This window comes from Pocillopora damicornis, chromosome 13 (assembly GCF_964200805.1).
Source record: "Pocillopora damicornis chromosome 13, jaPocDami1.2, whole genome shotgun sequence".
NCBI classification, from domain to species: domain Eukaryota; kingdom Metazoa; phylum Cnidaria; class Anthozoa; order Scleractinia; family Pocilloporidae; genus Pocillopora; species Pocillopora damicornis.
Window position 1 is genome coordinate 20,084,379 of NC_142682.1, and position 130,000 is coordinate 20,214,378.

The 130,000-nt window shown below is 37.6% G+C and overlaps 12 protein-coding genes across 26 annotated transcripts in view; 7 read left to right on the plus strand and 5 right to left on the minus strand.

The window, feature by feature from the left end:
• The first annotated feature begins 4,228 nt into the window (after positions 1 to 4,228).
• LOC149035866 (tachykinin-like peptides receptor 86C) lies at positions 4,229 to 6,731 on the plus strand. Its single transcript, XM_089191831.1, has one exon. It carries the CDS (start codon positions 4,535 to 4,537, stop codon positions 5,531 to 5,533), a length of 999 nt encoding a protein of 332 aa, XP_089047957.1. The 5' UTR covers positions 4,229 to 4,534; the 3' UTR covers positions 5,534 to 6,731.
• A 12,920-nt stretch (positions 6,732 to 19,651) lies between these two features.
• LOC149035867 (QRFP-like peptide receptor) lies at positions 19,652 to 20,964 on the plus strand. Its single transcript, XM_089191559.1, has one exon. The coding sequence runs from the start codon at positions 19,672 to 19,674 to the stop codon at positions 20,593 to 20,595; it is 924 nt and encodes a 307-aa protein (XP_089047685.1). The 5' UTR covers positions 19,652 to 19,671; the 3' UTR covers positions 20,596 to 20,964.
• Positions 20,965 to 37,172: 16,208 nt separating this feature from the next.
• Positions 37,173 to 39,289, plus strand: LOC149035868 (tachykinin-like peptides receptor 86C). The gene has a single exon (XM_089191554.1). It carries the CDS (start codon positions 37,173 to 37,175, stop codon positions 38,169 to 38,171), a length of 999 nt encoding a protein of 332 aa, XP_089047680.1. The 3' UTR covers positions 38,172 to 39,289.
• Positions 39,290 to 41,170: 1,881 nt separating this feature from the next.
• LOC149035869 (orexin/Hypocretin receptor type 1-like) lies at positions 41,171 to 52,067 on the plus strand. Of its 4 annotated transcripts, none has more exons than XM_089191556.1 (2): positions 41,171 to 41,456; positions 50,098 to 52,067. In XM_089191556.1, exon 2 carries the CDS (start codon positions 50,122 to 50,124, stop codon positions 51,115 to 51,117), a length of 996 nt encoding a protein of 331 aa, XP_089047682.1. In that variant the 5' UTR covers positions 41,171 to 41,456; positions 50,098 to 50,121; the 3' UTR covers positions 51,118 to 52,067. The 4 variants fall into 4 exon arrangements, with proteins under 4 accessions (XP_089047682.1, XP_089047684.1, XP_089047681.1 ...); XM_089191558.1 differs by lacking the exon at positions 41,171 to 41,456 and adding an exon at positions 42,974 to 43,423; XM_089191555.1 differs by lacking the exon at positions 41,171 to 41,456 and adding an exon at positions 46,811 to 47,129.
• A 2,182-nt stretch (positions 52,068 to 54,249) lies between these two features.
• On the minus strand, positions 54,250 to 56,550 carry LOC149035870 (orexin/Hypocretin receptor type 1-like). Its single transcript, XM_089191569.1, has one exon. It carries the CDS (start codon positions 56,548 to 56,550, stop codon positions 55,549 to 55,551), a length of 1,002 nt encoding a protein of 333 aa, XP_089047695.1. The 3' UTR covers positions 54,250 to 55,548.
• LOC113664921 (tachykinin-like peptides receptor 86C) lies at positions 54,250 to 70,009 on the minus strand. 7 transcript variants are annotated; one of them, XM_089191565.1, is made up of 6 exons: positions 62,999 to 70,009; positions 62,373 to 62,439; positions 61,290 to 61,373; positions 60,764 to 60,867; positions 57,416 to 57,472; positions 54,250 to 56,574 (listed from the first exon to the last, which is right to left on the minus strand). In XM_089191565.1, exon 1 carries the CDS (start codon positions 65,777 to 65,779, stop codon positions 64,766 to 64,768), a length of 1,014 nt encoding a protein of 337 aa, XP_089047691.1. In that variant the 5' UTR covers positions 65,780 to 70,009; the 3' UTR covers positions 54,250 to 56,574; positions 57,416 to 57,472; positions 60,764 to 60,867; positions 61,290 to 61,373; positions 62,373 to 62,439; positions 62,999 to 64,765. The 7 variants fall into 7 exon arrangements, with proteins under 7 accessions (XP_089047691.1, XP_089047689.1, XP_089047687.1 ...); XM_089191563.1 differs by having other exon boundaries at positions 62,564 to 70,009; XM_089191561.1 differs by having other exon boundaries at positions 62,373 to 65,813; positions 68,829 to 68,977.
• A 2,898-nt stretch (positions 70,010 to 72,907) lies between these two features.
• On the plus strand, positions 72,908 to 74,899 carry LOC149035871 (uncharacterized). Its single transcript, XM_089191347.1, has 3 exons — positions 72,908 to 73,184; positions 73,333 to 73,416; positions 74,064 to 74,899. Exons 1-3 carry the CDS (start codon positions 72,908 to 72,910, stop codon positions 74,279 to 74,281), a joined length of 579 nt encoding a protein of 192 aa, XP_089047473.1. The 3' UTR covers positions 74,282 to 74,899.
• Positions 74,900 to 77,187: 2,288 nt separating this feature from the next.
• Positions 77,188 to 91,392, minus strand: LOC113664316 (prolactin-releasing peptide receptor). Of its 2 annotated transcripts, none has more exons than XM_027179916.2 (2): positions 90,702 to 91,392; positions 77,188 to 79,096 (listed from the first exon to the last, which is right to left on the minus strand). In XM_027179916.2, the coding sequence occupies exon 2, from the start codon at positions 79,065 to 79,067 to the stop codon at positions 78,054 to 78,056; it is 1,014 nt and encodes a 337-aa protein (XP_027035717.2). In that variant the 5' UTR covers positions 79,068 to 79,096; positions 90,702 to 91,392; the 3' UTR covers positions 77,188 to 78,053. The 2 variants fall into 2 exon arrangements, with proteins under 2 accessions (XP_027035717.2, XP_089047694.1); XM_089191568.1 differs by lacking the exon at positions 90,702 to 91,392 and adding an exon at positions 79,549 to 81,664.
• LOC113664309 (uncharacterized) lies at positions 81,101 to 98,634 on the plus strand. Of its 4 annotated transcripts, XM_089191570.1 has the most exons (10): positions 81,101 to 81,216; positions 81,584 to 81,664; positions 81,793 to 81,833; positions 89,339 to 89,383; positions 92,806 to 92,845; positions 93,159 to 93,863; positions 96,694 to 96,778; positions 97,757 to 97,841; positions 97,991 to 98,030; positions 98,265 to 98,634. In XM_089191570.1, exons 2-6 carry the CDS (start codon positions 81,592 to 81,594, stop codon positions 93,263 to 93,265), a joined length of 306 nt encoding a protein of 101 aa, XP_089047696.1. In that variant the 5' UTR covers positions 81,101 to 81,216; positions 81,584 to 81,591; the 3' UTR covers positions 93,266 to 93,863; positions 96,694 to 96,778; positions 97,757 to 97,841; positions 97,991 to 98,030; positions 98,265 to 98,634. The 4 variants fall into 4 exon arrangements, with proteins under 4 accessions (XP_089047696.1, XP_089047697.1, XP_089047698.1 ...); XM_089191571.1 differs by lacking the exon at positions 96,694 to 96,778; XM_089191572.1 differs by lacking the exons at positions 96,694 to 96,778; positions 97,757 to 97,841; positions 97,991 to 98,030; positions 98,265 to 98,634 and adding an exon at positions 94,022 to 94,136.
• Positions 98,635 to 105,031: 6,397 nt separating this feature from the next.
• Positions 105,032 to 117,215, plus strand: LOC113664520 (mitochondrial sodium/calcium exchanger protein). 2 transcript variants are annotated; one of them, XM_089191574.1, is made up of 18 exons: positions 105,032 to 105,613; positions 106,322 to 106,600; positions 107,846 to 107,995; positions 108,183 to 108,235; positions 108,772 to 108,829; positions 109,268 to 109,382; positions 110,045 to 110,215; positions 110,965 to 111,078; positions 111,271 to 111,438; positions 111,986 to 112,072; positions 112,711 to 112,844; positions 113,025 to 113,157; positions 113,636 to 113,757; positions 114,700 to 114,777; positions 114,911 to 114,986; positions 115,337 to 115,417; positions 115,890 to 115,957; positions 116,106 to 117,215. In XM_089191574.1, exons 2-18 carry the CDS (start codon positions 106,454 to 106,456, stop codon positions 116,295 to 116,297), a joined length of 1,947 nt encoding a protein of 648 aa, XP_089047700.1. In that variant the 5' UTR covers positions 105,032 to 105,613; positions 106,322 to 106,453; the 3' UTR covers positions 116,298 to 117,215. The 2 variants fall into 2 exon arrangements, with proteins under 2 accessions (XP_089047700.1, XP_089047701.1); XM_089191575.1 differs by having other exon boundaries at positions 106,521 to 106,600.
• An 839-nt stretch (positions 117,216 to 118,054) lies between these two features.
• Positions 118,055 to 121,127, minus strand: LOC113687164 (heparan-sulfate 6-O-sulfotransferase 1-B). Its single transcript, XM_089191576.1, has 2 exons — positions 120,974 to 121,127; positions 118,055 to 120,742 (listed from the first exon to the last, which is right to left on the minus strand). Exon 2 carries the CDS (start codon positions 120,428 to 120,430, stop codon positions 119,288 to 119,290), a length of 1,143 nt encoding a protein of 380 aa, XP_089047702.1. The 5' UTR covers positions 120,431 to 120,742; positions 120,974 to 121,127; the 3' UTR covers positions 118,055 to 119,287.
• A 550-nt stretch (positions 121,128 to 121,677) lies between these two features.
• The window catches only part of LOC113664423 (ras GTPase-activating protein-binding protein 2), a 12,855-nt gene continuing 4,532 nt past the window's right edge, over positions 121,678 to 130,000 (minus strand). Inside the window, exons 5-14 of the mRNA XM_027180027.2 lie at positions 129,165 to 129,239; positions 128,287 to 128,383; positions 127,934 to 128,078; positions 127,372 to 127,471; positions 126,726 to 126,930; positions 126,085 to 126,194; positions 125,374 to 125,569; positions 124,256 to 124,293; positions 123,897 to 123,956; positions 121,678 to 122,539 (exon numbers count right to left, since the gene is read on the minus strand). Coding sequence (XP_027035828.2) covers positions 122,225 to 122,539; positions 123,897 to 123,956; positions 124,256 to 124,293; positions 125,374 to 125,569; positions 126,085 to 126,194; positions 126,726 to 126,930; positions 127,372 to 127,471; positions 127,934 to 128,078; positions 128,287 to 128,383; positions 129,165 to 129,239 — 1,341 coding nt within the window. The 3' untranslated portion in view covers positions 121,678 to 122,224. The remainder of the gene's footprint in view (positions 122,540 to 123,896; positions 123,957 to 124,255; positions 124,294 to 125,373; positions 125,570 to 126,084; positions 126,195 to 126,725; positions 126,931 to 127,371; positions 127,472 to 127,933; positions 128,079 to 128,286; positions 128,384 to 129,164; positions 129,240 to 130,000) is intronic.

The window sequence follows — 130,000 nt, forward strand, 5'->3', positions numbered from 1 at the left end:
CCATCCCATGGGAAGCTTTGATGTACTTGTCAAGGGTTCTGTGGCCACTGCAACCAGTTCAGTCGAACTTTCACCTTCTAATGACAATGACTGAAAGTGATGAACCCACTACCTCTTCACTTTGTCATAAAGACTTTAAGTCATGCTCGCAGGCACAGGACTTACATGATGAACTAGCTAGTTCATATGGAAGTCAAGGTCGGCCTGGGTCTTAAAATCTTCATCGCAACCAGGTTCAGGGCATTGATAGGAACTACCGTCGTTGCCATCATTGCTTTCTCCTGCTGATGCAGTTCGTCGAGCAGTAGTGGGGAAAAATGGAATCTCCTCCACCAGATCCGTCATTTTTTCTGTGGAAAAATTGCAATTTTAATTTTACCGAATAAACTTTGCAGGCCCAACATTAAACGCTCTCCAAACGCGCAGGCCCTCTTGTGTAAGTTGCTGAAAGTGGCAATCTTGATGTTGTGATAGCAACCTGCTGCATCCGATCTTAGAAAGACCTTTTTTATTCCTGAATTTCGTAACTTTATGGTAACAAAGAGATTTTCTAGGACTGAAAGCACTGAAAACCAATCTTTTTTACAGCTGTTAAGAAGCTGTACGTATCAGGTTACTTCCAGGCTTTCCTCCTGTCTTACAAGTCAACTATTATAAATGCTTCATCTCCCTCCAAAGTATCGACAATTTTCCGCTGGCACTGATCCTGGTTTCTGCTCTCAGGATATGCCCTCTCCATTCAAAGATCTTAGCGGCAGCATTTTTTGCTTCACACAAATAGTCTTCCGCTTGAAACCTACCCAACTGCATTGTGTACTCAGAAATAACGCCATTTACTTCTTCAAGAACACTCTTCAGCTTCTCACAATCCTCACACTTCACGTTGTGACTGTGACTGCATACTTTCTGAACGTCAGTGTTACCATCATGGCTCAGTGCAAAGACCCTACAGTGATCGGCACATTTGCTATCGTCCTCTTCGCAGTGATTAAGATATGTAGGTATGTAGTCTTCAGATACAACTTACTCTCCTTAAGCCTCTTCCAAACTTCTTTACACTAGTCCATTTCTGCTACCACGCTTTCCAATTCGTCTATAATTTGGAGAAAATCCTCTATACCATCCGCTCCCTCAGCTGCAGTATCGTCTAAACCTCTATTGAACGCCATACATCTTAGAAATGGCCTTTGAAATTTGCAAATTGACAGAATACTGGCTCTTTACCCCTTTGGAATCACTACCAGGGTGTGTCGGAAACTGGCACGCTGAACTTTGGGGCCAGAACTTCCCATAAGTGTGCCTATGCTTTGCGCAGACCCACTTTTTGCCACAACTGAGTCTTCTATATCGAACAGGCCAGCCCTTGCAAAGATAAGCTCTCCTACTGTGAAACTCTCTTTTGACAAATGAATTAAGCAGAGATGACTCTTTATTGAGTCAGTACTCTGTGGCAAGTTAAACAAACCGGAAACTCCTCGTGAGTCTCCGAACGAAGTTTCTGAGGAACGCGACTGAAAACAGAACTTCTTGTGGCGAATACCGCTTCAAGAATTTAGCGTTATTAATCCCAAGCAAACCAGTACCGAAAGAGACATAAGAATTACAGCTAATAAAATTACGCGCTTTACAATATAGATATAGCTAATTGTTGGAAAAATTAGGTGACACGTAACGTAATAATTTATTTCCTCAAAAATCGCGGGGTCCTTTTCCACAAGTACTCCCTAGAGTTCTGAATAGAAACTTTCATAAAGACAGGTGTGCAGACAAAATTTTCTCCTATTCCTGCCGACCAGAATTCTGATCCAAAAGGCGATGTTATCGCTGCTTTAATACGAAGGGAGAAGCAATTCAGGATAATTACACGATTGAACTATATGACAGTGGTCACGGTGTATTTCAGTGTGTGCTGTTATCGCCGGTTACACTAAATAGAATCCTGTAGTTTGGTTTTGAAATGTTCATACAGGTTTGAATAGCGTAAGTCATCAGAACTCAAATATGAAATAATAGAAGCCCAATTTTTAAAAAAGGGTTTCCGAGCGCTAATCAAAATTATGATATTTGATACGTTGTTGTTGACGTCTTTCGTCACGAGATAATAAAATATGTCAAATTTTGGCCTTTTAAAATGTTTAAGGTATTAATCGGTGTGGTATTAAACCTCTCTCCACTAAATTTTCTACTATATTGTCTACTTAAAATGGTTAAAATCTAAGATTTATTGAGTTACCCATGTAAAACGGTCGGAGTTTGCTCAATGAACTAATTTGCATAATCGGCTGTCACGCTAGCAATATCGCTAGAAGTTCGAAGTCACCTCGGCGAAGAAAATCAATAAGTGCAAGATGTTTTTATTTTTTTCTGCAGCCAAACATCTTATTAGCAGAAATCAAGCGGAGTTTTTAATGGTCTGGTCTGGACTTGAGCAATATCAACCAAGAAAGAAAGAGTACTTTTAACCAATTTCAGAAAGCTGTCCAACGAGTGTTTTTAAATAAATTATGACGAGCCTCTGAATAAACGAATATCAAAATTGAAATGCATTTTATACACCTTATATATCACACACTTTAAGAATACAAAATATTTTTTGCTGCATGCGGTGTGATACAAAGACCGGGCTATTCAACTTTTGAAATTTTCGATGTCGCAAGAGGTCAAAAAAGGGCCTTTTGCAGCTTTGACTTTTGAGAGCTCTAAAAATTTTATTTTGACGTATTTCCAGAAACTAATGTGGTTTTATTTACTTGTTACCAAAGATAGTTTATTGGGCAAAGTTTGAGGGAAAACTTTTTTCCGATGCGAAATGCCCTGGACCGCTCTTACAGAGATCGCCTCTTAACAGACAAATCGTTGTCGGATTTCCATTAATGAAAATAAATATGGCCCAAAGAAAATTTGGGTAAAATTTCCGCACAGCCCCATACTACATTATGCATTCAGTTCTTGGATAGAGAAAACAATGACAAAAACAATAGATTGCCATTGGGAAGACAGATTTGTTTTACAATAGTATGGGGCTGTGCGGAAATTTTACCAAAATTTGATATGAATTTATAGTTTTGATTCTGACGCGAACTTTACTCCTGTGGTTGCTTCGCCTCAAGCAGATATTCTTCTGAAAAGAAAGTTAGTCCATCGTTCGCTATTTCAGCCTGACAGCACGCATGCAGAACCGACTCATTATGGACCTGTCAAACATACGTGGGATCATTTGCATGCAATTAAACTTCACTAGGAGGGCTATGAGGTAAAAATAAAATTGACGTGAAGGCGACGGTTCTTTTTTTGTGACTTTTAAAGCGGAAGACGCAAGCCCGTGTTGTATGTGTTTTGATAATTAATATAAGGTATGTTGAATATGAAATCCATTTGAGAACTCCCTCATGCAAACATTTATGTCTAATATTCCTGTCTGGCTGTCAAGAAGAGATGCAATCGAGACCCGGATTAATATTCATAGAAAATCATTTTGAAATGTTTCAAAGGTATACCTTGTTTCTTATTTTAGATCAACCTGAAAAAAACACTTGGATCAGTGTATCCCTGTGAAGACACAAATGAGTTAACGACTTTCCCAGTAGCCTTTTTTATTCTGTTTCTACCACAAAAGTGCAGATTTTTTCGCTAAAGTTCGTTACTTTATCCGGCGGATGGCAACAACTGTTGCCCTCAAGTCAGTATCTTGTGACAAGCACTTTTTTTTTTTGTAAACGTGAGAGGTTCTACTTTGCCTTCCACGAGCGCCTTCTTTTTCAAAATTATGTTTGAAATTATATAGCGAATTTTACATTGTAGCATTGCAAACGGCTTTGAACTGTATCTGGGTTTTGTTTTCAAAATTTCGTTGCTTCTTGTAAGAATTCTTTCTGTCACTTCTTCTGAGAAGCAGGTGATGTCAAACTGCCATTGCCATCTGGTAATTATTTGCGAAGGGCTTAGATTAAAAAGAAAGAAATACAACTGGAACAATTCGTGAAAATTTTCGTGCCGTTTTTCATTAACACAGATGGTTAAAATTATACTAAAGTATCATACATTTGGTCTTATGATGTAACAGAGAACGATAGAACTTTATTCATTTGAAATTGACTCAAACAAAGTCGAGGCAGCTTAGAGCTTATTTTGGGAATCGTCTTTCGGTTGTTTTATATCCCCTTTCTGAATGCTAGATAAGATTTACAAGGCTTACGTTTGAAATATCTGCAAAAGTTAAAGCATTAAGATCTCATCTATTGTAAGTCGTTATATTTTTCACCGTAACGTTTCCATAACGCTTTCTCGTCATTTGCGCTTCTAGCGGTTATTGTCAAGCATTGCTATTAAGAAGCGGTGCAGGTTGTTTTGCTTCGTTTGCAATTCTATCCGCTAATCTTTTGTTCTAAAACATTGTGAAATGCCCTAAGGGGCGTGGAAATTTGTAAATTATAAAGCTGAAACGAATTTTTTGTCTCAATCTCGCTTCTGAGTCTCATCTCATTTCGATTTCCTTGCTTCCATAACAGACAAAAATATTACATTCAGATTCGCTATGGTAACAGACGAGGCCAAAGTGATTTTGACCGTGATCTACGTGGTAACAATGGTCGTTGCCTTTGCTGGTAACACGCTTCTGATCTACTTCGTGTGGAAGAAACCGGAAGTGCGATCAATGAGCAGCTCCATGTTCGTCAACATGGCGGTGGCTGATTTGTTACTTACGCTAGTTGTAATGCCTTTCTCCGTTATTCACCTACACAATGGCGGCAAATGGCTTATAGTTCATGATCTGGCTGGGGAAATAACATGCAGAGGCTTTTACTATGTTGCAATGGTCACTGCGGCTTCTTCGATACTGTGCCTGGCGTTCATGGCTTACGACAGATACACGGCGATTCTTCACCCTTTCCGCCCCCTTCAATGTATTCGTAAGGCAAAGTACGCTGCACCTATCATCTGGATTCTCTCGATGCTATTAATGTCCATAATTCTTGTTATTTCGGATTTTTATCCGTTGGAGGACTTTTGCGGTTTCAACTTTGACATCTTGGGAAAAGAAAGCACCACAATTCGTGGCGGAATTTTCGTTTACTTGTTTGTAGTCCAATATTTTTTGCCACTAAGTGTCACATCCATCCTGTACGCTAAAACCGCTCACAAATTGTGGTTTCGTCAAGTTCCTGGGAATTATTTGTCACAAAATCAGAGGCAACAGGAAATCGCCAAGAGAAAAGTGGTCAGAATGCTTGTCATCGTTGTCGCTGTATTTGCTGTATGTTGGCTACCCACGCAATTCTTTCAGCTGTATCAGGTGATCAAAGAAACGCAGCCATTGCCTCCCTTTGCTATGTACCTCTGCTACTGGTTGGGTCATGGCAACAGTGCCATAAACCCATGGTTGTACATCTCTTTGAGCTCAAGGCTCCGCCTGGCGTTTATCCGAATGGTAAAAAAGAAATTCAGTCGGCCAGCCGGAAGAGTGCGTTTGAAGAAGACAGCGGCGACAACTAATCTCGTAACACACGGAACACAAGTGGAGTCTTCTGTATAACATGGAAAAATTGAAATTAAACTCACTACTGCAAAAACAAATGTGATAAAAAAGGTATACGAAACTCAGAAAATTTTGGGTGATTAATTTGATAGCTTTAAACCATTCATTGCCTTGTCTTCATTTATCACCCTATTGCAATTGGCGTACCCATTTCATAATGATGATCAGTGATAAAAATGTCTTAACGTATCAGCTAACGGATATCATCTCTGGTAATAAAATACAATGTTTACTAACTAACGAGGAAAATGCTCAGCAGCCAGCAGGGAGTTCTGCAAATTTATTCACAGAATTGAAGGCTTCACTACGCAGCCAGTAGAGTCAACAATTTTCTCCATTTGCATGGCATAATTATTTTTTGCAGTAAGGGTCCACACCATTTAACTGTTTCAAACTCATCGGAGAAACTTAGCGTAAATAAATTGAGATTAAAGTGTAAACTGAAGTAGGGAACAATCTCACGTGATATTTCGGTCAAGTGAATGCGAATAAAAATAATATACGTGCTCAGAAATAAATGTGGGAAGTAATATCTCTTATTCTCACTTTGAAGGAATTTTGTTTTTGAGGTCACAACCTTACGGGATTATAAGTTGAGGATTTCCGAGTAACTGCACGTTGCAACATCATCCAGTGTGGTAAAAAGTAACTTTCACCTCAAACATAGAAAGTAGTTTGGTTTTGTAGTCTCGTTTGGGATGGGCTTTTACATACAAATCGCAAATAATTTCTAGGTTTGATGTTAGCTCATGACAATAAACACCTTCCCACAAAAGGTTAAGTTAAACTAAAATTGTTATAAGAGAGCATGATACTGGAGCTATTTTATCAGTTGGCGGGTCCTGCAACGGTGTCTTACTGGCCGTTGAAGACATGTCATGTTGTTCTATCATCTCGATAACTTATAGTTTTTTTTTTTAATAAAGGTAATTGGAGGGGAAGGTGTTATAACAGCGACTTACCGGCGGTTAGGGGCAAACCAAGCTGTTCTGTTATTATACAATATGACTTTTTCTTGGCAAAGAGAGGGGTCGGTTAGAGCCAAGTTCGCTTCTCCTTTTTCAAGTTATACTCTTGGTTCTATTTAAAAGAGATAACTGACGCCAGTGGCCAGCCCGAGAACTGGGAAAAAGGATTGAGAGATCGAAGCGCAGATTCTTATCCATTATTAAACTTTTCATAACATTGTACAAATTAGTTTTGTTTTAATGAAGGGGTGAGTAAAGATTATCAAAATTAATCTGTAGAAAAATACAGTTCCACCAATGACATTATAGAAGTTAAAACGTCTCTCTCTCTCTCCCTCCTTCAGTTTTGTGCCCAAAAGAGTAATTGGATATGTCAGGTAGTTGAACTAAATTATCACCGTTTCAGTCCATGAAATGCTGAAATATGCACGCATTTTGATTGTCTGTGGTCACGATCTTTTGGAGGCAGACGCATTGATGACCCACCATTGTTTTCTTTTTTTAATTATCAAATCAAACAAGCATGTTGTTGTTGGTCTGTACAGTAACAGATCACAGAGGACGTCAAAATGTGATAAGACCATCGGTGAAAAAACTCGGTGCTCAGCTGTTTGTTTCTTCAGTGTATCGCGGAAAACTTACTAGCGATGTTATTATCCAAACTGGAGTAAACCAGTGCGAAATTTAAGTCTCGCTCTTTGTCAAAATGCCCCCAAATTTTCCTTTGTTTTTCATTTAACTACTGCTATTATGAAAGATTGGAATAACAAATAACATAAGCTTATACCTATCTTCGCTTTCTCCTACAGGTCATCCAAATTTTCCACATTTAGACACTTAGTCTCGCCTATAGAACGAAATAAACGCCCCCAAGCTCTCCTGAATCTGAATATCCTTTGGTGGCATAAGAAAGTGTGACAAGCGATTTTTTTTAATTATTGCGAATAATAGGAATAATGTAAACAGAATTTATCTCTGTTGACGCCGTAACCATTTTCTAACTATCGTGAATTATGAAAGATTTGCTTTATAACAACACTCCAAACTTGAAATTTATACTTTGACGGCGTCGAAAGACAACGTGGTGTCGAAATTTCGCTCAGAAGGAGAAGAAGAATAACAAAAGAGAACTGGGCGTTGAAGCGTCTTTCCTTTAACACATGCAATCCTAGTGCATTATTGCATAGGGAACAGGGGTTATTTACGAACAAAAGCATTGATGAAAAGCAAAACGTTCATGAAGATCTGTGGGCCAGGCGCTCAGCATACTCGACTACAAGTAGATATAGATACGATGTATTTGTCCGATAGGTTCACTTTTACTTTATTTGCCTGTCATGAATTAATGCTAGTGCAAAGGTCTTTTCAAAACCATTATAATGAAATAAAAAGCATGTTATGTTATTATGTTTGCAAAAGCGGCATACTAATTCAATTGATCAGCGCTACCTGAAACACGAAGGAACATCGACCGGTTTTTGTCGGTAAATTGAAGTTCTATAGCCGACAACATCTTGGATGATTATCGTCAGTGCTTAAGACGCGACTATGGAGTTGGCTCGCAATTACTTCGTAACATGCAGCCGGCTGATTCCTCCTTATTTATTCCAGTTTTGCAAAGTCTCCTTTTCTTAACTCTTGTGATATTATTTACTGCCCAGTCCAGGCATCCATCACTTTCCTGCTCCCACAACACCAACGACTTTTCGATTTTTGTTTTAATTACATTTATCGTTTACACCGTGTATATACAGTTCTGTGTGTTTATCTTAAATGTAGCGCTCATAACGCAAATCAGGTATAGGAAACTTTCGCTATCTTACATTTACCAAATTTGCATTAAGTGTTTCATGTTATGAAAGAGATTACAGCTTTGATTCTTTCCGGACAGCTTCCTGCTCAGGTGATAAAAAGGCATTTTCATCTTTAGTTTCTGTTTTGTCTGTGGCTAAACTTAATATGATAAGACTGTTATTACTGAGTAAAAAATCAGTAAAGGGAACAACCGTGGCCCCTAAAATCTTTTGACGGAGTGCTTGTATATGGACAGGCAACAGGTGAAGCTTGTTAACCAATCAAATTCCAACAGGACAAACCCTATTCAATGTTAAGTATCAGCCGGGAACATAAAGAGGCTCAAACTAAGGCAGAATCTGCACCTCTTCCAACTGATAACTGATTGACGATAGAAAAAGAAACACTCCATTCCTTTCATCAGTTCCCAACTGCGAACTCTCAGTTGGGAACTGACAGATCAGAAAAGACACCCACTTTAATCCGCTGTGACAACAAATTAGCCATGTAAATATATTTTCCAAAACTTTGATCACAAAAAAGTCTTAGCGAAAACCGTGTTACCACGGAATACATGCGAAATAAAAAATGATAATAATTTGACCATTTTTCAGTTATTTTGAACACTGATAAGTCTTTAGAAAATATCCATAGTGATGGCGAAGGCATTCTGCACGCAAAAATAGCGGCATAGAAAAAAGTAAATATATTTTCAGTAATTTGTATAACAAAACGAGGGTACGGTATGCTACCATGCAATCATAAAAATATAGGAAGAAAGATTAGAAAATGAAATTACCAAGATTGACGTAATTTGAAGTTGAAACTGTAAAAATTTGAAAGAAAGATGTCATCAAGGTGTTTTGGTTGAATTTTACATAGCGATCACCATGCTTGAATCGTCACGCGTCGTGGATTAGTAGTAAGAAACGAGTACATACCAAACGAACAACGCTTCATTTTTTTGTTAGAAACGGAGAACGATTCCCTTTGTTGTTAGAAACGAACAACGCTTTTAGAATCGTTACTCATACATATTTCTATTCCGAGCATACGATCGATATCTATGTAGTCAAAGTCTTGATGGTATTGTTAGAAATCAATAATGAGTTTCTCAAGCTTACGAAACGTTCGTGGGTAAGAAACGGTTGCATACCAAACGAACAACGCTGGATTTTTTTTGTTGGCAACGAACAACGTTTCTCTTTGTTGTTAGGAACGAACAACACTTTAAGAATCTTCATGGTGTTGCCGGAAACAAAGAGCGCTTTAGTGATAAAAATTTCTCAACGTTATTGCCTATTAACAGTCTGAAATTCAGATCGTTTAGTATTTGTTTCTTCGGGCGACTTGACTTTTTTTTTCGGGCGACATAGCTAAAATTTCGGGCAACATGAGTCAGGTTTCGTGCGATATGACTTCGGGCGAGATGACTCTCGGGCGACTTGACGGTAAACCATCCTGTCAATGTTGCTTCATCAGCGCATCGAAAGTGTCTTGAATCGGGAGATTGTTTAAGGCAGAAGATATTTTAATCTAGAAATATTTACTTTTCTTTCTCAAGATATTACTTTTGGTCATTTTCCATCACTTGCCGCTAGATGACAAACCAGGTTTTAAGAGAAGCGGAGGACAGGATTGGTTTCGTTCCGTAGACAGTCGACTTTTCACTCTTTTAATTACACTTGGAAAAAAAAAAAGAACTGAGGTTCGAGTCCTCACCTGGTTATAATATTATAATATTTCATTTGTTCCGCCTTCGTAAAAAATGGCTTAAATCTTTTTCCAAATGGCAGAAACGTTTTTGACTGATTTATGCGTCCAATAATTTGGGAAAAGAGGAAAGAAATTTGTTGATGGCCAGTGCCAACAACAACAATTCGTCATTTCAGGTTTTCCACATCTTCGTGGATGAGACGAAGGTGGTAAGAACTGAAACGTGCCACACAAAGCAAAGCCCAGTGTGACACTGATGTGAGTTATTATTGAAGGCAACTTGTATTTGCTTAAGTATTGATAATCGGGACGCCAACGAGAAGTCTGTCCTCCAATTGAACATAGGTAAGAGCTCATCAAAATGAGTGTGATTCATCTTGCTATACAAAGCTATGGTGGAGTAGGGCGAGTGTTTATCATCAGGCGTATAACGTAACAGAAAAATTGGAGATCTAAAGTGGAGCAGCGTGAGGAAGTTCATAGGCATTACTACTCAAGCTTTCAAATCAGGGAATAATTTTGTAAGTATCGGTCGACTGTTCGGTCAAACTTTAAGAGGTTGGCTTGCGGAAGCTCTAGAGTTGGTTACATCACGAACAGCCTTTCCTTACAAAAATTACCAGATGAAACCTGTTAATTTGATGACATGGTTTTATTATTTATTATCTGCTTAATGCGTCTAAAAGTCGTGATAATAAAATTATACTTTGTCTGTTTTTATTTCTTTTAACACGAAAAGTAAGACAAGTGCATTGTGTCTGATCAAAGTTTCTCTACTCGCCAAACCTCTATGACCTTCAAAATACAAAATGTCTTTTTCTCAATGGGCAACTAACTGTGGGTTCGTTTTTTGTTCGTAGCCAGTTGAGAAGTGTTTTGGCCTCTGAAAAATTCAAGCACTTGAAAGCGAGATTTCTTGGAAACTTCAAATTTACTAATGTACAGATAAGCATTAAATATAGGGAATTGTGGATCAAATGGATCTATTAATGATGCATGACACATAAAGGTTAACGTTAGGGTGTAAAGTATGAGAAAAGTGGGATGACATCTCTGAACAAATTCCGGCTCTATGCTTTTCCCTTGTTCTGAAAAACAACAAGAGTCTTCATTACAGACATAAATGCGATGTTTGTTTTTCCGAACCGATGTTAATTAGATTTGTAATCCATTAAGGTCTTTTAACCCACCCAATGTAACCGAGTTAAAAATTGATCACGGTAATGATTAAACCTTGTTTTGATTTATGATGTTAAAATAGTGATGTGAAACCAAATTTTATTCGTTCCATCTATGAGCGATAAGTTTTCTTGCATTTGTTGAGATTAAGAGGGCTGTTTAGGGAATTCCTTCCCACAAGATTAGCCAACTATCATCTCGCTAGCGCAGAGAGGTGGACTTTTTACAGTTGTGAATTTTACTTGAGCTTAAAATGTCTTCTTAAGCGTTGTCTTGTTTCCTATCAGATCCATCATATACAAATTACAGATGCCCGTGAAGAGTCTGAGATTTAATCTTAAAATCAAAATTCTCTCTCGGATGAGTAATAAGTCGCGACTAAACTACGAATGATCTTTGCTGCGATCGACGGTGGACTGTTGGTTGTCTATTGTCAACATCAGAATCTTGGTAGGTCACCACCTATTATTTTCAATGAATTTCTTTTTGAAGTCTCTTAAAGCAAAATGTCTGTCGTCTCCGCTAGCGACCAAACGGCTAGAGATCGCAGCTCTATGCATGGTTTGCGCAGTTCTGTCTGTTTTTGTGAGTCATTTTGTTACCTGTGTTGATAAACCTGTGTCATTTTAACGCTGCACGGCCACATGTTATGCTGTTTTAGACTAATTTTTTGTGTCTTTACAATGGCTAGAAGCCCCTCCAGTTTCGTTTCTCATAGCGGAGTAAGCCCAAAATCGGCGACTCGGAGCAGCGCCCCTGAAACAACTTCCGCTAGCTTACCAATGAACTAACCCTACAGTTACAGGGGTATCCTGCGCGAATCTCCAACTTAACATGTACACAGATCACGAGGGGGCTTTTAGGTCAGTTTTATCATCATCTACGTAGGCATTGTTGCTTGATAGAAGCGCTTTTCCTTCGCACGGTTCAACCGTGCTCAACCGTGCTCAACCGTACTCAACCGTGCTAGCTCTTACAGAGTACAATATTACTACCCTCCGCCAACGGCGCCAATTGCTGATAGAGCGCCTATTCAGTGAGTTCAAAGACAACACCTGCCACAAATTACACGGCCTATTGCCGTCATGTAATCTTAGTACCGTAGCCTTAAGGAGAAAGTGCGCTTTTAACGTACCTTTTTGCAGAACAAATAGGCTGAAGAATAGTTTTATCATGTATAATGCGGCTATTTCTTAAATTTCACTAAGTACAATTTATATAATGATATATATCAATAGTATTTTTGCTCTTCCGTTCATGAATTTTAATATGCATGTGTAGTATTTTTTGGCCTTTTTATTTAGTTTTTTTTGTTCTTTTTTGTATTTAGTATTAATAAAATATTTGTACAGTCCGTAATCCAACCTTTTGGTTGTAATGGATTTCTAACAAAAGAAATTCTGCATCCTCTCATTCACTAGATGTTGCAGAAATTCACTCATGTATACAGGAATATAACAGTCTTTCTCCAACCAGTCAATAACAGATGCCACAAATATTCTGTCAATTAACTTTCAACAGAAATTATGTACCTAAAATAGCACATGGCTTAATGCCACATGATAAAATTCGAATATTAAAATATTAAAAAGTAAGCAATACAACATACAGTTTAAGTCACATCACTTTATTTTATGATCAGATACAAAAACTGAATGAAAAATATCATTAATTTAATAAAATTGAAGTTTGTTATACAGCAAATAAGCAAACTACTACAGCCAAAATATATTAACTCGTCACAATTTCAGTCCTTTGACCTATTTTAAAAGATTTTTATGTGATAAATAGAGCAAATATATCATTTAAATCTTGTATTGTCTTGCAAAAGACCACAGGGAAATTAATGCTCAACCTTCTAATGAAAACTTTAAACCGTTCACTATTCTGAGGAAAACTAAATTAACAGTATCACAGATTTTAATTAATATCTCCACCAATGATAACAGTAGGTAATTATGCCACATGTGTATCTCAATAAGAGGGCAAAAATAAGCTTCTAGGAAAAACAATCCTCTCTCTCTGTCAGCTGCAACTGTTTCTAGGATAAGAAAAATCAAACTGTGCAATGTTACCTAATAAGTCACAAACCAATGAAAGGGATAATGTACTTCAGACCCATTCTACAAAGCCATTGTGAGGGCGCCTTCTGGTTTTGGCTGGGTACTACATTGAAAACAACGACGGAATCCAAGAAATCTGAAATAATTCACTAATTTCTATCGAAGTGTAATTCAACGAAGTGAATAATGCATCGTATCAATTTTCGCAATAACAAAATTGGCTTAAAACGTGCTGTTATCAAATTTTTGTGGGTTTTACATCTATGGGCGGCCGTCACCACCAAAAATACATGGATGTCGAATAGATCAGCAAATACAAAGCTGGTCTAAGGATCTGCTGCAGGATAGCATAGCTAATAAAGGAATGGCATGGCCAAATTATAGACGGTTTAGTTTTCCTTCACGAAACAGAACACCCTTAACATGAATAGTTTAGCCAAATGATGAATAGTCTAGTTGCCTATGTCGAGTTGGAAGATGAAATTGTGAAATGGACTAGCTCAATTGCGAATAGCTTAGCACTCATTTGCAATACAGTACACAAACGGTGTAGCGTTGCGTCAAATGCCTCAGCATAATGTCGAATGGTACAGTGTACACACATACGGTGTAGCGTTGAGTGAAATGGCTTAGCGCAATGTCGAATAGCACAGTGCACATACCAAACGGTGTAGCGTTGCTTGAAATGGCTCAGGGTAATGTCAAATAGCACAGCGTACGCACAAACGGTGTAGCGTTGCGTAAAATGGCTCAGCGTAATGTTGAATGGTACAGCGTACATACAAACAGTGTAGCGTTGCGTGAAATGGCTCAGCGTAATGTCGAGTGGTACCACGTACACACAAACGGTATAGCGTTACGTCGAATAGCTCAACATTAAATTGCTTAGCGTCACATGAAGTATTTCGCTGTTGTGGCGAATCGTCGAGCTTGCTCGTGGCGTGACGTGAGGGCTATCTCGCCTAAACCACCAAAAATACTAACCGCAAATGGAACAGCGATCTACTGGAGGGCATGACGACATCGAATGTGAAGATTGGCGCGAAACCACCACATGGTATAGTCGCTGTGTTGAAGAGTCTTCACTTCGCCTTGCAGTAAAGCAGAGTCAATTCGTAACTTTTCGGTAAATTTGTCCTCTTTTTTCCCTGCTGGTATTACATTTATTCGTAGTCGTTCATGAAAGCGTTAATTGAAATAGCAACAAGACTTAATTCTACCACGGTTTGCCGGCCTCCCGGTTTACCACAGTTTGCACGCTTCGGTTAGCCTGAATGTTTACAGTATTAAGTAATATTATGAAGTGCATTAAATGTCGCTTGTCGAGCTCTCTTCTCTTTTCTGACTCGCGCTTACTTTTCAATGAGAGTTTAACTTCAGTGTGCCTTTGTGTGCAGAGTTGGACGCCATGGTAAGAAAACTGACATCCTTGATCTGTTTTGACATTTTTCAATCGAAGTGATATCCAAATGCATTGATTGGTGTGCCAAAAATAGTGTTTGCAATTAAAGCATTCCGATATCACTTTGATTGAAAAATGTCAAAACAGATCAAGAATACCAGTTTTGATATTTTTCAATCAAAGTGACATCGGAATGCTTTAATTTGCATGGTGTACCGAAAGTAGTGTTTGCAATTAAAGCACCGACGCGTGCTAACTGTCGTAAACCGATCATTACGCTGAGCCATTTTACGCAACGCCACTCTATTTGTATGTACGCTGTACCATTCGACATTACCCTGAGCCATTTCAAGCAACGCTGCATCGTTTGGTATGTGCACTGTGCTATTCGACATTGCGCTAAGCCATTTCGCTCAACGCTACACCGTATGTGTGTACACTGTACCATTCGACATTACGTTGAGGCATTTGACGCAACGCTACACCGTTTGTGTACTGTATTGCAAATGAGTGCTAAGCTATTCGCAATTGAGCTATTCCATTTCACAATTTCATGTTCCAACTCGACATAAACAACTAGACCGTTTATCATTTGGCTAAACTATTCATGTTTAGGGTGTTCTGTTTCATGAAGGAAAACTAAACCGTCTATAATTTGGCCATGCCATTCCTTTATTAGCTATGCTATCCTGCAGCCAATCATTAGACCAGCTTTCTATTTGCTGACCTATTTGATATCCATGTATTTTTGGTGGTGACGGCCACCCATAGGCATCATACCGTGCAGAATTTCTGCAGCACTGGACATCAAGGCGTGCAGAATTCCTGCAGCACTGGACGTCAAGACGTGCAGAATTTCTGCAGCACTGGACGTCAAGGCGAGCAGTATTTCTGCAGCACTGGACGTCAAGGCGTGCAGTATTTCTGCAGCACTGGACATCGAACCTTGCAGAATTTCTGCATCATTGGACGCCATACCATGCAGAATTTCTGCAGTACAGGACGTTAAGGCGTGCAGAATTTCTGCATTATACAGTTCGTGATGCCAGCGCACGCTTGGGCCGTCAAGCTTTGCAGAATTTCAGCAGCATTTAACGTCGTACCTTGCAGAATTTCTGCAGCACTGAGACGCCACACCATGCAGAATTTCTGCAGCATTGGACGTCAAACCATGCAGAATTTCTGCATTATACAGTTCGTGATACCATGTCAAATGAAAATGAAAAAAACCGCGTAAACATATTATGGGTTAAAATCAAAGACTTTATCGTTCTATTCCTAAACGTGCAGAGCATTATGTGCACTTTGACCAGATTTAACAATAAGCGCAGTAAAAAATTGAATATTTGTATGAGTAAAATGCACCTACCTTTAGCTTTCCGTTGAATTAAACAAAATGTCATGTGCTCTTTTGAAGCAACACATTTTCTTAATCCGTGAAAACTGAAGCATTTTGCATATATAACATAGGAGAAATTTCCGTGTTTTTTGCCTAAATAGTGCTGCTTTGAAGCCAACATTTCACTTTGTCTGAAAAAAGCACGATATTTTGCGGAATGGATATGAAAAATATGCCTAAAAGGTCCATTTTTCACGGAAAATGCTATTTTGGAAAACACAAAATAGTTTGGAAAGCGTTAAATGCTACATTCTACATTCTGCCGCTCTAACTACGGAGACTTGCAATATTTCGCCTAGGCTAAGCTGAGCTGGTGCCTATGCTCCAATTTTATTCCAGCACTCACTCACGAGTTTTAGCGGTGAAGGCATAAACTGGCGCAACACAAAAACAAAACAAAACAAAACAAAATTTAAACAAGGCTTGTTTAATTTAATGTCTCTTGTAAGATAGATTATTCTGCTAAAGATCCTATGTTAATTTGCATCTGAACGAAAGAGTGTTAATGTAGAATTTTTTTTTATTGAATTAGCCTTCGTTCTCACTAAGTTTTCTCTTTTGTACCTGAGCAAAAACAGAGAAACTTTCCGTACGTTTTTGTCTTCAAAAAAGCTAAAGATAAATAATTGGGTCGTCTTAGCTGTTCAGTGTCAAATTATTTCGCAAATGTTGGTTTTGAAGATGATTTTTCAAAAAAGCATTTCCTATACTTATTGTATAGCGCCGCGCAAAAAAAATTTATTCTGACCGCTTTTTTTAAATCAGTGGGACATGATCTTAACAAAATCTGAAAAAAGAGCCTCTGTTCCTAAACTTTAATATTTAGGAAATGTAAAGCTGCAAAGCGCCGCGTCAAAGCGCTATACCTAACCCCTGTCAATTCACCATCCATCAAATAATTGAACTATTTTATCAACAGTTATGCTGATAGAGACTCTTGAGGAAATGCACTGCACCTTGAAACATGAAGGCCAAAGTTGATTACACATTAAACAAGTATTTACTTAGGTACTGTCTTGAGGGGCGTTAAACTACCGCGTTTTATCGAATGACAAAATCGACAAATCGATGTCGGATTACCATTAATGAAAATAAATATGGCACAAAGATAATTTTATATGAATTTATAGTTTTGGTTCTGACGCGAACTTTACTCCTGTGGTTGCTTCGCTTTAAGCATATATTCTTTTGAGAATAAAGTTAATTCATCGTCCGCTATTTCAGCATGACAGCGCGCATTGCGGAACCGTCTCATTATTTCATAGTCATGGACCTGTCAAAAATACGTGAGATAATTTGCATGCAATTAAACTACGATAGGAAGGCTATGAGGAAAAAGAAAATTGATCTGAAGGTGTTGGTTCCATAACGGAATTTTGACATTAAAGTGATCCGAAATGTGACGTGCGCTTGCTTATGATTGTGGAGGCCATGAAAACACACTGTTGGGAAACAAATTTACGAGGAATTTGTCTTCACTTTCTGTGCGCTGTTACGATCAACCATCTGAGAATTTTAAATAACAAGCCCTACGTTACAAGACGCCGTTGACTTAAAGTTAAATTATATATATTTTTTATCAAACTTAATTGCGTGTTATTTGCACCGTTCATTATTTTTTGTCGAACTAATAGAGCCCACTGAAGGTCTGTCATTGACTCACAGCTGCTCGTGATCAAGAACAAACCGACAAATTCACAATGACATACATAGAACATAATTTCGCAATTTCCTCAGATTTCCTTCATTTTCCTACATTAAAATTCTTCATTCCACCGAAGGCAACTTTCTCTTTGGTTCGTCACCTTATTGTGAGACCACGTGGCTAATTTCTTACTGAAGTGAGTTTTAAAATTCGGAGCACCTGCCTTAAGACTCGCAGAAAGTGAAAAATCTCCTTTTTGAGTTAATCTTGAATCTCCGCTCGTAAAGAGGGCTTCCTTCTTTTTTTTTTTTTTTTTTTTTTTTTTTTAACACAAATCGTCGAGGGGATCCAAAGCAAAAATTGTTTTAAATTATAGGAATGGACTGTAAATGACATGACATGTCCTAATTCGATGGTAAATGAATAATTATCCCTAGATTAAATACGTTATAGGTAACATTAATAAAAAATACTATGCCTCTACTTAACCCAACACACATCGACCATATAAGGCTTGCTTTGAAGCCAAATAGCTTCTTAACCTCTAATTAGATTTTTTGTGACTTTTCAAAGCGGAAGACGTAAGCCCGTGTTGTATGTGTTTTGAAAATTAATATAAGGCATTTTGAATACGAAATCCATTTGAGAACTCTTACGTGCAAACATTTATGTCTAATATTCCTGTCTGGCTGTCAAGAAGAGATGCAATCGAGACCCGCATTAATATTCATAGAAAATCATTTTGAAATGTTTAAAAAAGAAGTGATCAGGACTAAGCTTAGTAGTTCATCAGGGTTCATCAGTCTCGGGCCACTGAATTTTCAAACCGTTGGACTGGGGAAGCAACCATATCGATCTCCAAAGGTATACCGTGTTTCTTATTTTAGATCAACCTGAAAAAACGCTTGGATCAGCGCGGTTGAAATGCAACTTTTTCCCTTTTTTTAATCTTCCTTTAGTACTAAGAAGTTACAAATTTCAAAAAATTATCATCATGATCGTTTATGCGGGCCACGTAAATTGAGGAACATATCTTTCAATTAGTGGTTCTACTTTGCCTTCCACGAGCGCCTTCTTTTTCAAAATTATGTTTGAAATTATAGAGCGAATTTTACATTGTAGCATTGCAAACGGCTTTGAACTGTATATGGGTTTTGTTTTCAAAATCTCGTTGCTTCTTGTAAGAATTCTTTCTGTCAGAAGCAGGTGATGTCAAGTATCATACATTTGGTCTTATGTTGTAACAGAGAACGATAGAATTTTATTCATTTGAAATTGACTCAAACAAAGTCGAGCGCAGCTTAGAGCTTGTTTTGGGAATCGTCTTTCGGTTGTTTTATATCCCCTTTCTGAATGCTAAATAAGATTTACAAGGCTTACGTTTGAAATATCTGCAAAAGTTAAAGCATTAAGATCTCATCTATTGTAAGTCGTTATATTTTTCACCGTAACGTTTCCATAACGCTTTCTCGTCATTTGCGCTTCGAGCGGTTATTGTCAAGCATTGCTATTCAGAAGCGGCGCAGGTTGTTTTGCTTCGTTTGCAATTCTATCCGCTAATCTTTTGTTCTAAAACATTGTGAAATGCCCTAAGGGGCGTGGAAATTTGTAAATTATAAAGCTGAAACGATTTTTTTGTTTCATTCTCGCCTCTGGGTCTCATCTTTATTTTAGTTCATATCGACAACCGACATGACCTCTAGCGTAATCAACTTTGTTATCGCCACATAATCGCAATGTTATCGCCACGCAGTCGTCTACGTAATCCAAAAAGCTTTACCAGGTACTTCCTGTAGCACTATCAAGCGCGTGGTTCTATTGTTCTCTCAATTTACAATATTTGAATAATATCACAAAAGAAGAAGAAAATGTGTCTTTGAAGTTATCGATTCTAACAAAGAGAACGGAGATTGAACTTACTTACTTCCTTGCTTCAATAACAGACAAAAATATTACATTCAGATTCGCCATGATAACAGACGAGGCCAAAGTGATTTTGACCGTGATCTACATGGTAACAATGGTCGTTGCCTTTGCTGGTAACACGCTTCTGATCTACTTCGTGTGGAAGAAACCGGAAGTGCGATCAATGAGCAGCTCCATGTTCGTCAACATGGCGGTAGCTGATTTGCTAATTACGCTGGTTGTAATGCCTTTCTCCGTTATCCACCTACACAATGGCGGCAAATGGCTTATAGTTCATAATCTGGCTGGGGAAATAACATGCAGAGGCTTCCACTTTGTTGGAGCGGTCACTGCGGTTTCTTCGATTCTATGCCTGGCGTTCATGGCTTACGACAGATACACGGCGGTTCTTTACCCTTTCCGCCCCCTTCAATGTATTCGTAAGGCAAAGTACGCTGCACCTATCATCTGGATTCTCTCGATGCTTTTAATGTCTGTCACTCTTATTATTTCGGATTTTGATCCGTTGGAGGACTTTTGCGGTTTCAACTTTGACATCTTGGGAAAAGAAAGCACCACAGTTCGTGGCGGAATTTTCGTTTACTCGTTTGTAGTCCAATATTTTTTGCCACTAAGTGTCACATCCATCCTGTACGCTAAAACCGCTCACAAATTGTGGTTTCGTCAAGTTCCTGGGAATTATTTGTCACAAAATCAGAGGCAACAGGAAATCGCCAAAAGAAAAGTGGTCAGAATGCTCGTCATTGTTGTTGCTGTTTTTGCTGTGTGTTGGCTACCCACGCAATTCTTTCATTTGTACCAGGTGATTAAAGAAACGCAGCCATTGCCTCCCTTTCCTATGTACCTCTGCTACTGGTTGGGTCATGGCAACAGTGCCATAAACCCATGGTTGTACATCTCCTTGAGCTCAAGGCTCCGCCTGGCGTTTATCCGAATGGTAAAAGAGAAATTCAGTCGGCCAGCCTGAAAAATTGCTTCAACACGCAGCCAATAGAGTTAACAATTTTCTCAATTTGCACGACATAATCATTTTTTGAAGTAAGGGTCCACACCATTTGGCTCTTTCTAATTCATCGGAGAAACTTACCGTAAATAAATTGAGATTTAAGTGTAAATTGAAGTAGGGAACAGTCTCACTTGATATTTCGGTCAAGTGAATGTGAATAAAAACTATATACGTGCTCAGAGATAAATGTGGGAAGTAATATCTCTTACTCTCACTATATAGGAATTTTGTTTTTAGGTCACAACCTTACGGGACGATAAGTTGAGGATTTCCGAGTAACTGCAAGTTGTAACATCATCCAGTGTGGTAAAAAGTAACTTTCACCTCAAATATGAGAGTGGTTTGGATTTAGTCTCGTTTAGGATAGGCTTGAATGTACACATCGCAAATAATTTGTGGGTGTAATGTTAGCTTATGCCAGTAAACAACTTCCCACAAGTACAAAAGGCTAAGTTAAACTAAAATTGTTATAAGGGAGCATGATACTGGGACTATTTTATCAGTAGGCGGGTCCTGCAACGGTGTCTCACTGGCCGTTGAAGATATGTCATGTTGTTCTATTATCTCGATAACTTATAGTTTTTTTTTAATAAAGGTAATTGGAGGGGAAGGTGTTATAACAGCGACTTACCGGCGGTTAGGGGTAAACCAAGCTGTTCTGTCATTATACAATATGACTTTTTCTTGGCAAAGAGAGGGGTCGGTTAGAGCCAAGTTCACTTCTCCTTTTTCAAGTTATGCTCTTGGTTCTATTTAAAAGAGACAACTGACGCCAGTGGCCAGCCCTAAAACTGGGAAAAAGGATTGAGAGATCGAAGCGCACATTCTTATCCATTATTAAACTTTTCATCACATTGTTCAAATTATTTTAAAAGAAGTTAAGATACATGGCCTTGACATTTTTCACAATCTAAATTTTGTCAATGAAAAAAAAACCGCCTTCTATATAATCTGATCGTCATTATTAATTGATTTAACAACCCGAACTAACTAAGTCACTCCACGAACATTTTTCTCCTTTCCAACCATCAAAAAACTTTATCACCGTCTTGACTGAACTTCCTTACCTCTCTAAATTTCTGCAGCAATTTTTTCAAAGAGATAAATATATCTTATTACACGTTTTGGTGTGTAGTATCGCTGAGTATTTTTCCGAGTTTACAAATAACTATTGAAAATACCCAGCGATACTATACACTAAAATGTCTGATAAGTTATTTATTATCCAACGGTCTTTCTGTTAAATTTTTAAAGGGCGGGAAAAGAAAGCGGATAGTGGAGCGTAACGCGCAGCCGACTGGTTAAGCAAGTTTTTTTATTATTCAAAATAACCAACTGTCCAAATAACCGTACAATATCGCAGGATATTTGTAGTCTATTCGCCTGTTATTTGTACTCTACTTTGTGCAGTTGGATAATGATAGCTTTTAGCCTCGTCTTCGTAAAAAAAACTTCCATTCATACGTAATGAATGCAAATCAATATTTTCAGGCGTAAGCCTCGTATATTCCTATTATTAATTGCCACTCTTGTGAGTTCCTTTTTTTATTTGTTGTCAAAACATTTAGTTGCGGTATAATTTTTTAGTTTTGTTTTAACGAAGGGGTGAGTAAAGATTATAAAGATTAATCTGTAGAAAAATAAAAGTTCCACCAATGACATTAAAGAAGTTAAAACGTCTCTCTCTCTCTCCCTCCTTCAGTTTTGTGCCCAAAAGAGTAATTGGATATGTCAGGTAGTTGAACTAAATTATCACCGTTTCAGTCCATGAAATGCTGAAATATGCACGCATTTTGATTGTCTGTGGTCGCGATCTTTTGGAGGCAGACGCATTGATGACCCACCATTGTTTTCTTTTTTTAATTATCAAATCAAACAAGCATGTTGTTGTTGCTCTGTACAGTAACAGATCACAGAGGACGTCAAAATGTGATAAGACCATCGGTGAAAAAACTCGGTGCTCAGCTGTTTGTTTCTTCAGTGTATCGCGGAAAACTTACTAGCGATGTTATTATCCAAACTGGAGTAAACCGGTGCGAAATTTAAGTCTCGCTCTTTGTCAAAATGCCCCCAAATTTTCCTTTGTTTTTCATTTAACTATTGCTATTATGAAAGATTGGAATAACAAATAGCATAAGCTTATACCTATCTTCGCTTTCTCCTACAGGTCATCCAAATTGTCCACATTTAGACACTTAGTCTCGCCTATAGAACGAAATAAACGCCCCCAAGCTCTCCTGAATCTGAATATCCTTTGGTGGCATAGGAAAGTGTGACAAGCGATTTTTTTTAATTATTGCGAATAATAGGAATAATATAAACAGAATTTACCTCTGTTGACGCCGTAACCATTTTCTAACTATCGTGAATTATGAAAGATTTGCTTTATAACAACACTCCAAACTTGAAATTTATACTTTGACGGCGTCGAAAGACAACGTGGTGTCGAAATTTCGCTCAGAAGGAGAAGAACAACAACAAAAGAGAACTGGGCGTTGAAGCGTCTTTCCTTTAACACATGCAATCCCAGTGCATTATTGCATAGGGAACAGGGGTTATTTACGAACAAAAGCATTTATGAAAAGCAAAACGTTCATGAAGATCTGTGGGCCAGGCACTCAGCATACTCGACTACAAGTAGATATAGATACGATGTATTTGTCCGATAGGTTCACTTTTACTTTACTTGCCTGTCATGAATTAATGCTAGTGCAAAGGTCTTTTCAAAACCGTTATAATGAAATAAAAAGCACAATTATGTTTGCAAAAGCGGCATACTAATTCAATTGATCAGCGCCACCTGAAACACGAAGGAACATCGACCGGTTTTTGTCGGTAAATTGAAGTTCTATAACCAACAACATCTTAGATGATTATCGTCAGTGCTTAAGACGCGACTATGGAGTTGGCTCGCAATTACTTCGTAACATGCAGCCGGCTGATTCCTCCTTATTTATTCCAGTTTTGCAAAGTCTCCTTTCTTAACTCCTGTGATATTATTTACTGCCCAGTCCAGGCATCCATCACTTTCCTGCTCTCACAACACCAACGACTTTTCGATTTTTGTTTAAATTACATTTATCGTTTACACCGTGTATATACAGTTCTGTGTGTTTATCTTAAATGTAGCGCTCATAACGCAAATCAGTTATAGGAAACTTTCGCTATCTTACATTTACCAAATTTGCATTAAGTGTTTCATGTTATGAAAGAGATTACAGCCTTGATTCTTTCCGGACAGCTTCCTGCTCAGGTGATAAAAAGGCATTTTCATCTTTAGTTTCTGTTTTGTCTGTGGCTAAACTAAATATGATAAGACTGTTATTACTGAGTAAAAAATCAGTAAAGGGAACAACCGTGGCCCCTAAAATCTTTTGACGGAGTGCTTGTATATGAACAGGTGAAGCTTGTTAACCAATCAAATTCCAACAGGACAAACCCTATTCAATGTTAAGTATCAGCCGGGAACATAAAGAGGCTCAAATTAAGGCAGAATCTGCACCTCTTCCAACTGATAACTGATTGACGATAGAAAAAGAAACACTCCATTCCTTTCATCAGTTCCCAACTGCGAACTCTCAGTTGGGAACTGACAGATCAGAAAAGCTACATAAGACACCCACTTTAATCCGCTGTGACAACAAATTAGCCATGTAAATATATTTTCCAAAACTCTGATCACAAAAAAGTCTTAGCGAAAACCGTGTTACCACGCAATACATGCGAAATAAAAAATGATAATAATTTGAACATTTTTCAGTTATTTTGAAAACTGATAAGTCTTTAGAAAATATCCATAGTGATTGCGAAGGCATTCTGCACGCAAAAATAGCGGCATAGAACAAGTAAATATATTTTCAGTAATTTGTATAACAAAACGAGGGTACGGTATGCTACCATGCAATCATAAAAATATAGGAAGAAAGATTAGAAAATGAAATTACCAAGATTGACGTAATTTGAAGTTGAAACTGTAAAAATTTGAAAGAAAGATGTCATCAAGGTGTTTTGGTTGAATTTTACATAGCGATCACCATGCTTGAATCGTCACGCGTCGTGGATTAGTAGTAAGAAACGAGTACATACCAAACGAACAACGCTTCATTTTTTTGTTAGAAACGGAGAACGATTCCCTTTGTTGTTAGAAACGAACAACGCTTTTAGAATCGTTACTCATACATATTTCTATTCCGAGCATACGATCGATATCTGTGTAGTCAAAGTCTTGATGGTATTGTTAGAAATCAATAATGAGTTTCTCAAGCTTACGAAACGTTCGTGAGTAAGAAACGGTTGCATACCAAACGAACAACGCTGGATTTTTTTTGTTGGCAACGAACAACGTTTCTCTTTGTTGTTAGGAACGAACGACACTTTAAGAATCTTCATGGTGTTGTCGGAAACAAAGAGCGCTTCAGTGATAAAAATTTCTCAACGTTATTGCCTATTAACAGTCTGAAATTCAGATCTTTTAGTATTTGTTTCTTCGGGCGACTTGACTTTTTTTTTCGGGCGACATAGCTAAAATTTCGGGCAACATGAGTCAGGTTTCGGGCGATATGACTTCGGGCGATATGACTTCGGGCGAGATGACTCTCGGGCGACTTGACGGTAAACCATCCTGTCAATGTTGCTTCATCAGCGCATCGAAAGTGTCTTGAATCGGGAGATTGTTTAAGGCAGAAGATATTTTAATCTAGAAATATTTACTTTTCTTTCTCAAGATATTACTTTTGGTCATTTTCCATCACTTGCCGCTAGATGACAAACCAGGTTTTAAGAGAAGAGGACGACAGGATCGGTTTCGTTCTGTATACAGTCGACTTTTCACTCTTTTAATTACACTTGGAAAAAAAAAAAGAACTGAGGTTCGAGTCCTCACCTGGTTATAATATTATAATATTTCATTTGTTCCGCCTTCGTAAAAAATGGCTTAAATCTTTTTCCAAATGTCAGAAACGTTTTTGACTGATTTATGCGTCCAATAATTTTTATATCTTGGGAAAAGAGGAAAGAAATTTGTTGATGGCCAGTGCCAACAACAACAATTCGTCATTTCAGGTTTTCCACATCTTCGTGGATGAGACGAAGGTGGTAAGAACTGAAACGTGCCACACAAAGCAAAGCCCAGTGTGACACTGATGTGAGTTATTATTGAAGTGACCCACGGCAACTTGTATTTGCTTAAGTATTGATAATCGGGACGCCAACGAGAAGTTTGTCCTCCAATTGAACGTAGGTAAGAACTCATCAAAATGAGTGTGATTCATCTTGCTATACAAAGCTATGGTGGAGTAGGGCGAGTGTTTATCATCAGGCGTATAACGTAACAGAAAAATTGGAGATCTAAAGTGGAGCAGCGTGAGGAAGTTCATAGGCATTACTACTCAAGCTTTCAGATCAGGGAATAATTTTGTAAGTATCGGTCGACTGTTCGGTCAAACTTTAAGAGGTTGGCTTGCGGAAGCTCTAGAGTTGGTTACATCACGAACAGCCTTTCCTTACAAAAATTACCAGATGAAACCTGTTTATTTTGATGACATGGTTTTATTATTTATTATCGGCTTAATGCGTCTAAAAGTCGTGATAATAAAATTATACTTTGTCTGTTTTTATTTCTTTTAACACGAAAAGTAAGACAAGTGCATTGTGTCTGATCAAAGTTTCTCTACTCGCCAAACCTCTATGACCTTCAAAATACAAAATGTCTTTTTCTCAATGGGCAACTAACTGTGGGTTCGTTTTTTGTTCGTAGCCAGTTGAGAAGTGTTTTGGCCTCTGAAAAATTCAAGCACTTGAAAGCGAGATTTCTTGGAAACTTCAAATTTACTAATGTACAGATAAGCATTAAATATAGGGAATTGTGGATCAAATGGATCTATTAATGATGCATGACACATAAAGGTTAACGTTAGGGTGTAAAGTATGAGAAAAGTGGGATGACATCTCTGAACAAATTCCGGCTCTATGCTTTTCCCTTGTTCTGAAAAACAACAAGAGTCTTCATTACAGACATAAATGCGATGTTTGTTTTTCCGAACCGATGTTAATTAGATTTGTAATCCATTAAGGTCTTTTAACCCACCCAATGTAGCTGAGTTAAAAATTGATCACGGTAATGATTAAACCTTGTTTTGATTTATGATGCTTAAATAGTGATGTGAAACCAAATTTTATTCGTTCCATCTATGAGCGATAAGTTTTCTTGCATTTGTTGAGATTAAGAGGGCTGTTTAGGGAATTCCTTCCCACAAGATTAGCCAACTATCATCTCGCTAGCGCAGAGAGGTGGACTTTTTACAGTTATGAATTTTACTTGAGCTTAAAATGTCTTCTTAAGCGTTGTCTTGTTTCCTATCAGATCCATCACATATAAATTACAGATGCCCGTGAAGAGTCTGAGATTTAATCTTAAAATCAAAATTCTCTCTCGGATGAGTAATAAGTCGTGACTAAACTACGAATGATCTTTGCTGCGATCGACGGTGGACTGTTGGTTGTCTATTGTCAACATCAGAATCTTGGTAGGTCACCACCTATTATTTTCAATGAATTTCTTTTTTAAGTCTGTTAGAGCAAAATGTCTTTCGTCTCCGCTAGCGACCAAACGGCTAGAGATCGCAGCTCTATGCATGGTTTGCGCAGTTCTGTCTGTTTTTGTGAGAGTCATTTTGTTACCTGTGTTGATAAACCTGTGTCATTTTAACGCTGCACGGCCACATGTTATGCTGTTTTAGACTAATTTTTTGTGTCTTTACAATGGCTAGAAGCCCCTCCAGTTTCGTTTCTCATAGCGGAGTAAGCCCAAAATCGGCGACTCGGAGCAGCGCCCCTGAAACAACTTCCGCTAGCTTACCAATGAACTAACCCTACAGTTACAGATGCTGACAAATGCGAGTCCGTGAAGTTCACCAGGGCTAGAACTCCCTCTCCGTGCAACTATTCTATTAATAGCAAGCTACTTACCCAAGTATCTACACACAAACATCTTGGGGTAGTTCTTTCCAGTGATTTATCTTGGAAACCCCACGTACTGTCTGTTGTTGCAAGATCGAACAGATTATTGGGCTTACTCAAGCGGACATTTGGATCTCACTCTAGGGCTCTATTTACTGGTTATAGATCCATGATCCGTCCAATACTCGAGTACGCTTGTCAAGCGTGGAATCCTCACCAAGCATATCTCATTGAAAAACTTGAATGCGTGCAAAGGAACGTTACAAGATGGATCATTGATAAAGACACTCCGTATGAAGACCGACTGAAATCCTTGAAACTAGCGACACTAGTTCAGCGCAGAGAGTTTCTTAGTTTGGTTCAGCTTTTTAAGTTCATTAAAGGACACTCTTCTGTAAACACTAATAATTACATATCCTTCAGTAACAGGCAATCAAGAAAAAGTCATCAGTTTAAACTATATAAACCATTTAGCCGTACAGACATCTTTAAGTACTCTTTTTGGCACAGACATATCGACACATGGAACAGTTTACCGTCATCAGTAGTTGAACTTGACTCAATTAATGCTTTTAAGAAAGCTCTTAAATCAACATTTTTTAACTAGGCCTATGACTAAAAATTAAATTATTCTATGTATTATACATTATTTAGTTATAATCTTAAACAAAATAGTTATCTTAGATATGTCTTCTTTATTTAGATTTTATATTTATATAGATATGTGCCTGTATGTAAAATGTTTCAGTATGTATATGTATATTGCATAGTATTAAATTTTTATATCTGGGGTATAGTTTACAATGAGGATTAAGTTCCTCCCTTCTATAACCCTTTTTAATAATAATATGTTATATGTTATTATTTAAATAAAGTTGTTATATACAGGGGTATCCTGCGCGAATCTCCAACTTAACATGTACACAGATCACGAGGAGGCTTTTAGGTCAGTTTTATTATCATCTATGTAGGCATTGTCGCTTGATAGAAGCGCTTTTCCTTCGCACGGTTCAACCGTGCTCAACCGTGCTCAACCGTACTCAACCGCGCTAGCTCTTACAGAGTACAATATTACTACCCTCCGCCAACGGCGCCAATTGCTGACGGAGCGCCTATTCAGTGAGTTCAAAGACAACACCTGCCACAAATTACACGGCCTTTTGCCGTCATGTAATCTTAGTACCGTAACCTTAAGGAGAAAGTGCGCTTTTAACGTACCTTTTTGCAGAACAAATAGGCTGAAGAATAGTTTTATCATGTATAATGCGGCTATTTCTTAAATTTCACTAAGTACAATTTATATAATGATATATATCAATAGTATTTTTGCTCTTCCGTTCATGAATTTTAATATGCATGTGTAGTATTTTTTAGCCTTTTTTATTTAGTTTTTTTTGTTCTTTTTTGTATTTAGTATTAATAAAATATTTGTACAGTCCGTAATCCAACCTTTTGGTTGTAATGGATTTCTAACAAAGCTATCTTCTATCTACTATCTTTTACCTGTACATGCGTCTTTTTCACTTCTGTATTGTTCAGCCATCATGTCACATGAGATAAGCGTCATTTCATTTATCGAGCTCTGGTGATTATCACACAGTATTTTCAAAACTTAAACCTCTCCCCATCTGTGCTCATTTTACTAGCATTTTAAACTGAACAATGTCACTGACGATAGCTGAAATATAGTTTAGTTTCTCAGCCGGATTTTCTTGTTATGAGGTCTACTTCCTAAATTAGCCTGCAGAAATTGCAGAAATTCTGCAACCACTCATTCACTGCGTGTCGCAGAAATTCTGCAACCACTCATTCATCAGGTGTCGCAGAAGTTCTGCGACCACTCATACACTAGATGTTGCAGAAATTCTGCAACAACTCATTCACAAGGTATCGCAGAAAGTCTGCGAGCACTCATACACTAAATGTCACAGAAACACTCATACAGCTGGATGTTTTCTGAAATTCTGCATCCTCTCATTCACTAGATGTTGCAGAAATTCACTCATGTATACAGGAATATAACAGTCTTTCTCCAACCACTCAATAACAGATGCCACAAATATTCTGTCAATTAACTTTCAACAGAAATTATGTACCTAAAATAGCACATGACTTAATGCCACATGATAAAATTCGAATATTAAAATGTTAAAAAAGTAAGCAATACAACATGCAATTTAAGTCATATCACTTTATTTTATGATCAGATACAAAAACTGAATGAAAAATATCATTAATTTAATAAAATTGAAGTTTGTTATACAGCAAATAAGCAATCTACTACAGCCAAAATATATTAACTCGTCACAATTTCAGTCCTTTGACCTATTTTAAAAGATTTGTATGTGATAAATAGAGCAAATATATCATTTAAATCTTGTACTGTCTTGCGAAAGACCACAGGGAAATTAATGCTCAACCTTCTAATGAGAACTTTAAACCGTTCACTATTCAGAGGAAAACTAAATTAACAGTATCACAGATTTTAATTAATATCTCCACCAATGTTTACAGTAGGTAATTATGCCACATGTGTATCTCAATTAAAGGGCAAAAACAAGCTTCTAGGAAAAACAATCCCCTCTCTCTGTCAGCTGCAACTGTTTCTAGGATAAGAAAAATCAAACCGTGCAATGTTACCTAATAAGTCACAAACCAGTGAAAAGGATAATGTACTGCAGACCCACTCCACAAAGCCGTTGTGAGGGCGCCTTCTGGTTTTGGCTGGGTACTACATTGAAAACAACGACGGATTTCCAGAAATCAGAAATAATTCACTAATTTTTACCGAAGTGTAATTCAACCGAAGTGAATTATGCATCGTATCAATTTTCGCAACAGCAAAATTAGCCTAAAACGTGCTGTTATCAAATATTTGTGGGTTTTACATCTATGGGCGGCCGTCACCACCAAAAATACATGGATGTCGAATAGATCAGCAAATACAAAGCTGGTCTAAGGATCTGCTGCAGGATAGCATAGCTAATAAAGGAATGGCATGGCCAAATTATAGACGGTTTAGTTTTCCTTCACGAAACAGAACACCCTTAACATGAATAGTTTAGCCAAATGATGAACAGTCTAGTTACCTATGTCGAGTTGGAAGATGAAATTGTGAAATGGACTAGCTCAATTGCGAATAGCTTAGCACTCATTTGCAATACAGTACACAAATGGTGCAGCGTTGCGTCAAATGCCTCAACGTAATGTCCTATGGTACAGTGTACACACATACGGTGTAGCGTTGAGTCATTCGGAAATGGCTTTGCGCAATGTCGAATAGCACAGTGCACATACTAAACGGTGTAGCGTTGCTTGAAATGACTCAGGGTAATGTCGAATAGCACAGCGTACGCACAAACGGTGTAGCGTTGCGTGAAATGGCTCAGCGTAATGTTGAATGGTACAGCGTACATACAAACAGTGTAGCGTTGCGTGAAATGGATCAGCGTAATGTCGAGTGGTACAGCGTACACACAAACGGTATAGCGTAACGTCGAATAGCTTTGCAGAACATCAGACGCTCTAGCTCAACATTAAATTGCTTAGCATTACATGAAATATTTCGCTGTTGTGGCGAATCGTCGAGCTTGCTCGTGGCGTGACGTGAGGGCTATCTCGCCGAAACCACCGAAAATACCAACCCCAAATTGAACAGCGATCTACTGGAGGGCATGACGTCATCGAATGTAGAGATTGGCGCGAAACCACCACATGGTATAGTCGCTGTGTTGAAGAGTCTTCACTTCGCCTTGCAGTAAAACAGAGTCAATTCGTAACTTTTCAGTAAGTTTGTTCTCTTTTTTCCCTGCTGGTATTACATTTATTCGTAGTCGTTCATGAAAGCGTTAATTGAAATAGCAACAAGATTTAATTCTACCATGGTTTGCCGGCCTCCCGGTTTACCACAGTTTGCACGCTTCGGTTAGCCTGAATGTTTATAGTATTACGTATTATTATGACGTGCATTAAATGTCGCTTGTCGAGCTCTCTTCTCTTTTCTGACTCGCGCTTACTTTTCAATGAGAGTTTAAATTCAGCGGCTCTTTCAACATTACAGGAGTAGGTGAGAAGTTGGATTTTGTGTGTGCCTTTGTGTGCAGAGTTGGACGCCATGGTAAGAAAACTGATATCCTTGGTCTGTTTTGACATTTTTCAATCGAAGTGATATCAAAGTGCATTAATTGGTGTGCCAAAAATAGTATTTGCAATTAAAGCATTCCGATGTCACTTTGATTGAAAAATGTCAAAACAGATCAAGAATATCAGTTTTGACATTTTTCAATCAAAGTGATATCGGAATGCTTTAATTTGCATGGTGTGCCGAAAGTAGTGTTTGCAATTAAAGCACCGACGCGTGCTAACTGTCGTAAACCGATCATTACGCTGAGCCATTTTACGCAACGCCACTCTGTTTGTATGTACGCTGTACCATTCGACATTACCCTGAGCCATTTCAAGCAAGCTACACCGTTTGGTATGGGCACTGTGCTATTCGACATTGCGCTAAGCCATTTCACACAACGCTACACTGTATGTGTGTACACTGTACCATTCGACATTACGCTGAGCCATTTGACGCAACGCTACACCGTTTGCGTACTGTATTGCAAATGAGTGCTAAGCTATTCGCAATTGAGCTAGTCCATTTCACAATTTCATGTTTCAACTCGACATAAACAACTAGACCGTTTATCATTTGGTTAAACTATTCATGTTTGGGGTGTTCTGTTTCATGAAGGAAAACTAAACCGTCTATAATTTGGCCATGCGATTCCTTTATTAGCTATGCTATCCTGCAGCCAATCATTAGACCAGCTTTCTATTTGCTGATCTATTCGACATCCTTGTATTTTTGGTGGTGACGGCCGCCCATAGGCGTAATACCGTGCAGAATTTCTGCAGCACTGGACATCAAGACGTGCAGAATTCTTGCAGCACTGGACGTCAAGACGTGCAGTATTTCTGCAGCACTGGACGTCAAGGCGTGCAGAATTTCTGCAGCACTGGACGCCGAACCTTGCATAATTTCTGCATCATTGGACGCCATACCATGCAGAATTTCTGCAGTACTGGACGTTAAGGCGTGCAGAATTTTTGCACGCTTGGGCCATCAAACTTTGCAGAATTTCTGCAGCATTTAACGTCGTACCTTGCAGAATTTCTGCAGCAGTGAGACGCCACACCATGCAGAATTTCTGCAGCATTGGACGTCAAACCATGCACAATTTCTGCATTATACAGTTCGTGATACCATGTCAAATGAAAATGAAAAAAACCGCTTAAACATATCAAAGGTTAAAATCAAAGACTTTATTGTTCCATTCTTAAACGTGCAGAGCATCATGTGCACTTTGACCAGATTTAACAACAAGCGCAGTAAAAAATTGAATATTTGTATGAGTAAAATGCACCTACCTATAGCTTTCCGGTGAATTATACAAAATGTCATGTGCTCTTTTGAAGCAACACATTTTCTTAATCCGTAAAAACTAAAGCATTTTGCATTTATTACATAGGAGAAATTTCCGTCTTTTTTGCCTTAATAGTGCTGCTTTGAAGCCAACATTTCACTTTGTCTGAAAAAAGCACGATATTTTGCGGAATCGATATGAGAAATATGCCTAAAAGGTCCGTTTTTCACGGAAAATGCTATTTTGGAAAATACAAAATAGTTTGGAAAGCGTTAAATGCTACACTCTACATTCTGCCACTCTAACTATGGAGACTTGCAATATTTCGCCTAGGCTAAGCTGAGCTGGTGCCTATGCTCCAAGTTTATTCCAACACTCATTCACGAGTTTTAGCGGTGAAGGCATAAATTGGCGCAATACAAAAAAAAAAACAAAACAAAACAAAACAATTTAAACAAGGCTTGTTTAAATTTAATGTCTCTTGTAAGATAGATTATTCTGCATCTGAACGAAAGAGTGTTAAAGCAGAATTTTTTTTTATTGAATTAGCTTTCGTTCTCACCAAGTTTTCTCTTTTGCACCTGAGCAAAAACAGAGAAACTTTCCATACGTTTTTGTCTTCAAAAAAGCTAAAGATAAATAATTGGGTGGTCTTAATTGTTCAGTGTCAAATTATTTCGCAAATGTTGGTTTTGAAGATGATTTTTCAAAAAAGCATTTCCTATACTTATATTATTGTATAGCGCCGCGCAAAAAATTTATTCTGGCCGCTTCTTTTTATATCAGTGCGACATGACCTTAAAGAAAACTGAAAAAAGAGCCTCTGTTCCTAAACTTAAATATTTAGGAAATGTAAAGCTGCAAAGCGTCGCGTCAAAGCGCTATACCTAACCCCTGTCAATTCACCATCCATCAAATAATTGAACTATTTTATCAACAGTTATGCTGATAGAGACTCTTGAGGAAATGTACTGCACCTTGAAACATGGAGGCCAAAGTTGACTACAGATTAAACAAGTATTTACTTAGGCACTGTCTTGAGGGACGTTAAACTACCGCGTTTTATCGAACGACAAAATCGACAAATCGATGTCGGATAACCATTAATGAAAACAAATATGGCACAAAGATAATTTTACATGAATTTATAGTTTTGGTTCTGACGCGAACTTTACTCCTGTGGTTGCTTCGCTTTAAGCATATATTCCTTTGAAAATAAAGTTAATTCATCGTCCGCTATTTCAGCATGACAGCGCGCGTTGCGGAGCCGTCTCATTATTTCATAGTCATGGACCTGCCAAAACTACGTGAGATAATTTGCATGCAATTAAACAACGATAGGAAGGCTATGAGGAAAAAGAAAATTGATCTGAAGGTGACGGTTCCATAACGGAATTTTGACATTAAAGTGATCCGAAATGTGACGTACGCTTTCTTACGATTGTGGTGGCCATGAAAACACACTGTTGGGAAACAAATTTATGAGGAATTTGTCTCCACTTTCTGTTTGCTGTTACGGTCAACCATCTGAGAATTTTAAATAACAAGCCCTACGTTACAAGACGCCATTGACTTAAAGTTAAATTATCATTTTTTTTAAATCAAACTTAATTGCGTGTTATTTGTACAGTGCATTATTTTTTGTCGAATTAATAGAACCCACTGAAGGTCTGTCATTGACTCACAGCTGCTCGTGATCAAGAACAAACCGACAAATTCACAAAGAAGTAGAATGACATGCATAGAACATAATTTCGCAATTTCCCCATATTTCATTCATTTTCCTACATTTTCCTACATTGTGAGGCGTGAGTAGTCCAGTGGTCAGTGTGCTGGAGTCTGGGTCCGACGGCCCGGGTTCAAGTCCTGGCTGGGGCATGACGTTGTGTCCTTAAGCAAGACGCTTTACTCACATTGCTTCGTCTTCTCGGATAGGACGTAAAACCGTAGGCCCCGTCTCCTGCAGGGTTGGGGTAAGAGACGTTAATTTCCCACGCACGAGATTACTGTGTGGTGGATGTCCTCCCCTGGGGTGGGATGGGTGGAAGAGACACTAATTGTAAAGTGCCTTTGATCATATAAAATGTTAATTGTTATAAATGAATTGTAAAGCGCTATTGAATATAGCAATAGAAATAGCGCTATATAAATACTGTATTATTATTAAAATTCTTCATTCCACCGAAGGCAACTTTCTCTTTGGTTCGTCACCCTATTGTGAGACCACGTGGCTAATTTCTTACTAAAGTGAGTTTTAAAATACGGAGCACCTGCCTTAAGACTCGAGAAAGTGCAAAATCTCCTTTTTGAGTTAATCTTGGATCTCCGCTCGTAAAGAGGGTTTCCTTTTTGTTTTTGTTTTTTTTTTTTTTTAACTCAAATCATCGAGGGGATCCAAAGCAAAAATTGGTTTAAATTATAGGAATGGACTGTAAATGAAATGACATGTCCTAATTCGATGGTAAATGAATAATTATCCCTAGATTAAATACATTATGGATAATATTCATAAAAAATACTATGCCTCTACTTAATCCAACACACATCGACCATTAAGAAGCTATTTGGCTTGCTTCGAAGCCAAATAGCTTCTTAACCTTTAATTAGTTTTTTTGTGACTTTCAAAGCGGAAGACGTAAGCCCGTGTTGTGTGTGCTTTGAGAATTAATATGAGGCATGTTGGACTTGAGATCCATTTGAAAACTCCCACATGCAAACATTTATGTTCGATATTCCTGTCCGGCTGTCAAGAAGAGATGCAATCGAGACCCGCATTAATATTCATAGAAAATCATTTTGAAATGTTTACAAAGAGAAGTGATCAAGATTAAGCTTAGTAGTTCATCAGGGTTCATCAGTCTTGGGCCACTAGAATCAGGACGCGGCTAACAAATTATGAAATTAAAGAAAACTTATTCCTTTCTTTAAAAAAAAATGTGTTAAATGCATAGCATAAAACGAAAAAAAAAACAACAACAACAAATGAAGAGACCACCACCCCTCCGCCCTCCGCCCTCCGCCCTCCGCCCTCCTTATATCATTACTGTCATCAGCGGCACTCCCTGATGTTAGTTTGAGACTATTAAAGGCTATTGGAAAAACAAATTTCGTCATGGGTGTAGATTCACTCTTCGTAGCGATCTGCAGTCGGAGTTAAAGCAGTTGAATTTTCAGAATATCATGTTTTCCAGAAATTTCCATGATTCTGAAATTCACAGTTAAAACTGAAAGATGACACGGAATGATTTATGCCATTGTACTTCACCAGAAAAAAATACGTTTTTCACGATATAACCTATTTAGCTGGTAGGAACAAAAAATTATTAAACACTTATTTCATCCTGTTAATAACAAAAAGTTTCGATGACTATCAGTGTCGCCTTCACAGGCCTGGTGAGTTCCGTTTAAAAACCTGCGAATCATAAATGGACAGTCCATGAAGGTCCGACATAACAGATAATTACAATGAATATCAATCGAACTTTTCTTTTCTTAAGAAAAAAACATGGTTCATAATTTTTTTCTGTTTAAAATGGACACATAAAAAACTCGCATATATCAAACTTTCCAACAAAAATTGATAAACGTTTACAGGTTAAGTGAAAGGATTTCTTGTGCAGCATTTTGCAAAGATAGAAAGCTCTTTTTGGGTTAGACAGTAATTTATTGTACTTTTTCTGTTCTACTTTTTATGCTATTCCCTCAGATATATTTCTACCGGAATTGAGAATTTTCAAAGAAAAGTACAAGAAATAGTTTCCGCTTTTATTCTCTAAGCGAGGAAAAGATGAACTTTTCACCCCCGGAATCTACTCTATTTAAAAAAGTAGATGTAAGTTGCTTCACAAAACCGGACATTTATTTTCCGGAAAGAAAGGCCAGTGTCTGTTCATGGCTCTCTTTTTTCAATTTTGACCCTTGTAATCAACAACAAGGCAATTCGTATGTGAGCTCCTTCGAAATGACGTTTGGCTTCCCTTCTTCCTCGATTCCTAAAACGCATCTAACCGTTGCACAAGGTCTCTAGATAAGAGATAACAATATATAATCAAGTTCAAAGTATTTGTAATTGAAACGATTTTTTAGTTTCAATCTCGCTTCTGAGTCTCATCTCATTTCGATTTCCTTGCTTCCATAACAGACAAAAACATTACATTCAGATTCGCTATGGTAACAGACGAGGCCAAAGTGATTTTGACCGTGATCTACGTGGTAACAATGGTCGTTGCCTTTGCTGGTAACACGCTTCTGATCTACTTCGTGTGGAAGAAACCGGAAGTGCGATCAATGACCAGCTCAATGTTCGTCAACATGGCGGTGGCTGATTTGTTAATTACGCTAGTTGTAATGCCTTTCTCCGTTATTCACCTACACAATGGCGGCAAATGGCTTATAGTTCATGATCTGGCTGGAGAAATAACATGCAGAGGCTTTTACTTTGTTGCAATGGTCACTGCGGCTTCTTCGATACTGTGCCTGGCGTTTATGGCTTACGACAGATACACGGCGATTCTTCACCCTTTCCGCCCCCTTCAATGTATTCGTAAGGCAAAGTACGCTGCACCTATCATCTGGATTCTCTCAATGCTATTAATGTCTATAATTCTTATTATTTCGGATTTTGATCCGTTGGAGGACTTTTGCGGTTTCAACTTTGACATCTTGGGAAAAGAAAGCACCACAGTTCGTGGCGGAATTTTCGTTTACTTGTTTGTAGTCCAATATTTTTTGCCACTAAGTGTCACATCCATCCTGTACGCTAAAACCGCTCACAAATTGTGGTTTCGTCAAGTTCCTGGGAATTATTTGTCACAAAATCAGAGGCAACAGGAAATCGCCAAGAGAAAAGTGGTCAGAATGCTTGTCATCGTTGTCGCTGTATTTGCTGTGTGTTGGCTACCCACGCAATTCTTTCAGCTGTATCAGGTGATCAAAGAAACGCAGCCATTGCCTCCCTTTGCTATGTACCTCTGCTACTGGTTGGGTCATGGCAACAGCGCCATAAACCCATGGTTGTACATCTCCTTGAGCTCAAGGCTCCGCCTGGCGTTTATTGGAATGGTAAAAAAGAAATTCAGTCGTCCAGCCGGAAGAGTGCGTTTGAAGAAGACAGCGGCGACAACTAATCTCCTAACACACGGAACACAGGTGGAGTCTTCTGTATAACATGGAAAAATTGAAATTAAACTCACTACTGCAAATATAAATCTGATAAAAAAGGTATACGAAACTCAGAAAACTTTGGGTGATTAATTTGATAGCTTTAAACCATTCATTGCCTTGTCTTCATTTATCACCCTATTGCAAGTGGCGTACCCATTTCATAATGATGATCAGTGATAAAAATGTCTTAACGCATCAGCTAACGGATATCATCTCTGGTAATAAAATACAATGTTTACTAACTAACGAGGAAAATGCTCAGCAGCCAGCAGGGAGTTTTGCAAATTTATTCACAGAATTGAAGTCTTCAACACGCAGCCATTAGAGTCAACAATTTTCTCCATTTGCATGGCATAATTATTTTTTGCAGTAAGGGTACACACCATTTAACTGTTTCAAACTCATCGGAGAAACTTAGCGTAAATAAATTGAGATTAAAGTGTAAACTGAAGTAGGGAACGATCTCACGTGATATTAAGGTCAAGTGAATGTGAATAAAAATGTGGGAAGTAATATCTCTTATTCTCACTTTGAAGGAATTTTGTTTTTGAGGTCACAACCTTACGGGATGATAAGTTGAGGATTTCCGAGTAACTGCACATTGCAACATCATCCAGTGTGGTAAAAAGTAACTTTCACCTCAAACATGAGAGTAGTTTGGTTTTGTAGTCTCGTTTGGGATGGGCTTGTACATACAAATCGCAAATAATCTCTAGGTTTGATGTTAGCTCATGACAATAAACACCTTCCCACAAAAGGTTAAGTTAAACTAAAATTGTTATAAGGGAGCATGATACTGGAGCTATTTTATCAGTAGGCGGGTCCTGCAACGTTGTCTTACTGGCCGTTGAAGACATGTCATGTTGTTCTATTATCTCGATAACGATCTTTGGATGATTATCGTCAGTGCTTAAGACGCGGCTATGGAGTTGGCTCGCAATTACTTCGTAAGATGCAGCCGGCTCATTCCTCCTTATTTATTCCAGTTTTGCAAAGTCTCCTTTCTTAACTTCTGTGATATTATTTACTGCCCAGTCCAGGCATCCATCACTTTCCTGCTCCCACAACTCCAGTGGCTTTTCGATTTTTGTTTTAATTACATTTATCGTTTACACCGTGTATATACAGTTCTGTGTGTTTATCTTAAATGTAGCGCTCATAACGAAAATCCGTCATAGGAAACTTTCGCTATCTTATATTTACCAAATTTGTAGTAAATGTTTCATGTTATGAAAGAGATTACAGCCTTGATTCTTTCCGGACAGCTTCCTGTTCAGGTGATAAAAAGGCATTTTCATTCTTAGTTTCTGTTTTGTCTGTGGCTAAACTTAATATGATAAGACTGTTATTACTGAGTAAATAATCAGTAATGGGAACAACCGTGGCCCCTAAAATCTTATGACGAAGTGTTGTATTTGGGCAGGCAACAGGTATAGCTTGTTAACCAATCAGATTCCAGCAGGACAAACCCTATTCAATGTTAAGTATCAGCCGGGAATATAAAGAGGCTCAAATTAAGGCAGAATCTGCACCTCTTCCAGTCGATAACTGATTAACGATAGAAAAAGAAACACTCCGTTCCTTTCATCAGTTCCCAACTGCGAACTCTCTGGGGAAAGTGGCAGGGGAATCTCCAAGTTGCCCGTCTGGACTTTGAAATAATAACGTAACCTCAGAATTGTGATGATAGGTTTTTCGCACTAACTGGACTTTTGCGGGGAACGCAACAACAACGGGGGAAAATAGCTCGGTAGAGACCACTTGCAGCGGGAACGGAAACTCGGGACGGTTTCCTGGTACACAGAGACCTGCTTCAAGCGAACTTGCTTCGGACGTCAAGGATTAGTGGGCGTTAGGTTCCAAAGTAACTTTATTTTAGTTCATATCGACAACCGACATGACCTCTGGCGTAATCAACTTCGTTATCGCCACACAATCGCAACGGTTATCTCCACGCAGTCGTCTAAGTAAACCAAAAAGCTTTACCAGGTACTTCCTGTGGCACTATCAAGCGCGTGGTTCTATTGTTCTCTCAATTTACAATATTTGAATAATATCACAAAAGAAGAAGAAAATGTGTCTTTGAAGTTATCGATTCTAACAAAGAGAACGGAGATTGAACTTACTCACGGCTTCAAAATTAAAAATATATATCTTAGCGAGTGAAAATGAGAAGTGAATTTAAATCTCTGCTTATCTATGCGATGTTGGTGTTAAGTTTGAACAAGCGGCAACAGAAAAATTATCGAATGAAAGGAACTAATTTACGGACGTAGAAGTTCAGCTGGCAACTTCTCTGAGAAGTCATTTACCAGAAAAGGTCGTTACAAGGAATGTTTATTTAACAATGTCCACTAAGGATATGATCATAAAAGGCGACCGATGTTTAGGTACACAAAAGCGGCGAAAACAATGCGATATGTAGATGTTGGTAGTTGAGAGAACCAACTGTTGGCTTTTATCTTTTTTAAAACATTGCATTTAAAGAAACTCGGATAAATTGAGAACGGGTAAAATATTGAAAAAGTTATGAATATCCTCCAAACTAACACACAGAAAAATCACTTGATTTTCCCGTAACACCATTTGAGGCAGCAGAAGTTTCCATATGGCACGTTCACCCAAAGTGTGAGCGAAAGATATAATCCAATGTTCAACAATTATTGTCAATATGTGTTTTGGCGTTCTACTTAACAAAATATTCATTTAGTTTGGGTTTCCTTATTTCTTGTTCATACCAGGAAAGCGTTATCCATCTAAAATGGAAATTTTAGGGAAATATCATGCTTCAATTTTTTTATAAGGAAGAGACCTTTTATCTTTGTATTATGTGATCAGCACCTGTCATGTTCTGCTTGCAGTTATTTCTTGTTTACGCTAGGAAAGTGATATCTATCTAAATTTCAAATTCTAGGGTATGTTTTACTTTAATTTTTTTTCAAGAAAGGACGTGTCATTATTCTATCTTTGTGATGAACACCTGTCATATTCTGCTTGCAATCATTTACAACCCTGAATCAGGTGCAGTCTCCAGAATCACGTTTGAATGTAGACTGGTGATGACTTCCTAAATGAAACTTGTAAAATAACCATCGAAGGCTATCTTAGGTTAAAAATGTGAAATATGTCTACGGGTTAGCTGGGAACATAAAAAAGCTGAAATTATTGCCGAATGTGCACCTCTTTCGGTGGATAACTGACTGACGACAGAAAAAGAAACACTCAGTTCCCTTTCTCAGTTCCCAACTGCGAACTCTCTGGGTAAAGTGGCAGGGGAATCTCCAACCTGTAAGTCTGGACTTTGAGATAATAACGTAACGTCAGAAGACTAGCGTTCTTCTAGTTTACTGTTATGTTTAGATCTAGATTTGATGCGCCATAAAGTACTGCATCATTACCTAAAAATAACGACTTGGTCATGGTCTCCATTTAGGGCAGCAGGAGTTACCTTATGTCAGACACGTTCACCCAGACTGTAGGCGAAAGATATAATCCAATAATCAACACTCATTGTCAGTAAGTGTTTTGGCGTTCGACTTAACAAAATATTCATTTAGTTTGGGTTTCCTTATTTCTTGTTCATACCAGGAAAGCGTTATCCATCTAAGATGGAAATTTTAGGGAAATGTCATGCTTCAATTTTTTTATAAGGAAGAGACCTTTTATCTTTGTGTTTTGTGATCAGCACCTGTCATGTTCTGCTTGCATTTAAATACTACCCTGAATCAAGTGTAGTTTTCAAAATCACACTTTAATTCTAATCTGGAAATGTCTTTCTTAATGGAACTTGTAAAATAACCATCGAAGGCTATCTTAACGAAATTTTCGAAAAATGGTTCTCTGTATTTGGGATTTATTTGGCAAGGAATTGGGAATGTAAGATCTGCGACTGGAAATATTAAATATGAATGAGGAAAGAAGGTATGGGAGTTTCGTCAGTTGGGTTCGAAAAGACAGATCGGAAAAGCTACATAAGACACCCACTGTAACCCGCTGTGACAACAAATTAACCATGTAAACATATTTTCCAAAACTCTGATCACAAAAAAGTCTTAACGAAAACCGTGTTACCACGCAATACATACGAAATAAAAAATGATAATAATTTGAACATTTTTCAGCTATTTTGAAAACTGATAAGTCTTCAGAAAATGCCCATACTGATAAATATTTAGAAAATATCTATAGTGATGGCGAAGGTATTCTGCACGCAAAAATAGCAGCATAGAAAAAAGTAAACATATTTTCAGTAATTTGTATAACAAAACGAGGGTACGGTATGCTACCACGCAATCATAACAATATAGGAAGAAAGATTAAAAAATGAAATTACCAAGATTGACGTAATTTGAAGTTGAAACTGTAAAAATTTGAAAGAAAGGTGTCATCAAGGTGTTTTGGTTGAATTTTACACAGCGATCACCATGCTTGAATCCTCACGTGTCGTGGATTCACTGGACGGCCTCTCTCTTTGAAGTAAGAAACATTTAAAAGTGCAAGCGAAATTAAAAACAGGTTTGTGCAAACATTATGGGTGGAAGACATATTTGATATTCGTAATTTTCACCTATTTATTTAGGATCGTATGTGTGTGATAATTATAACTATCCTGTCAATATTGCCTCATCAGCGCATCGAAAGTGTCTTGAATCAGGAGATTGTTTAAGGCAGAAGATATTTTAATCTAGAAATATTTACTTTACTTTCTCAAGATATTACTTTTGGTCATTTTTCATCACTTGCCGTTAGATGACAAACCAGGTTTTAAGAGAAGAGGAGGACAGGATTGGTTTCGTTCTGTATACAGTCGACTTTTCACTCTTTTAATTACGCTTGAAAAAAAACAAACGGAAAAAACCTGAAGAACTAAGGTTCGAGTCCTCACCTGGTTGTAATATTATAATATTTCCTTTACTCCGCCTTCGTGAAAAATGGCTTAAATCTTTTTCCAAATGGCAAAAACGTTTTTGACTGATTTATGCGTCCAATGCAGATGTTATCAGACGTTATAATTTGTATATCTTGGGAAAAGAGGAAAGAAATTTGTTGATGGCCAGTGCCGACAACAGCAATTCGTAATTTCAAGTTTTCCACATCTTCGTGGATGAGACGAAAGTGGTAAGAACTGAAACGTGCCACACAAAGCACAGCCCAGTGTGACATATGAGTTATTACTGAAGAGACCCACGGCAACAATTATTTGTTTAAATATTTATAATCGGGACGCCAACGAGAAGTCTGTCCTCCAATTGAACGTAAGTAAGAACTCATCAAAATGATGTGTGATTTATCTTGTTATACAAAGCTATGGTGGAGTATAGCAAGTGTTTATCAGGCGTATAACTTAACAGAAAAAGCATTCAGACATAGAAATCTTTCTCGAATTTTTGCTTCCCATTGTACTTATGCCCTCTAGGAAAAGATCGCTGGTCGAATTGCGGCTCTATGCTTTTTCTTTGTTCTGAAAAACCAGAAGAGTCGTCATTACGGACATGAATTCTTCGATGATTGTTTTTCCGAACCGATGTTCATCAGAGTTGTAATTCCTTTAGGGTTCTTTAATCCTCTTAATGTAGCTGAGTTAAAAATTGATTACGTAGGTATCGACGCTCTTTGATCGTCGCTTGATACAAGCGCTTTAATTTTCCTTCGCACGGTTCAACCGTATCAGTTGCTCTATAGACTTAATTAAGACTGTGCACATTAATTGACTATTCCTCGTTCTTTCATCCACTGCTAAGCTAACCGAGCCACCACATATATAGGCCTAAGACTAAACACGCACATCCATTATTCCTCGTTCTTTCATCTTCTGCCGAGTCAAAGGAGCCACTAGTAAAACCACCAAAGACTTGTCGCGTATGTTCATTATTCCTCGTTATTTCATCCACTGCCGAGCCAAACGAGCCTGTTGATACAGTCGACTCCCCGTTATTGCGGACAACTTCGGGAGGAAATTTTGTGTCCGTAGTGGTGAGAGTCCGTAAGATTGGCCCTGTATTGTATAGATGCTCCCATTTACTTGAGCGGCGCTGGTAGATTATGTGGTGTGGTGATAGCGTAAGTGACAGCTTTGAACCAGTGTGTTCGTCATCGAACCATCCTTTCTACTTCTCAAACCAAGGAGCACACCAGTCAAACCAGTTCGTTTTTTTAACTGATCGAAGAAAGACTCCACTCAGCTCACTTGCTATTGTCAAAAATTAAGCTTTGCCTAAGAGTGGACGTGATTGTTTGTGTTTGGTCAAAGCTAGAACAAAAGTCTGGAGTTCAATTCACTAGGATCCGTCTCTTTTACCAGTTACTTTGTTCTGTATTTCATTTGTCATATTACGACTTCCGTTAATCCACTTGATAGTAGATACCGTTGACGATAAGGTTGCAAATTGATGCCAATGTTGTTTTCAGCTTTCGGCTTATTTATGATTGAAGCTGTTTACAAAGTCGCGTAGAGGCGTAAAAGCTAACCCCAACAGAGAAGCTCGATGACAATGCAAGTAAAAATGATGTTCAAGAAACGGAGTATAAGATCGGTCGAAGACATTTAAAAAATTTAAAAAATTTTGGCACGTTCCCACAAGCAGTAAATTGATATCTTGCAATGATTTAATGTTGCTATTTTTTATCAATTATTACTTGTCAAACATATCGGCCGAATTCTCGTTTTTTCTTTTCTTTTTTTTTAAATGTTATTTGAGGCATGACCATGGTTAAACTTAAAAGACCGTAACTTCCCGCGTGAGCACAACTCGGTGTCTTCAAATTCCTATATCAAGTTGTGTCTGGATTTTGATTTGTAATGCAGTGATTCCCAGAAGGAAAGTTATTTTCATCCTGTCATTTAATATTATGATATTTTCTTGGTCCCGCCTTCGTGAAAATGGCTTAAATTTTAATCCAAATGAAACGCTTTTGACTGATATAAGCGTGCAATGCAGATGTTATCAGCCGTTATTATTTGTATATCTTGGGAAAAGAAGATATAAATTTGTTGATGGTCAGTGCCAACAACAGCTATTCGTAATTTCAAGTTTTCCACATCTTCGTGGATGAGACGAAAGTGGTAAGAACAAAAACGTGCCACACAAAGCACAGTCCAGTGTGACACTGATGTGAGTTATTACTGAAGTGACCCACGGCAATACTTATTTGCTTAAATACTGATAATCGTGACGCCAACGAGAAGTCTATCCTCCAATTGAACATAAGTAAGAACTCATCAAAATAAGTGTGATTCATCTTGTTATATAAAGCTATGGTGGAGTATAGCAAGTGTTTATCAGGCGTATAACTTAACAGAAAAAGCATTCAGACATAGAAGTCTTTCTCGAATTTTTGCTTCCCATTGTACTTATGCCCTCTAGGAAAAGATCGCTGGTCGAATTGCGGCTCTATGCTTTTTCTTTGTTCTGAAAAACCAGAAGAGTCGTCATTAGGGACATAAATGCGATGTTTGTTTTTCCAATCCGATGTTCATCAGAATTGTAATCCTTTTAAGGTCTTTCAACCCTCCAATGTAGGTGAGTTAAAAATTGATCACGGTAATTATAAAACCTTGTTTTGATCCATGATACCAAAATAGTGATGTGAAATCAAATTTTATTCGTTCCATCAATTAGCAACAACTTTAATTACATTTGTTGAGATTAAGAAGGCTGTTTAAGAAATTCCTTCCCGCAAGATTGGCCAACGATCATCTCGCTAGCGCAGAGAGGCGGCCTTTTTACAGTTTGTGACGATAAGGTTTTCGCGCCCTAAACTGGACTTCGCGGGAAACGTACAAAACGGGGGAAAATTAACTCGGTAGAGACCACTCGGCTTACAAGAACGGAAACTCGTCACGATTTCCTGGCACCCGGAGATCTACTTCGAACGAGCTTATACAGACGTCAAGGATGAGACAGCGTTTTGGTTCCAAAGCAGACTTTATTCGTAAAGCACTCTGACATACATCATGCCAGAGTGAAAACTAAACTAGTAATCCGCACGCCGTCGTCTGTGTAATCGGCACGCCGTCGTGTATGTAATCGAAAAAGCTTTACAATGTATTTACTTAAATTTGAACTGGTGTGAAGTTCCATTGTTCTCCTAATCTACCATATTTGAACAGAATAACAAAGAAGCAGAAAAGGTCTCTTTGAATTAAACAATTTCTTCTTAAATATTCCGTCTGTTTATACGACGAAAAGACTCTCAAAATTAAAAGGACGGATACAATAAACTCTAGACCATTAAAAATAGGGAACTTAGGTGAAAACACACAGCTCTGATATAGAAAATATACCCATCTCAAATACAGTAGCGCAGCTTAGGAAATAAAAGTGGAAAAGTAATTAAAAGTTTCAGCTTATCTATGCAAAGTTGGTGTGGAAACTGTCGTATGAAAGAAAATTAAAGTTACGAGTATAAACTCAGCTGCTAACTACTATGAAAACCAATTTTTTCAGAAAGACCATTAACACTCATATTTACCTAAAATTTCACTAATAATGATGAACCAAAGTACCGACGTGCAGGTGCATAATGGTAGCGAAAACAAAGCAAAAATCTCTTAGTTTACTGCTCAAAAACTACGGTGGTTTTTTTATATTTATTTGTTTTTTTTTTTAGATTTATTAGAATGAAAGAACTTGAATGAGCTCGAATAAATTGGAAATGGTTAAATGTGAAAAGTTTACGTATAAATATGTTCCAAACAAACACGCGGAAAAATCAGTAAATTTTCCCGTAACAAGTTGTTAATTTCACTTGAGCTAAAAATATCTTCTCAAGCGTTGTCTCGTTTCCTATCAGATCCATCGCATCACATATAAATTACAGATGCCCGTCAAGAGTCTGAAATGTAATCTTAAAATCAGAATTCTTTCTCGGATGAGTTATAAGTCGGGACTAAATTATGAATGATCTTTGCTACGATCGACGGTGGACTGTTGTTGGTTGTCTATTGTCAACAGAATCTTGGTAGGTCACCACCTATTATTTTCAATGAATTTCTTTTTTAAGTCTCCTAAAGCTCCTGTTAGTCGTCTCAGCTAACGACCAAACGGTTAGAGATCGCAGCCCTGTGCATGGTTTGCGCGGTTTTGTCTGTTTTCGTGAGAGTCGTTTTGTTACCTGTGCTGATAAACCTGTGTCATTTCAACGTCGCACGGCCACATCTTATGCTATTTTAGACCAATTTTTTGTGTCTCTACCATGGCTAGAAGCCCCTCCAGTTTCGTCTTTCATAGCACAGTAAGCCCAAAATCCGCGACTCAGAGCAGCCCCTTTGACACAACTTCCGCTACCTTGCCAATGAACTAACATTACAGTTACAGGGGTATCCAGCGCGAACCTCCAACTTAACATGTACAAAGATCGCGAGGGGGCTTTTAGGTCAGTTTTATTATCATCTACGTAGGTATCGTCGCTTGATACAAGCGCTTTTCCTTCGCACGATGAACCGTACCTATACATGTGTCTTTCTCATTTCCGGATTGCTCAGCCATCATGTCACATGAGATAAGCATCATTTCATTTATCAAGCTCCGGTATCACTCAGTATTTCAAAACTTAAACCTCTCCCCATCTGTGCTCATTTTTGCTAGCATTTTAAACTGAATAATTTCGTTGATGATAGTTGAAATATAGTTTAGTTTCTCAGCCGGATTTTCTTGTTATTGAGGTCTACTATTATTACTATTATTCTATCTTTGTGATGAACACCTGTCATATTCTGCTTGCAATCATTTACAACCCTGAATCAGGTGCAGTCTCCGGAATCACGTTTGAATGTAAACTGGTAATGACTTCCTAAATGAAACTTGTAAAATAACCATCGAAGGCTATTTTAGGTTAAAAATGTGAAATATGTCTACGGGTCAGCTGGGAACATAAAGAAGCTGAAATTACTCCGGTAACTCCGGTATCACTCAGTATTTCAAAACTTAAACCTCTCCCCATCTGTGCTCATTTTTGCTAGCATTTTAAACTGAATAATGTCACTGATGATAGTTGAAATATAGTTTAGTTTCTCAGCCGGATTTTCTTGTTATTGAGGTCTACTTCCTAGATTAGCTCGATACCACAATGATTCCTCAATCATACAAATGCTACATTCTACATTCTTCCGCTCTAACTACGGAGACTTGCAATATTTCGCCTTGGTTAAGCTGAGCTAGTACCTATGTTCCAAGCTTATTCCAACACTCATTCAGCCATACGAGTATTAGCGATGAAGGCATAAACTGGTGCAATATCTTGTTTGAATTTGATGTTTTCTTGTTAGATAGATTATTATGTTAATTTGTAATTTGCATCCTGAGCGAAAGAGTGCTTCGTTCTCGCCAAGTTTTCTCTTTTGTGTCGGAGTAAAAAGCAGAGAAACTTTCCTTTCGTTTTTGTCTTCAAAAAAGCTGAGGATAAATAATTGGGTGGTCCTAGCCGTTCGGTGTCAAATTATTTCGCAGATGCTGATTTTAAAGATAATTTTTCAAAAAAGCATTTCTTATACTCATTGTATAGCGCCGCGCAAAAAAATTTTATTCTGGCTGCTTCTTTTGATATCAGCGCGACATGATCTTAACAAAAGCTGAAAATAGAGGCTGTATTCCTAAACTTAAATATTTAGGAAATGTAAAGCTACAAAGCGCCGCGTCAAAGCGCCGCGTCAAAGCGCTTTAAACAACCGCTTTTTATCGAACGACAAAATCGACAAATCGATGTCGGATTTCCAAAATATGGCGCAAAGAAAATTTTATATGAATTTATAGTTTTGGTTCTGACTAAAAGGTAATTCATCGTCCGCTATTTCAGCATGACAGCGCGCATTCCAGAACCGACTCATTATGGACCTGGCAAAAATACGTGGGATCATTTGCATGCAATTAAACTATAATAGGAGGGCTATGAGGTAAAAATAAAATTGACCTGAAGGCGACGGTTCCACAACAGAATTTTGACATTAAAGTGATCTGAAATGAGACGTTTGCTTTCCTATGATTATGGAGGCTATGAAAACGCGGGGAAGAGAAGCAAATTTATGAGGAATTTGTGAGAAAGTGCAAAATCTCCTTTTTGAGTTAATCTTGAATTTCCGCACGTAAAGAGGGTTTCCTTCTTGTTTGTTTTTTAACTCGAGTTTATGAATTAAAATCACCGAGGAGATCCAAAACAAAAATTGGTTTAATTTATAGGAATGGACTGTAAATGACATGACATGTCCTGATGCGATGGTAAATGAATAATTATCCCCATGTTAAATAAGTTATGGGTAACATTCATAAAAAAAACGATGCCTCTATTTAACCTAACACACATCGACCATGTAAGGCTTGCTTCGAAGCCAAATGGCTCCTTAACCTCTTGATTGAGCTCTAATTAGTTTTTTATGTGACTTTCAAAGCGGAAGACGCACGCTGGTGTTGTATTTGCTTTGACAATTAATGTGAGGCATGTTGGATTTGAGATCCATTTGAGAACTCCCGCATGCAGACATTTACGTCTGATATTCCTATCCGGCTGTCAAAAAGAGATGCAATCGAGACCTGCATTAATATTCATAGAAAATCATTTTGAAACGGTTAAAAAAGGGAAGTGATCAGGACTGAGCTTAGTAGTTCATCAGGGTTCATCAGTCTCGAGCCACTGAACTCTCAAACCGTTGGACTGGGGAAGCAACCATATCGATCTCCAAAGGTATACCGTGTTTCTTATTTTAGATCAACCTGAAAAAACGCTTGGATCAGTGCGGTTGAAATGTCATCGACTCAACCAAAGTGAAATTAGTTTTAAAATAAAACAGTACAAAATTATTTGTTTCCTTTGAATTCACAGTTGATTCCTCTCACAACACCTCAGGTTGGTATCGAATAAGATTTAAGGAGACTATGAGGGTATGCTTTACTGATGACTTATTCAGTAATAACAGTTTTATCCTATTAAACTTTAGCAACAGAAAAAACAGGAACTAAAGATGAAAACAGAAATCGAGTGGATCATCGCAGTTCTTTACGCCATCACGATGCTCGTGGCGTTTACAGGAAATGGCTTTCTCATCTACATCGTGTGGAAGAAACCCGAAGTCAGATCACTAACAAGCTTCATGTTTGTCAACATGGCCATCGCCGATTTGCTGGTAACGTTGATTGTGATGCCCTGGTCGATTTCCATGATATATACCGACGGATTGTGGATGATCCCGGGAGTATTTGGAAAAGTCATGTGCAAAGGTGTTGTATACACTGCCTATGTCACTATAACAGCATCTGTCCTCTGCCTGACATTCATGGCGATCGACAGGTACTATGCCATCGTTCATCCCCTCCGCCGCCATCTTTGGTTTCGAAAGCCTAAACTAACCGTTCCATTTATTTGGATCGGGTCACTGGTCTCCATGTCCATTTTCCCTGTTGTTCAAAACGTGGAAGACCACAACTCCCAATGCATGCTATCTGTTTACAACTTGGGTAATGCAGATAGGGCTCTTCGAGGGATATACCTCCTCCTTTTCTTCGTCAACTATCTCATCCCCTTGGGCGTTATTTCTTTCCTGTATACCATCACCGCATGGAATTTATGGTTTCATGTTGCACCTGGAGTGAAATATTTGAAAGGAAACCGAGCGCAACGCGAAACCTCCAAGAGAAGAGTGGTTCGGATGCTCATTATTGTTACCTGTGCCTTTGCCCTTTGTTGGCTCCCACCACAAGTGGTCCACATAACGGAAGTCATTCCCGCATCAAAGTTTGAGCTACAGCCGATTGTCAACTTTGTGTGTTTCTGGTTTGGACATGCCAACAGTGCCGTTAACCCATGGCTGTACATTTTTCTGAGTACCAAGATAAATACGGCATTTACCAGTATTGTTCGCAGAAAAAGGAGCCATTTGCCCTCAAGTCTCACCATCGAAACATTAGATGCCGTCCTACCACCTGAATATGAAGCAATCCAGAAAGAATCAAGAATATGATCTCTATTAAAACATGAAACTTTTATTACCAATTTGGTACCTTTAAGATAGAAACTTGTTTAAAACGGATTTGCGTATTACTAATAAGATAACATAATACAAACGCCTATAAATTCTCCAAGCTAACATCACAAGACCAGTATGGCAGACAGTTAGGAGAATTACTTTTGAGATCTTGGGAGTGAAAGGGTTGAAGCAAAAGAAATAATACTTATGGAATATAAATCGTCTCATTTCGTTTGAAGTGGAGCGAGCTAACCACTTGGCCGCCCAATCTCCCTTAAGGTGGCAATATTTTTTTTAAAATTTGTTCTTGAGTACAAGCTTGCGCAAAAAAACTGACCATGAAAAAGAAAAGAAAAGGAAAGAGAAAATGAAGCTAATATTAAGAGGCTTGCACATCTCAGAGGAAACACATTAGGAAGGCTCAGCGCCCAAATTTTGCTTTGTTCGTCTCTGGTTTTTGCTATGCTGTTGTTTTTGAACTGAATTTTGACAGCAACTGATCGTCGGAAATAGAGTTTAAATTTCAGAGTTATCCAGCAAATCTTTCAATTTCAATATTATTGAGAAGATAGTCGTCGTCAAACGAGGTATTTGACAATCATTGCCGGCCAATTAGCTGATCAGCGCGCGCGAAAAGCGCAATTCACCTGTGCGCTATATACTAATTTGGTTTATTTATTCATAATTTTCGCATCGATACTAACAAATCGTTCCTCACAGTTTTCTTTAATTCTGTAGCATACAATGATAGTTTCAGCTGAAATCCAAGTAAGAGCTCTGTGTAATGGGGCGTTAATTTTGTTCTTTAAGGTTCAAGTGTCATTGGGACAAAGTGGGGATAATATGAAATCAAAGGGCTCTTGGAGCCAGCTCATACATATTATGGCTTAAGTTTGTATTGATTTCTTGGACTTGTTGAATATAGAGAAAATTGACTTTGGTTTTGGGCAGTTTTGTAATAAGAAAACTTGTCCTTTCGTCGTGATGAAAATTGGAAAAAAGGTTGTGCGGGCCGGATGTGGGCTGGGCAGAGGTCATTAGGTAGACAGTGTCCTTTTCGTTGGTGTGTGTGTTTGTAGGACAAAGGGTGGGCTGGGTGGACATAATCAGGCATCAAATGTTGCTCTGGCAGCAAAATATTAGTAATGCTCATCTATCACGATCATTTGCACTATTGTGAAATATTCCTAGCCCGTTTCTTGATATCTTTTTTTTTTTTTAACAAAGCGGCCATTACTTTTGGTTCTTACCAAAGCAGCCACAATCGTTCCGTCTAGTCTGATTTTCACATAACAATATTTGCTTAGTCACCAAACAGACAAGAGATAAAACCACCAGAAAAGTAAACAAATGGGCAGTCACGAAAGCATGCGCAACGCTGCGCTTTTCCCTATTAGAATTCGCCGGTTCATCATGTAAGCTAGTAACAATATAAGGCACATATGTGAAAATCAGAGTGTGTATACCCTTGAACGTTGATAATATATCAAGTCGAAGGAACAGTCTTGGTCTTGGTCCGCATTTTTGTCAACAAAATGAACACATTTCGGTTGAAAAGATGAAACGAACGGACCACGTGCAAAGCTGTCAATTGTTTCTCGAATTTTGCGTGTGTTAAATATTCAATAGTGACATCTCATTTACACTTATATTTACATCTACTTTAATTAACTTGGTAAATTCTGTGCAGACATCACACCAACCAACTCGCACGCAAAGTGAGAAGACTACATGATGGCTTGAAATTGTATTAAGAACGATTGTGATCAAGACGCGGGCAAGGAATATTCCACAACTGTGCAAATAATTGTGAAAGATGATCGCGGAAAGCGATTGCGTGACGCTCGGTAAGTTGCAAGATGACATGTTATCACGTGCCAGACGAAAAAACAGTATAAATTCTCAGTCTGTAATTTGTGCCCAGTCTGCAGTCTGTAGTCTGCACTTTGCATCCGGTCTGCAGCCTGCATTCTACAGTCTGCATTTTGTACTGACCGGATTGGTGTTGCTGTTTTTGTTCGAGCGAGCCTCAAGTCCAGACCGAAATATTGAAGCTCCAAAAATAAATTTTAAACTATCTTGGCCGCTGTGATTGATTTGTGAGCTGTATGTCGAAGAGCTCCCGTGGACAAGCACAATGATAGAGCAATGATTACTTTATACTAACTGAAGACGAATACAAATGCACGGCTTACCAATATGACTACCCCTGATGCTATTTTGCGTGGTCACAGCGTGTGTTGAAATGAACCCGCTACGGGTGTGAACATTTCGGCTTCTCGATTCAAGTTGCATTTTAGAAGTTCGGAAATGCGATTTGAGGTTATTATTTTTATTAACCCATAAAAACGTTTTATTTCTTGCCACGTGAGTTTCTGAGCTCATCGAAATTGATTTTGACTTTCATTAAGTGGGGAGGGGTAGCATGCGAGACTACTTCCGTTTACAGTCCGCAATGCAACTTCCGTCTACGGAATACAACTTCCGTCAACATCTGCTTCACCACAATACCTCATTCTTTGCTTTCAGCATGAATGAGCGAAAAATGAGAAAAATCTAACCAAAATCATTCTAAAAGAATTTCTAGGAAGAGTGCTAGAAACACGCTTATTTAGGGCCTAACTAATGAAATTGCAGCAAAGAAAACAATGAGAAAGCCGGATTTTTACCCACATGGCTTGAAATATTGTTTACGTCCCAAAATCACGCAACGCTTCTGACAGTTATCACAGAAGGTAAATAATCGCGCAAGAGTGTCACGCCAGTACCAGAAAAGGTGTCCCGCAAGGGGTGTTACGCATCACATTGTGTATATTCTAAAAAAATTCCGGGTTTTACAATTTGGGTCGTGAGCTGAAGTCCGAGTGACCTATGTGTGGGCCCCAAGTAAAACGATTTTGCTCAAGAATGTTTGACTTGTATGTTAGCACAGTAAAAACTGGTATTCACAAAAGGATAGACAGTAGTTTGTATCCCGTACAATGACATGCCACGCAGTTGTAGACTAATGAGAAGACGAGGGATAGGGAATCCCCCACAGAAACATTACTACATATTATTGCTAAGGACGCTTTTACAGCCTAACACGCTTTCACGGACTAACAGTTGATCAAGACTGAAAATCAATGATAATGGTAAGTACATCTCTTAATCACAAATTTTGTTAGCTTACATTTACTAGAGTAGACTTTACAAACACTCTGGTCCCAGCTGTTCTTATTTTAGCATTTCTTTACCATGTACTAAAACTTTGCCTTTAAACACTCTCAATTGCAACAAGAAGGATGAAAACGTCAGGGTTACTTGAAATCGTGTATTAGCGTTAATCAATACTCGTTTATATACGAACAGAAATGATTTATATTATTTAGCATGGAAATTCTCTGAGCACGATACAAGAAACAACCTGAAGGACTCCAAAAATAAACATAATGTTCGACCACCATGCACAAATTATTTGAAAAATAATTCAAGTTAACGTGGCACCACATTGTGGAATAGCCTTTCTTGCGAGGCTAGGTGCGCGGAATCCCTCGTGTTGTTCAACCGTGCAATCAGCAAAGCTCTCTGAGCTATGGCCGCGATTCAGGGAAAGCAGCTTTTTAATATAGTGTTGTTCACAGTTACATTTATAGTTATGTAGTTATAGTTTGATCTTCCACAAAAAAGCTGATGAATTGCCCGTGAATAGATTAAGTTTATTGATTAACGGGTTTCCGGATTTGATATCCGATGCAGTTTTCGGTTTTTCCATATTTGACCTATTTGGGTTCCGGTTTCTTTTCGATTAAGCGCCTCCACTGATCTCGAATAGCCGCTAAACGAAAATGTTATCGAGAGGAATGCGTGAAAAACCAATTGAAATATCGCAGGGCCCCCTTCCCCAGGGTGGGGGGAAGGGAGGGTACGGCTACACGTAGGGTACGGCTAAGCACGGAACATTGCCAGAGTTTCTTTATCAACGCTACCTCGAAGTTGGTGACCAATTTACAGGCCACACGTAACTAATTGATTCTACATTCCAGTAGAATCTCCAAAGTTTCAGGTCTTAGTTTTCAACTGGAAATGTTAGATTAGGGATTTTCGATGAAACTTTCCAGGGCTATAGCTCTTTGCGCTTGCAAAATTGCAATCATATCGAGGGCTTCCGTGCGAATTTCCTTAATTTAACAAAGCTCCATTACCAGCTGCTGAGTCCACAGAGACCACGCTCGAAGTCCCCGAGAGAGCAGCTAATAAGCCCCAATGCCCTCCTCCTAACAATATTTACCTTTTTAAGTAGAATCCTTGTTTCTTACGCACTGAAAAACCGTTTATAGGTGTTTGTGTCAAATTATCTAATTAGTAATACACAAATCCGTTTTAAGCAAGTTTCTATCCTACAGTTACCAAATTGGTAATAAAAGTTTCATGTTATGAGAGAAATTATATTCTTGATTCTTCCTGGATTGCTTCGTCTTCAGGTGGTAAGAGGGCATCCGATGTTTGGATGGTGGGACTTGAAGGCAACTGGCTGCTTTTTCTACTGAAGATCCTAGTAAATGCCATATTTATCTTCGTGCTCAGAAAAATGTACAGCCATGGGTTAACGGCACTGTTGGCATGTCCAAACCAGAAACACACAAAGCTGACAATCGGCTGTAGCTCAAACGTTGATGCGTGAATGACTTCCATCATGTGGACCACTTGTGGTGGGAGCCAACAAAGGGCAAAGGCACAGGTAACAATAATGAGCATCCGAACCACTCTTCTCTTGGAGGTTTCGCGTTGCACTTGGTTTCCTCTCAAATATTTCACTCCAGGTGCAACATGAAACCATAAATTCCATGCAGTGATGGTATACAGGAAAGAAATAACGCCCAAGGGGATGAGATAATTGATGACGAAGAGGAGGAGGTATATTCCTCGAAGAGCCCTATCTGAATCACCCAAGTTGTAAACAGATAGCATGCAATAGGAAGAATCATTGTGATCCTCCACGTTTTGAACAGCAGGGAAAATGGACATGGAGACCAGCGACCCGATCCAAATAAATGGAACGATTAGTTTAGGCTTTCGAAACCAAAGATGGCGGCGGAGGGGATGAACGATGGCATAGTACCTGTCGATCGCCATGAACGTCAGGCAGAGGACGGATGCTGTTATAGTAACATAGGCAGTGTATACAACACCTTTGCACATGACTTTTCCAAATACTCCCGGGATCATCCACAATCCGTCGGTATATATCATGGAAATCGACCAGGGCATCACAATCAACGTTACCAGCAAATCGGCGATGGCCATGTTGACGAACATGAAGCTTGTTAGTGATCTGACTTCGGGTTTCTTCCACACGATGTAGATGAGAAAGCCATTTCCTATAAACGCCACGAGCATCGTGATGGCGTAAAGAACTGCGATGATCCACTCGATTTCTGTTTTCATCTTTAGTTCCTGTTTTTTCTGTTGCTAAAGTTGAATAGGATAAGACTTTTATGACTGAATAAATAATTAATAAACGGAATACCCATGGCCCCCTAAAATCCTATTCGATACCAACCTGGGGTGTGATGAGAGGAATCGATTGTGAATTCAAAGGAAACAATAGTCCTTAATTTTTTTTGCATTTTTAAACCAAGTTCACATCTGTTAAATCGATGATATTTCAGGACGTCACTCAAGCCGTGAACAGGAACGGAAATACTGGAAACAGGAAAAGGAATGCAGCAGGACATTTTTATTTTCTCCATAAATAACCTTGTGATACGTGAAAAATCTAAGCATTGAAGTGATGGTTAAGCATTTTTGCATAGAAGCATTAAGTATTCTCAACCTTAAAATAAATATTTACTGGTCTTTGTTGTTGGTTTGCTTTTATGACGAAAACGTTGCTTGTTTGTCATGTTCATTCAGAAAACTAGTGCACTTCTTCAACGTCGGACTGTCCCGATAAAAAAAGATAACTTTCAGAAATATCTTTTTTCAATTTTCTGCCCGGTTCCTTCATTTGTTCGTATTATACTAATAACACAAGTTATCAGAGAGAAACGATCGCGATAGCATATTCGTTTTCACTAATCTTTCATTCGCAATTTAATTTCCGGTAGAATGAAAATAATGAATGAAGATAACGTATGATATCTTATTGGAGACACCGTTGGCGCATGTATATAACAATTTTTGATGGACTGAAACATCATCTGTTTTAGTTTGGAGACAGAAAATCAATTTGCCTATATATCTGCCTTACAACGTCAACTTGTTTCCCTCCAAGTTATTGTAAGTTAGAAAGCGTTAAAATTCGACGTACCTGCGATAGAATGCACTGAAGACCGCTGCCAGCTTATAAACTTGTAACCTCTTAGTACTACAGAAAGATAAAATAATAAAAATTACATTTCAACTGCACTGATCTTAGCGTTTTTTCAGGTTGACCTAAAATAAGAAACACGGTATACCTTTAGGCAATATCGACAAGGTTGCTACCCCAATCCAACGGTTTGAAAATTCAGTGGCTCGAGACTGACTAACCCTGATGAACTACTGAGCTTAATCCTGATCACTTCTTTTTTTAAACATTTCAAAATGATTTGCTATGAATATTAATGCGGGTCTCGTACGCATCTCTCCTTAACAGCCAGGCAGGCTGATATCAATACTCAAGGCACGTAGAACACGGGCTTGTGTCTTCCGCTTTCAAAGTCACAAAAAAACTAATTAAGGCTCAAGTAGGCAAGAGGTCAAACTTATGAAAACCATTTAGAGGCTATTTGGCTTCGAAGCAAGCCTTCCCAGTGATTTTAATTCATAAACTTGAGAAACAAAAAATAAACAAACAAAGGAAACCCTCCTTGCGTGGGGAAATTCAAGATCAAATTAAAGATCAAAAAGGAGACTTTTTAAGACGAAATTATGTTCTAAGTATGTCATTTTACTTCTTTGTGAATTGGTCGGTTTGTTCTTGATCATGAACAGTTGTGAGTCAATGACAGACCTTTAGTGGGATCTATTAGTTCGACAAAAAATAATGCACTGTGCAAATAACACGCAGTTTAGTTTAATAATAAACATTATAGTTTAACTTTAAGATAATGGCGTCCTGTAATGCATGGATTGTTATTTAGAATTCTACGTAACAATGCATGGAAAGTGCGGACAAATTCCTCATAAATTTGCTTCCTTTCCCCGCGTTTTCATAGCCTCCATAATCATAGGAAAGCACACGTCTCATTTCGGATCACTTTAATGTCAAAATTCCCTGATGGAAGCGTCGCTCAGGTCAATTTTATTTTTACCTTATAGCCCTCCTTTTGAATTTGAATTGCATGCAAATGATCCCATGCAGTTTTGACAGGTTCATGACAATGAAATTATGACATGGTTCTGCAATGCGCGCTGTCATGCTGACATAGCAGACGATGAATTAAGTTTAATTTCAGAAGAATATATAACTTTCCCTCGAGGCATTAAATTTACATAAAAACTTTCCTCCCGCTATATTTATTTTTGCCGATGGAAATCTGACATCGATTTGTCGATTTAGTCTTTCGATAAAACGCGGTAGTTTAACGCCCCTCAAGAGAGTGCCTGAGTAAATACTTGTTTAATAGAGCACAAACGAAAAGCTCTCTTTCATGAATTCATGAAGCTTTCCTTCATAACTGTAATTGACATAGTTTCCTATCGTTGTTTCTTTAATTTGACTTCAAGAATTTGTAGTCAACTTTGGCCTGTATGTTTAAAGGTGCAATACATTTCCTCAAGAGTCTTTATCAGCTCAAGTGCTGATGAAAGAGTTCAACTAATGTTTGACTATGGACGGTAGATTGACAGAAGCTAGGAATAACGCTTTGACGCGGCGCTTTGCAGCTTTACGTTTCCTAAACGTTTAAGTTTAGGAATACAGCCTTCCGTTTTCAGTTTTTGTTAAGATCGTATCGCAGTGATGTCAAAAGAAGCAGTCAGAATAAATTTTTTTTGCGCAGCGCAATACAATACGTATAAGGAATGCTTTTTTGAAAAATTATCTTCAAAACCAGCATCAGCAAAATAATTGACGCTGAACAACCGGGACCACCCAAATATTTTTCTTCAGCTTCTTTGAAGACTAAAACGTACGTAAAGTTTAATTGCTTTTTGCTCGGGTGCAAAGAAAACGTTTAATGAAAACGAAAGCTAATTCAATAGAAAAAAGTTCTACAAAACACTCTTTCGTTCAGATGCAAATTAACATAGGATCTCTATCAGTCATATTAATCTATCTGACAAGAGACATAAAAATTTGAACAAGATATTGCGTCAGTTTGTGCATTTCCCGCTGATACTCGTATGGTTGACTGAGTGTTGGAATAAACTTGGAAAAACTCTATTAACACCAGCTGAGCTAAACCAAGGCGATTTCAAGTCTCCATAGTTAGAGCGCCACGTGAATCGTTCTCTAGAATGTAGCATTTGTATGGTTGAGGAATTATTGCAGTATTAGCCTAATCTAGGAAGTAGACCTCATGGCAAGAAAATTTGGCTGAGAAACTAAACCATATTTCAACTATCGTTTGCTACATTTTCATTTTCACACAAAAGAAGCTCGTGGTATGCAAATCATCAAGAGACTAAACTACGGCTCATGAAGTTAATGATTAGATCAAATTGCATCAGGCGAATGAAGCTTACATCACTTACCATCCACAACTGGATCAGGTTCAGTGTATTTTGGCATAGAGCCCTGAGTCTGCCTTGTTTGTTCAGTTGAAAATGATAGCAAAAATGAGAGCTTAAGTTTTAAAAATACTGTGTGATAGTCAGTGGAGCTCGATAAACGAATTGACGCTTATCTCATGTAACATGATGGCTGAGCAAACCGCAAATAAACAATACGCATGTACATCGACAATCATGTCGGAGTGGAGTCTTAACCGCCTCCAAGGGGTATTAATATTTATCCCGCTCCTTTTTATCTTATCATATGTAAAAACCAATTTAGTGCGATAAAAGAGAAATTTCAAAAGAGCTAATAGTCTTAGTTGACGCGTGCACATCTTGTATGTCTAATGCAATTTTGTTGTGGTTAACCTCGAAATGCTCCTGAACTGATGAACTGAGAGCAAAGAATTTATGTCTGGAAGTTGCAGGTACGGTTGAACCGTGCGAAGGAAAAGCGCTTGTATCAAGCGACAATGCCAACGGTAGATGATAACAAAACTGACCCAGAAATCCCTCGCGGTCTGTGTACATGTTCAGTTGGAGATTCGAGCAAGATACCCTTGTAACTGTGTGGTTAGTTTATTGGCAACCCGGCGGAATTTGTTGGGGAAGGGCTGCTCTGACTTGCGGATTTTGGATCACCGTGCTTTGGAAAACGAAACTGGAGGGGCTTCTAGCCATAGTAAAGGTGTCTGTTTCGTAAGTAACTCAATAAGACACACAAAATTGGTTTAAAATAGCATAAGCTGCGGCCGTGCAGTGTTGAAATGACACGGGATTAACAACACAGGTAACTAAACGTCTCTCACGAAAACAGACAAAACCGCGCAAACCATGCACAGGGCTGCGATCTCTAGCAGTTTGATCGTTAGCTGAAACGACAGACATTTCGCTTTCAGAGACTTCAAAAAGAAATCCATTGATCTATCTATTCTTAAAATAATAGATGGTGACCTACCTAAATTCTGTTGACGATAGACAACCAACAACAGTCCACCGTCGATCGTAGCAATGATCATACGTAAGACTCTTCACGGGCATCTGTAATTATATGTGATGGATCTGATAGGAAACAAGACAACACTTGGAGAGACATTTAGCTTAAGTGAAATTGACAACTGTAACTGTATTAGCGAGATGATAGTTAGCCAATCTTGTGAGGAGAAACTCGTTGATCAGCCCTCTTAATCTCAAGAAATGTAATTTAAGTTATCACTAGTTGATGGAAAAAATAAACTTTGGTTTTACATCACTATTTTGGTTTCATGAATCAAAACCAGGTTTAATTCTTACCGTGATTTTAACTCAGCTACATTAGAAGGGTTGAAAGAACTTAAAAGGATTACAACTCGGATGCACACTGCATTGATAACATCTTTCTTTCAAAATTTTACAGTTTCAATTTCAAATTACGTCAATCCAGGTAATTTTATTTTTTAATCTTATTTTCTATTTTGTTAAGATTGCGTGGTAGCATACCGTACCTTCGTTTTGTTTTACAAATTACTGAAAATATGTTAACTTTCTTCTATGCAGTTATCTTTCCGTGCAGGATTCCTTCACCATCACTACGAATAATTTTTAAAAGACCTATCAGTTTTCAAAATAACTGAAAATTGTTAAATTTATTATCATTTTTTATTTCGCATGTATTGCGTGGTAACACGGTCTTCGCTAAGACCTTTTTGTGATCAGAATTTTGGAAAATATGTTTATATGGCCAATTTTTCAGAAACATAACGGAAACGAACAACAGCGGAAACATCCTGACTTAAATATGACGGAAAAGTGACTTGACATTTCCGTTCCGGAAACATGACAGAAACTTGATAGAATCGCCAAGACTTGGTATAACAGGTTGCCGCAAAACGTAAATGTAGCGGAAACGTGAAGCTCTATGTTTCCGTCACAATTAAGAAATGCGGAAACGTGGGATTTCGTCCTGTGCTTGTTGCTATTTAATATTTACAGTCTTGGATCTCAGATCCCCAATTCCTTGCCAAATAAATCCCAAATCCAGATTGCTATTTTTCGAAAAAAGAAAGCCAGTATTTTCTCTGACCCGAGGGCATATTTCAAATATTTAACCTAAGATAACATTCGATGCTTCTTTTATAATTTCCATTAGGGAAGTCATTCCCAGTTTAGATTCAAACGTGATTCTGGAGACTGCAGCTGGCTCAGGGTAGCAAATAAACGCAAGCAGAACATGAGAGGTGTTGATCACAAAAATATAAGAAATATAAAAGGTCCCTTCCTTATCAAAAATTAAAGAAAAAAATCCACCTAAAATTTATAATTTACATAGATAACAACCTCATGGTGTAAACAAGAAATAACAAAACCCAAACTAAATATATATTTTGCTAATTTGAACGCATATTGACAATGATTAATAATAAATGAAATGAAACTTCTGCTGTCTTAGATGGACACCATGACAGTTCCAGATGATGATGACCAAATTTATATTTTTAGGCTATGATGCAGTACATTATAGCGTATCAAATCTAGATTTAAACATAACAGCAACTAGTAGAACACTGGTCTTCTGAGGTTGTTATTACCTTAAAATCCAGACTTACGGGTTGGAGATTCCCTCGCCACTTTACCATGAGAGTTCGCAGTTTGGAACTGAGGAAGGGAAATGAGCGTTTCTTTTATGACGCACATTCAATATGTTTGCATTTGCATTCAATGAATACTAAGATTATCAACTTGCTACAATGATTGAACTCCAAACCCTTTTACTTTTCACCTGTGAAGCGCTTAATTTTTATCTTTTTTCCTCACAGCGTTTCAAAATAAATTTCAATCAATGAGACCAAGTGTTTTCAAATCTGGAGAAGTGTTTGTATATGTAAAAAAAGCTGGAATTCGATTGGTTAACAAGCTTTATCTGTTGCCTGTCTAAATACAAACACCAGGTGAAATCGGTTAGTTAAGCCAATCAAAATCGAAGGATAAATTACGATAAGCTGGCTGCCCAGGCTCAAGTTGAAAACAAAAAAAGTAGATGAAATCCCTAGTCAGGCTGATGTATTAACTTCTCAACCATTCCTAATGTAGATTATCATTGACTAAGTCTCTCGCATGTTATCATTGCCTGCTGGTTTTCATGATCATGTCATTCATTTCAGTTATTCAGAGACTACAATATGTTATGAACGCAGCGGCAAAAGTGATCACTTACTAGCAAAAACTTGATCATGTCACACCACTACTTATTGAGCTACACTGGCTCCCCGTCCGTCAGCGTATTATTTTTAAGATTTTACTGTACACCTTCAAGGCTCTCCATGGTGTGGCTCCAACGTACTTGACTGAGCTCATCAGCCCTTATGTTCCTAGGCGAGCTCTCAGGTCTGCTGACCAACTTCAACTGGAGCAACCAACACACAAGCTCAAATTGACTGGCCTGAGGGCTTTTTCAGTGTGCGCGCCTTACCTCTGGAACTCGGTTCCATTTGAGATTAGAAGCAGGGCATCTGTCTCTATTTTTAAAGCTAAGCTGAGCTTAAATTTTTACATAATTATAGGTTATGATAATTTGACACTGTAAAGCGCATTTGGGCGTTAGGAAAATGCGCTATAGAAATAAATTATTATTATTAGTATCATTATTATTATTATATTATTATCATTTACTTCATCGCAATTTCTAGTCAGGTACGCGTTACCCACTAGATATCGATCGATTTGAAGTTACTTGCTTGAGAAAGAGCTGAGTTACTGCAATCATTCCTTTTTCACTTGACGTCAAAAACCTTATCGTTTAAACAAGCAGAAAAAAAAAGAAGAAAAAGCCTAAAGGCGAATAATTAGCAGATAACATTACCTCCATTTCGCACATCAGGTAGATAACCTGTTTCAAATGTCTTGGGAACACTCTTCCCATCTTAACATCTATCTGCCTAATAATATACATGAAAAAAATTGGCTAAGATATATGCAGTTTTCAGGTAATTCAGTGCAGAAGAGGGTTAATTCAGTGCAAAGAAGTATAACAAACCAGACATTCTGATTGGTCAATAAACAAAGAAACTCACAGATAGCCAATCGAGTGCGAGCCTTAGTTGTCGCAACATTTGGATACGCTGAAAATTTGCGAGCAAAACAATGGCCGGCATTTCAATTAGGTTTTCTTTCGCCATAACAATACAACACCTGAGAAACAGCTCTAACAATGAAGACACTGTAAAAAGCATTACTCTTTGGTTGTCGGTTTGGAAAAAGTGGTGTTCAGAGAAGGGAATTGTAAGGAAATCGAAAATTACGAGCCGACCCAGCTTAACACTTAACTCGAGCGATTCTACACCGAAACTAAAAACAAACATGGTCAAACCTCGCAAACGACGATCCCATTTCATTGAAAGTGATTCGGACAGACTGAACAATTCCTTGAACTGTTTTGCGCCTTTAAGATGTGAAAACATCATAGTGTATCATTGTTTTGATCGTACGCGGTTGTTTTGACCAAACACTTCATTTTGCACTTGAAGCGCACGCTTTGCTTCTGCATAATTATGATAAGCTATCTTGTATTTTTTCATGTAAATTATTAATACGTAATCACATGATTTTTCTCGTGCAATGTGGAGTAAATAAGCACTTGTTAATTTTTTCGAAGACAACAAAGTTTGTTAGTCTTTGAAAAAATTTATTCGTGCTTATTTATTCCAAATTGCGCTCGAAATCATGTGATTACCTATACAAAATATGTATCAATTTAGTATCTATCTGTCTGGACTTATTAGTGTTAAGAAAGTTCAGATGAAAGCCAATATCTAAGGCACTATGCACCCACTCCTCCCCCAGCTCAAAAAAAGACAATTGATGACAAGTAAGAGTTGATATTGGGTCAGGGGAGGGGTAGGTGCACAGTTGTTCAGTTGGTGACGACATTTATTCCTCTTTTAGACATCAAATTGGTCATTAATGTTAGAAATTATGGTAAAGATTACAGTCTTGATTCTTCCTCGATAGCTTCCTGTTCAGTTTGTAAGAAAGCATTCGATGTTATGATGCTGTGACTCGGAGGGGACTGGCGGTTTCTTTTACTCACTATTCTTATAAATGCCGTATTGACCTTGGCGCTCAGGAAAATGTAAAGCCATGGGTTGATGGCGCTGTTGGCGTGACCAAACCAAAAACAAACAAACGTGACATTTGGCTGAAGATTAACCTCAATATTCCATGCTTGCATGACATACATCAGATGGATCACCTGTGGTGGGAGCCAACAAAGGGCAAAAGTGGAGGTAACTATGATGAGCATCCAAACCACTCTCCTCTTTAAAGTTTCCTGTTGCTCTCGATTTTCAGTCGATCGTTCATTTCGAAGTGCAGCATGAAACCATAACTTCCTTGCAGTGATAATATACAGAAATGAAATAACGCTCAAAGGGATCAGATAGTTGAGAATCACAAGGTAGAGGAATAGCCCTCGGATAGCCATATATGGATCACCCAAAATATAAACGGATAACGAGCACACGGAAAGTTTACCTATTTCCTCCACGGTTTGAATAGCTGGAAAAATGGACATCGAAGCCAGCGAAAAGATCCAAATAAACGGTACAGTCAGTTTAGGCTTTCGGAACCAAAGATTGCGGCGGAGGGGATGAACTATGGTACAGTACCTGTCCATTGCTATGACTGTCAGGCAGAGGATGGACGCTGTTAATGTAGCATAGGCAATGTATACTACACCTTTGCACATGACTTCTCCAAATACACCCGGTATCATCCACAATCCGTCTGTATGGATGTGGGCAATCGACCAGGGCATCACAATCAATGCCACCAGCAAATCGGCGATGGCCATGTTGACGAACATGAAGCTTGTTAGTGATCTTACTTCAGGTTTTTTCCACACGATGTAGATGAGGAAACCATTCCCTGCAAATGCTACGAGCATTGTGACGGTGTACAAGACTGTGAGGATGATCCTTTCGTTCTCTTTTAATGTCATGTTCAATTTCTCTTTCGTCTGTTTGTAAGCTTTACTGGAACGAGAAAATATTCGCGAATTATGATTAAGTGGAAACACAGTTTCCGCTGAAACTTTAACAAAGAATGTCGAACGGTTTATGTTTAATAAAAATTAACTTGATCTTGGTTGGATGGACTCTGATGAGCATTGCGTAAATGGGGTTGACGTCATGCAATATAACTTTACTAAGACTGATTCATCTCAGCGGTGGTCGTACATTACAGATACGTTCACTTACAACACGAGTACAGCTTTTGTTAACTATCTGATAAAAGATACGCGCTTCCGTTGATCTGCTTATTACTCTTTAGTTTAGCTGAATGTTTATAGGATTTTAAAGGTTTTTGTATGGATACAGAAGACAATTTCCTTTCATGTACATGAAAAAATTGTGGAAGACAAATTCTCTACATGTGCTCATCTTTCAATCATTAGAACATACGAGTAACAATTTTAAGGTGAAGCATCTCTTCAGGAACTGACTCATCACGCTAATGCCTCAGAATGTTAAAGTTTCTTTCATTTGAATAGTTTTTGGAAGTCAATATGAATCGCGTGTCTTCACCAGACGGATTAATTGCAATTGACCCCGATTTAAACACAAGTCAAGTGCATAATACTTAGCCAAAGGCTTCTTTTTATCTTAACATTGAATAGCACGCATAATTATAATTTCATCGGACTACTGACCTCTTATGATCATTAGAAAAGAATACAAGAAAATCGTATGTATGTAACTGTTTCTGCTTTGCTTAACTTTGAGAACGGACTACGCTGTATAAAAAGCGGGGAAACTTAAAACCAGCTAAACGAACGTGTTTCCGCCTAGAAAACTTACGCGTAGCGTTGGAACTCAACACAGACACTTTTTTTTGTTTTTTTTTTCAGCTCACTCTGGTTGGATTTTTGGCCCTTAAGAATGCAACCAAGTCCCTTACTAACTCTAAGATTTAGTTAATCTGTTGCTAACATAAACCATTTACAGAACTTTAAGGAAATTTACTTTAGAAATTACTGTCACGATCAACTTCTCAAATTAATGGCCAGCCTGCTAATCTTAAGCTTGATGAGTCTGCGTCAGGGAACGGCTTGCGAGAGGAGCGGTTTCTTTCTTCGTTTCCAGCAGTCATTATGCATTGTCGAATGCGAATTGCAATCACACATATTTCGACATGCTCTATGTTCGGTAATAAGATCCTTCTGACGGGGCCCAGTTCACTCATCAGACTGAATTGGTTAGAACAGATACTCTGAATCGGGAAAGATGAAATTGAAAGCGAGGAAGTTTCGTCTGTGCCCACACCTCAATCATATGACAGGATGAAAATAACTTTCGTTCTGTGAATCACTGCATTACAAACCAAAATCCAGACACGACTTGATATAGAAATTTTAAGACACCACGCGGGAAGTTTCGGTCTTTTAGGTTTAGCTATGGTCATGCCTCAAATAACATTTGTAAAAAAAAAAGTGAAAAAAAACAATTCGGTCGATATGTTTGACCAGTAATAATTGATTAGAATAGCAACATTAAATCATTGTAAGATATCAGTTTACTGCTCGTGGGAACATGCCGAAATGGATAAAGCAATAATTTAGAAATGTCTTCGACCGACCCTGTACTTGTTTCTTGAACATCACATTTACTTCCATTGTCATTGAGCTTCTCTGTTGGGGTAACCTTTTTAAGCCTCTACGCGACTTTGTAAACAGCTACAAAAATAGATAAGCCGAAGGCTGAAAACAACATTGGCATCAATTTGCAACCGGCTCATCATCAACGCTGTCTACTATCAGGTGAATTAAAGGACGTTGTAATATGACAAGTGAATTGAACTTTAGACTTTATACTAGCTTTGACCAAACACAAACAATCACGTCCACTCTGACTCAATTTGTAATTGCACTCCATAATAAATTTCGTTTGTAAGCAAAGCTTGTTTTTTTTACTATAGCGAGTGACCTGAGTGGAGTCTTCCTTCGATCAGTTGAAAAAACGAACTGGTTTGGCTGGTGTGCTCGTTGGTTTGAGAAGTAGAAATGTTAATTCGATGACGAACACACCAGTTCAAAACTGTCACTCTACGCTATTATCAAACCAAATCATCTACTAGCGCCGCTTAAGTAAAACAATGGGAGCAGCAACACAATACAGGGCCAATCTTGAAGCAAAATCTACGGTCGACTCTCGCGCTACGGACACCTCGCCATTGCGACGAGAGCCTCGATGAAACGCATCAAGAAATGTCTGAAATAAACTCCCGTTTCCATTACGGACTCAGGCTGAAATGCGGACACTTTCATGCCACCCAGTGAAACATTTCACTCGTCTTTTCTCTCGCTATTGCGGACAATTAAGTACTTCATCCAAAATCCTGACTCACATAATGCAAAGCGACATTACGATGAAGGAAAATACAGAAACCATTCTTCAGTTGGCTGCGAACACGAGAATTTCCTGCTTGCGGCCAAATCTTTTTCCGGTTCGTGAGGCCATGTTAGAAACTTTATGTTTGCGTAGTTACATATTATTTCAAATGTTTAGAGACCAAATAATTTATTTTTCTCTAGTACCCCGCTATTACAGACTCTCACCATCACGGACACAATATCTCCCTCTGAGGTAGAGCGTAATAACGGGAGTCGACTGAGGCTCTTTTGGGTCGGTAGTGGATGAAAGAGCGACAGTTTTGCTACTGGCTCGTTTGACTTGGCAGAGGATGAAAGAACGAGGAATAATGGATGTGCGTGTTTAGAGTTAGGTCTATATATGTGGTGGCTCGGTTGACTTAGCAGAGAATTAAAGAACGAGGAATTGTGAATTAATGTGCACTGTCTTAGGTCCATATATATGGCTCGTTTGGCGCATGGTTAGAAGTGGCCTAGTATTCTGTTATACATCCAAACAATGTAACAAAAGGAGGAGAGACTTCGCCATAAAGCCCATTCTGATCCGAAGCGAGTCGTATTCTTAAAGATAATCTAAAACTTTGGGGTTATGCGGTAACCTTGCCCAAATGATTCTTACCTTCTCGTCGAATTTAAAGCAAAATTGTAAACAGTGTACTACTAGCTGTTGGCAGCTGTTCATACAACCGACTCCTTAAAGTCAGAACACATCTTGTGGGAATCACGAATGCATGGAATTTGGTGACCGCCATAAAAGGAAACTCGACCGAGCTTCAACCGCGGTCGACCCAGACCATATTTTTCATAAAATATTTTCACTTGCATCCTGAATTGCGTGAAAACCGTCGGAAGGCTGTGCTTTTCTTTTCTTTTCTTTTTTTTTTTTTTTTTACCATTTCAGACGCTTAAGTTCGTGTACGGATGTTACTAAAACCAAGAACGGGAAACGGGACTGAAAGAAAAGTGGTTATCTGTAGCGTTGCAGTTGTGTCTTCCGTTGTAGTTATGTCCTTACGCCTTATAACCAATGGAATGCAGTTTTACTTCTTTTAATCAAAGTGCGTTGCGATCGTGTCTTCTGCGTGTCACTTTATAACTAGGGGAGGGATGCAATGCAAAAGTGTAAAAAGATCGTTAAGATTTCAGCGCTCGAAGTTTGATAATTTCATGGGCTATTCTTGATGCCTTTTGGATTGGTGAAAGAGTAAGATTCTGGTGGCGTTTTTAAGTGCGAAGTATTAAGGAAATTTTCTTCCATACGTTGGAAAGCTTAGGAAGACGAGAATTTGACATTGCCTCTTGGCTTCCCTTACTTTTCTGTTGGAGCTAGCACAATAAGGTAAGGTTTTCGTTGCATTTCATGCTAATATTTTTTAAAAATTTAAATATTACAATCATTCTTCAAAGATCACGTTCAAGTTTTGTGCTAAATTCCTGTGGATTTCATGTAGCTGTATGATACCTGGATTCATTGAATCCTTCTGTGTCGAGGACTGACTTTTTAATTTTGTTTGGGACATGCAACACTAGATATTACACGATTAAAAAACAGGACAGATCTCGGTGTTTCAATGATCAAAAACTTGTGATTTTCTTCCAGCCTCATAATAATTTGTATTATGTTACATGTAGCAATCTCACAGTGTCTACACTGATGGCTATTATGGATGCAGTGGAAGACATGTACTCATTGTAAATGTATGGGGCTACGCAAAAATTCAGCCAGGATGTATTGTCGATGTCAAACTTCACATATCCTGGAAAGTTAACTTAGACACTACTTACACATATGATGAAGATCTGGTCTCTTTTAAAGGATAGGGTGCTGGCTCCTAACGCTCTCCAGCAAGTAACAGTGGGGTTATAACGCGTTAAATCATTCTCTTTGCTCACCTAGAAGGGCACAAATTTGCAGCAAAATTACTCTTCACCTAATAATATGTGCTTTTCTATTTAAATCAGTGGCTGACATATTTTTGGTATGATGGTTTACATTGATTGCTGTGCTTTAAATTCATCATTGAAGTACCAATTAATTCCTTTGCCATCAGTAATGGCTTTAAAATATACTGTGTCAGAAATCACAGCACTGTGCCCCAAAATGTGATGTTGTCCTGGGCACAATTTCAAATTTTTGAGCAAGTCAAAGGTAAAAATCAAACAAGACCACACAGACATCATCTACGAGACAACATTACTATGTATATAATGTTTATATAGTTAGTTATGTAAAAGCTACTCTATTCATTAAATCAGTGTCAATACTCTCCCTTGTAGCAGATATCATTTTTAGCTAACTTGGGAAATAGTGGTCTAAAGATCCAAACTTTTAAATTTCCAGGGAAAGGTTCCCCAGACTTTGTCATCAAAGTAGGAATGAATGGCTGCCACACTGTCATTTTGGTCTCTCCCAGCTGCTCAAACGTTTTCCCTCCTTTCCACAGTCTTACCAAAGCCCCCATATGTGTAGTAATTAAAACATTGAAGGGAAGTGTGCAATCTCAGCAGGAGATGATAATCATGCATACTTTTAAGTGAGTCATCCTAGTGGATGTTTGGTGAGGTACTGCATTCTGTGCTCAAAATCTAGTTCACATAGACCTGGGAAAAAAGAATGGGGTGTAATAGTCTGGTTGGTGAATTGCTACAAGCTCTATTTCGATATCACTACTCATTTGGTTATCTATCTTGCCAATACTCTTTCTGGTTATTTGGGTTTTATGGAAAATCTTTCCATTGAGAAAAAGCATGGTGTGTGTTTGCAAATTAATAGAAAAGAAAAAGAAAAAAAAAAGGTAATAGGAAAGGTCAACAGGATTATACCAAAGACAGTGGTACATTTTTTTTTTGGCAGGGGGGTAGTTTTTTATTTTTGAATTAGGGTTCTAGCCTAAGTGTTTCTAAGTTTCTACACTTGTTGTTTAGTCTTGTGATTTCTTGCTTTAAGAAGTGAGGTAGAATTGTTTGAATTTGTTTTTTCGTTCAGCCATTTGAGTCTGTCGAAATGGAAATGGAAATAAAACACATAAAAATGATGATAAGGAACACATTGCTTGCACTATAAAGTACTGAAAGTAATTTGTAACTTCCATATTTGTTATTTACAATTGACATGCTTTGCACAGGTGTTGTGTGATAAGTGGAGAAGTTAACTGTATTTCAAAAATCAAATCACTTTAAACTGCAGTTAAGGCTATTACTTTTATAGTTATTAAAGTATCAAAGGTAACCCCTCTGAGAATCTTCCCTAGTGTCTGTGTTATAGAGGTCTGCACTAAATATAGGTTAATTTATTGGGGAATGTGGGAAGAATAGTATGCAACTAAATGATGCAAGTTTCAGCCAGTTGAGGGTTCTTGCTTTTTTTATTGCGGTGCTAATGGTGTCTCAGTCAATTGCCGGCTTAGTATTTAAGCACGAGTTGTGCTTGTTGATTATTTGACTTTCCCTTCAATGTTTTTTATCAGTGGAGCTAAAACAAAAAGTGTGGGAGGCCATGCTTTAAAAAAATGACAGGAAGGCCTTAAAAGTTTACTTAGATCTTTATAATGATGGAGGGTTATTTTATTGGCAGTTGTATGAAAAGATGGGTTGCCAAGGCCACTTACCCGGAGTAGACTTATAAGATAAAAATACTGCATTTGAGCTCAAATTTTACACAAACATTATTCAGGTATGATGGAAATTTAAAAGCACATTCTTGTCTCATTCATAAGTGATGCTACATACTCCACAGGTGTCAAATTTATTCAGTTTTGTGTTCATAATTACTGTTGGCCTTGATATTTTTAACATTACGCCACATTTAATATTACATAACATCATGTAACATTTAATATTACATAACATTGCATAACATTATATATCACTGTTTTCAACAAACAATTAAATTTTTAAGTTTTGATCTGAGCAATTAAAAACATTATTGTCTTGTTTCCAAGGCTTTCAAGGAAGGTTTCTTCACTTCATGCCAGGGTCCTTATGTACATTATTCTGTTTTATGGAAAATAACGGTTAACTTGAGCAGGAAAACTCTGATCAGTCTAGAGAGGCTAGAAAAATTATGGTGCTTAGAAATAACAGTTACCTCCAGCTGGAAAACAAAAAAAAAACAGAACCGCTTGTAGGAGCTGGAAAATACAAGTAAGTACTGGAGAAGAATATTTATTCCCAGCTGGTAATCTCAGAACAGCTGTGTGGGGCTGGAAATTAAAAGTACTGGAATACAACAGTTACCTCCTGCTGAGAAACTGAGAACAGCTGAGAGGGGCTGGAAAATAACAGTGCTGGAATACAAGAGTTATCCACTGCTGGAATTCAGAAACAGGAAACTTTTGAATACTATCATGCTGCAATACACTGAGCATGCAATAACATCTTCCATTGCCTCAAGTCCAGTTACTTGTACAAAGGTCATCTCCGAACCATTAAATAGGATCTGTTTCACCAGTTATGTACAGTTTGCAATGCATTAATGAAAAAAAAAATCTTAACCCCTAAGAGTGGCCAGCCTCTGAATTCTCCTTACAATATCACCCCTAAATTAAACATTAAGATCACAAGAATCAAGGAAATGACCAACAACTAATAAAGCTCTTGATTTTTAAACAAATTCTCCTTGTTAACAGCTCTGGAAATGTATAGAGGACAGTATGGATACCAGAAATATGTTTATAAAAAACTGGCAGATACTGTTTTATGCATTGTGCTGGTGAAGACAGCAGTGCAAGAATAGGTGAAGATGGAATCAAGAAATGCAGAACAGGAATGAGTCCATTAAGTCCTGAAAAAAACCATGGAAGAGGTTTCTACTGGTTTTGGTGTTGCTTTTCCTGTAAGTATGAATCAGGGGATTTTGAGGAGGATTGTGAAGATGTGGAAGATGATCCATTTGTTTTCCCCCCTCCTCTTCCTCCCTTAGACATTCAACTATTGGACAAAGACACAGAGTTGTCAAATGAAAACAAAATTCAAGGTAATTAATATGTTTACCATTTTCACTCTTTGTCTCTGTTTTTGTAATATGTTTTTTTTTGCTATATTGTTCCGTAATTATTCATCTCTATAAACCTTGTTTGTTTTTTGTTATTTGCTAAAGAAAGCATTGTTGTGCTTTTTTACAGCCAGTGAACCAGATGATGAAGATTTTGTCCTGTTTGAGCTCCTCAAGCCTCCCAAAGATGCTTCTTATAGGTTGTGCAGAATTTGTGAGTGATTGATAGTTTTCCTCTGTTAGGTTTTCTCTTACTTTATTATTATTATTGTTACTTTTATTATTATTATTATTGTTATTATTATTTTAAACTATGGAGAGATGTTCTTGTAACATGCTAAGTAGTTTAGGGGAATACCATTATTATTATCATTATTTTATACTATGCAGAGATATTCTTGTAACATGCCAAGTAGTTAAGGGAAATATTATTATTATTATTATTATATTATTATTATATTATTATCACTATTATTACAATTATAATTATTATTACTTTTGTTTTATGTGTCCTTTGATGACCAGTTTTGGATGTTTTTTATTGCCTTATGTCTGCAATAAATTTAAATTTAAATTATTTTAAATACATCTAATGATTGATGTTCCTTCTTCGATTGCTAAATTTGTCTGTTGGGTTAACAGAAGGATGAGGTTGTTTTCATTGTCCCTTGAGTTAATTCATAGCATATTATCATTTATATGCTGATACTTGGTTAGTGGTACTTCATTAGCAAAAAAGTCCAACTAACCCAATGAAAGTAGGGCAAATATGCATTTTAATACTAATTTGGTAAAGACAGTCTTTCATGAGCTGAGTGTCATTAAAGTTTCTTTCCTAATGGAGACTGATTTTCCTCACAGATTCCAACCTACAGATTCTCTATTCGAAAGAAGGAAGGAAGGTATTCCAAGGCCATAACGCCATCACTGAGCAATATCTTTTCAAACTAAGGAAGGAGAAGGGGATCAATGTTCCAAGAGGGTGTGACCATAAAGTGATGACAACAGAAGAAATGGTAGAGTTTGATTACTGGAGGCAGGTAAGGAAGGGGAAGTCGAGAGAAAGAATTTTTCATTAAAAGTGGGATAGAGCCTTGGAATTTTGGACCAAGGAGACCACAGAAGAGTTGATAGATGTGCAGGTATCTTAGAGCAAGTTGAGAGTGATGGATAGGTCTTGTTGAGCATCACAGAACAGCATCATTATGAAATGTGGAGAGACTAGAAATGGAGGCAACTTGAGGAGAAAGACTTTTTGCAATTTTAAATTTGGAATTGTTAAGTTCCAGAGTTTCACATCCAGTGCATTTCCAGAGCAGTAAAATTTTAAAAAAGGACACAAACATTTAAATTGCAAAGAATCTATTTAGAACCTTAACGTTTACAGCAACCCATATAAAAAAGAAATCTTACCAACAATTATGAATGAATGGGTGAATAAAATAGCCTTGACTCCTCAATCTGGTGTCAACTGCTTTATTTTGTTCAATAAGTATATAAGGGAAAATTGGAAGGACAGAAAGAGTTACTTTCTGTAATCTGTGAAATAGTATTGAACAAAATCACTATTTCACCTGAAGTTATTTGCTTGAATTATTTGTACTGAAGATGTTTATTTCCATAGAAGGGGTGCATGTTCAAGTACAAATGAAGGAGTTCTTTTTTTTTAACTACCACATATGCCATCTTTAACCCGATTTTCCATTTGATCAGCGAATTTTAGAAAAACGGGGTAAATTCTGTGAAATTCATCCTTTAGGTGGATTCTATCCTACTGACTTGCCATAGCCACCTTTACCCCCATTTTCGATTTAATTATTGTGTGAATTTTTCATAAACAGGGTAAATTATGACAAATCTACAAGTTAATAAATCCTACAATAATTTAGAAACAGTACTAAAAAAAAGGATAAACCAGCTAAAATCAGCGGAACCGCAATAAAATCACAGTCGACTACGTCAATTTTTTTAGCGGAAGGCTCAGTGCGATACGGCAAAAACCCACAGTATTCAAAATAAACAACTGAAGGCCAAACTTCTGTGATTGAAGGAAGACTTCGTGACGCAGACAAATAATCACAACTTTGACTTCTCAGTCGATCACACCTCCGGCAGATCAGGTGAAGTGTCAAAAATACATAATTTTATGTCGACGAGCCATAATCTATGATCTTCAACTATTAAGGAAAATAAACAATCGTGATATGACGCTACATTGTGCCTTTGTCTTAGCTTGTGGCTTAAATGTTGTCATTGGAGTCGTAAGTCGAGCAATGAAGACTGCAAATAAAACGTGAACAATAACGCATCCTTTGGTCGAAAGTCACTTTGTTATTCACGCAGCAAATTGTTCTTCCAAGTTCAGGTTTAACATCGATATGTATGATTGGCCACTATATCACGTTACGTCAGAGGACATATTTACGATAAGAGGACATAAGAGCAAAGGTACAGTTATCTGCATTTCAATATAAAATGGCGGATGACAACACGGTAAAAGGGCCTGAGCACCATTTTATAGTAAGTGCTATTCGAACGCGGTCGTTAGAGCAATCAGCATGAGCGATAAAGGAAGCTTTTATTAAGACGTTTTTTACTTGAACTTTGACTTCAAAAATTTAGCTTTACGCGGAAAAACTAAATACATCATTGGAAAACCACGAAAGAACAATGTTGGGAAAAAAAGGGAACGAAGCTAAGAACATAATCTAACACGTTGTTATTTTACTTTATCGAGTTGGACAGCTGTCAGCCACTGATCAACCGACTGTGTAAAGGGTAATTTATTATGACAAGAAATATTGCATTGCACAAACAAAACGCAATTATCTCCATAAAAGCCTTGAATACAGAGGGCGCCAGAACTTTGATTATAATTTCCTCTCCCAGCATAGAAATTACATAACAGAAGCTTTTCTCATCTATTTTTTCTTTCTTTTGACTTTGAATTACTTGTTCTGTCCATAAATAAAAACGATTAAAATGAAAATAAATGGTCGACTGATAGCACTTTGTATTTTTAGCGGCGGGTAAGTCAGGACCTGCGTAAATAATTGATAACAGGAACAGTTGTTGTGGTTGATAAAAGATGACAGATGCTGTGGTTGCTTTCTTTTTTCCATAGTACAAACAGCAAAAGCAGTTTTTCGAATCAGCGAGAAAGTAGACGTCGGCGGACATAAGTGATACGCTGTTTTTTGGAGCTGATTGAGTCTAAATGTGCCACTTGCACACTTACACAAGCTTCTTTATCGGAGCTTTAAGGTTTTATAGCAGGTGGATCGACTATATATGGTTGTGAATCTTGCTTTTGCACAAACGCTTTAAGAGGAAATCCTATTAACCGTGACTCTTCGTGAAAGCTTAATGATAGACACAATACAGTCAAATTTTTAATAATAAGGTAAAGGCCAGGTATACTACCGCCCGGTAACTTGGCTTGTATCGCTTGGCGCGAAAAATCTTTGCATCTATTTATCTTCAAGTACCCTTCAAATCGCGTGGGTGATAACTGAATCGTCCGAAGATGAACCTATGGTTTTCATTTCTTGGAATGTTGGCTCCAACCCTCACGAAGACAAAGTTTTCTGGATATTTCCAAGCGTATTTTTGTGCCTTTGGAAAGGTACTTGACAAGAACGAAAGCTTAATCGAAGAAAGATCTCAATGAACTGTCTTACCTCACATTTCTATCGCATTGGGTCTTGATTTAAAAAAAATAAAAACAAAAACAAACAAAATAAACAAATAATGTTACGGGCATTTAAAAAATTCTTTTTAGTCAAATAGTTGTTTCCCTTTGCCTGCCACCTTTGGACGTCGAAGACCAATAATGTAGCCGCATCTTCCGAATTACTATAGTTGTTCTTTAACTAAATTTGTCTGTCGTGCTCGTGCACTAAATTAAAAGTACAAGAAACAATAATTAAATATTGGCTTGCGACAGCAAGAGAAACATTAGTACAATTATCATCAGGCGACGTTCTCCTTGTCATCATTCATTTTCCTTTATTTTCCATCAATACAAACGTAAGCCTGCCGTGGCACTCCTATGAAGACAGTTATACAGACAAAAATGAGAAAAATGACGATCGCGAAAATACAATGCATGAAGATACATTAGCGCTACCTGAAGCATGAAAAAACAACAGTTATTCACAGGAGTCCAAAACAAGATACTCAGCTTGCTCACGCGTCTAAACTAACGATATGAATCGGCTCTGGATTCAATTGTTGCAATGATCGCTTTTGGAATATCCTCATTCACCACATGTTCTAATTTTATCAGCAGATATTCGCTGATCAGGAAACCTTTGTTTTGATGTTTTTGTGGCCTGTGTCCTAATACATCTACAAGTTAGTGTTAAATTGATAAAACCCACCCGTGTAAGTAGTTCGATTGTCTAGGTCTCTTTCTTAGGATTCCCATCAACGCTATCAACCAATCACTATCTATGGTAACCAAGAAAAGAGTTAAATTCGGTTTCAACGGGTACTATGCAAAAACTTGCTCGATGCACGTTATTTCTTTCTCACATACAACTCTGCCCTAAACATTCATGGTTTTGTACTGTGCTCTTATCAGTGCATGCAAAGAGGCCGAGGTTACATAGTTCGGAGCAGCCAGGTAGCTCGCTTCTAATTAATACTGTTTGAATAGTCTCATTTAACAATCTCAGTTATATTATTCACCTTCTGACATCATGCTACGTGTAGCTCCTGCTTCTACTACAACAAGCTCTTCGATTTTTTATTTACTTCTATTGATCTTACAAGTTAAAACTTATATATCCTTTTCAATATTTCCTTTATCTTAAGACAATCCAATAAGTAATAAATAAATGATTGAGATTACAGTCTTGATTCTTCCCGGAAAGCTTCTCCTTCGGATTGTAGAGGGGCATTTGATGTTTTGACGCTGACACTCGAAGGTGACTGGGTGCTTTTTCTACTCACCATTTTTATAAATACCGTACTGATCTTGCTGCTAAGGAAAATGTACAGCCATGGGTTGATGGCGCTGTTGGCGTGGCCCAACCAGAAACACCCGCTTTCGACAATCTTCTGAAGCTGAACATCAATATTCCAACTCTTCATGACATAAATCATGTGGACCACGTGTGCTGGGAGCCAGCAAAGAGAAAAGGCACAGGTGACAATAATGAGCATTCGAACCACTCTCTTCTTGGTTGTTTCTTGTTGCTCTCGATTTCCCGTCATATGGTGATTTCCAGGTGCAACATGGAACCATAACCTCCATGCAGTAAAAGTATAGAGAAAGGCAATTACACCTAAAGGTATCAGATAGTTGAGCACCACTAAGTAGAGGAACAAGCCTCGCATAGCCTTCTGTGGATCGCCCAAAATGGTAACAGATAGCGAGCACACGGGACGTTCATTAGTTTCCTTCACGGTTTGAATAGCTGGAAAAATGGACATCGAGGCCAGCGAAAAGACCCAAATAAATGGTACGGTCAGTTTAGGCTTTCGGAACCAAAGATAGCGACGGAGGGGATGAACAATAGCATAGTACCTATCGATCGCCATGAATGTCAGGCAGAGGATGGACGCTGTAAGTGTGGCATAGCCAGTGTATACTATACCTTTGCACATGACTTCTCCAAATGCACCTGGTATCTTCCACAATCCGTCTGTATAGATGTGGGCAATCGACCAGGGCATTACAATCAGTGCCACCAGCAAATCGGCGATGGCCATGTTGACGAACATGAAGCTTGTTAGTGATCTTACTTCAGGTTTCTTCCACACGATGTAGATGAGGAAACCATTCCCTGCAAATGCTACGAGCATTGTGATGGCGTACAAGACTGTGAGGATGATCACTTCGTACTCTTTTAATGTCATGTTCAATTTCTGTTCGGTCTGTTGTTAAGCTTTAATGAAATGAGGAAATTGTATATGAATTGTGAGCAAATGAAACTTTCGTGATCCCTTAAATTTAATTAAACAGAAATATATACATATTTTTTCATGATCAGTAAAAGAAGGCCCAACATCAGGAAACCATAAAATCGCTAAAGCCTCAGCGAAAATGGTGAACAGGGATGGAGAGAAGGAATCGATTGCAACCAGACCCCCCACGGAAAAAATACCTAAAAATATGGATTTTATTGGAATTTATGTAACTCTCATTAAAGCACCGTGACTGGAGATGTCAACGTCCACTGAGTTCAGTATTTTTTGGCGTATTGACTTGGGACTTCTCAGAACTAAATTTTGAGAAAGGAAGGGAAATAGACACTTTAAAAACTCTGATACAAGAGTTGTTTTAGTGTGATCTGAGGTATGACACATTACCTTTTACTATTACATAATTACTATTTACCTCAAGGAATTAGGAAGAAAGTCCGTGGAACAGGCTTGGTGCTTAAGACCGATGTTTTGAGAATTAGCCCAGCTTCTTTATGGATGCAACTGAGCTAAAACTTGATCAGTCCATAAGATAACCATTTATGTCATGGACATTCATCTTTCAAATGTATTTTTCATATCCACAAATCACCTGGTGGCTAAACGGGAATTCAATACTTTCTTTTTTTATGTTTTTATACTCCACAAAAAGGACCACCTACGATTTAATTTTTTTTTAAGTCTGAGCACGAACAGAAGGCATGAACTTATTCCGCTCTAAATATTCAAAGAACCTTACCAAGAACAGTAGTTAGTCCTATTTGCTGTGTTAAAAATAGGAAAATTACAACCGATGATATCCTATTGGTGGTTCAGCAAGGGTGGTGTAGTTATGAAATGTGTGTTGTTAGATACAGACGTGGTGTTTTTGTCTGTAACACCTGACTTACTGAAATGGAATATATTCCTAATTTATCGTTCAAATATGACATACGAAACTTCTTTTCGGAGACACTGGCATTAAACAAGCTAGCGATGGCGTTTTAGTTTACACATTTCTGTTGATCTTGTTACTGCGGGAAGTTAGCACACACATACATGTACGCACGAACGCGATATTAAACAAACAACGTAAAAATAACACACTTCACATGGCACAACTTTTAAAATAAAGTTTCAGTTTGAGTTGTTTATTGTGCTTTTTGTCTGTCCCTAGAAAAAAACAATATATTAGAAAGTGTTCGAAATGGTAGTTAATACAGCAAAAGTTTCAAATTTTTAAACGGCACGATTGAACCAGTAAAACCTAATTTTTACTTTTTCGATAATTCTTCTGGTCAGTTTGAGTCACAAACTTGGGTCAAACAAATATGAAATATCTCCTCTTCAAGCGGAGATGTAAGCTTAAGTCCAAAATTGAGCTTTTTGCGTTCCTCAAATTTGTAGAATTTACATTGCAGGTGCTCTCCATTCAAATTAACATCACATCGACTTATTTTCCTCATATTTTCCTCAGGAACAGGAGGACGACCAAAAAATTTTGTTTCTTAAAAAGTGAAAATTGGGGAACAATTTGGAAAATAGGGAATGGAGGTAATATATTTTTTTAAAATAGTTTTCTTGTGATTTCATCGAAACGTCGTACAATCATTTAAAAAAAAAACACTTCAGAAGAGATAATTAGTGCAATGTACAGACAAAAAGCAAGTACGTCTAATTGCAATATGAATAATAATAATGATTATTCATAATGTGAATTTAGATTCAATAATGCTTGATACTCTGTTTTAGGTAACATTTTACGCACCAAAAGGATTGACGATCTCATAAATTCCCTTCCTCAATGTGTTGCTACGATCGTAAATTTCGAGTATCGAGGATCCCTATTACATGAAAACATTACCTATGCTTGGCGAACTCAGGTTAATTAAGGCCTGGGTCAAAAATGATTTTCGCCTCCAGTGCCCCCCCCCCCAGCAAGGTTCGCGGAATTCGCGTGGATTGCGCGAGTAACCATAGTTACTTGGAATCAAGATCGCGTAGTTCGTGAACGGCATCCGCCATTTTGAAGTGTCGGCTCTGCATTGGCTTTTCCCATCTTCGCTGGTGAATCCGACAATTTAGAGGAAAACATCAAAAGAAGGTAATAACATTTTCTTTGCTATCTTCATTTCCTCAAAAAATGGCATGATATCGCTATCTTAAAGCCAAAGAGAACCCTTTTGAACCAACGAAGACTTAAACACCGCTCTCAACATGTTCATTGACTTCACTGCAAATACAATGCAACATGTCGAAACATGAATTTATAATATAGCGCTCATTTCTTAAGCTCATAGCGTTTTACAATGTTTGTAACTTATGCATAGAAAAAAGTACTATGTTTTGTAACAAATGCATAGAAAAAAGTTTCATTGTGGATATACCATTCAATTTTGAAATTAAATTTAGATTGATAAATCCTCTATCATATCATGATGTGTATACTTATGGCGTCTATCAAAATTTAGGCTTTTGAATGCTTTGGAAACAATTTCTCCAAGAAGCAGATGAATTTACTTACAAAAGTAATCCCCCAAAGCAGTTGTTAGGTAAGTTTAATTGCTTCTGAATACTCGAGTGTTCAAAATGGCGGACACTAAGTTGAATACGTGACTGCGAGTTTTCAAAATTCCCACCTCTTAAACAGTTTTAATTTGTCTTTTTTCCAAATAAATAGGAACCTGTAGGATTAATTTCATTGACAGCGGTTGGAACCAGGTAAAGGCTAAAATGTTTTCGGGCGAAAACCATGATAGAGGTAGCAGCTTCGCGGAGACAAAACTTGATTTAATCTGCCTAGCACATCTCTCTTTTTTTTTGGCAGCTATTCCAAGTGGGAAAACGATGAAAAACGTCTCAAATATTCATAGCGATAACTGCATTTTGATTTGCCTTGTGTTTAGTGGTGGGAATTTGCTCTAGAAAGCAACCGACGAATTTGGCGCCTAACTTAACTGTTTTTGGCTGTTGAGAGTATCATATTACGCTGCCATAATTCAGTCCGAGAGAGATGGTGGTGATACACATTTCTGCCAAGTATGAGAAAAATCCCTCGCCAAATTGCTAAGTTATTCTCAATTTTGTGAAAAATATGGGTTAAAGGCAAGGTGACCCAGGCCTTAATTAACCTGAGAACTCTGGAGCTTAAACATAAAACAAGAATATAGCGACGCAACTGCAGCACAACTCGCCTTACTGATTGCCGGAGCACTTTGCACAGCGTTTTCATTTCCGTTCGTTGTGCGACTCTTTTTAAGCCTTCATAAAAAACAAAGGAAGCACAGTGGCACACTCACGATTACTTTTATGACAAACTCACCGTTAAGCTTTTCTTTGTCACTCTCAAACAAACGTTACCCTGACATAACATTGAAGGTTAATGACAATGCTGCCCCATTATATGTTTGACAGATTAATTAAAATTAAATTATATTTATTTTGTGGTTCTGGCAGGCTCCCTTTCCCGCTAAACTCATGTCGAGATCGAAAGCGTGAAAAGCAATGTTTATATTCAGGGGAATGATAGGATTGAAACCGATATTATGGTAGGAAAGATTGGCGTTCGATAGATGAGCATATCTTCTTGTTATGACATTAAATAAGAATGGCAGGCTTTTCCTGATCGATTTTTTTTCCAATAGATATGAGGTTCTTTTACGGACAAAATATCGAACATGGATACATTAATGTTTTGTTCAATTACGTTATTGTTATGCGTTATAATACAAGTCTTAAAATAAAATAAATCAATTTCATCCGGAATACATCGATTCTGGATGTCATGCATCGATGTTGTGCAGCATATATCGCTTTCCTGGCTCATTCACGCGCGACCTTATATAACTAAAAGATGTTCAATAAAACGTCAAAGTGACAAGAGTTCTTTCGTTTTCCCGTAAACGACTAAAAAATTCAGCCGAGTCGTAGGAAGCAGTGTTCCTTTGCCCTTCTATACCTTCCAGTAGCCTACCCAAAGACGTAAAAAATTCTTCGAAGTTGGGCAGCCAAATCCGTACACCTTGCATAGTGCTTCTCAAACATCACTGATAATCTGCCTTTATTTCCGCCATTTTGAAAGGGTTAGTTTCCGGGGCTTCTTGTTTAATCTGAATTCCGGTCATTTCTATTTCCGCTTCCTCATCTTTTAGTTTTATTGAACATCTTTTAGTTATATAAGGTCACGCGTGAATGAGTCAGGAAAGCGATGTTTGCTGCACAACATCGATGTATGACATCCAAAATCGATGTATTCCGGATGAAATTGATTTATTTTATTTTAAGACTTGTATTATAACGCATAACAATAACGTAATTGAACAAAACATTAATGTATCCATGTTCGATATTTTGTCCGTAAAAGAACCTCATATCTATTGAAAAATCATATCATATCATATCATTTGAAAAAATAAAGTTCTTCGCATTAGCAAGGTCAATTAATATGTGTGCGTGGCAGGTTTCTTCAAATGAGCCTCGGATTCATATTTTAAAGGTGCAGTGCGCCGTCTTAAGTGTGCTTTACGATCCGTCTTATGGTGATGGATTTCGCTCAAGGTATATATCATGGTAATTAATAGTTTAAGAATTTTGCTTTTATTCAGACAATTTGTATCCTGAAAGCTCTTTGAAGTTTCAGAGAAAGTCCTGTCGCAGTGTTAATAAAAAAGTAGCAAGAATTATTGTTTTCCATCGCAATGGTTAGTCAGTTTACACACACGAATTTATAGCAAAGGGAAAAAATCAAGTGTAATATTTCCTTATTCCACATTTTCTTTAACTTCGGCTTCAAGGAATTCTTCATGGTTGACACTAAACAGCGCGGTTAACCGGAAGTTTTGGCTCTAGTTAAATAGTAGTTCCTACTTTTGTTAATGTCTTGCCTAATTGCAGGACTCCTCGAGCTTAAATTTCGTTTCGTAAGAGGTCGTGTTGTGTTTTATTGAATATCTTAGAACTGTAACAGTTTCTCCGAGTATTTTTTAGTTCATATGCGAGTCTTATGCATATGCGAGCCTACACGTCACAGAGCGGTTTTCGTTTTAAGCTATAAGAAGGAGATGCGGGTGTCAATGGAAAAAACGACAGATTTTACTCCTTATTCGTAAAAAAAGTTAACTGTAAATTTCATTTCTTTCAACATTGAACGAAAGAAGTTAGCCGTTAGCCGTAAAACGGCAAACGTTTTAACTGTTGGCCATAAAGCCATTACCTCATTGAAACCGCTCTAGGCTTGTTTATCTGCCTATTACTTCCATTAGTCAGAAGAACTGCTAGTGGGTTCTAGGGCTAGGTTTCTTACTTACTTACACGCAACAGAAAAAAGAAAACGGCCAACAAGTTTCTGTCGGACACTAGATATTCAGTCATTTCATTCAATTCTGTGCATCTGTATGAGTGCGTTTTCAGCGCTACGTTTTGGTCTTATATTCGTTAGGCTGTTCGAGTAATGAAACAAAATTCGAAAAATGCCTATTTTACGCTCCCGCTAAGCTTTTTACCTGCACGAAATAATTCACTTTTCTAGGTATATGTTAAAACAACATGTTAATTGTAGAACTCAGCTTGTGCATGTTCAACGCGCACTACGTGATAAAGCAGTATAAGGAATTATTGCGGTATCTGTAATATCAAAATTGGGGACGTAGGCCTCTGAAACGGAAAACCATAAAAACTAACTTTATTTTAGCGCAGGTTAACGCCGCTTTTCCTGGGTTGCAGAAGCAGAGAGCAAGCAAATCAACAAGGGGCTAATGTACCGGATTAATTTCATCCACGAGATGTTAATAAACAACGTAAAAAAAAAACAACAATTTACATGGCACAACTTGTGAAAGAAAGTTTCGGTTCGAGGTGTTTGGTTGTGCTTGTTGTCTGTCCCTCGAAAAAATAATATTTTTGGAAGTGTTCGAAATAGTAATTAATACAAAAAATTTTCTAATGTTTTCAACAGCCCGTTTGAACAAGGAAAACTCGATTTTTTTTTTCTTGCAATTCTTCAGGTCATTTTGATTCACAAAATTTATCAAAACAATTTAAAACATCTCCTCTACTGACGGAAATGTAAGCTTAAGTCCAAAATTAAGCTTTTGTGTTCCTCAAATTTGTAGAATTTACATTGCAGATTATCTGCATTCAAAGTAACATCACTTCCACTTATTATCCTCATGGCCTCAGGGACAGGAAGACGACCAAAAAATTTTGACTGTGAAAAGGGAAAATTGGGGAACAATTTGGAAAAGTAAGGAATGGAGGTAATATTATGTTTAAAATAGTTTAGATTTCATCGAAATGTCGTACTATTATTTTCCAAACTAACATCAAGCAGCTGATCATCAGACCTCAGAAGAGATAATTAATGCAATGTACAAACAAAACGCAAATACGTCTAATTGCAATATTGATAGTAATAATGATGAGCCATAGTGTAAATTTAGATTCAATAATACTTGATACTGCGTTTTATGTAAAATTGTCGGCGCCAAAAGGGTTGATGATCTCAAAAATTCCCTTCCTGATGAGAAAAAAATTCGGGAATGAAATTCTCTGAAAGGAAATAAGAAATAGGGGCCGGTTATTCACTCGAGGTCTAGAGGTTTATTCTAGATAAGAGGGTTGTGTTCATTATATCAATGTCCATCCACAACTAGCTTTCGGCTCTCTCGACACTGCTAACAAAATAAAATGTTCAGATAAAAGATTCATCTAAATTAAGATAGATTAGAACACGGTTTTGTTAAACAACGGCCGAACTTATTTATATGATATTAACCGGCCTTATAAGTGTTTTTTATAATTATCGCAAACAATCATTTCAGTTTTACAAAACCTGCCTCTGGAAACTGGAGCGAATTTCCCTTATGTCCATCATTTAATTGACAAAGTCAGACAATAACTTTACACTAAAGAAATTTCTACAGCCTGTTATTTAAACAAGTTTTGCCGTTGTTTGGTAACGCCGAGATGCATTAAATCTACTTCAACTCCATCTAAATCTCGAATCCATCATTAGCTTTAAGAGTTTGTAGCCTAAGTTAAACTTCGTCAGAATGACTCTCAATGTGTTGCTACGGTCGCAAATTTCGAATATCGAGGATCCCTATTAAATGAAAACATTACCTATGCTTAGCGAACTCTGGAGCTTAAACGTAAAACGAGAATAAATAAATAAGCACAACTCGCCTTACTGATTGCAGGAGCACTTTGCAGAGCATTTTTATTTCCATTCATTGTGCGACTCTTTTAAGCCTTCACAATAAAACGAAAGGAGACACAGTGGCACAGTTTCGATTTCCTTTATGACAAACTCACCATCAAGCTTTTCTTTGTCACTCTAAAACAAACGTTACCCCGACAGAGCATTGAAGGTTAATGACAATGCTGCCCATTATATGTTTAACAGTTTAATTGAAATTAAATAATCAATGTTTTGTGGTTCTGGCAGGTTCCCTTTCGTGCTAAATTTATGTCGAGATCGAAAGCGTGAAAAGCAATGTTTATTTTCAGGGGAATGCCATGATTGAAACCGGTATTATGGTAGGAAAGATTGGCGTTGGATAGATGACCATAGCCTCTAGCCATGACGTTAATTGTTAAAGAAAAAATTGGCATCTAGCAAGAATTTTCATTACAAGTGATTTTTTTACTTATTTAAACGTGAAAATGAATGGAAATAACATATTTGCATAAGCCATTCAGTAGACATTACAATAAGCCAGTTGATCATTTCTTATTCCTTTTGGCAGTCTTATCTGACAGGTAGAGTTTGGTTACCTTTTCCTTGTTATGATCGTGAAATAGACATGGAGACAGATGTTTTTGCGTAAAATGCGGTTTGCGGCTAGATATCGGTATATTTTCATCATGTTGCTAAAAAAAATAAGTAATCACTAAGAAAATGACTCTACCCTATAAAAATTGATCCCATATATGAATTTCCTGGAAATAATCCTCCTTTATACTGTTATCAATTTAATACTCTCGTTTTTAGGCTAAATCCATGTCGAATTTACGACCAGGAAAATAGTTTTCAGTTTTCAATTTAGCACGTTCGACACCTCTTTTTCTTAGAGGTCACTTAATGTGTAAACAAGAGTGCTTTTCATCTTCCGCACTGAATTTGTAATTAGATAACTTATACGACTAGCACGTAGATCTTTTAGGGGCGGTACCTTGGGTACGCTCTTTCTTCTCCGAATTTTGTGTTTATTCTGCTGTTATGCAACAGCCTTCAAGGACTGTTTTCTCTTCTGATATCTTTTTAAGTATGATTTGAATTCTATTGGTAGGTTTACTATAATTTTTATATTGTTGATGTTGTTTTTGTTTAGCCCAAACTTGACCGTAAGATCAAGAAATTTAAGTCAACGTAAACATCGCGAAGGTATCTACTTAGTATGCGAACTCCGTTCTGCGTACCCTAACGTGATTTGCTATTTAAGAGTAAAAACATAACGAAGGTTAGAGATTGACAGCTCAGTTATTGTCACCTTTATAAGCGGATCCACACTTTCCTAGAGAGATCAGAGCTAGTCCCCGTTGTAATAACTTGAGTAATAGAGAAAAGGGACAATAAAACAACGAGTGTTAGGAAATCATTTCATATATATCATGTTGATTGACAGTATAAGAAGTGCACTTTTATTTAGGCTATCTATATTCTGAAAGTTTTTTTAATTTTCAGTGAAAGTCCTCTCGCAGTGTTATTAAAAAAGTAACCAGAATTGTTGTTTTTCATCGCAATGGTTCGTCAGTTTACATACGCGAATTTGTTGCAAAGGGGAAAATTAAATAGTATGTTTTTTCATTCCGCATTTCCTTTAACATCGGCTTCGAGGAAGTCTTCATCGTTGACACCGAACAGCTTGGTTAAACAGTAGTTTTGGCTTCGGCTTCAAAGAAGTGTTATGAAGAGTTGAGTGAGCTAGATATGATTTAGTAATTTGTTTATTTAGCATGTTGCTAAGATTTGAAATTTAAGTCTGAAACTAGTTTAGTTTTGGCGAGCATAATGAGATCCCTGTTTTGTAACTATCTTGTCTTGTTGTAGGGCTCGTCGAACTTGAATTTCGTTTCGTAAGCAGTGGTGTTGTGTTTCGTTGACTAGGCTTTTACGGTTTCTTCGAGTATTTTGTAGTTCACATGCAAGTCTTACGCACATGCGAGCCTATCAGGCCTATTATTTTCATTAGACAGACGTAATTAGTCACTGAACTTGCTTTTGGCCTACACCAAAGTTCTTGATTTGGCTTTCGCAGTCAAGGATGGATTTTATGACCGAAAGCCTTAGTACCTTATTGTTCATTCGTGAACAGATTCTTGTGAAAGTGTCTTTGGATAGGAATCCGATAAGGAATATATGATCTTCTATTGTCGTTGGCCCGCATGCCCGCTCGTTCCCATCGATAATGAAAGTAAACCTGCGCCATAGAGATAATAGACAAGAGAGAAGAGAAGGGTATTTACTATAAGCGGAATTTGGCAGATTTTTCGGCATTGAAAAAGAACTGCTAGTAGGCTCTGCAGCTAGTTTTCTTAACTACACGCAACAGAAATAATAGAATAGCCAACAAGTTTCCTTGCTTTTCTGTTCAGACATTACAGTAAGTTTTAACGAGAACGAGTGCCAATCTGTGATAAGGACCAAAACTCGCTTGAATAAACTCTCCTTAATTCGTTTAAAAATTTGTTGGTTTTTGTCGACGAGTGATAAGTCCTAAGCAAAAGAAACAAATATGTTTCGAGTGTGTTGTTTTATAAAAAGAAAAAGGAAGACAAAAAAATTAGCCGTTCGCTTTGTGCAAAGATCACTTCTCTCCACCAAGATAAGAAAGAACCAAAGAGGTTATCCTTTCTTTCGAAAGAACGACGCGTTTTTGCTAAATCTAATGGTGACCCATTTAACATAATGCGTGCGTCGCTGAAGGTCACCTTCCATCAGCTTTTCTTTCTGGTCGAGATTTGTTGAGGCGTCTGTCTATTGCAGAACAGCTTTGTCTCCTTTTTTCAGAAGACATAGGTTTAAAAGTGTTTTTTTTTTAATTGGAATTGTTACCGCTTCCATTTTTTCCTCGGATACGAGAGAAAAATATTTTAATATACATTTTTGTACCCTCCCCCCCTCCCCCCCCCCCCACTCCACTGACGCGTTCTTCGTGTCTCTCGCCATAAATAAAAGAACTGCAAATGATTGAAACTTCCATGAACAATAACTTCTCTTTAATCAGGTGCATGGTCAAGATTTTTTGCTCAAAAACTGGAGCCCTTCACGGGTAAGCGTATTTTGAGTCGTTCGTTTTATTCTGCCATAAAATAAATCTAACATTTTTTCTGGCTTTCTTTTCTTGTCTTTTTTTTCTTTTTTTTTCTTTTTTCGCTTTGTACCGCCCTCTATTGACGAGTTCTTCCTGGCCCTCGCCATAAATGAAAGAACCGCAAATGGTTGAAACTTCCATGAACAATAACCTCTATTTAAACAGATGCATGGTCAATATTTTTTGCTAAAAAACTGGAGCACTTAAGTGGTAAGCGTATTTTAAGGCGTACGTTTTGTTCTGCCATAAAATAAAAACATAACATATTTCTTGCTTTCCTTTCTTGCTTTCTTGTTTTTCTTGCATATGCAGCTTTTTTTCAGAGAATTATAGACATAAATAAGCAGGTCTGTGGCAACATCTCAAAATCACAACAAAGCCTCCAGGGTTAGTTTAGCGAAGTTTCTGCATAATTCTTCGGTCGAGAGATAATTTGTCGGGCACAAGAAATTAATTTTCTTCAAACCGTGCATCTGTTTGAGTGCGTTTTCAATGCTACTTTTTGGTCCTATATTCGTAGGGCTGATCAAGTTGTGAAAAAAAAAAAATCGAAAAATGCCCATTCTACGCTCATACTCAGCCTTTTACCTGCACGAAATAATACGCTTTTCTACATATATGTTAAAATAGCAATTGTAGAACTCGGCCTGTGCATGTTTACCACGCACTTCATGATAGGGTAGCATGTGTATCAGGCTTAGGAATGATTGTGCTTTCAGTAATATGAACATTTGGGAAGTAGGCCTCTGAAACGAAACACCACAAAAACCAACTTCGTTTCAGCGCATCTCAATGCCGCTATTTCTGGGTGACAGAAGCAGAGGGTATGCAAATCAACAAGGGGCTAAAGCACTGGATTATGCTACCAAATCTACGTGGCATAATGGCTAAGCAATTAATTTAACGCGTACTAGAATCGCAAACCCCAAAAAGGCCTGGTTCTGATCAAAATAAATCTACTAGGGCTCTATAAATGCTGCAATCTGATCGATTGTTGTACTTCCTATCCATCCGTAGCAAATGGCGACTGAGGTGAAAATGCAGACCAACATTGTGCGGTTGTAAACAAAACGAAACAAAAAACTAGAACCTGACTAACTTGCTGCTAAGGTTTGAAAGGCTTGAATATTTACACCAAAATATTTAGATGATTTACTTTCCAGATTTCTATATGCGGGATAATTCACTCCAAATAGAATTCCTTAGTTTGAGATCGACTTGTTGCATTCCTATTTCCCAATACAGGCTCTAGTAATTCGCTGTTTTGAGCGCTTACCTTGGTGAACGAGGCAGTCTTGAAATAGTTTACATTCTCGTGCTCAGTCTGAACAATACGCTAAAGGAAAACCGCATCAGAAAGCAGATGTCGTGTACTATAAATAAACCCTTGTTATGGAGTGGAACTTGTATGTCATGGTCGCATTGCTAATAAATTGTAGCTCTAAGGTTTATTAAACGTGGCAGTTTTTAATTGGCGTAAAGCAATGTGGTAGACATAGTCTGAGAACGAAGTTGAGTTTTGGCATCGAGTGTATTCAGGCATGAACTGCTGGGCCGTGCATAGACGATAACCAAGCTTTTTACAGTTAATGCTTATCTTTCCAGTACACTTTAAAACATTTCTTTCAGGCACAAACCTGATATTTTGAATCACTTCAATTGATAACGTACTGATTAACCGTGGGAACAGTCAAAATTTATTGGCTGACTGATTTAATTCGATTAATTAATTCAAATATCTTATGTAAACATTTAGTAAGCGATGTGATCGATCAGTAGTTTACTTTAGCCTGGTCTAAAGTCCAGTTCATGTAAAGTGATAAGGTCAGTTATGCCGCTCTCTTATTGGCTGTAAGAGTCAGTCAAAGTCATATTTTAGATCAGATATGTAGATTTACCTATATTTGTGATACAACGTGTGACGTTGGTAAATAAATCTTGAATGTAGCAGCTATGGAGCAAATTAATAAAAATGAAACGTATCAGTGAGTTTCGCAGCATCATGAAAATAATTCACAGACGTGTCATAATTGTGTGATAGTCAATCAACGTTGTTTTCTTCAGCTGTAAACTGGACGGATTTCTGGAGTCTGAGTTTTACTTCACTCAGTTCAGTGAGATTATTTATTCACAACTCATTGCTACTCGTTCACTTCGGTATACATCATGGATTCTACCTTCGTAGTTTTCATTTAACAGCATCATGAACACTGACTTATTTATTGCTGATGCTTAAATTATTAATTTTCAGGCTTCCCTAACTCAGAAGTTTAATCTATAGGTTGGTGAAATGTTATTTTAATCACATGATCATGATTCGTTTGGCAAAATACTTGTTTGTCTAGAAATTGTGGACTAAGAGCACATTTTTGCAACATTGAGAAGGAAACTAAAATTGGTACTGTAACCCTTGGATTATTCGTTCAAAACGTTGTAGTTAAACTCAGTCTTTTGTGTTTTTTTGGTACCTTGGTAGTAAAAGAGCGCAATATTTTACATTATTTGGCCAGCTCATCCAGGAGCGACAACTAAATTATCTGAAGTGCTTCGCCCATTCATTTTATTTACATTTTCTAGAAGGGTATATTTTGAGACGCTGCACAATCTGAATATTTTAAACTATGAAGATTTATTTGGCCTTCTCTTTGTTTGCCTGTTTTGCTTTCAGATCCCACAAGTAAGTGAAAGATTAAAAAAATACTACAGACTAGTTTCTTCTTTAGCGATGTGCGTGCAAAACTTGTAGCATAGCTATTGGCTGAATACATACGTCAAGTGCTAATCCCTAATAAAGTTGAGAGTTGAAATTGAGGGTAAGTTAAAATCAGAATTATTGACTGGAAGGTCGCAAAAGAACAAAAATTAAAGCAAAATGACGAACAGGTTTGGGATTGTAACAACGCTGGTTTAATTCAGAGTTTAAAGGAGAATGCTGAGAGCAAAGACACCCAACAAAAGCCCGTCTACCCCGCAACAAGACAATGGGTAAGCGGCAGCGTCAGTGAGCCATGACGTTAATTAACAAGACTAAAGGGCGGGAAAAAGGAGTAAAATCTGTGCTTGTATATTATTATTATTATTATTATATTATTAACAAGCAATCACATGATTTAGTTGCGTGCAGTTTGGGATTACTGGGCACTAGTATATTTATTAAAGACTGCACTACCCCACGGGATCGTAAAATTTGGTTAGCCTTTGAAGACTTTACTAACGCTGATTTATTCCAAATCACACTTGAATCATGTGATTCATTATCTATAGAAACGTTCCAGCTTTCCCAGCCAAGGAAATCAAAGTAAAGCGTTCACAGAAAAGTTACATGCGAAAAGAATGAGTCCAAGAGTACTCGGAACGTAAAAATATTCTGTTTTTTTCAGAAGTTAATTGCGGCCAAACTTGTCAAGAGAGTGACTCAAGGTAAGAAGACAGTTTTCCCGTATTGTTTTCTCTTGAAGAATTTCAATTCATATGACCAGAGCCAAACCAAAACTTACTACAGGGTCTGCGTTCTGCTATTCATTAACGCACCATACAGAATTCACTGTATTCTTGCCATGTCGACCCGTCTGTGAAAATCGAAACAGTCGATGATCGATATTCAGGGGGATACATTAACCATTTTAAGACAGGAGCGAAACTGCGGAGCCGGCCCTTATTTTTAAAAAAACTAGCACGCTGTATCATTGTCAATGACGCCTCGCAAAACAACGGTGTTTTTATCTTTTTTCAGTTTCAGGACCTTGCTTCGAAAAAGGTAACCGTGGACAGTGCAACCCTATTCCTACGTGGTGTAGCGCGGCCAGGTTTCTTCGGAGGCGTGAACTGCATTGCTTGTGAAGATTGCTAGACATTCTTTCATCAACCAGAGGGATTTATGTTCCAATAGAGATTTCCATTTGACGAGGCCTCCCCCGTCATGTGCATTAATGGCGAGAGCATAGCAGCTGAAAACTGATCATTTAAAGCGAGAAATTTATTAAGATTTAAATTAAAATTCAGTGTACATGTAAGTAGTAACAGAATTCTTAGAAATTTGATATTGTTAGTTTCTTCCGAATAAAGATTAGACTTTTTTGCCAGAAAATAATATGGATAAAATTTGACAGGTTACTGGCTTTACACAGATACTGAATGGCTCACATACTAGAATTTCGACGACTGTTAATTTCGAAACGTTCTATTTTTATATCCTTTTATTTTATCGTTTATGATTAACTCGATTGATTACGTAAAGTTGCAGTGTTAACATTTGATCACGTTTTCCAGTAGCCGTAGCTATTATATTACACGTGTACTTATCAGGTTACGAGTTTCTTGCGAAAGTCACATGCTATCGTTGTACAACGAGTTTACATCTTCGCTATTTAAGAGCAAGCTATCTCGCTATTGTCGTCATCATTGGGTTATATGCTATCAAGCTAGGAGCTAAACCAAAGTAAGTCTTTTTTACTTGTTATAATTGTCGCATGATTTCGTTACTCTGTTTACATCGGTTTCTATTAGATAAAGGCTTAGTTGATTTCATTGTCCTTTTGCACAATCGATATACGATACAATGTAAGTTACATAGGTTTATTTTTAATTTCCTTTTAGTTCGAACCACATCACATCAAATTGTATCACGCTATTGTTGTGCTTTAAAGCCATCGCAACGTATCTTCGCTACCGTCGATTATCGTAAGAATAAATTTGTAAGTTGGCTGGAAAACTTTGTCTGTCGTTTGTGCGTTCGTTTTATGCTCCTGGTCACTCGCTATCCTGTGACTCCACTAAAGTCACAACGACATCTTAGGATTTGGATGGCAATAAATAATCGTCTTTTAAACCAAAAATATGGAATCTTTTTGAGTAAGGTTTCCCTTCTTTGTTTGTTCCTTTACATCTTGTAAGTTTGATCTAAACTGATTTAGGGCCGTTTATCTGGGGTTTAGTACAACTGCTTACCCTCATATTGAGCTGTGACAATGTTAAAGTTTTGAGAGCGTACAAATTTTTTTACGTAAGACGTAACTGAAGGAAAATTGAGTCTGCTGCTCCAGAGTTAGGCATATGCGGCCAAGCTAATGAGACGCCAGAGAAACCACGTCAATCTTTTTTTAATTATAAAGCTTAATGAATCTTACAAATGAACCAGAAAAACTGACAATTTGACAAAACCAGATCGACATTGAATTTTTATCTAATTACAACAAGCAAAAGCGGATTATCCAAATATAACGCAATTCAATTTTCTCCTCTCAAAAGGAAGATAAAAATCATATATTTGGGATATGTAGGTGGCTTTGCTAATGCTATTATATCGTGATAAGTTATTTAAAAACACCGATCATGGTAATTTTCCTTGCTACCGTTCCACTACATTGGTGACTTGATTTTACTTTATCTTAATCGCGCAATGACGCCTGACGAACAGCCCGGAATGTTCGTGCTTTAAGCATCACTGGTTTTAAAAGAGTTAAAGCAATTACGATGTGTTTATAAAGTGTTGCTAGGAACATAACATAATCAGTGTTTTTTTTAAACAGTAACCTCATGGTATACATCTTTGTAGACATGACATCCTTTTTTTAACAGTTTGGTTTCGGTCGTTCCTTAAGGTTTTTTCAATCCGTGACCGCCGTTTAAGTGGTATTCAATATCAAAGAATACGTATTACTATGGATATCAATGCCAAAATAAGTGGCCGATAGATAAAAGATAACGGATGAAGAACAATTAATCCATGTATTTTGTGCTACAGTGATGCATATCGTGCTTGAACGACTCAAATAAACAAACTACAGGAGCAATGTTAGAATATTTGACCCAGGGTAACTGGTTTTTAGTCAAGTGAAGGAAGGAACCAACAAGATGCTCTGATTTCATGTCGTCCCAAGTGGAGCAAATCTGTCCTGCTTCATGTTTCTTCATTTCCTCAATTTTTCCTAGTTAACGAGCTTTTTTTTTCTTTCATCATTTTCGATGTTTTTCTTAATTTTAATTTTATTTATTTATTTCTTTGCAAAAGAACTCCTTTCCCCTTTCTAACAAGTGAAGCGGCCATGCAAATTAGCCGCGCAAAATGGAAACGCCGACGAAAACCGCCCCTCGTTTTCGTTTGGCCTTTTAACGGTGCAATTTTTTTCAGGAAAACACCAATAAGTGGCATGGAGTTAGAATCTTAATGTATCAATCTAGCATCATATAATCATTTTTATTCTTAGTCTCCATAAATTATTTTTATGACAAATTAATAAAGGTGGTGAGTTTCGAAAGAAATTGTGGCGCTGCGTCGGTTTGGGGGTGGTGGTTATATTACAGGATAATTTTGGTTTTATCAACTAGAAACTCTTACGGTGTTATATTTACTTTATCAACTCAGTTGATAAAACCAATGAACCAAATTGTCTTGTTTCTATGGCAGTCTGGCTCTGGCTCACTGTCCTGCGGTCAAACATCTCTTTTGGTGTTATGTCTAAAGTTAAGAAAAACGTTAACTTCCTGTCGCTGTCTTTTTTCTTTCTTTTTTTTTCTTTCTTTCACTTTTGCGTGCATATCTTTGATTCATGTTTTGTTTGTTTGAGACGAAATGAATAGAGCTATCTCCCGCAGAGAACAATTAACGGCAATAAATTAGATTTTATTGCGGTGGAGGCGAAAATTACACCCACTTGGGAAGAAGTCAAGACGGTCGAGGCGATTAAAATGGAGCCGATTTACCGTGACTTTGCAACATAGCGAAATTCTTTAGTTCTTGGATCGTAATTACACACGAGACAAATTTCTTACGGACCAATCTTGCCAATCAGGGCATTCTGCTGATAATTTTTTGCGTAATCAAAACGCAGCAAAGAAAATTGTCGAAAATTGACCTAATCTGCCGAGTCAGGATGGCTTATATTGGTCTGGTTTCCTTTCAGATCAACTGGAACGAAACACAAAAATTTGGTCCAAATTCACGGAATCTTGACGTAGCGCTTCGTCAATAACGTTCATTTAATAAATTCTGAAAAGAAAAAGTTAGGTTTGCCGCGACATTCATACCACAACTTACACTAGACATTAAGATGTCAAAGTCAATTACTGTGGAGAATAAGTGGTCTTCGTGGGACTGATTCCTAAAAATCTTGGCTTAGCTTCTCTACTTATATTTTCGTTGACAAATAATAGACATTATATCAGCAAGTTTTCATCCTTGTTGCTGACGTCTTTAAAACAATCGCAGCAGCATGAATAATTAATCTATCGCTGAGTCATGATTTCGTTATCACTTAAATTACTCCCAGCCAGTCCCATATGAACATTTTCGTCTTTGCTTTATCCTGAGAAGATATCAGCTGATAACCATCCGTGTGGATTTAAGGTAACCAAGTGAGTTGCGTTTCAGTTTCCTAAACATGTGTATTTCTTCATCTTCTTTTTTCCCTGTATGAAATGAGTCATATTACTATACTAAGCTCCGTAAATTTGTAAAGACTTTCATTCGGAAATGAATAACGGTCGAAGTTTCGCAGAATACTCATTAAGTCTGAGTTCTCGTGATGTTTGTTTCATTATTTGTTTGTTTCATTGTTTGAGCTTGGATACTGGGCTGATTTCACTTAAGTTGTTGGATATAATTGTTAGCTTACTCAGAGGTTGTCTTGGCCACATAATCCAGTATATAAGTAAAAAGGATTTTTTTTAATCTTGTTATCGCGGTCTGTTATGGGATAACACTAATACGAATGAGATGGCAAAATATACTGCTACAGTTAAATTTGAACTATCTTACTAAAACAGTTGAGCATGACTCAGTTTTAAGAGGATTTCAATGAGGTTTGTTGTTGGGCACGGAAAAGACAAAATTTAACCTGTTAGTCGTAAAAGAGTTCACCGTAAAACTTTTTCTTATCTGTTATGCGTCATATTGAAAGTGTCAAAATCGTAGACTGTTATAAGTCTTTTCTTGTGACCTAAGGAACATTACTCTGTATCAACCTTAAAAGTAGCTCGATCTGGAATTACCCTTGTTACTTGACTCATACGGTGAAAGCTAGCGAGTAAAAGTGTTTTAAAACACCCACAAATAATCATTAACTATTAAAAAATAATTGACTGAAATTATTTCTTAACATTTCTCATAACTGTAACAGAAAGAAATTAACCGTTGGCCGTAAAATGGCCAAACTTTCAACTTTAAGCTGTAAAAGCCAATACTCCATGCATTAAGGCCCTCTTTTAGGCGTTTTCAGAATCCGCGGTAATGATTGTCACGGTTAAACTTCTTTTCTTTACCCCGCAACGAAGCAAAATATTTATCTTTGTATCTTTTTATCTTTGTATCTCCCGATACGGTGCTTTTTTCAGACGTCGCACATTTTTGAAGTTCGTAACCATGAAGAGCTATTTGGGTGTCTTCTTGTTATTCCTAGTTTGCCTGCAGGCTTCACAAGTGAGTCATAATTCATTAACTACATTTTCCTTTTTTTTTTTTAATGTAATTGAAGTCATTAAATATCGTGTAATATCTTTTGTGGTGATTTTCATCGTTATGCCATACGATCGATTTGAATTGTCGCTAACAAGTACTTTTTGCCACAGGTTTTCGGAGCCAGAATTAAGAGATCTCCTGTTCCCGTAGGTATGACCTTAATTTGTTTCCTGTTACTTTGCTTTTTTTAACATTACTTACTTCTGTCTACTCTAGGTAAAATGTCAATGATACTTAAATTATGGTCATGAAGGGTGTAATATGAAAGTATGCGAAGAGTTCTGGGTATAATCCTTCAATTGTTGCCAAAAATGTAGTGTAGGTCACTCCTTTTATCAAGGGAAAAGCTTGGAAACAAAATTCTCTTCCTTCCTTAATTTTCAGCTGAAGAAGATTGCATGAAACCAGACTTCGAGGATGAGTGTTATTTGGATGATCCCTGTGGCGAAATAATATCACCATGTGGAGGGAAGAAATGCTATCCGTGTAGCGGATGTAACAGTTATACATGTGATCCATTAAGTGGTGAATAGAGTTCCAAGGCAAAGATGTCCATAGAATTCCGCGTGTTATTTAAGAAAATTGAATTAAATCAGAGCTGAAATTGAAGCCGGACTTGATTTATGAATGTAGTATTGTATTTTAACCCTCATTTTCAGGGTGAAGAAAGTTGGGTGACATGGAGGTCAATAAAGGTCCAATTGTTCTTCAGAGCAAACTCAGTCAATTAAATTAGAGCTGCCCTGTGGCGTGATTGCTGTTGTAGTTTTTTATTTACCCACTCCCTTTACGCCCCTCGAAAGCAATGGATTCAAGGACAAGGATTTTTGTGAGTTGATCTTTTCGACATAATTTAAGCCGTTCTATATGTTTGCAGCACTCAGTTAGGCAAGACAATGATTATGATCAGAGGCAGAGGATTCTCTCTTACAATGCACAAGCCATAGGTACTGCCAACTATTTGATATTTCCGATACGTTTTTGGTCAAAATAAACTCCGTAGCCAAAAGTGCAACAAAAGTTCTCTGCAAACTGCTGCCTCAAGTGTATCTGTATCGCCTCCAAAACAAGTTACCGCGTAACATCGCGAGGATACTTCACTAAAACAACTTACCCCGTTTGGCACGGAGAGATAAAGCAGCTCGAATTTGGGCGACTGATTGGGGCCATTATACGAAACTAAAAAAAAAAGGGGAGGCGGGGTCGAAGAAATTTGATTGTGACACGATAACATCTACTTGATACCCTCATAACGCGCTGTTGTATGCTTAAGACCCCCCCCCCCTCTATTTTCGGTGGTTAACTGACGGTCAATTTTCTATAGGCCCCCTCTTTACACTCTGCTGGCGATAACTAACCCCCCCTCCCCCCCATACTGATTCGTAACGAGGGCTTACCGTGGTTTGCGAAACGAAACGAAATTGAAATCTGTGAGTTTTAGAATAAACTCAAAATATATTTTTTTTCTTTCGAAATGGAAATATGTAGTTCTGTAATTTGCAAACACAAGAAGTGCAGAAAACTTAAGAACCACCAGCTGGAAGGATAAATCGGTCAGTTCACTGACAGTTTGGATTATATACGTAACTTAGCAAACAATAACAACTAGGGAAAGTGCGAAAGGAAAATCTTCGTGGTGTACTTTGCAAAATATGTTCACTTGAACGTTTACCGAGGAATAATTCAAATGCGTGACAACAATCTACGCACTGACCGACTTATCCTTCCCGCCGGTGGAGTTTACCGTGCAGATTTTCGCAACTTACCGCTTCCATTTTGCTAATTAAAGATTTTGAGTTCATTTCGCAAATAACAGATTTCCGATTCGTTTCTTTTAGATCTTTCAGCAAATTACATTAAGTCTCAAGTTGCTACGAATAAGCAAAACAAAAGATTACAGGTTAGATGATGACATAGAGGAAACTGAGGCTAGGCTTGGTCAGGCTGCATGCGAACGCCGAATGAGAGCTCTGAAAAGTTACAGAAGTTCTACGTCCAAACATTCAAAATTTTAGGTGCTGAAAATTTCCCTTACTTGTTTGTAATTTCCCCCCTTACAGCAGAGGAGACTAGTTTGATCTGCTTCATTGCTGCAGCTTTCTTGCATAAATCGAACAGTTTTACCCTCTTCCTTCCTTTTCCGCCATCTCTTAACTAACTCCTACATTGAATTTACAGAAATTTCCTCTCTTTTCACCACAACGGCACTTTATTCGTTTTACTTCGCACTTAGCCTCGTCCTCGCGCCGTAATTTCGGCACCAGATCACTGAACTGCTAGTACTTGGAAGTGGCCTATTTTACAGGAGTAAAAGAAGAGAAATGAGGAGAGAATTCAAAGAAAGCGCCGAAAAATCATTGAACTGTCAAAAAATAATTTGTTGTGCGGCTTGTTTCACGAAGATCGTGTCATCCTAATCCCCGTCAGATATCATTCTGCGGACGTGGCAAGAAATGTGTTCCTATTCTAACTGTGAAAGCCTAACTTGTGTTACGCTCTCAAGAAAACAATAATGAAGAAATATAAAATGGTTTCCGTGTTTACATAGCCTGATGTAAACACGCGGGAGGTTGGGAGAACACGAGATAAGGGTAGGAAACCACGACGCGAAGCGGAGTGGTTTTCAGCTTATCGAGTGTTCTCCCAACCTCCTAAGTGTTTACATCAGGCTATGTAAACACGGAAACTATTTTACATTTCTTTTATAAAATAACTAATGAAAGAGGAACGAAAACCGTGTTTACATACGCTCGTGTAAAATGGTTTTATGGCCAATCAGAGCGCGCGTACTATTTGAATTATTTTATAAATAGAGATTATTCCATAGAAAAAGCGCACAATTGATTTTCACTCATGAGTTTCGATGCTTCGTAAAGAAAGAATAAAAATCGTTGCAGCACTTTCCATGGTATGATTTTTTTACTTCATATCTACTGAGATTTTTCTTATTGACAGATACATTGCAAAGATTGGAGTCCATTTAGTGCAAGAGCAAATTTTATTCTAAACACCGCCAACAAATCCGCAACATGGCGCGATACTCAGTAAGTCTGTTGACAACTATACTTTTAATTTTGTTATTTGTGTACACAATAACTCGCCGACAGAGGGATTTTACTTTAAAAAGCGAGAAAAAGATAATATTTTTAAAATTCAATTTATGAATGACTCGGCGAATTCGCAACTGCTTACAATTATAAAGTATGAAAACTTGCACAAAAAATGCGGCAACCTCGGTTTTAAAAATAACCAACACGAAAATTTCATTTAAAATGAAAAACATAGATCAGAATACGGTAGTTCCATGAGGCCATCTGTTTTTCCTTCACAGAGAGAAGGCTTAGCACTTTTTCTTCCATTTTGTTTTAATCGGAAAGCCTCGCGCTTGTTACCCTTCGCTGTAAAGTACCATCGTTCGTGTCTCCGATTGGACGAACGATGCATTTCACAGTCGTTCGCTTTTACTTTGGTTGTGTGTATTTCGTACGAGATTTACGGGGGCTTTTTTTGTCTAAACATCAGTATGTCTATAAAATAAAATTTAGCATCTTATATAAACATTGTTACTGAGTTCATGTGATTCGACGTTTCGATGTTTCAGCAGACATTATTACCAAAAAACGTATCTGTTATCAGAAATAAGAAAGACTAGCGAAGTGGGCTCACTTAATAAAAACTCTTTTGCATGTTCAGATTGCGTTCATTCGTAAGTTCAGTAGCAAGCACAATTTGTTTGTGAACTATATCAGACACATGGAAGTCAAACCTAGTTATGTAATGAGGATGGCATGTCTGAGATCCATTCATGTGTTCCTCATGCTTTCCGACCGATGACTCAATCTCAACACGTTTTTTTTCCCGTACATTCTGTTTTAGGACATACAGGATGTTGCAAAGCTTTTTCACCGCCTTTGCCAACACACTGTTTCAAATTCAAATGCTAAGCCTTTGCGAGAGCGTCAACAAACTCTTTTTCCATGGAGCTCCTATCCAAGAGAGGAAATGATCCTCACAGGTAATTTGTCATTTCAGTAGGCGTGAAAAATGGGACGTGCCGAAGTGACGTGCCCAAACACGTGATTTCGTAGCACTTTGGTAGTAGCGTCCAACCATTAGCAAGGATGCACAGGTTTTTTGAAGTAAGCTCTGGGTATTTATTCATGGCTATCGCAATCAAAAAGAATCTTTCACAGTATCCCATGCCCCCAAATAATGGTACCAGCTACTAAGGCCACTTAAAAGCTTTCACGTTTGGGCGTTTGTATCGACAGCGCCATTTTGGAACTCAAAAATAATATTTTTATTTCAAATTATTAAAAACAATGAATAACAATGGAAAAAAATCTGTTACACAGATCGTATCTCGAACAGCAATGTCGGGGTGTTTTGCAATAATATGCAAGCGATAATTAATGAAATGTGTGTGTTCTTCGTATGTACCCTGGGCATTCCTAATATGTAAGGAATGTCCACTATTTTACAGTTACCTGTTCTTTATCACCATCAGCCTCCAATATGTTTTCATTAACTATATGTGCTGCCTTGTTAGTGATAACATAGGGGTTGAAACTTCCATTTGACGCATGAGCAAATCTTCTAAATAAATATTTCCTTTCGTATCTTGGATACGAAACACAGACATTTTGTTAAGCACATTTGAACGAATTCAGCTTTGACTCACTTTAATTACTTTTATGGGACGTGATGTTTTGCATCAAGGCAATAATAAAATTCCACGTTCTTTTAGAGAAAAACATCATAGAGAACGCTGCAAAATTAGCTTGTGCACAATTTACTAATAAAGTGAGTTTTGATATTATCCAAACAATAGTAATTACCAATTTACGGCCTAAATATTGACGCGCTCTTTTCGTTTAGAGAAATGTGTTCTACGAAAGCCAAGCTTTAACCTCTAAAAAACAGTCGTGGTTTTATGGCAAAGCACTAAAAAGAGGCACGCTTGCCCAGTAAATAAGTTTGACTTGAGTTTGTGTTTCAAAAGGGTGTCGGTCGACTTGACAACTGGCACCCTGGCCGCAACTGGCAACAGTGGCACGCTGGCCGATTTGAACACGCTGGTTCAAGGATTGATCTAGCTCGACTCGACCATGGCACTCTGACTTTGTTCCCTTACCTTACGTTACATTTTCTCTGGAGCGCTCGAAATTTTTTCTGCATACACAAAATCCTCGCGCTTCGCTCGGCTGACTCGTTGGCAATCAACCATGACCTACGAGAAATCATTATATTGTTCTCGTGCATCTGGTGACCATTGCAGAACCTTAGTCAGCGTTTACGCTTAAACACACTAAATTCATTGTCATGCATGATATTCTGTGGTAATGGATCGGACCTCTGATAAAAGTGCTTATTTAGTATGCTTTGCTGCAAATTTCCCGTCAAGTTTAGCCAAGAGTTCGTGTCACTTATCTCTCTGACAGTCAGTTGAAGAAACTAGCAATGGAGTTGTAACCCTGCTCTAGGTCTTTCTTTAAGGGTTGAACTGACCGTAAAAAGAAAACAAAAATAAAAACAAAAAACGAAAAAAACCGAAAAAGCAGTGACGGTTGCTCACAAGACAACTGCAGTTTTTTTTCGCTGTCTGTGTCAACAATTCAAGCGTACCTGCAGAGAAATATTTTAAAACATTATTTTGACGAATCAAAATCTTTACTGTGTCTTCGATCTATTTTAAAAAGAGAACTACTACTAAGATGAGCTACTTTTCCTGTAGATTTCTATAAAAGCACAGGCACGACTTAAGTATCTCTTGATATAAAACTGATCAAACTGATAGAATTATGAAATGTAGATTTGTATATATGATAGATAGGTTGAAGGATAAATGTAATCAAGTAACATAGCCTGTCATAAAGGAAACAGAGATTTGAAAGACACCAAAATCCACCGACACTGTAAGACACTTTACCGAGGGTATAAAGGAGATGGCGAGTTAGAATCTGGGATCAAATCTTTTCAAATAAACCAAGAGGTTTTGAATCATAAGACACGAACAACGGGGATAAACATTAAGGTGTAAATAACGTTCATTTGCACTGAACGCATCTTAAACGAGTTATATGTATGCGCATTTCAAAGGTCGAGGAATTATTAACTAGCAGGTCGTGAAAAATATGTAAATTTCCCAATAATCATCAAAACATGTTTAAAACGTCCAACGAAGTAAGCTCTGGGTATTTATTCATGGCTATCGCAATCAAAAAGAATCTTTCACAGTATCCCATGCCCCCAAATAATGGTACCAGCTACTAAGGCCACTTAAAAGCTTTCACGTTTGGGCGTTTGTATCGACAACAGTTGAAGTATATCATCGAGATAGTTGCCAACATCTAAAACCTCGTATTTTTCGATGAACTCTAAGGGTAAGGTTTTGTCCGATCAGCATTTTGTTACACACTTTAAATTCAACTTTGTACTTTGTATAATTCAGAACTGAAGATGACAGAACTGTCGAAACATGTCAGTTTTAAAAAGTACCGTTCGTTTTCTAGTTTGGTAGCGCCAACAGATCAACCCGTGGCTGTTCATATTCTTAAGCAGCAAGATCAATAACGAATTTAAAAAAATTGTGTGCAGAATGAGTAGCCGGTCAGCTCTTAGTCTTGGTGTCAAAACGCCAAATACCCTCTCACGACCCGGAGAATATTATTGTCTCTGTGAAATAATGTAACCTAAAACGTTTCACCGCAATTCGATGACCATATGAAAATGAGACCTTCTTCAAAAATTTTCAAGCTCTCTTTCATCCGAAACCAACAACAACATTGATATAACAAAAGGATAAATATTTGGGTTTATGTTTTAGGGATTATGAAAGAAAAAACGAATTTAAGATTTCAAGGCAATCTTTGACAATAAAATTGGCTCCCCGACATTTTGTCTTTGATGATTAAAAAACTGCATGAACAAGTTCAAAGTCTCTAATAACTGGCAGTTAATAACACGCACTGACATAATCTGATCTTAATCCAGGTGATATATTTCTCTTCGATATTTCAATACCATCTACTACAATGCAATCACTTTTGACGTTAGGCTTTCACAAAGGTGCGACCAGAATATTACAACTCGATCCATTTGACATGAAGCTGAATGCAATCTTAGTATTACCGCTGAACGAATTGTTTACTGTGTTTGTCTCAGTATAGCTGTGTATGGCCCTGTATTCGACTTGTTTAGCTGTGTGTATGTCTGTATAGCTGTGTATAGCTCTGCATAGCTGTGTATAGCCCTGTATAACCGTGTAAAGCTGTGTATATCTCTGTATAGCTGTGTATAGCGCTGTATAACTCTTCATAGCTGTGTATAGCCTTATATGGCCCTGTATAGCTGTGCAAAGCTCTGTGTAGCTGTGTATAGCTCTGTATGATTGTTTATAGCTCTGTATAGCTGTGTATAGTTGTATCTAGTCTTCTTTTGCACTGTATGTGTAGGAAATTATAAGTGAAGTATAGGACATTTTATGTATGTAAAGTATAGGACATAATATGTATTGAGTGTAAGATTCAAACGTGCGTGACCGGTCACGTAAGTGCGTTACTCTCGATTTAAATTTTAACCTTAATCTTCATGTGACTCTTTTGATAACGCCTTTAAGTTCTAGTTTTTCAGTGTATTATATATTCAGTGTTGGCTTTCGTCACGGCAAGATCATGTTTTCAAATCATCGTTTATTTTACTCGACCCGTTCACATCAATAGGAGGAAATATTTGTAAGTCGCTAGTCTTTTTTTTTTGTTTTCATTTCGTTTGTCAATTTTCTTAGATCTATTATAATTTATAGTCGTAATTTTTCCTTTTAGTCGAACCATCATTTCACCTTTTCATCGATTACATCAATTACATCATTTACATCATTTTTACCTTCGTCTTCAACGTAATCGGATGCGTTCAATTTACTCGATTGATTGTGAATGTGGAATAAAGTTTAAACTCATCTCTTGGACGGAGTCTACATTGAGGACATAATAATTCCCCATACATGACATACTTATATTACAATAAAGTAAAGTATCACCGCTGACCCAACTTGATAGCCTGCATAATAACCGTATTAATTTGTAAACAATGATCTATGTATAATTTTGCATTGTCCTAGATATTTGTGAGTGAAAAAGGACGTAAATATTTCCGCATACTCTAAATATCTTTGTAATTGGATGAATATATATGTGATTAGCTCCAAACTGATACGAAACAATGCTATGCATATATTCATCATAGCCTTAAATATTTCATTTACAGCAAATATTTGTTGTTATATGATATTGTCCTATTGTTATATAGCACCCCACACATGCTTGTATATACTTCACTTAAAATGAGATCACGTGACTGAAAACAATCTATTAATGGCGCTTTACGGTACAGTCTGTGTTTAGAAACAGAAAGTCCACGCTTACTACTTTATCACTTTCCAGTCTAGGTGAAAGTCACCGTCGGCTCGAGAGAAGGCATTCGTCATCTTTTCTTTAAAACAAATTTCTTTGAAAGTGAAGCAAAATTCTTAGACCCTTGTAGTCAGCTTCATACAATTTGTACCAAGAACAGATATGCCGAAGTCATCCTCGAAAGTGTTTGGGACACTTATATTGACGATCTCTCTCATTTCACTGCAAGGGACTTCTTCACATCTTCAGCAGGGTATTAGAAACATTCGAAAGCTTTTGGAAGCAGATTCAGATGAAAATCAACAACAGGTCAGCCTAGTAGAGCTGCGTTAACAGTAAAGCCTATATTCGCGCAATTTCAATAGACCTCAAAATATTCTTGTATACAGGAAGATATGAGGGATGAAAAGTAGAACGAATTACGGTAACCAAGTGGTATTCAGCGATCGTGTAGCCCTACTAAATGAATATGCTTAGTAATGCTCAGCTTATATTAAATTTAATCCATATTTCCATTTCGAAAGTAAAACATCACGGAGTATTTCCTTTTTCCTTTATTGTCTTATGTTGTTAATCTGTGGGGTCAATTGCCAATATAGAAGTTCGATCCTGCCTTTTTACGTTAACCTTGCACTGGGTGACTGACTTGCACTGAGTAACACGATCACCTGGTACATAATTTTGGACTGACAAGTTGTCACGAAATTAATGGAACAACAGATTTCCTGTATTTCAAAAATCCTGAATATTCATGAATATGTATTGATGTAATGCAGCATAAGGATCTCGTACCAGATAAAATATGAAATCCCTCAACATAACACGCTCAAAATCTATTTTGGAGTTGAGCTAATTGGCTGAAACCATTCTCATCAGTCACAGGAGGATGAGTCATGCAATTATCTGCTCAGTAGTTCTCATATTGAAGTTCTGCAGAGGAGGATATTAGCAAACAGGTTGATTGATCAGTAGTTAATTAAAGAAAGATGACATCATCTCGTACCAGCATCAGACAAAGAAAAAATCTTGTCCGGCACAAGGAGTTGAAATGCAATGGTAGTCTGGTAACCATTGTGTTGGATAAATTCTAGTGACTATTGGCCAAACTCACCAAGGATTTCTTTATACCTCAGTGCTTTGTACCTCGGTGGTAGACCATTTGATCACAAAAGCAGAAGTTTCAATCCTTATTGGGGCTAGGCTTTTGGTTTCTACTTTATCCCTGATACTAGTAGAGCAAACAAGAACATTTTATTTATTTATTATAACAACTTTATTTAAATAATAACATATAACATATTATTATTAAAAAAGGGTTGTAGAAGGGAGGAACTTAATCCTCGTCGTAAATCATACCCCAGAACATCTATTCAACATCACAGAGCTCAAAATGACCATATTGATTCTTTATAAATGGTTATGTCTTGCTATGGTGCTGTAGCTGACTTAAAACTCTATTACAGCAAAAAGGTGTATTATTTATTTCATGGTTTTTCAAAAGCTCTCTATTACCAACTTACTGACTATTTTTATTGGTTCCTCCTTTACTGACAGCATTGTTCTTCTGTGCGTGGCATAAATAATTCATACCGCTGCCAGTTTGTCAAGTCGCATCCAAGTTGTAATGAAGGATCTATACCCTACATGCAGATTGTTTACTGTTGGTTTTCAAGTAAAGTTTGTCCTCTTGCCTACTGTTTACTTGTGAGTACTTTTACTTTTGCAGCACTACTGTAAATTATTATAACATTATCAGGGCATTGGCTAGCTCTCAGGAAAAATTTAGTCTCAAAGCTGTAACTGGTCGGCATGTGCTATTATCTAAAATAATTTTGAAAGACAAAATAATTATTTAGTGTATATTGCAATTTTTATAACTTCTTTTTACTAGGGTATATGGCTGGTGTTTCTATTCATCACCCTTGGACTGACAGCAGATGACTAGTGAGTTGGAAAACTACTCTCTTTAGGTTGTGTTATGTTGACCATTTCACATCCAGCAGTCAGACCAAGACAAAATTTCTCTCTAAGATATCAATACCAAGCAGACATTTGAGTAATGAGAATAAAGAAAAATATCAATTTTTAATGGGATTACCATAGATTTGTCATTTAATTCTCAGAACTTCAATTATAAGCAATGTTTGACAGATGGTAAGGAGAATTACTAAGTAGATCTTGGGAGTGAAAGGGTAAATTGTAGTGAAACCACAGTGGTCTTGAACTTGGTTGTAAGTTTGACATGGTGGTTGGGTTTCTGGTGTTGATGACTTTCTGTGAAGAATTACATAAAAATTTGTTTTACAATATGCTTTTCACATTCATATCTTTGTAATTATATTCATATCCTTGTCTGATGTTTAGTTGGAAGATGTGTTCAATCAGGAGATATCCTTCAATGATTTTTATGGATAAACTTTTTTTCTTTGAATAAACTTAATTTTGGGAAATTCATTGTACATGGACTGTTTCCCTTGCAGCCTCTGTCCATCTTTAACAGTGATTTCTAGAACTTTAGGAATCAGCCAGAACATTGCCGTATCCTTTACTCAACCTTCATCTTTATCTCTCTCAAAATTAATCAGGCTTAAGCACGTAAGCCTGCATATACCACAGTATTAGTCAGAGTAGTATAAATGTACTGGTTGGAATTCTACCTGGTAGTTAAGGTTTGAAAAGCTGGCAGATTTAAAATGGTGAAAAACAGTTCAAGTTCTCAATGTGTTTCTCAATTTTGTTCTCAATGTGTTTGCCTGATCGTCACTTTGGGCCTCTCTCTCTTCAACTCTCAAATGATAGAAATCTCAAACTCATTATCGAAAGTGAAGTAGTTCTATGGAGGCTTTTTCTATCTTTTTTGGGGTTAAAGCTAGTAAATAGCTTCTTTTAAACTACTTTTTACATGTCCAAAGGACTGGGAGAAGCCCAACCACTGGAGTTCACAATGAGTTTCCTTAACAAAGTTACACACTCCAGGGAGTTACATTCCTTGCTTTTGGCAATGGTGCTCCTGACATCTTTAGTTCTCTGGCAGGTTTCACTCAGAACAGAGATCAAAGTGGAGTACAGCTTGTGATACAAGCCCTCTTTGGTAAGCTGCACAAAATCTTTAGCACAAATCCAACCCAAGGATGACCCTTGATTTGAATAACCTTAGGTTATAGTTTGCGTCTAATTATGTGCTTCTTGTCTTGTAATTATGAAACATCTTATGAAAGTTTGTGTTGAAGTTTAAATGGATCTCTGGTCAACTTGATTTTGATCTAATAGACAGTTTTATACCTTTGTCCAGGCTGCACTACCAATGTCTTTACACAAGGAAAAAGCAAATTGAACAAGTTTTAGATGATATTAAAATCTGAATTAATTTTAAACTGCAGCATATGCAGTGTACCATCGATTGTTTTGCTCAACAGCAAAAGGATGCAAGAATCTACAGCTGTATTTTAAAGTAATGTAATAGTACATGCTTATGGTGCAGGTTTAATCCAGATACTGTTTTATCCAATCAAGTATATTCAGTTGATATGGACTGTCCCAAAAAAGAAAAAAAAAATTAGTCCCTTGGCGATAGTTGAAAAAGTTAAATCTTTGAACAATATGAGTGAAGTCATGGGTAGAGTTAAAAGTATTCTTTTAAACCACAAGATGAGAGTTTTCTTTTAAAGCTCAATCAAATGTAAGTAAATCAGATCTGAAAGGAGACACTGAATTACATATCTGTAACTTTTTCTATTGATCTTATTTGTTCAGGTGCTGGTATTTTTGTAACAACAGTGGTTGTTGGGGTAATATCATTTATCTCAAATGACCTTACCCTGACAAACCGTCCTTTTACCAGGGACGTATTATTCTACTTGGGTGCTGTGTCATGGGCTTTTATTACCTTGTACAGGCAAAAAATTACAATGGCAGTGGCAATAGGTAAAATATTATTAACTTAAAGATATGGTGAAAGCTCCAAGATAAGTATTATTAATAACTGAACATGAAATAATGATCATGTCATTTTTACTGCTTGTTTTATTGTCTTACAAAGTTTTTTAAACTTTAAATTTGTTTTATCAAAGGTGAAAACCTTTTAAGTTAAAAAGAAATTGCTCTAAATTTTCTAACCAAATTTAGGGAAAATACTGATGTAAGCTGTATACTCAAGAAGTAGGATTTTTGTTGTGGTGGGATTTTTCAAGACTGTTGTACCTCAGGCATTGTAGTTCCTGTTGTTTTCATTTATTCTTTGTTGCCAATGGCTAATGGTTATTTCACCATCTTAAAGAAACTCTTGAACTAACAGCAATCTAACCCAGTTTATCTACCTCTGCATCAGTTAAAAAAGAAAAACATTACATTTAATTTTGGAAATGCAAAGGAGTTATTCTGTGATACTGCCTAATGATAATGAGTCATTGAAAACCCATTTGTAATATGTTCACTCTCAACATCTAATTGTTAATTCACCCCTCTGGCAGCGTAAAATGGTTATGAGAATATAGTTTTAGAATGACCAAATAAAAACCTCCACCAGACAAGTTTGAGTATTCTCACCACCAGTTTGCTGAAAACTGTATTGATATCATGGGGAGAAGTTACTTGTTAATCACTTCTAGGAGTATAAGAGCTCAAAGAGACTTACTCTAGCTTCACTCATTTGTAATCTCTCCCTTATTAAAAAGGTTTCATAGCGCTTTATGTTGTGTACATCGCTGTGGTTATTATTGCACGCTACATCTACCAGGGGTGGAAAAGGAAGGCAGTGCAAGTGGAAATACAACCTGATTCAAAGATAGGTTTGTTTTCAACCTTTTTATCACCCATGGGAGTACAGTCACATTTTAAATAATATACATTATAAGACTGATTACATAAATGTTAAATAAATACCACATATTTATTTGTATGCGCCTTGTCTACTTTGCAAACACACCCCAAAAATTGTGGACATATTGATTTAAATTGAAAATTTCCATTTTAATGAACAGCATCCAGAGGAGAATTATTTGACACAAGCAACTCAGCAGGAGCAAGAAGACAATTGGATACTGTGGGAGATGCTAATGAACACTCCAGCTGGGCTTCAAGTGTTAATTCACAAAAAAATTATGTCCCCCGCAGAAACATTTCTCTTACGCCTCATAGTATGATCTCAGGTACTGTTACAGTGATAAAGTTACATGCAGCTCAGCCTCACAATAAAATTACCATTAGTTGTGGGTAACAAGCAAAATTTGACATGCCTAATGGAAGTATTTTATGTCAATTCAGTTGTGGTATCCAATCCATTGGCAGTAGGAAATAGGATGTGAAGCAATTAAGCCAGAGCCTATTGTGGTTTTGTAGCATGAAGCAACCAGAACTATAATTGCTACTTCCCAGGGATGGGGTTATCATTCAAGTCAGGCTCAGGTCATCCACCTTCCCCCTCCCACTAACATGTCATAAGGTTCCCCTGACAGTCTTTTTGGGCAACTGTTACAGTTTATACTTCTTGTGTGGAGAGAAGCTCTGAGAGTGAAGTGTCTTGCCCAAGAACACAGTGCACAGTGGTGCAGCATGAAATCTTCCATATATACATAGGTTGAATTTCATAATTTCTGAAGCAAGTGTATGGCTGGGTCACACAATATCTGCCGTAAGGACATCAAAGAAGACTTTTCTGCACTCAAATATCAAACTTGTACTTTCCTCTTTTTATAGGTGCCCTGATTTCTTCTGAGAATACCCTCATAGCTCCAGCATTTCAAAACGCCCCAGCCCTTACCAGGCAGTATTCATCCGATTCAGGTAATTGTATAGCAAGTGTTTATTTGTTTTAAGCACTTGGTTAGCTTCCCCTCACCCTTTAATGCCTGGGAAAGCCATATGTCACGAGATGCCGTTACATGCTCAATATTTTATCTTCTTTCTGAAATGTTCACAACTAAAAGATCATTAAAATGCATAAAATCATAGCCCTCTTCATTGTAAGACTTGGTTTACCACTCCTGTAACCTTTGGAACTTTTTGTCTTTTTACGGTTTTGTCAAGGTAATATCTTATAACAATCAATGCTCTGAGAGCTTCTGAGGTTAAGCTATAGTTTAGTGGTATACCCTATATGTACGAGGCAAACGAAAAATTTCAACGTTTTTTATTTTTCACTTAAGGCACTTCTCAGTCTTTCCGTTTCCTCCTTCAAAACTGCTGGTGTCATTTATTGCATACCTCTGAAAATACCTTCAAAATGATATATTATACGTGGTCTAATTGTTCATCGTTCACATTTGAGAAAAATTTGGCATTTCCCACGGGCAGTGAAGGGGTTAAAGTTCATACACTGGTCAACTGCACTTCCCTAACTTACCAGATGCTCAAGATAATAAACAGCATGAGGCAAAGAGATTGAATCATGGTCCACTAATGTTAATAATTTTCTCCTTCAGAGGAAGATTTCCCTCTTTTGGGAGGTAAACGGAAAATTAGTGCTTGGAGAAAATTTCTCTTTGGCCTGGAACCAATTGACCGTGAAGAATGGAACAGGAGTAACTTTTTCAAGAAATGCTTTATGGTTTGTAAGGTAAGAAATTTTTATCTGTAATGCTGTAACTGAGATTAAAATTTGACTCAATTTTTGGTATGGTCTCAAATGAGCATATAAAAAGCAAGAAATGGACAACCCTCCCTCTAACATATTATCATACGAATTCCCTGGGCAAGCACTTATTTATTCAGTAAGATATTTTCTCGATGATTGCAGGCTCCAGCAGTATTTTGTTTGAATCTTACCATACCAGTGGTGGATTATGATGAAGAGGAGCATAATTGGAATAAATGGCTGAATGTTTTACATTGCTTAACAATGCCTGTGTTTGGTGTCGTGGCTACAAATAGTAAGGATTTCTTATCTCACGATGTTGTCTCACGACAAGATTACTTATGAACTCGATGTTTCTCACTGCATAACTTCCCGTTAATGAGCAGCTATAACATCCTGGGGGAATTTTTCATCATGTGGCTCTCTGCCACCCCTCCCGACTTGTGAATTGAGGAAATTATTAAGAGATGTATTGTCCCCACTGAACAGGTTTCTTCCACAAGATACAGACCCCTAGCTAAGAAAAAGACTAAACCTTAAAAAAAAAACAAAGAAAAACTAGCGAGCAAAACAATTCCGTCATGTTAAACTCTCTCTTTGAAAAAAATGGTAATTTTTTTCTTTTAAACAGAAGCTATTTTACAGGATGAACAGGGCTTACGGGGAAACATTTTTTTAACACGGTGAAATTTTAATATTTAGAGATCTTTCGCGTAACGAAAACTGGAGGGTTATTTTATTAATAAACATGCACTGATGAGATTTTTTTTAAGATTATAGTCATATGATTGGTGGAAAACTTCCTGCCTGGGCCCTGGCTCTCTGCGCTGGACTGGTTCTAGCTTTGATTGTTGCTATGACAACAAAGAGTGAAAAGAGGCCTCGGGGCCATTCGGTAAGAACTTTTAAATGTTACTCAGGAAGGTATTTTTAGAGACATCTGCAAGTTAAGAAAAATCACATTTTTAAAGTTGTATAGTTCAGGACTTTTTATTGATAAAGATCAAAAGTTTGGCAAGATTTCTTTATGACCCATACTTTATTACGCATGCAGTTATTTGATAAAAGCAAAAAAACAGTGAAAACAATGGCTTACCTCCGAGAGTAATGCTTTGTTTTAGAACAACACGGAGTCATACGGAAATCTTTCCGAATTTTTCATTAAACAATGTGTTGGAAGGATTTCCACTCTTGATCGCTGTTTTGCACTTCGCCGACAGATGTTTTTAATCAAGCATTTTTTGTTTATTTAAGATAAAGCATTTTTTTGTTTGCGTAAGATATCAGGGGCTGTCAAGATTAGTTCATATAGGTGAGTTAGATTAAGAAAGCAGCAGTAGGGAATCCGAGATCAGGTTGAAAGGACTTTGCTTTATTCGAAAAGTGTGTTTTCTGCCTTTGTGCAAGGACTGGTATAATATCGCGTCTTCAGCGGGATGACGTCTTCCAGAATTGTGATTATATCAACACTGTACGTATTCTAAAAAGCTTTTTTGTCGCTTCTGGTTTTGTTATAACCGATATAGGCGATCCTCTCGTGTATTTTTTGCTTTCAGTTGACTAGCAAGCGCGTGTGCAAGGGAAAACTCGTTGAATAAACTAGTTATAAAAATTGGTAGACCCTGAGGACTTTTTTTTTCCTGGTGAATCTTTAAAATCAGTAGTAGTACCCAAACCCGTGGTGCGAAACAGTCGCATCCTAATCATCACTCCTGATCGGTAGATTCTGGCAAAACGTTAATAAATCAGTTTCAGTCTTCTCAGGTATAGATACAGCAATATGAGATTTAAAATTGATCACTTACTAGTCTTATTACGTTATCGAATTTCTCATCAGTTGTTTGCCTATCTGGCGTTTGTGGTTTCCGTGGTTTGGATTTACATCACAGCAAATGAGATTGTCAACCTTCTCAAGGTATAGAAGACCTCTTGTTGTCAGTTATGCTTTGCGAATTTTGGGCGCCCTATTTGACACCCCGATGTAAATCTTATGGGGCATTTTCTTTAGACTTGCGACTTTGATTTTGTTTCCATTCTTTGATCTGAAGATGTTCGGTATCGTGCTTGGTTTAAGTGATGCAATTCTTGGCCTTACTTTTCTTGCATGGGGAAACAGTTTAGGTGGTAAGTTTGGACTCTTCCCTTGTTCTTATCAGTTCCTGTTTGCTGAAATCAGTTTAGGAAATCATTTTACCTGCATACATACATACAGTTTTATATAAACTCGAAATTTAGTCTATCAGCAATGTCCTTGTGTCTTTCACATGTATGAATTACTAATTACCACAGAATTAAAAGAGAACGTCCTCTTCAAAAAAAATTAGAACAAACAAACAAATAAGGAATACAGAAATAAAGTGACATGATCTTTTTTCTAGATATCGAAAGTTCTACCAATAATACATGTTGATTAAATACTAAGTAGTAACCCTTGCGTTTTATTTTGTTACATTATTCTCATTTCATCCTCGCAGATTTAATATCAAATACCGCCATGGCAAAGCAGGGATTTGGTCAAATGGCTGTATCAGCCTGCTTCGCAGGTCCTTTGTTAAGTATCCTTTCTGTGATGAGTGTGAATCGTTGTCAGTGTGTTGCTCTAGACGCGCAAACGCTTTGCGAGCTTGGGAAATTTTGTCAATGTTAGATTTTAATGAGTTCTTCACCCATCAAAGAATTATGAACCTGCAAAGATACCACTACAGAAGCACTAGAAGCGTTGGTGGTAAAAAGCGACCCTTGTATATTTTATGATTCGCTTACGCGTGAATGAAACGAACTCAACAGCTCCTCATTCTTACGACATGTGTAGTGGATTCAAAAGTTTCTTAGTGAGTTGGCAACAGCGCATGCGGCTTTGGTATCCTACTAGACGCATTGGGACTCCTTCCCTGTGAAAACTTGTTCCTTGTCTACGGATTCAGTGCATTTGCGCTCACATTAATGAAATGGTATAGTCTCATCGGGAAAATTTGAAGCAACATTGTAATACGTTTGAATATAAATGTTTCCTGATCATTTATTTAGATATGTTACTAGGTATTGGTATACCATGTACTTACGTCACTGTAACAGATAGTCAACATCTGATACATGTAAGTACTTACTTTACTACTCCAATAACTTTAAGTGTCGGCCAGTAGTTACGACATTCTGCATCATCGGTGTAACATTGCTCTCGTGCAAACCGTTTTACAAACCTCACTTTTCCCCAATTTTTCTCCATTATGTCATTTTTTATAGTTACATCACCAAGATAACCAATACATAATCTCAGCTGCATTTCTAGCTGCCAGTCTCAGCTCGTCTGCCATCTGTATTCCTTTAATGGGATTCAGAGTGCCCCGGATGTATGGCGCGTATCTTTTAACACTGTACCTGGCCTATTTAGCAGTATCCGTGGCAACAGCTGTTCAACATGCTCATCATCAGTGACGGCAGATTATCATATTTCTTAGAGTGACAATTTAGGTGATTTTTTCTAATCGTACCACTGAAGATATTTTTGTATTCGAATTAAGGGCTCGGTAAAGTTTGGTTAATGAATTCTGTCTGACAGGAAAGTTTTTTTATCTAGGATAAACGCTTAAGTTTTTTGTCAAACGAGGAAATGACATATCATGATGGTAAAACCTCAAGGAACTATCTTGGAACTTCTGAAGTGGGCCATGTAAGTTAACGTTTAGGTTCTTCAAGTATTACAGTAAAGTATTTGTCAAAAAAAAAATATCTCGCGTCTAGAAAACTAAACATTTCACTAAATTTGTGTCGGACGGCAGCCTTCAGACTTGTCGTAGGACAAAAGGAATCGTTTTCATTCACTTGCTGATTTTTTAATTCAAATGCTTTTACGTTTTAGGATCCAGAATCATAAAATTATTCAATCATTATTTAGGTTGTAATGAATTTTTAGAACTTTTTTTACCAAAAGGTAATGTAAATACGGGTATTTAAAATGGCAGGTGCAAAATTATATCAGTGAATCACTAATAAATGTCAAAAGAAAAGAAGAATAGGTAGGTATGTTAACTACAGAAATGAGCACAGCTTTAGTGATCTCTTCGTGATCACCCAAGTGAGGTGGTCAGAGTAATATGGTAAATGAGTGTAGTTTTTTTTTTTACAAATAATAGTTGTTAAAATGTCGAGATGATAAGCTTAAAGTCAGAATTTTTAATATGTACTGGAGAATTCAGAGGTCTCCAAATAAATTTTTATCAGTTTTTGACGAAATGTATATTTTAGTGATGATGTCTAAATGTAAGGAAAAATTTGAGTTGACTTATTAAGGGTGAACGAATTCAGAGAAAAATGTTATTAAACAAATTATAATATTGATTAAATAACGTTCTTGAAGAAGATTTCGTCTCAAAGAAAAACCGTCCTCCCTCCCACCATAGCAATGGTCAACGATATTCATGACAAAAGGAAGACGAGCAAATGTCAAAACGTCACAGTTTAAAACAAAGGTTCATCAAAAGATTGACATTCTTATCGATTAGTGAACCTCCAGTCTTCTCTTTTTAACAAACTATGATGCCAAATTTGGTTCATCAGAGGGAATGTCAGGTGAAGCACGTTTGGCGTTAGTTATAAGGAACAACAGTTACCCCTGTCATTTTTTTCCTGCCGCCTGCTGCCCCGCCCTTCTCCGCCCGTCACCACTGCCCGGTAGCTTTTCACAGATGTAGTTTAGTCTATGAACCAACTGTCGCAACTAGGGAAATTATGTTAGAGATTTCTCAAAGGTTCCAGAGATTCCCTAGCGTTTGTTTTGTTGTAGCTTACTCTCAAGCATTCTGTTAGTGAAAGAGAGCGAGCGTGCAAGACGTTCAGGAGGGGGTCTGGCACTAGAAATGATTGTTTCTGAATTGAAATCCTGTGGACCCACCGCGTGCTTACATCACTCGCTGGCCCGAAACATATTGGCTCGTGCCGCAGCGCAAATTAGAGCCAGCTTGCAGGCGTGCAGTTGCTTGATAGAGCAAGGCTCATTAAAGCGTGGAAAGAAGGACGATGATAATTGCGTTACGCTACACTCCCTGTATTCAGTTTCCTCGCTTTATCTCACATCGATTTACCGGTCCCTCTGATTACTGAAACCCTAGAATTACGTTAAATAGTTTTGCCAATCTTTGCCATTGAAAATATCCTGCTTTGTCTGTTTAGTCGAAAAATAGAGGGGTGAAAACTTTCTTCTTTAACTTCAGTCATATTTTTCATTTTATTATTATTTTTTATCACTCATCATTTTCTTTTTCATTTCTTCGATATTTAATGTTATAGGCTCCAAACGAATGATGAGGTGGCTGAAAGACAACCTTTCTACTGACATCTGTAACAAACACATTCAAACCTGTCATCAACAGCCACCGAACGAAAGATATCAACCTCGAGCTTTGGCAAGTGAAAACCTTGGGGGGGGGGGGGGGGCGGGGGGGCGGGCGGTAGCTCATCATAAGAGCCGGTGTAACAAATGGTAATATTAGGGATGAAAATAGATCCTAAAAGAGTTTTGGTCGTCAAATGAATTGAGATCTTTCGTTCTCTACTATGTATCTACCGAGTTTAAATCCACATTCATTCTTCATCTATTTATCGGCTCAATAATTTCGAGTTTCGTTGATCTCAGGAGTATGAAGTCACAGTTCTCTAGTCCGCACGTTTACAACAACTTAGCTTGTAATTACTTTGTTTCCGTACTCACAATCGAGTTCTCTCATCTCAGAAAGAGAACATTAGATCGCGAAATCAGGTGATAAGAGGTCGAATCCTCGTAGAACACTCATTTTTTCTCTTTTTCCAACGCCATACGTCACGTTATACAGTGGTGTTGCGAGACAGCTGGTGTTTGAAAAGAAACCCCTGACGATACCGATTGCCTTACAGAGTTGAGATTTTCCTTGGGGCTAAGCAGTCGCGATGGAAGAGAACAATCCATTTACGTTAATACCGTGTGTGCCTGCCAGTCATAGCCACAGCACCAGAGGACGATGAAATCACTCAACTAAATCCAGTTCGTAAAATCATTGCATACAGTTGAGCCATTTCTAAGCAGGGACAACCCAGTTTTAGATGGATGGAGATCTGCTGACAGCGGAAGAATGGATCAAGAATATGGACGAGCTAAGCCGCAAATTGTTGAAAACACTTTTCGGCGCGCACGACGGTAGTGCTGAAGGAGCGCATTGACATCTGACATCCTAGCAAACAACAGCACTTCTGCTGCCGTGAGAGTTTACACAAACCGTAGGTAAAATTCGAAGGCATGGTTAATCGACATAGCCGAATCAGATGATCCTCATAGGAGATTTGTAGCTAAAACGGATGACTTGGGAATTGATAAGTAATTTGGAAAGACGCTTTGCGGTGTCAATCAAAATCTAGCGAAACATAAACCACAACAATGGGTTTCTTATTGATCCTTAATAATCTTGACCTACATCTTTTATTGAAGATGATCTCTTTTTCATGCTGATTCTATCCGTCTTTCTAAAACGTTTGGAACGTTTGAAAAACAAGTCTCTGGCGAACTCGTAAAGTTTTAAATCGAGTGAGTTCAAAGCTTTTATCTGACTTAACATAGAGCTGTTGAATTTGGGTGTCTTAGTCCCGGCGGTTGTCTCGCTTAGGTTGAACTGCGTAAACGGATCTTGGAATTTTAATCCAAATGTTTTCTCGAACAAGTATTGACTTTCCTCTTGATACTCTGTTAAGCCAAAGAATGCCATTTCCCGCAAATTACGCATGGCACTTTCTAACATAACTTTTCCTCGTTTTTCTGTTGAAATTCCTGTTGTGTTGTAACAATTCACCCGTCGTAAATCGGCCAGCATTCGTGTTTGACGATTGAAAGCAAGATTCCACGGGCAGCCTACAAATTCTTCGAACGTAATATCACTCAGGTTTTCCCTCTCGAAACACGGGGGAAGTTCTTCTTTGGTTGGGGATCGCCCATTACATCGAAGGGTTGCCCCTCTCCACATATCACCTTTTCTCAAGACGAAGTAAAATTCACTTACGAATCTCGAAACTGGTTCCCTTAAGATCGTTATATAGATAAACTTCCTCAACTTATTGCGGCCTTCGCGTTTGTTCATATATTTTGGAACACACTCTTTGTGCTCGGTCCAATCTGCGTGGAGTCCACACGGCCAGCCCAAATGAAATCGAGAAAACAACCAAATGCGGGTAGAACCTGGTCGAAAACAATGGCATACTCGCGACCATCCTTTCTTTGGCAAACGGCGTGACTCCTTTGTACAAGCACATGGCCTTTCTATATCTAAGTCTTTGATGAGGTGATTACCAAAAATGGTTCCTCCAGTTTTCTGAATATGCAAGAAAACCATAACATCATTTCCTCGCATGTCAAATTTGTGTTCGCGCCACCCGGTTTTGCTCGGGTTTGTCCTGTTTAAAATGGCGACAGTGTTGCGACGAATAGGAACGACGGTGCTTCGCAGCATGACCCCCTTGAAAGTCAAAAACATCAAGGTCGTAAAGGAAACAAAAAGAACCGCCACGAAAATGTATTTTAAATTACAACCCAAACAGCTCAGAGACATCGTTATGAAACAAAGCTTGGTTTGAGTTTATAGTATCGAGTATTTACCACCGGAAAATCTCGATTTCTAAGCCCTGTCCGGTACAGGCCTGTCGACAATTCGCTACTAGCGACAGCAGTTTGTCGACGAACAGTCGAAATATCAGACAGCAATTAGCATGATTTCTCTCATACTTGTAGTCACGCTAAAATTGAAAGACGACATTTGAAACCTGTCAACGTTCCCACAGGATGCAAATGTCGATAAAAGCAACCAATGGTATTAATTATTTTGTCTTTGTCTGGAATGCCCTCCGGCTGACTTCACCTCGTGCTGTCAAAAAAACAAAACAAAAATATTTTGACTTTGTAGAAGTTCGTAAGTTCAATCTCGGCAGACTACCTGCTTCTAAGAGCATTGGCAGTTGATTTGTAGAAACAAGCATTTGTCAAGACTTATCAAATACGGTCTTAAATGCGAGTTTCTTCTTGGGCATCCTTCTTGTTGCTTTTTCTGAAAGTCTTTAATCTTCGTTTATAGGATAATCTACAATAAGTAACATACCAGCTTGCAAACCTTCCCCCCATCTTTTTAAGGCGCTTGGAAGCCCTCCATTAAATTTTTACGCGTCAAACGACTCAGTTGTGGTAACCTTGAATCCACTCTCATATAGAGAATATGCATACTGATGCCAGGGAGGAAAGGGCTAACTGTAAATACGATCCGACATGACTCCTCTAATCCCTGTGCGGAGTCAAGGTTCGTATAGGCGCGAGTAACGAGGGGTGAACAAGAGAAAGAGAACTAGAGAACTATCAACGAGCTGTAGGGCTCCTCCTTGGTGAAAGTTTATCAACATTCGAGGAGAGGCGTGAAGGCTGTGAACATTCAGCCCCATTCATTTAGTCTTGGGTACGCGAGACATCCCTCGCCCTCGAGACAACTTAACCCAGCGTCGTAACACCTCGTTACAGCTTTCCCCACACCCGTCTGTCTCGTGCCGGCTGGGAGGTTACATATTGGGCAAAATTTGGGCCGGGCAGCGAGCCAAAGAGTATTTTATGAGAAAAAGCTGTCCTGCCTGAACGGGTCCTACCCAACCCAACGCCGCAAGAAAACATAGCCTCCCGAGTTGTCTGCACCACCGAGAAAACAAAACACACCAACAAAACAAACAAACAAACAACCACACAAATAAAACAACAAAAGCAACAAAAAAGGGACTGGTGCAAACAGCTTAAAAAAAGCATTGCACCAAAGCTACAATATTGCACAAGTTATCTTTTTAATTCCTCAGTGATTCGTAATAGTGATATCCAATATAAATACTGCAAACATCGTATTTCCTTATAACGAGTTCCTATTCTAAAAAAGTTCACAATTCTTTAAATCTCAAATTCGCTTCGTATTAAGATCGCTAAGTTCAGTAGCGATGTATGAAGATGAGCGTGTCCATGGCAACAAAAGTCTCACGTTTTCACTTTTAGCGTTCTACATAACGACAATAAACTCACGGTGGAACATTCCGTGTACCTCACACTCACACGGTGACTTTCTGTATTGCTATGATTCAAAGATGGCAACTAAAACATTCTCAAGGATATCTGCCAGCAGACAAAATGCAAGCAAACTTGACGTTTGACTCGAACACAGAGCAAGTAGCACGAAGCAATCACACGATACACGAGGACAGAAATGCTTTAAAAGAGAGGCGAAGCTAACGCCACCATGGCTCGTTGCAATGTTTGACTTTTTTCATTTATTTTTTTTTTGGTATAATTTATTTATACTAATGTAGGACATCTCGTCACAAAGTCACTTATATTTTCCACCACGTCCACCACTGTCTCGACGACCACCTGCGCGTCCACTAGATCCAGACCCTGCACTTGCAGCGCCACCACCCGTCCCAAATCCTCCTCGGTTATTCGCACGAGACCCTCCACTTCCTCCACGGCCAGCTTGTCCACCACCACCACTTGCACCCCCGCGGGAGTTTCCACGGGCCCCACCGCCAGAACTACCGCGTGGACGGTTCGCTCCACCGCCGCCGCCACCACCACCACGCCCAACTGATCCGCTCGGTTTCTTTTCTTCAATGTTGATTTCGTGGCTACCGATTTTGATTGGCTAAAATAAACGAAAAGAGGTGTATATTACATATTTCTTTAGTAACATATCAGTTTACAAAGAACTCGAATAGTCCATTGCAATTGAGACGTTACATCAAAACCAAACTAATCCCAACAGCGGAAAGTACCTCTGTCTAGAGCGGGGTCTGGGGCGACTTTCAATCTTGTATCTGATTGAATAATGGAGCAAGTTTTTACAGAAACTATGGTGCTGTGCCGGTGGTAGGGGGATAAAATAAGATAGTTTGGTTTTGTAAACTGAGTTGATAATGTTAATAATCATATTAACTACGGTGTTATACAAGGATTTCCTAAGAAAAGCCGCACTAACACACGTGAAAAATATCGTTTTATTACGTGTGTTTGATATCGCTGAGAACGAAAATCGATAACTGGAAAATTTGCCACAGGCCGATTTTGCCCGTGTATCTGAAAGATTTCTTTTGTCGGTAAGGACCAAGTCAATAACTGAAAATTTTGTATATTGAAAACTACGGCCATTGTTTGTTTTTGTAGTGTTTCAACGCATTTTTTCATCTTGAGCCTTAGCACCAACGCACTTTACAATTTTTATTCAGCGATCATTAATCCTTTTATTTTCATTCATTGATAAAGTCGACTTTTTTTGTTATTAAAAGGCTATTGTGTTTATGTACATGGTACATGGTTGCTTGTAGATATGAAATTTCTTTTCTCGTGTTCAACTCGTCATCTCACTCGTGAGCTATCGAGTTCAACACTCGAAGAGAAATTCCATACCTATGCGTGCCCATGTATAATTCTCTATTTGGCAACCTTCAAGAGTTTCTACAGCAGACATTTAGAGCGTTAGCCCTTCGTTTAAGCGAACTCTTTATGGTGGCCAATTTACATTATCAAATCAGCTGATAAAACCAAATTGTCTTGTATCCGTCGGATGAGATGATTACTTATTAAGTTTTCTACACGGAGATTTTAAAAGCAAAGCCATTCTTCTCCCCCCTCCCCTCCCCCCTCGATTACTTTCGACCACTAACTTCAATCGAATTTGACAGACGAGGTGGCAAGAAGAGGTCTGGATTTATGTCTTTAACATTGAGAATCATAAAAATAAAAATTTCAATCAATTTGTTGTTCAAAATAATGATGACGATGATGATGATGATGATGATAAAGTTAGAAGATGATGGGAAGGTCTGGCCAAAGGTTGGACGATAGGAGAGTGGAAAGTCCCCATGCGAGAGAGACCACCCTAAATATTAAACATTCAAATACAATCCTCTCTAGTCTTATCAAAAGATTTCAAGATTTAAAAAACCTAAAGAAATTGTTTAAGCATGACCTTTATAGTTGTACCTGTTCACATTGATACTTACTCTGTTGATTAAAATTTGTTCCACTGGTTCAGAGCTGTTAAAAATCACAAATCCAAAGTTCTACAAATATAACACACAAGAAAACTTATTAGGACTGTTGGAAATAGTTTAAGTGAATCTTTGATTATTCTGGCTTCAATGATACCAAACAACCCAACAAATAAACAAACACAACAGAAGAAAACCACAGCCTACGTGTTACCGTACCCTCCCCCGATTGTGAAACGGAAGCCTCGCCTTTGTTTCTCCTTGGCGGGGGGAGGGTACAGCTTCATGTAAGCTAAAAAAACCATGGCCAACAGTAGCAGAAAAAATAATCTGTAGTAAGCTTAAAACGTGTATATTAATGAGGCGAGTACCTTAGGATTTAGCCTGATTTCCAATATGGTTCCATACTCTGGAAGAGAAAGATAGTGTGAAAAATAAATATACATGAATATATTATAATGCAAGGAGGGTCACAAACATCCAAGCATCTGACAGAATAAACAAGGATTAATGCAGGACTCAGATTTCCTGCCCCAAACTCAAGAAGAATGTTTTGAAACATCCCTCATTTGACATGGATGCATAAAATTTGCAGCTTTACTGCTCTACATAGGACCTAGCAGAATGCAGCAGGCTTGTTTCATATGATCCTAATATAAGGCCTAGCTTGTAAAAAAAAACTCTCTAAATGGCTGTCACTAATGCATCTGAATGCAAAAAAAGGAACTACCTTGGTTTCAAATCCTAAACTTTAAAATTTCCTATGTCATGCAATTGACATCTTTGTTTGTCTTACATCTTTCTTTCTGCACAAAGTAGAGTACAAATAGTGCGCAAATAGACTACAAATATCCTGTGATATTGTATGGTTATTTGGACAGTTGGTTATTTTATACTGTAAAAAAACTTGTTTAACCAGTTGGCTATGCATGCTAAGCTTTTCTATCCACTTTGCTTTTCCTGCCCTAAGAGAAATGAACAGAAAGACTAAGCAGAAAAATAAGCAGTTGGATAATACCACTGGTATTAGACATTTTGGTGTGTAGTATCGCTGAGTATTTTTACTCGTTGTTTGTATTGTGATTTTCCCTACAGGCTTGTCAAAATAAGGCACAATTTGCAAAAAATACTCAAAACTTCTAATAACACTACTTCTAATCAAAGAGGACATATGTATGTATGTATGTATGTATGTATGTATGTATGTATGTATGTATGTATGTATGTATGTATGTATGTATGTATGTATGTATGTATGTATGTATGTATGTATGTATGTATGTATGTATGTATGTATGTATGTATGTATGTATGTATGTATGTATGTATGTATGTATGTATGTATGTATGTATGTATGTATGTATGTATGTATGTATGTATGTATGTATGTATGTATGTATGTATGTATGTATGTATGTATGTATGTATGTATGTATGTATGTATGTATATATATATATATATTTTTATTTGTCCACATGTGTACTCACTAGAAAACACATTGCGCACTTCTTCATCCTTGACCCCTGCTGGCAAGTTTCCAATAAACACTTGATGATTATCTGGAGCATTGCGAGCCGTCAGCCTTGCATCTCTAGTGTTCATTCCCCCACGAGCATCCTTAGATGAGCGGGCAGGAGTAGGCTGGGGCCTTGGTGGTGGCTGTAAGACAGGCTGAGGAAGAGGCTGAAAAAAAAAAAAAGGAATAATAAATTAACATGATGCAGTAGATACTTTCATGCCTGAAAATATTTAAGCACAACACAATTCAGACTAATGATTTGACAGAAAAACATGTCCTTCGCATACCACAACATGTGTTGCCAATAGATTTCATCCTAAGATTTAGAGATACTGCTGCCATCAAGTTGGATGTACAAACACTTACTAACCTCTCCTCTCAATGTTGATTGCCATTTTTTCCCCAATATTGCTTTTTTTTAATGTTCTTTACTTATCCATCTATTAATTTTCATCTGGTGCAATTTTATTGTTACCAACATTAAGAAGAGGGTTGTTTGTCCAACTGAAGAACATACACTTATGTACTGAATTTCTGTGAAAGTTGTTGCTTGATGCAGGCAGTATCCTCTAGTTGGTAGTTTCTTAGTTCCCCTTTTGCAAAATATCAAAATTGAGTGGAGGAATTGAACAGCAATGACCAGCACTTGCTGCTGGTTATGTTATCATTTTCAAGCTACCTGTTGAGCCTGACGCACTGGGCGTGAGTTTGTGGATGGAGCTGAGCTAGACTGAGCTGGTGGTGTGCGAGATGCTGCAAGAGCTGCCCAGGTCTTCGGCTTCTCTGGCACTGCAATCAAACCACAAGATAAAAAAAAAAAAATCATATCCAATGTTATGAATGCCTGCATAGAATTATTGACATAAAAATAAAAATGTTTCTCCTTAACTACCATATGTAATCAATAAGGAACTTCACTGACCATTTCCAATCATACACCACCACCCCCCCCCCAACAAAAAAAAAAGATAACAAGAATAGGCAACTTATCAGTCTGACAGTGTCAACTTGATAAAGCACCAAATTCTCTTTACTGTCTCAAGAAGTCACAAAAAAGAGAGAAAGAAGGGTTACAAATCAGATCTTTGAATTTAAAGGAGTACATGAAAGTTATCAATGAACTCAGTTTCATTGCAATTTTACATTTCCATTCAAATTAGTTCAGAGAATTCAATGTTAAATCAAGATAACACTGTCTTGTAGACAAATTTGTCTTTTCTCGTCACCTGTTTGTAGGTTAATGTAGAAACATTGTAAGAAGGAGTTAAATTTTAATCAGTTTGGGGAGTTTACTTATTAAGGCAACAGTAAAACATGTACCTGACTCAGCTGGTTCACCAGAAATATCCTCTAAAGGTGCCTCTGTTTCAGACCCTTGCCCCTCAAGCTCCTCCTCCTCCTCTTCAGCCTCTTCTGGCTCTTCATCATAAGGGGCATCATTAAGATGTCCATCAGCAGACAGAGGCTCCTTCTCCTCCAAGGGCTGAATACCTGGTGTCTCTTTCACTGGCTCAAGGTGAGGAATCTGAAAAGAGCACAACATTAAAGAACTTTGGGCAGCCAGGATATTGCTTTTATAAGTGAAAGCTTTAACCCTTTCAATCCTAGGAGTTATCAGAAAGGAATTTCTTCTTCTAGTATCCATATTTGTTCAAGAAAAAAGGTTGTGAGAAGTAAGAAAAATATCAACAAAGTAGTTTTGTTTTATTCAAAACTATATTCTCAGAGCTAAAATTGCAATAAATGAATTGCAGAGAATGCTCAAAATTGATGTTTACATCTTATGGGAGAATGGGTAAAGAGCTGGGAGTAACAGACTTCTTGGGCCTGAATCCTTAAGGTACCAGGTGATTCTGGAAATAACACAACTTTGCTAGGAAGACCTCCCCACCAATAATCAAATTTTACAATCTGCTCTGTGGCTGTTACTGATCAATCATGACAAAAAATGTAACTATCCATCTACCTGGGGCTGTTTGTCAATGACAACTTCTTGCAGTTCTGAGGATTCTTCATCACCCACATTATCATTTAGCAATGGATCTTGGTTCAGTAACCCTCCAGGACTGAACAAATAAAAAGAGAGAAAATTAATGACAATCAAAATTTCCTTATCTTAAATGTGCCTAATTCAAAGTCATATAATAACATACCAACCCCTGTCAGGTCAAGTGTAATGGGACAGATGCAAAGTACATACAGCTGTATGTGCGTGTATAAACAAGAAAGGAAAACATGCTATTCACATTTATGAACTACTGTGTGGACTGATAGTAAAGCTAAATCATTATTATCTAAAAGATTCTTTACATATATTACATTCTTTTCAAATATAACAGAGTGTCTTTCAGTCAAGCACACAGAGGCTAGGATGTACATTATTGTATGAATCATGGTCTGAGAATATCTAACTCCAAGAATCAAATATATTTCAAAGATCAACATTGCCTTTTTCAAAGCTCAAGCTCTTTGTATGTTTTCATTTCCATGTTTAACATAAAACATTTTATAACCAAGACAATGATTACCCATTGGTTTGTCCCTGGTCTGTGTAATGCAAGTTGTCATTGGCCTTGTCCTGTGGCACATCCTGCTCCTGGTTAGGTTGGCTGTAGCTGTTGACATTGTTGCTCACTTGCCCTGGTTGAGGAACATCTTCTTCCCCCTCCGAATCTTCAAGAAAAACCATCAGTAGTAACTAACACTTCATTTATTCAAGCTTCTTAGAAAGCCATCACTTAAAACATTTAATACTCAACACTGCAATTATTTTGGTCATAATGGCCAGTAGAAAAAAATCTGGCTATTAAAATTTCAGAGACACTGGTAAATGGTTGCTTAAGACTTAAAAAAGTGAAACAATTGATATACTTCTTCTTACCAACAGTACCATCAGCTGGCTCATCACTTGTCTCCTCAGAAAACACCTCATCTTGATAGCGGAATATGTCATTATGGACATAATACTTTCTTGGTCCCTGGTCAAACAAAATTAACTTATGTTTGTGAGTGATATGTATAAATGGACAATAACCTTGATTTTACCCAAAAAATTCCCAGAGAGATATTTATTCATAGGTATTATCTGTTTCAAAAAGTAAATTGTTTACTTAGCTAGACAAATATATTGATTTTTTTTAAATGTTCTGTCAGATGATTCTACATAAAGTAAAACTGAATAGGTTGAAAAATCCTCAGCGGTAAGTACAGTAGAACCTGCACTAAACCCTTTAACCTGTAAGAGTGACTAACATCTAACCATAACCTTTTTTACAAAATCTTATTTCTCCTCACAACAACACCCCTCAATCAAACATTAAGGTCATGAGAATAAAGGAGATGATCACCAACTAAAGAAGCCCTTGATTTTTTAACAAATTCTCCTTGGTCAGAACCCTTGGAAATGTCTAGGGAGTAGTATGGAGAATACGCATACTGATGTTAGGGAGGAAAGAGTTAAGTGATCATCCACAAGGAATGGTGGGATGACTGCCTCATACAGGTTGACTGCTTAACCCTTTAGCTCCCAGATCAAATTTGTTATTCTCCTTATTGTCAACTATACAATTATTATGATGTTAGTGCAGAGAATTTAGTATTGGATCAACTAACTGTCCCCAAATTGATATTTTTCTTTATTCTTATCACTTATCAGGTTGATATTTTACTTAAATTAAGTGGAAAAATAGAAAAGTGATTGCTTCATACAGGGCAACTGCTTAACACACTGCTCCTGAATACAGGTTTGACTGTACTTACCTCGCCAGGAGCCAAAACAAAGGTCTGCATAAATCTTCTCATGGGCTGACCATGATTGGACAGTTCACCTGACACCTGCCACAGATCAAACAACAAATAATACAGTATAAGTGCTCTCCAAGAAATTGGATTCACAGATATACATGTACAGATAGTACATGCTTGAGAACATCACCTCAGTCAGTAGAGATTTCACTCAATGAAAATTTTTACATTTCCTTTCCATGACTACAAGAGACTGATAGAAATTTGTAGTTTCTGTGATTTTAAACACTTCTCTACTACACTACTGCATGTAACTTACAACCTACATCTGAACGTTTTAAAGAATTAATCAACTTCTTACAACTTAGGTAAAGAAATGCCCCCCAAAAAATGAATCACTGAGATACAAAATATATCTCTTAACAAGCAGACAAGTATAGTCTATTTAGCAGTTCCTACTAAAACTAAAAGGCATGCAGGGCATGAAATTAATTTTTTTTCTGATAGCCACTTGGCTCCTAAATTCTTCAAAGTGGTAGCCAAGTGAAAAAAAGTTGGTCGCCATTTTCAAAGACAAACAAAACCTTCTTTTAAGCCATCAGCATTCTAGATAGACCCTCCAAAATTAAGTTTGGGAAAAGATCTTTAACGTGCTACAAAGTGGACACTACAATGGACAATATACAACTTTGTAGCTCACTTAATTCCAAGATGGCGTCTAGTTATCAATCGAGATGCATCTGTTGCGTTTTGGAAACAAACTTAACGAGGAAGTTTGCAACGGATTTATCTTTGCAAATCTTTTTAATTCAATATATCTCTTGGTAAGGTTATGATGAAACATTCTAGTC

Coding starts and splice junctions, on each gene's coding strand:
- LOC149035869 (XM_089191556.1), top strand. CDS start 50,122: ATGAAAACAGAAATCGAGTGGATCATCGCAGTTCTTTACGCCATCACG.
- LOC113664520 (XM_089191574.1), top strand. CDS start 106,454: ATGCCGAAGTCATCCTCGAAAGTGTTTGGGACACTTATATTGACGATC. Junction 109,383..110,044: donor TGTGATACAAGCCCTCTTTG/GTAAGCTGCACA, acceptor TTATTTGTTCAG/GTGCTGGTATTTTTGTAACA. Junction 114,778..114,910: donor AGATTGTCAACCTTCTCAAG/GTATAGAAGACC, acceptor TTTGATCTGAAG/ATGTTCGGTATCGTGCTTGG.
- LOC149035868 (XM_089191554.1), top strand. CDS start 37,173: ATGGTAACAGACGAGGCCAAAGTGATTTTGACCGTGATCTACGTGGTA.
- LOC113664309 (XM_089191570.1), top strand. CDS start 81,592: ATGCTTTGGAAACAATTTCTCCAAGAAGCAGATGAATTTACTTACAAA. Junction 89,384..92,805: donor AAAACTGGAGCCCTTCACGG/GTAAGCGTATTT, acceptor TGTTTTTTTCAG/AAGTTAATTGCGGCCAAACT. Junction 92,846..93,158: donor TGTCAAGAGAGTGACTCAAG/GTAAGAAGACAG, acceptor ATCTTTTTTCAG/TTTCAGGACCTTGCTTCGAA.
- LOC149035870 (XM_089191569.1), bottom strand. CDS start 56,550: ATGAAAACAGAAATCGAGTGGATCATCGCAGTTCTTTACGCCATCACG.
- LOC113687164 (XM_089191576.1), bottom strand. CDS start 120,430: ATGTCTCTGAGCTGTTTGGGTTGTAATTTAAAATACATTTTCGTGGCG.
- LOC113664316 (XM_027179916.2), bottom strand. CDS start 79,067: ATGACATTAAAAGAGTACGAAGTGATCATCCTCACAGTCTTGTACGCC.
- LOC149035866 (XM_089191831.1), top strand. CDS start 4,535: ATGGTAACAGACGAGGCCAAAGTGATTTTGACCGTGATCTACGTGGTA.
- LOC149035871 (XM_089191347.1), top strand. CDS start 72,908: ATGCATTGTGCTGGTGAAGACAGCAGTGCAAGAATAGGTGAAGATGGA. Junction 73,185..73,332: donor AAATGAAAACAAAATTCAAG/GTAATTAATATG, acceptor GCTTTTTTACAG/CCAGTGAACCAGATGATGAA. Junction 73,417..74,063: donor TTATAGGTTGTGCAGAATTT/GTGAGTGATTGA, acceptor TTTTCCTCACAG/ATTCCAACCTACAGATTCTC.
- LOC113664921 (XM_089191567.1), bottom strand. CDS start 65,779: ATGACATTAAAAGAGAACGAAAGGATCATCCTCACAGTCTTGTACACC.
- LOC149035867 (XM_089191559.1), top strand. CDS start 19,672: ATGATAACAGACGAGGCCAAAGTGATTTTGACCGTGATCTACATGGTA.